The sequence below is a fragment of the Athene noctua genome, chromosome 29 (genome assembly GCF_965140245.1).
Source record: "Athene noctua chromosome 29, bAthNoc1.hap1.1, whole genome shotgun sequence".
Taxonomy (NCBI): Eukaryota; Metazoa; Chordata; class Aves; order Strigiformes; family Strigidae; genus Athene; species Athene noctua.
Window position 1 is genome coordinate 2,614,857 of NC_134065.1, and position 137,126 is coordinate 2,751,982.

At 51.7% G+C, this 137,126-nt stretch overlaps 10 protein-coding genes across 10 annotated transcripts in view; 3 read left to right on the forward strand and 7 right to left on the reverse strand.

Moving 5' to 3' along the window:
• The window catches only part of VANGL2 (VANGL planar cell polarity protein 2), a 13,708-nt gene extending 9,027 nt beyond the window's left edge, over positions 1 to 4,681 (reverse strand). Inside the window, exon 1 of the mRNA XM_074929260.1 lies at positions 4,587 to 4,681. The gene's annotated coding sequence lies outside the window, so the exon portion shown is untranslated. The remainder of the gene's footprint in view (positions 1 to 4,586) is intronic.
• A 5,541-nt stretch (positions 4,682 to 10,222) lies between these two features.
• On the reverse strand, positions 10,223 to 17,390 carry NHLH1 (nescient helix-loop-helix 1). The gene is made up of 2 exons (XM_074928968.1): positions 17,135 to 17,390; positions 10,223 to 13,821 (listed from the first exon to the last, which is right to left on the reverse strand). The coding sequence occupies exon 2, from the start codon at positions 13,419 to 13,421 to the stop codon at positions 13,023 to 13,025; it is 399 nt and encodes a 132-aa protein (XP_074785069.1). The 5' UTR covers positions 13,422 to 13,821; positions 17,135 to 17,390; the 3' UTR covers positions 10,223 to 13,022.
• Positions 17,391 to 27,483: 10,093 nt separating this feature from the next.
• NCSTN (nicastrin) lies at positions 27,484 to 41,842 on the reverse strand. Its single transcript, XM_074928966.1, has 17 exons — positions 41,706 to 41,842; positions 41,352 to 41,456; positions 39,787 to 39,910; positions 39,147 to 39,265; positions 37,932 to 38,077; positions 37,592 to 37,742; positions 37,005 to 37,114; positions 36,058 to 36,210; positions 34,555 to 34,659; positions 34,267 to 34,344; positions 33,949 to 34,118; positions 32,549 to 32,651; positions 32,198 to 32,293; positions 31,621 to 31,708; positions 31,336 to 31,487; positions 30,829 to 31,041; positions 27,484 to 29,313 (listed from the first exon to the last, which is right to left on the reverse strand). The coding sequence occupies exons 1-17, from the start codon at positions 41,830 to 41,832 to the stop codon at positions 29,191 to 29,193; spliced, it is 2,163 nt and encodes a 720-aa protein (XP_074785067.1). The 5' UTR covers positions 41,833 to 41,842; the 3' UTR covers positions 27,484 to 29,190.
• Positions 41,843 to 41,940: 98 nt separating this feature from the next.
• Positions 41,941 to 63,646, forward strand: COPA (COPI coat complex subunit alpha). Its single transcript, XM_074928965.1, has 33 exons — positions 41,941 to 42,046; positions 42,195 to 42,308; positions 42,760 to 42,833; positions 43,116 to 43,196; positions 43,476 to 43,552; positions 44,027 to 44,136; positions 48,036 to 48,145; positions 48,758 to 48,857; positions 49,439 to 49,574; positions 50,015 to 50,097; positions 50,551 to 50,701; positions 51,118 to 51,184; positions 51,289 to 51,364; positions 53,369 to 53,451; positions 54,453 to 54,592; positions 55,488 to 55,573; positions 56,517 to 56,655; positions 56,986 to 57,148; positions 57,769 to 57,915; positions 58,191 to 58,380; positions 58,506 to 58,601; positions 58,971 to 59,059; positions 59,269 to 59,392; positions 59,685 to 59,774; positions 59,866 to 59,975; positions 60,157 to 60,234; positions 60,438 to 60,506; positions 60,728 to 60,864; positions 61,579 to 61,765; positions 61,844 to 61,954; positions 62,194 to 62,355; positions 62,452 to 62,646; positions 62,945 to 63,646. Exons 1-33 carry the CDS (start codon positions 42,007 to 42,009, stop codon positions 63,002 to 63,004), a joined length of 3,675 nt encoding a protein of 1,224 aa, XP_074785066.1. The 5' UTR covers positions 41,941 to 42,006; the 3' UTR covers positions 63,005 to 63,646.
• A 517-nt stretch (positions 63,647 to 64,163) lies between these two features.
• On the reverse strand, positions 64,164 to 66,188 carry S100A11 (S100 calcium binding protein A11). The gene is made up of 3 exons (XM_074928969.1): positions 66,015 to 66,188; positions 64,718 to 64,855; positions 64,164 to 64,444 (listed from the first exon to the last, which is right to left on the reverse strand). The coding sequence occupies exons 1-3, from the start codon at positions 66,015 to 66,017 to the stop codon at positions 64,301 to 64,303; spliced, it is 285 nt and encodes a 94-aa protein (XP_074785070.1). The 5' UTR covers positions 66,018 to 66,188; the 3' UTR covers positions 64,164 to 64,300.
• Positions 66,189 to 69,648: 3,460 nt separating this feature from the next.
• TCHH (trichohyalin) lies at positions 69,649 to 78,848 on the reverse strand. The gene is made up of 5 exons (XM_074928784.1): positions 78,711 to 78,848; positions 77,295 to 78,228; positions 76,924 to 77,198; positions 73,469 to 76,812; positions 69,649 to 73,117 (listed from the first exon to the last, which is right to left on the reverse strand). Exons 1-5 carry the CDS (start codon positions 78,846 to 78,848, stop codon positions 69,649 to 69,651), a joined length of 8,160 nt encoding a protein of 2,719 aa, XP_074784885.1.
• A 4,980-nt stretch (positions 78,849 to 83,828) lies between these two features.
• On the reverse strand, positions 83,829 to 85,983 carry LOC141971550 (uncharacterized). The gene is made up of 3 exons (XM_074928967.1): positions 85,878 to 85,983; positions 85,188 to 85,347; positions 83,829 to 85,057 (listed from the first exon to the last, which is right to left on the reverse strand). The coding sequence occupies exons 1-3, from the start codon at positions 85,940 to 85,942 to the stop codon at positions 83,984 to 83,986; spliced, it is 1,299 nt and encodes a 432-aa protein (XP_074785068.1). The 5' UTR covers positions 85,943 to 85,983; the 3' UTR covers positions 83,829 to 83,983.
• A 23,446-nt stretch (positions 85,984 to 109,429) lies between these two features.
• LOC141971502 (uncharacterized) lies at positions 109,430 to 110,080 on the forward strand. The gene has a single exon (XM_074928896.1). The coding sequence runs from the start codon at positions 109,430 to 109,432 to the stop codon at positions 110,078 to 110,080; it is 651 nt and encodes a 216-aa protein (XP_074784997.1).
• A 7,308-nt stretch (positions 110,081 to 117,388) lies between these two features.
• On the reverse strand, positions 117,389 to 118,462 carry LOC141971651 (uncharacterized). The gene has a single exon (XM_074929139.1). The coding sequence runs from the start codon at positions 118,460 to 118,462 to the stop codon at positions 117,389 to 117,391; it is 1,074 nt and encodes a 357-aa protein (XP_074785240.1).
• A 14,111-nt stretch (positions 118,463 to 132,573) lies between these two features.
• LOC141971412 (uncharacterized) lies at positions 132,574 to 134,301 on the forward strand. The gene is made up of 2 exons (XM_074928755.1): positions 132,574 to 134,034; positions 134,152 to 134,301. Exons 1-2 carry the CDS (start codon positions 132,574 to 132,576, stop codon positions 134,299 to 134,301), a joined length of 1,611 nt encoding a protein of 536 aa, XP_074784856.1.
• Positions 134,302 to 137,126: the final 2,825 nt, after the last annotated feature.

Sequence of the window (137,126 nt, forward strand, 5' to 3'; positions counted from 1 at the left end):
GGGCAGCACGTGGCTCTCTCCCCGTTTTATTCAGCACTGAGACCTCACAAGAGCCGGACACGACGTTCGCTGGAGAAAAACCCACTTTGAGCAAAGGGCAGAGAGAGAAATCAGTGGCTGAACAACTTCTGTCCCGGCCAAAAGGGTTGGGACCGAACCGGCTGCCATCGCGCTGGAGCGGATCGGCGAGCGTCCACCCGTCCCCGTGCCAGAGCTCAGTGATTTACGCCACCGGTGCTCTTTTTCCAGCATCTGCAAATCTAAATCAATTAAATAAATACCAGCATTGAGTCAGGATGCTCTAATGTGGCTACGAGAGAGGTGTGCAGGCGGCCCTTTGCACCACGGCGATAGCTGGCTTCCCACCGCCGGGGCCAAGCGGGAGCAGGAGGAAACATCAGCCACATCTGGGCCACTGTTTCCCTGCTGGACCCAACAAGCATCGTGGCAACTGGGAAACTGAGTCACGGAGCAGGCCAAGAGGACCCTGCGGCCCTGGATTCCCAGCACATGACTCCACTGCTGTTTATCCTCCCAATAAACCCGGGAGGGCTGGAAGCGCTGCTCTGCCCGTGACACAGATGGGGAAACTGAGGCACAGCGCCAGCCGGAGCCCGTAGCTGTTTATGGACAGGCAGAAAACCTAACGCCAGCCTCAGCCTTGCCTCTACACCATCATTTTTGAGCTGTCCTCCCTCACTGTGCTGACGCCGGGGAGGTTGGCCCAGGGACCCCTGAGCAGTGATGCCCACAGCGGGGATGCTGCCGGGACCAGCCTGGGAACGGGAGGCACCTCCCGGCCCCGGCGCACGGGTTTGCCAAGCACCCGGCGACACATTTGCCTGCTTGGCTACACCAACACGCCTTGCTGCCTCCACACAATAGGAGCCTTCCCTGGCCGGCCACCACCGCACTCCCCCACTGGCCACCGGCCCCTCGAGCCGTTACGGAAGCGGGAGGTGGCGGGGGGGGGATGGAGCAGTGGCCGTATTTCACGTAAGCACCAAATGCTGGGAGATGGAGGAAGGTGCCAGCACTGGGAGCTGGGTGCCCACGGGTGACCCGCAAAGAGCAGAAGGTGGGTGCACGGCTACAAAAAAACCCCCACGGGTGCTCCCTGCTTGGACTGGGGGCGCAGTGAGGCTCCTTAGGCAGGAGCTGGGGGGGTCAAAGCAGATCCCCCCTGCCAGGTCTGGACCCCAAGCACCGACCGTGCACCATCCACCGAGGAGCTGGGGAGAGGCCGCCAAGGCAATTCGCTGCCTTCCCCCGCTTCGCACGCCCCCTCCGAAGCGCAAACACCAACAATTTTCCTTCCCTTCTCCCCGGGCCGTACCCAGCCCCACACCTCCTCTCAGCTGAGGCTTCCCAGCGAGCTCACGGCGCATCCCTCAAACCCAGAGGCTGCTCAGCTCCTTTCCACGGCCGAGTCCCCCCGTGTCGGGCTGGGAAAAGGGCCGCCCCCGTCCCCCAGCCGCCGCTGGGAAGAAACCACAAACTTCCAGCTCTTTGGTCCGTTGGCGCGACCGGGAGCTTCAGAGGGACGCGGGAAAGGCCCATGGGAAGCCCGAGTGGTTTAATCCAACTCCCCCACGGGGTCTCATTCTGCTCTCAAATTGCTCAGCGTCAGCTTGGATGCAGAAGGTTTAATATCCCTTCCAAACTGCCAGCTTTAATTACGATCGCTCGGGATTGTTACAATATCCACAGGAACGTCCAGTCCTTCGAGCGTTTGGTCCCCACCAAGTTTCCTCCGGCGGGGAAGTGCCAGTGTGTGACTACGGGACAAATCCCAGCCTTTCACCCGGCATTTCCATCCCGTTGCGTGTCCGGGAGGGCGATGGAGGTCGCAGCCGCATCGGGCGGCGGGGATGGACTAGCTGCCTCCTCGCAGGTAAAAATGATTCTGCACCGAGATCTAGAACCAGAGGGAGAAAAAAAAAAAAAAAAAAAAAAAAAAAATGTACAAAACCCAGGGATTTGCATGAGAACAGGGCTCGATGCAAAGAGAAAGGTATTTGCATTGCAAAACGCACGCCGGCACCAAGGGATCCTAACTGCAGCCCTACGGCCAGCCGCGCTCCTTGCCCGCTCATCTCTCCCTCAGCACCCAGCGCGGGGGCTCAGCCTGCACCCCAAATCCTCGCACCCCCATCATCCGCCCCGGCCCGAGCTTGTGGGGAGCACTCGGGGCTCCCCGGGAAGAAAAGCGACAGCTTCGCCCTCGTCGTTTCTGGCGCCGGGTCCAGGCGGAGGTGGGGTGGCACCGTGATGCCCAGCACGTCGCCAGCCCCCATCACACCTCCCTGGCCCCTCCTGCTCCCACCAGCGTCCCTCCAGCCACACCGGCGGCACCTCCGGGTGGGATATCGGCATGAAGGGACAAACCTACAGATCCCAGATCACATCCTGGAGTCCCGGGATCCCGCAATCCCGGGCTGCTTCTCCGGTGGTCACCAGCACCCGGGATGCGGGGCCAGGGCGAGCTGAGGAGGCGCAGGGCTCCACGCTCGAGCTTCGGGCCGTTACTTTCCTTTCAGCGCGTTCTCCAAGAGCATCGTCGGAAGGTCTGTCCCCAGAGAGCTGCAGCAACACCCAAAAAGGCCAATTCTGACCCCAAAGGGCCAACCACAGCACAAACAACTGCGCTTTTACATCGATGATCCCTCGGCTCCATCAGCTCCAGGTGCCTAAGGCTTAACCCTCCTAAATTCTGCCAGCTGCGGCGGGCAGACAGCGTTATCCGTGTCTCCGGGCCTGGAAAAGCAGCGTGGAGATGGGATCCGTGGGGGTCAGGCGAGGAGTAAGAGAAAAAAAAAAAAACCTCTTGGGTGGGGTCTGGCTGGTCCCACAGCGCCGGGGCCACGATGCCCCCGGGTCCGAGCGCTCGCGGCTCCATCGCTGGCGCTCGCACGGGGGCGGCTGGGGAAGGCAGTGAACCCCCCAGGTTTTCTCTGAGGCCCCCTCCCCAAGCATCTCAGCTGGACAATAAAGCCATAAAGCATCTGCCAGGCGTGCTGGCCATCGGCAAACAGACCCGAAATCTAAAATTTAGCCGGAGCGAGGAGCCGGGGCTGACGGAGGCCTGCCTGACGCCAGGGAGATGGGCTCCCTGCCTTCCCCCCAGCCCCATTGTCTGCGAGCTGATGAAAACAAGAAACCACATTCGATCCTTCAGACGGCTGAAGGGAGCCCAGGGGGGAGCACGGGGGTGGGCAGGCGGTGCCCCCCCCTGCCCCGTGCCCATCCCGGGGGTCGTGCCTCCACAATGGGGGTTGCCCACCGGACCCGGCGACCCGCAACCCTAAAACAAGCCCCCCACGGTCCAACAGCCGAGCGAGGAGCCATCGCTGGCTCCAATGAAGTCGTCTGCTAATTAAATCAGCCGGTCTCATCCTGAGCTCTCCCCCTCCCCAGCACAAAGCCGGTGTAAATACGCAGGAGAAGCCGGGCTGCGCTGAGATCGCATCTGACTCAGGCTGCCTCGGAGCCCAGCTCAGTCCCAACGCAATCCCCGAATTGCGGTGATTAAGCAACAGCCGTCCCCAGAGGCTCCGTGAAGATAATATTTAATTTTTTTTTTTTTTTTTTTTTTTAAACCTCCGCCTCAGTTATTATACCAAGGCCTGGGGGAGGGAAACAGACTCTACGCCCTCTCCCAAGGAAATAAAGCCTCTCGCCCCAGACAGAGCAGCAGGGCCGATGTCTGAGCCTGGCGTAGAGCGGAGGGAACTCCCTGTTGGCTCAGGGCGCTGTGCCAGGCCAGGACCAAGATAAACCGGCTCCGAATCCGGCCGGGTCTCTCGCAGAAGCAGGTGAGCGTGCTGGAGGGGACAGGCGCAGCGGGCAGCCCCCCGGCCCACAGCTGGAGCATCCGTCCTTTGCACCTCCTCATCCTCCGGGCAGCCCCCCAGCCCCTCGCAGGGGTGTGGGTACCCCCAGAGGGTAGTGAGCACCCTATAGGTGCCCACCCTTGTCCCCCTAGGCGCTGCCAGGGTCACCCTGAGGTGGGCAGGGGGGCAAACCCAGCGCTTGCCCCCGCGTCGGGCACAAAGGGCTCGGAGGCCAAGCGGGTGGTTGACCGCAGCGGGGCAGCTTGGCCAGTAAACCCCGGCAAAAAGCCACAGGCACCAGTGCCAGGCTCCACACAACCCAGGGGAGGGGTTGGGGGGGGAACGGGACACCCCCCAGCCCCACTGCGTCACCCCCCGGGGAGGTTCCCCAGGGCCAGCGAAAAGGGAAGCACCCAGCACCCTGGGAGTGGGGCTCGTGGCTGGGTGCATCCTCAGCACCCCCCGCCCGGGGACACCCGGGGACATCCCCTCAGCCCGAGCCCTGCTTTAGGGGCTGAAGGGGGGGGGGGGGGGTACAAGCCCACCCTGGCAGCCCCGTGGCAGACAGCGAGCCCCCCCCCCCCGGGAGCGGGACTCGCCGAGCAGCCGCTCCCCGCCTGGCCGCCGGCCCAGGAAAGTCCCCGGCTTCCCAGGCCCTTCCTGCAGGGACGCGCCGAGCCCGGCCCCGGGCCCCGCACCCCGTTTTTGGTTTTTTTTCCCTTTACCCCCCCCCCCCCCTCTCCCCGCACTCACCATCTCCGCCGCACCTTTGTGCGCGTCCCCCCCCGCCCCCCCAGCACCGAAATCCCGCGGCTGCTGCTGCTGCTGTTGCTGCTGCTGCGGCGGAGGACGAGGAGGAGGAGGAGGAGGAGGAGGAGGAGGAAGAGGAGGAGGAGGCGGAGGAAACCCCGAATCCCAGCGGAACGGCTCCCCCCCCCCCCCCCCCAGCCCCTCTCCGGTGCGCCCGGCCCCGGCCCCCCCCCTCCCCGCCGCTGTTCCCGGCCGCTCCCCCCGCGCCGCCCATTGTCTCGGCTCCGCGCTCCCGGCGCCCCTCCGGGGCCATTGTCTTTGGGGGGGGGGCACACACAAACACAGGACACCCCCTCACCCTCCCCCCCCCCCCCCTTCCGACGTGCAGCTTGGGTTTTTGGGATAAGAAGGGGAAGGGGGGGGGGGATGACCCGGGGGGTCCCCAGTGCTGGGGGGGGGGGCGGATGCTCGGGGCTAAGCCCCCCCCCCCCCCGCCCGCCAAGGTATCATCAGTGGTGTCTGGGGGTCACCGTGTCCCCCTAGTGCCCCCCCCGCACCCAGGCATGAGCCATCCACGTCGGAGGCTGGGGGGGGAAGGACGAGCCCCCGCCCTGGCTGAGGTGCCCCCCGAAAAGGGGGGGTAACACCTCGGGGGGGTTCCCGCGCCTCCTCCTGACTTTGTGCCCTGGGTTTTGTTTTGGGGGGGTGGGGGGGTAAGGACACGCCTGTGAAGAGGCTCCCCGCGGCCCTTGGGTGCCCCCCCCCCCCGCAAACCGGGCCCATCGCCCCGCTCCGGCCACTCGCGTGTCTGGGTGGAGGGTCCGGCCCCGACCCCCTGGGCCGGGGGGGGAGCGTCTGGATGACCCCCCCCCTATTCCCAGCTTCTGCTCCCCAGGGAGAAGGCGGGATGGGGGGGATCAGGGGCTCAGCATACACCTGCGGGTGACTCCCTGGGCAGAGGGAGCCGGGGGGGGGGACTGGAAAGGACAGAGCTGCGCCCCATGTCACCCCCCCACGAGTGTGGGGGTCCCTAACGGGGTATGGGGGGGCTGAGGGGCAGCATCCACGGGAAGAAGACTGCGCTCTCGGGGGCCACCCGTGGCTGGGGGGGGGCATGCTGGGAAAGCTGGGGGGGGGGCACTGCTTAGAGAAGGGGGTCCCAGCCCCCCCACCTGCTCCAGAGGGAGGGACCCCCAGTCACCCCCACCTCAGCGGTCAGGGCCCCCCGCGCAGGGCGCCCCGCAAAGCCGGTCCCTCCACGGGGAGAGGCTGGGATATGCGGGACCCCCCCACGGACCCCCCCAAAGCGTGGGGGTCCCCACGGCGGGGGCGCATCACCTGCCCGGAACAGCCGGGCCGGGCCGCCGGGCGCTTTATATCAATGAGCGAGGCTGGGAACGGGCCGGGCCCGCCCCCCCGCGCCGGCCAATGGCGTGCGGCGCTCTGCCCCCGGCGCACGCCATTGGCTGGATTTAAATGGGTTGTTTTTCCTTAATGGGGAGGAGGGTTTGGGGCGGGAGGGGGCGATGGGGCAGGGGCAGGGGCAGGGGCAGGGGCAGGGGCAGGGGCAGGGGCAGGGGCAGGGGCAGGGGCAGGGGCAGGGGCAGGGGCAGGGGCAGGGGCAGATCCTGTCTGAGCCCCGGCACAGAACCCCAGACTCATCTGGGATGGAAAAGCCCCTGAAGCTCCTCCAGCCCAACCATGACCCTCCCTCTGACCCTTCCCAACTCCCCCAGATCCCTCAGCGCTGGCTCAGCCCGACTCTTCAACCCCCCCAGGGATCCCGGGGACTCCCCCCTGCCCTGGGCAGCCCATTCCAAGGCCCAACAGCCCCTTCTGCACAGAAATCCTTCCTCAGAGCCAGCCTGACCCTGCCCTGGGCAGCTTGAGGCCATTCCCTCGGGGCCTGGCGCTGGGGCCTTGGCTCCAGAGACTCACCCCCCTCTCTGCCCCCTCCTGGCAGGGGGTTGCAGAGGGCCAGGAGGTCTCCCCTCAGCCTCCTCTGCTCCAGACTGAACCCCCCCCAGTTCCCCCAGCCGCTCCCCAGCAGACCTGTGCTCCAGACCCTGCCCCAGCTCCGTTGCCCTTCTCTGGCCACGCTCGAGTCATTCAATGGCCTTTTTGGGGTGAGGGGCCCAAAACTGAACCCAGGAATCGAGGGGCAGCCTCCCCAGTGCCGAGCCCAGGGCTCAGATCCCTCCCCTGGCACAGCTCAGTCCATGTGTGTTGGGTCCCTCTGGGTCACCTCCCCGCCAGTCCCATACGCCGGGACACCGGGCGGGTGATGTCTGGCAATATGCTCTCGGCAGCATCCAGAGCTGCGTGGCCCAGGCTGAGCGTGGTGAGAGCTGCTGGATCAGAGAGGAGGGCGGGAAGGACAGAGCTCGGGGCACCTCGGGACGGACCCCCTGGGCCTGGCCAGCTTCTCCCTCCTCCTTTTTTACTGAGGGTTTTGGCTCTCATGGAGGAGTCCCTCCAGGAGCCATCGTTGCCTCACGGTGACACTTACCCCACTGTGTGTTTTCCTACCCCAGCTTGGCTCCACGCCACAGTGGTCACGGGGGTGCCCAGCCCTCAGTTCCTTGTGGTGGCCTGAGCAGCCCCGGGGCCGCTCCAGGTCCCTTTCCACCTCCACCCACAAAATATCAAGGAGATGCGATGCTGTGTCCTGCACCAGCCGTGGAGACTTGAGGGAGGTGGGTCCCGGCCTGTGCTGGTCCCCTGGCTCCTGGCACAGAGCTGGGGGGTCAGTGCCCCCCCTTTTCACGTGGCTCCACGGGCTGTGTGAGCCGCCAGAGCAGCCTTGAGGTGTAACCCTGGGGGTGCAGGACCTGTGCTCAAGTTTGGGTCCTTGTGACCCCGCAGGATTTGGGGGTCGCTGCTGGGTGTGGGCCCCCTCTGCTCTCCCTTCCCCCTGCAGCCACCTGCCCCGGGCTGTCCTCTCGCTCCTGCTCCTGCTCCGGGAGTGATTAATGGGTGCTCGGAGCTCATTCCTGGCCAGCTGGGGTTGCTGGAGCCTCCCTGCCATCTGGGAAGGGCCGCATTGTTCCACCTTGTGATTTACAGGGACGGTCCCCTCCCTCCTCACCCTGCTCCGGGGACTGCAGCGAGCCCAGCCCTGTCCCGTGTGGAGCACCCGGGATCAGCAGCACCCAGGGTGCTGGGCACTTCCCATCCATCTCCTGGGGCTGACGGAGTCCCCACAACCAGCTCTGTCTTGTCTTGTTCTTGGAAACGACCTTCTGCAGAGCAGGGAGGACCCTGCGCCCGTGCAAAGCCCTCGTGTACCCCCGGGGGGTGGTTGTGTCCCCTCACACCCGCCGGAGCCCGCTCTGTGCCCAGAGCTGCCCCAGCACCCTACACACTGACAGCCAGGCCCCAGACAGGTCCAACACCCGTGGGTCCCCAGGCGTCACAGCCGGGCTTCCCGCTCCGCAGGGAGGGGGGCAGGGGCTCCGGGGAGATAACCCCGCAGATTAGGCGTCCTAGAAAGCAGGGTGCAGGGTGTCTGGCCTCTCCCTGCCCCAGGCAGAATCAGCAGCATCTCACCCATCCCCACAGATATTTTTCTGACCTGTCTGCAAGCCCTGGGGCTGCAGGACTCCGGGTGATTGTGCCAGACCCTCCTTGGCCCCTCTGGCCCTCCTCTCCCAGCGCCGTGCACTGCGGACCCTGCTTGGGGGGGACACATGCGGGTCCCCAGTGCACGCCCTCGCGCCGGCTCTTGCCACGCTGCTCTCTGGTCTCCGTCCAGACGGGCTCTTTATCTCTGCCACGCGATCGCCGGCGCGAGGCATCCGATGGCTCATCAGCTCCTGCTCCACATCTCGCAGGAAGGGATCAGCTACGAGCTTTATCTCGTGAGTCCGTCGACCCTTTTGGGCCAGGGCTTGTCTCTCCAGGCCCGTCTCCGATCTCCGATCAGCATCGTGGCCTCGGGGGACCCTTGTGCTCTAAACCAAGCATGAAACAAGCATTTAAAACGATGGGTCACGGAGGCTGCGTTTGGGAAGGCCCCTGGGTGCCGTTTGTCCCTTGTGCGGGGTCCAGCCCTGCCCGAGAGCCGCGGGGGGGGTTTGTGGTGGGTCCTGTCACAGAGGACGGGGATGCTCCAGCCAGGGCTGGAGGGATGGGGGTCCCCAGCCTGGGGGGGGGGGAAGTGACGGGGACCCCGTCCTGGGGACCCAGCAGATGGCACTGCCGCCTCGCACAGCCGGGCTGGGGACACAGCTGCTGCCCACCGCGACAGGACCAGGGCACAGGCAGGCAGCCTGGCCTGGGGCTGCAGGCGGCAACAAGGGGCGTCCTTCCCCCTGCCCAAACCGGGGCGTCACGTCCCGCCTCGGCTACTCCTGTCTGGGGGAGGAAGGGATGGGGAAGGGGGCTGGCGGCCATCCCCACCTCGTCATCCCCTGGGGTAGGGACACAGAAATGCCGCCAGGCAGAAGCAGCTGAGCAGTTTCACGCGTCTCTTGTTTTATCCGCACCTTCAGATTGATTTTCCGTGTTTTTTTTTTTTTTTTTTTTTCAAATGGAAAAGCTGCTGTGGGACATTCCTTGCGCACACACCTACCTGCGCCCCGGGACCAGCATCCTCCAGAGGCCAGGGGAGGGACGGAGAGATGGAAATGTGTGTGGGGAAGGAGGGAGAGAGGGACGGAACTAGCTGTGGGACTGGGGAAGGAGTTGGGAAGTGTCACGGAAAACACTCAGGGAGGTAGAGGAGAAGCCGAGCTGCCCGTTCCCCCGCCTGCCCGCAAGCACAAAGAGCAGGCGAGGGACCCAATCTGTCGGGGATGACAGCAAGGCCAGAACCAGCAGCTAAATTAGCATGAAGTGTTTCCATTGTGCGAGGCACAATGAGGACCATATGTCAGGGCCGGGGCTGGCAGCCGGGAACAACGGGCCCGCAGAGGTTTGGGAGCCACCGGCGCCGAGCTCGCGCTGCCCTCGCCCCATTCCCAGCTCCCGGGGCTGGGATGGGGATGGTGGAACCTCTCAGCGTGGGGGCTGGTTGGGCAGAGAGTTGGGGCTGGGTGCAAGCGGTGGGGACACACGGTGCATCCCAAGGGGTGAACATCGGGGAGAAATCCCTCAGCTGGGACAAAAAGGGAGCACCCAGGTCCCCTCCTGTGCCCCACCAGCCGCTACGGCCCCTGCAGCCCGGTGCAAAGTCTCCCTGCTCCCTCCCCCATGTTTATTATTTCCCCTTTGACGCATCTCTGCTGAGCCAAGCTGCAGCCGAGGCCAATTGATTATATGAAGAAATTTGGAGCAAGTCGGCGAACAGCTGCAACCTGCCCCCAGGGACGCGCGGGATCGGCGCAGACAAAGGAGACTGAGCCGCAAACTTGCCTCCCCGCGTAGCTCCGGGTGGGCTGAGGAAACGGGGCGAGCGCTGGGGGCTCGCAGGGGAGAGGGCGGGGGGCTGTGGAGAAGGGGTGAGGGGGGCTCTGCCAAGGCAGAGGCGTGGGGTGACTCCGGAGCGAGGCCCACACTGATTTCCCAGGGGTATGCGGGAGAGACAAGGTGGTTTGTTTGGGTTGTGTTTGGAGATGCTGATGTCTGGGCCAGATGTCCTCGTCCCTCCGCTGTCACCCCAGAGGGACTGGGCCCTTCGGGGGCTGCTTGTCCCAGCAAAGCCAAGCTGGGCTCAAACAGGGACCAGAGACCCGCGGAAAGCCCAGGACACGTGTCCACCCCCTCCCCGAGCGAGCCCGAGCCCGGGCGGCGCTGGTGGGACTCTGCGGGTGACAAGAGGACACGTCCTGGTCCCTTGGCCGGAGCGGGAGGGGGCTCAGCCTCCCCCCTACTCCCCAGCTCCTCTCACAGGCACGGCCACAGCCATCGGCTCCTGCGCGGGGAATCCACCACCACCACCTCAAGCAAGAGATGGTAACAAACAAGATTAAAAAAAAAAAAAAAAGACAGAAAAAGGGAAGGCGGGCACTCTAAGTTCAAGATCTCTCTTTTGCTGGCAGTTTAATTCATTTCTCCCTCCCCGACTTCCTTGTGAACTCATAAATAATAAATCCTTGCACAGCCTGAACAGCCAAGACAAACACACGCTGGGGCACACCGCGTACAAGGGTGGGTGGGTGGGTTGGTTTTCCGTCGTGGTCGTTCTTATTATTATTTTTTTTTTTTTTTTTTCCGTTCGTTATCTAGTTTTCCTTTCCCAAAAGTGCACAACACAGCAAATAAATAATAACATTTATCAATAAATTAATTCAATAAATATCCTCGTGGCACAGAGACGTGGCTGGCGAGCGGAGGGGAAGGGTGGGCTGCCCTGCTCTGTCTGCCGGGCCATGCGGTGACGGGGGAGCGGGCGGCGGGGTTTGCTGCTCCGGCCCTCGGGGATCCCAAGTGCCCCGGAGAGTCCTTGCGAGACAGAGGTAGCGAACGTCCTCCCTGCTTTTACGGGGAGGGGGGAAATGAGGTACGGAGTGAGGCGTCGCTGGGAGCTGGCGGCAGAGGCTTGGGGGGGGCCGGGATGGAGCCAGGAGGTCTGTGAGGTCCCGGGAAGCCCAAGTGGGGCTCAGACACCCGGCACGGGCAGAGCCCAACACCTCGGGAGGGCAAAAAGTGGAGGGTGGGAGCCTGGAAGAGCTGCTGGGACCCTCTGCTCCGGCTCTGGGGGTTTGCTGGTGTGCGCAGGCCGTGGCACTGACCCTCTCTGACACACTCAGGTCCGTCTCCCCCAGCACCCACTGCCTGTCTCGCGACAAGACTCAACCCCGTTCCCTGCGGGCCAGGCCCCCGGCCCGGAGCGTTGGCTTGAAGCACAGCCGGTGGTTTCTGCACCGTCCTGGTCCCCCTCCCGGGCTCTGCTTGTGCTCTTGCCACTGCCAGTGCAAAATTAACTCTTAAAACAAACAAACACCCATAAACCAAGGTAAAACATTCACTCCTGCAATGAGTTTTCCCCAGGCTCAGCGTGGCCTTGCTGGAGAAAAGGCTGCTTGGCTCTGCTTTCCCTTCCCACTCCCCTCCCTCTCCCAAAGTGCTGATCCATGTCGGGGGGGGGCCGGGGAGGGCCCCGGCTGCTGGAAGCTGGGCAGAGGGGCTGCACCAGCTCCCTCCCCTCTCCAGCCCCGCTGCAGTTTACCCCGGCAGAGCGTGTGCTGTGAAAGCTCACGCTGCACCAGTGCTGTACTGGTGTAAACGGGGAGGCCCCGCAGAACCCCAGGGTGAAGCTTCTTTGCCCATGAGCCCCGGCGGTACAGGGGAAGGACGCGATGCGGGGGGGCTGAGCACCAGCATCCCCCCGTGCTGGGCCACGCTTGTGACCCCGCTCAGGGCTTTTCCATCAGGAGCAGCGAAGCAGAGGTGGAGGAGGAGTGGGGAGCGATGAAGAGCAACATGGGGAGCTCTGGTGCTCCGGGGGGGTGCAACAGGCTGGGCCAGGGGGGCTTCACACTCGTTGTGCACTAGTGCAAAGGAGGGTCAGGCAGCAAAGCCGGGGACGCAGGGGTCTGGGAGCAGAGTGCGGAGCTTTGGGGAGACCAGACGTGCAATGGAGAGACCTCGGGTGCTGCTCCGCCTGGCAGGCAGCACAGCCAGAATTTCCGAGGAATTTCAGGGAATTTCAGAGCATGCCTCTCTGCCCTGTCTGGAGGGGAACCTGTCGCCGTCCTCCCCAGGTCCTGCCAGGTCTGCACCACACTTTGTGCTTCCCTTTAGGGTGCAAAAGGCCAGGGCGAACACAGAGGAGCTGCTCTGTGCCCGGGGATGCTCCCGGGCTGCGGTCCCCCGGCGGAGAGGATGGTCCTGACGTGGGTCTGTAAGAGCCCAGCACGATGCCAGGGGCAGAACAGCAGCAAACAGACAAAAATGCCCAGACTGGCCGTGCTGGTGGGGCGGCTGGTGGCAGAAGGCGCAGACAGACAGACAGATGGACAAGACCCCGGGGCCGCTTGGTGCTGCAGCGCTTCACAGGTCCGTTTTTTTGTGTATAAAAGAGGCGACACGGAGACAGACGTGAGCTCAGTGGCTCCTGCTGTGGGTCAGGGAGCAGACGTGGTGGACAGACTGACGGATGCAGGCTCAGGATCCCGTAGGCAGCATCAGAAGGACGGACGGACAGAAGTTGGGAGCACGTGCGGCCAGCACAGGCTTCAGGCAGCAGATCCAGCAGGACAGACAGATGGCTGGTGGACTGAACATCCAGTCTGAGTCAGGCAGGATGGAAGGACAGACGGACGTGGGCTTGGCGCTGGGGAAATACAGAAGACAGTTCAGATAGGGGGGAGGGCAGACAGCTGGGGACTTGGTCCATTTGAACAGACGGACAAACACAGGCACAGCATTTTGGATGCCCGACATGTGGTTCAGGTCATAGATGGACAGACAGACTTGAGCTCTTGGCTCCGATGCCCAGCACATGTTCAGGTAGGAGACACGGCAGACAGACAGACGGACGCAGGCTGGGGTGGCTCAGACATCCAGCACGTGGTTCAGGTAGGAGATGTAGCAGATGGCCAGGCGAAGGATCTCAATCTTGGAGAGCTTCTTGTCCGGCGGCAGGGTGGGCAGCAGCTTCCGCAGCTCGGCGAAGGCCATGTTGAAGGCCTCGACGCGGATGCGCTCCCGCGTGGCGTGGGCTGTCCGGTACTTGGCCGTGGCACGGCGCCGGCGCCGACGCTCCTCCCGACTCAGGTGCTGTAGGTCTTTCTTCACCGTCTCGCCCTGCTCGGCTACCCGGGACTGAGCGCACAAGCCAACGCTGCCGGTGTCCTCCGCGCTCCCCGCGCGGCCGCAGTCGCTGAAGACGGACTCGGACTCGGAGTGTGTCGGGGGCAGGTCGATCTCTGTCTGGTCCGAATTGAGCATCATCGTCGCAGAAGAGGGGTGGACAGACAGACAGACGATTCAGAGATACAGGATGGCAGGAGGATACGGGGACGGACCGACCCAGGCACGACGCTGAAGCAGGAGGTCTCTGGATCACAGCAAGCCCCTGGTTATTCTCCTCCTCTTCCTCCTCATCACACACGCTCTCCGCAAGGGAATGTCAAAATTTTCCCTTTTCCCTGGAGTACTCGTGGGGCGGGTGACGACTTTCACAATAAATAACGTAAGGAAGATGGCAGGATGCATATAAAATAAATAAAATAAATAAATAAATATCCTCTGTGCGTGCGCGTGCACAGAGTCCGCGGGCTCTTCCGTGAGGCCGGGGCAGGACCCAGTTTGGGAGCCGTCAGGTGTCAGAGCCGAACTCCTCCCGCACGCTCTAGAAAACAGAAGCACAGGGGCTCTCAGCATCACCCGGCTCCCGGCGGACAGGCGAGGCGAGAGCGCGGCCGGTCGCTCCCCTCACCCTGCGGCGCTGGCCCCAGCCTGAGCGGGGCACAGCCTGTGTCCCCCCACCCCCCGGGATGGGGCTCCGGGTCCCCTGTCAGGAGAAGGAGCCGGTGGGGGTGGCTCCGGGGGAAGGTGGGAGCCATTTCTCCTGGCTCTCGGGAGAGATGACAGGTGGTGGATGAGCGAAGGGGAAAAACAGACTGCAGGGGCGAGAGGAAGGGGGGGGGGGGGCCTCATTGTATACTAAATGAGCCCGTATGTCATGGATCCTGGCACCCCCGACATATGGAACCCAACACAGCTGCTTTGCTTCATGTGTCCAAATAGACGCTGGCTCCCCGCTCCCTCCGGGACGCTGCGCTGTCGGCCGGGAAAGCTGCCTCCCCTCTCCCTTCTTCTCCCCCCGCGTTGCCTTCCCCGTGCGGCTCCAGCACGGGGAGGGGGGGCCCCAGGCTGGCACAGACGCCTCCAGCACCCCAGGAATGGGAAAGGCAGGTCTTATCCCAGGAGCATCTTCACCCCGGACAGCGGAGAAGGGCCGGGGTGGAGCAGGGGAAGGGGAACAAACTTCAGATGGGGAAATGCGGCTGCTGGTAGAGACGGCAGCCGGGCTGGGAAGGCAGCCAGGCAGAGATGTACAACATATTACCTCTCTCAGGCCCGACAAGCTTGTAATGAGCCATACGACTGAGAAATGGGAACTAAACGAATATGGACAGGCGATGACTGGGAAGAAATAGTCCACATCCCGTTCAAAAAGAGTGGCAGCGGGCAGAGCCCTTGATGTCTTTGCAGAAACGCTGCCCAGGAACCCCAGCAGCGTGGAGAGAAATGTCTGCACAGCCCCTCTGAGCCCCCCCCCCTGAACATACGTGGCTGTTTCTCTGCATGCTTACACAAACACACGGGCACACACGTGCACAGACACACACGTGCACAGACACACACGTGCACAGACACACAGACACGTTTCCCAGCACATACGTGTAAATGGTCCCAGTGAAAAACTCCTCTGTGAGAACCCCACATCCATTTATGCACAATAATTTACAGCCACGCTCGTAAATCCACCCCAAATCAGACATCTCTGCGCAGAAACACATGCTCATCCCTGCACCGTCGTATTCAGATTTCACTGAAAAAAATTAACCCGGGCTTTTTTTTTTTTTTTTTTTTTTTTTTTTTCCTCCAACACAAAACCTCTCAGCTGTGTGTGAGTACAAGTAAACCACCCAAATCCTAACCAAAAAGTTACTCTTGTGAAGCACTTAGCCTGGAGGTGACGGAAGGGCTGATGGAAACGTGGCTTTTGGGATCCACGGGGATGCCCTCTCAGGGCTCTGAGCTTGCAATAAACTGCAGTGTCCTCGGAGCACACCTGAGTTTGCTTTTGTGTTTAACTTCTCTCCCTGCGCTCAGCTTCAGAGACCAACCAGCCACGACCAAGGCAAGAGCGTGGATCTCCAGCTCCCAAATCAGCCACCTCTGCTGTAGCCATCTGCTACAGCCACGACTCCTGCACCTTGTTTAACATTCTTCACTCCCCTCCTGCTTTCAGCTCTTTTTTCCTTCCGCTCTTGCCACCTTCCTGCTGACCCAGGACCTTCTTTCTGGTGCCCGGTGGTGGAGGGAACAGTCCTGCCCTCCCGGCTGCCCTCGGGAGCAGCGTGTCGTGGGTGACCACCACCCAAAGCAAACTCTGGCAAGCGGGGGCAGCCCTCGGTGGCCAGCTCGAGGCTGGTCGCTGTGGCCGTGTCGTGTTTCCTTGCGTGCTGGCTGTGCCACCCCGCTCCCACTCACAATAGCCCTCCCTGGAGCATCGCTCCCAGCCGCGGCGGCTCGCGGCGGCGGGGCAGGACAGCGGCTCCAGCCGTGAGTGCAAGCTCTGGAGAGGCTGCAGCCAGGCTGGGAGAGCGAGGGAAGGTCAGCTCCGGGGTCGGACACGTGCCACGGCAGCTCCGCGCTTCCAGCTCCTGGGCCGCAGCGAGGAGCCGGTGCGTGGACGTCCAGGATCACGGCCATGGGTGCAGCTCCGCACCCGTGTGTGCAGCTTCTCCTTCAATCCTCTCCCCCCCTGCTCTTGGGGACGGGCAACTGTCTTTGATCTTTTGCACTAGCTTCCCCGTTCTTCTGCCTTCCTCTTAGCCCGGCGCTGCTGCTCTGAAAACAACGGGCCTGTTCTCCTCTTGCTCTGCAAACTCAGGTGCTGCCTCATCCCACCGGGCCGTGCTGAGGTGCAGTCCCTGGTGAACCGCCCCGGCTCTGCTGCCTCCCGGCCCCATCCCTTCAGCACAGGGCAGGGAAGGGGACAACCAACCACCTCCTGTCCCCTCCTGGCACACCAGCACCGAGGCACGAGCACGTCGTGTCATCCTGGAGTAGGGGAGGCTGCAAAAACTTCTTCTCCTTGGGCAGATGGGGATGACGACCTGGCTCAGGAACTGCCCGGGAACCACTCACCAGTCACCGCGCTCCGCGGAGGGGACAGGCTGTGGGACACGTTGCTGTCCCTGTCTCAGCGTCCTTGTGAGCGAATTGAAGCTGTATCAAACACGGGAGGCGGGAGTCCTGCATGGAGGTCTCCATCGCAGAAGGATGTTGGAGCATTTGCATGAAGACAAGTTTCATACTGGACCCAAATAAACTCCTTATCCCGCTCCTTCGCAGGGTTTGTCCAGTCCTCAAGAACATTTTCCTTTGCGTGGGTGACTTGGGCTCTGGGTGGCTCTTTTCCACTCTTTCCTTCAGCTGAGCTGTAACCTGCCACCTTCCTAAATTCACCTACTGCAAGAACCTCTTTTACACCTACACTTGCTCCGGTCCTGCCTTCAGCAAAACGGGAAGCAATGCTTCCCAGCTCCTCGCTTGCCCTTTTCCTTGCCCTCCAAACCAGCGCTGTCACAATTTTTGAAGACTCCCTGGCCACAAAAAGTGTGCCTGGTACCCACTTTCAGGCTGTCTGACTGGAAGTTCCTTTTCTTTTCCCTGATCAGAAACCCCTCCGGGCCACCACCAAGCCCAAAGCGAAGGATGAGCGCAGGGGTTTTTGCGTTAAACCTCGCACCGAGGTCAAGCCCCTTCCTGAGAGAGCCCGCGGGCTCGTGCAGAGACTTTCCTGCTCAGACCAAGCTGCTGATCTCACTGTCCCTCTCCCCACCCTCCACGCTACCATTTCATCAGCATCAAACCTCACAGCAACATCCCGGAGCGCTGCTCACCCCTCCCCGGGACAGCCACCTTACCCCCGAGTCGACGAGCATTCCCAGGCTCCAGCTTTTCTCTTCCAGCAGGATGAAGCTCAAAGTAATCCAGGGAGGGAGGAACCGCTTGGCTCATCCGTCCATTGAGGAGGCAGAAAGTTTCCCCGGGTGTGCACAGCGTCCTGCTCCGTGGGATGGACTTGGGGGGGGGGGTCAGGGGGAACCCCAGCAGCCTTGGGGCCCGGGCATGCTACTCCTTGGGCAGGAGTGCAAGCGGGCCACCGCGCCTTGAGATGGACACCCCAAGGAGGCATGTGCCCCATACGCTATATATACACCCCAGCCTCGCACGCCGGGTCCGACCCCGGCCGCCTCATTGGCCGCTCCGGTGCTCCCCCCCTCATAAATATTAAAGTAAAGTGAGGGGATGCCATTGGCTGTGCGGGAGGTTGGAGCCCCCGGGAGCGGAGGGAGGTGGAGGTTGGATGTGGTCCTGGAGGGTGGATGGAGGTGGTGGGCTGGGAGGGAGGGAGGAGGGTGGGGGTGCTCCGGGAGAAGGCGACATCTGTTCTCCATGCATATTTCATAAAGGAGAAATAGAGAGATGGGAGCGAACGTGGAAAGGGGAGAGGGAGAGACAAGCAGGCAGGCAAGTCTCTGCGCCGGGCTGGGACAAGGAGCGGTGTCCGCAGGAGAAGCGGGACCCAGGGCACAGCCTTCCCGGTGGTTCCCACCAGTGTGCAGCCCCCGTGGGTGCGTGGGGGGAGCGGGGCTGCGTGTCCGCGCTGTGCCGGCATGAACGCGTGTCCCCGCACACGCAGCCGCCGTGACACACGGGTCCGTGGGCGCGTGTGTGGGACGCGTGTGGTGCCCGCACCACGGACAGCCTCTGCCAGCCGGGCTCTACCAGCACCAACAACTGTCGCCCAGGTCCTGCCTGGGAGCTGCTGTAAAATTCACCTGTAGCAAAGTCTGGTGAGAAAGAGAAAGAAAGTGAAAGGAAGAGGTACCCAGAATACACAGGTATCGCTTTGAAACGCTGCTCCTCTATTTAACCCTGAAACAATGATCTCTTTTATGGGTTAGACTTGGTCTCTGCCTCTCACCCTTCTCCAATTTCAAATTCTCCCGTTCAACTCTCTCTGGAGAAAATCTGCTCCGGTTTGTCCCCACTATCAGGAAACTCCCCGCTGTGACATCCCCACGTCCCCCATCCCGCGCACACGTATCCCCGTGCGTCCTCCCAGCCCTCCCCGCAGTCTGCTTGCTGGAGTCTCCCACCTTCATCTTCTCCTTCCACCGAGTGCTGAAGGTTCTGGCCCCCTCCTCGGCCCCCTCCAAGCCCTGGGGGCTGGTTGCCCTCCCCTGCACGAGGCCCGCGAAGCCCAGGTGATGGGCAACCGCACCTGGGCCGACTCCAGCCCGTGGCACGGAGCAGCAGATGGGCTCGGAGTTTGCCGGGCGAGCGGCGGACAAGGCGGAGGGATCAGGTGGCAGCGAGACGCCTGCCTCACCATTGCTATGGCACCGATTAGAAAACAATATTCCCCTAACGAGCTCGTGGCAAGAGCCTCATCCGCCCCGAGACACGCGCGCATGGGCCGGGATGCCCGTCCCGCAGCTCGCACACGCGCGTCCCGAACAAGCTCCTCTCTCCCGTGTGGACACACGAGTGGGGCCGACGCGTCCACCCCCTTCCCCAGCCCCATTGCGCACCCCACATCCGCCTCCTCCCTCGCTGCAGCGCTGCGCCTGGGCCCTCCAGCTCCCCCGAGAGCCCGACGGGCTGTTTGTATTTATTTCTCGCTCTGCGCTCCCCGTCCCTCCTCTGTTCCCTCTTGCCTGCCCACCCCCAGGGCCAGCTCCTCTCCCCCTGCCAGGACGCCAGCAGGGCCCCACCTCTCTCCGCAGCTGATGCTGGGCTGCTCCAGGCATTCTGCCGGGCTGGGCTCGGGGAGGAGGGGAGGGAAGGAGCGGAGCTGGCTGCCGGAGCCTCCCCATGGGGGCCACCAAGCCCGATCTGTGCTGGCCTCGTGGCCATCGCGGCGTGTGGCGTCCAGGCGAGCGGGCAGCTTTCGGCGCCCACTCTTCTCTCAAGTCAAGGCGGTGGCAGATCCATCCTCCCACCCCAGATCCTCGAGGCTCTCCCGGGGACACGGACGTGCCCCAGCTCAGCCCCGGGGCAGGGGACACGCTACCAGGGGACACACTGCCAGGGGACACGCTGCCAGGGGACAGCCCTCTCCGCTCGGCTGCAGTGACACAAGCACAGCGTCTGCTCCCAGCGGCCGAGGGCCCCTTCCCGTAGCGCAGTCACCTTAACTCTGCCCTGGGATGACGCAGACTCGCAGCCTTCCTCCTCCCGCAGGTAAGACCTGAGATTGCAAAGGCCCCTTCATCTGTCAGCATCCAAATTTTGTACTGCCGTGAGGGAGGATTTCACCCGGGGATGTCCCTCAGCTTGGAAAACGGTTCCTTTTTGTACCTGAGAAGTGTCAGCGGGCAGGACGCAGCCCACAAAGCCTCGCAGGGCTGACTGGCTTGTCTCCACAGGCAGGGCTGTGCCGGGCAGCAGGGGAAGATGAAGCCACAGCCACAGGTCTCGTGGGAGGGTGACGGCAGAGCGAGAAACCTCAGACCTTTCTCCTGCAACCCAAGCCAATATTCCCCCCGTGGCTGCAATCCGCCCCGGTCCCCGCTCAGAGCCTGCAACCTGTGGTCTCGGGGATTCCGGCTGCTGCCTTGGTCTCCACCTCCTCAGCGAGAACTTCTGAGCTTCAACTATCCTCAAGCTGACAAAAACCTGATGAGATTTGAGGGAGGGAGAACAAGAGACCCTCTGGCTTTGTTCTTCACCTTCGAGTTTCCCGACTTCCTGGCTGGCAGAAACTGGTTATTCCTTGTCAAAACCAACCAGGTTTCTTAATCTCAGGAGCCCACAAGCCAGAGCCTGCAGAAAACCCTTGTTTCCTCTGAATTCCTGGGCCTCCCTTTCAACACAGTGTTCAAGAAGTACGAGGTTGGTAAACGCCAGTGGGAGCCTGGCCAACCCTTCAAAATCTCTCGATACCTTTGGCTTGACCTGGGAGGTTGATGGAGCCAGGTGGGTCCGTTGTGGTGGTTCCACCCGAGGGGATGAAGCCCCCCAAGGACTCACCCACCTCAACCCATAGAGGGATCAGCAGCAGAGAGAGGAGCCGTGGAAGGGGGCTGAGGGGACCCGGGGTGGGCTGGTCACTCCAGGCCTCCCGCGTGGGCTCAGTGAGGGCACGACGAGGTATGAAAAGAGACCAGGAGAGGCAGTGTTTGGCAGGAGATGAGGCGACATATTGTGCAAAGCCACTGGGGACCACGCTGGCCTGGGCTTGTCAGGGAAAACAGGCAGCTTTAACCCTTGTGCTGCTGGAGCAGCCCCAGCCGGAGTAACTTTTATACAGCGTGGGGCTGCGTGTCCAAACTAGGGGTGGGAGATCTGGAAGGAGATCCCTGCCACAACTCACAGATGCTGCAAAGAGAGTCCCTGGGGGGCATTACTGCTCCTGCCCATCAACCGGTACCTTCATGCACGTGCTGGGACTGAGCCCCGTCTCCCAGCAAGGACCCTCCGCAGAACAAAAGGCGCTGGGCTCCCCCATGTTCCTGTGACCTCCCAACTGCTCGTTCATGGCAAGTCCTCTCTGGCCAATCTGCCTTTCTGGACTGTTCCCTGCAGCCAAGCCATCAGAGATGCTGCAGCATCCACAGCGTCACTTTTGGTGCCATTATACTTTATCCAGACATGCCCAAGTGCAGTTTGTGGAGGGGGCAGCTGCCAGCTCCATCACATCTGGTTTGCAGCGAGCTCTTGCAACCAACGGCTGCAGCCTGGGCTGGCCACGAAGGGTCAGACGCTGCCCAGACGGTGCAAGGCCTCGCTGACCACATCACAACGCTCAGCCGGCCGACGTGCCCAGGCTCTTTGCAGACACTGAGAGGGAAGCAGAGCGATTTGGATCGACGCTGGAGAAGCACCTGGGCAGCCCCTTGCTCTTCACTCAGGGTGGTGACGTCCTGCGGAGCCAGGGGACTCGAGGGCTTTTTTGGGGCCTGTGCTTAGCGCTGAGGGATCTGGGGGAGTTGGGAACGGTCAGGGTGAGGTTCACGGTTGGGCTGGAGGAGCTTCAGGGGCTTTTTCCAACCGAGATGATTCTGGGATTCTGTCAGAGCACACAAACGTGGACGGGCTGGGCGAACTGCGTGTGCAGGAGCACACGTGCACGTGCAAAGGCGGGACACGGGGTACACGTGCGTGGGGGGAAGGTGGCTGAGCAAGGTCCAGACCCCTCAGCCCCACGTGTGCTCACAGGCACACCCGTGTTTTACTTGTGCATGTGCCTAACTAATAACAGAAGGCCCCTGAGCTGCACAGCTCTCCCCACGCCCTGGGCACGCTTGCCTGGCTAGTGACAGAAGCTCTGGTAGCCCCTCTCCTCTCCTCGCCTTTGTCTCCCTGGCTTTTATTGAGTGCAGGTTTTGTGAGCGGTCGGTGACAGACGGCCCCGGTGCTCGATAACTAGACAATCTGTCACCACCACCACTGACAGCTTTCACAAGGAGCCCCTTTCCTTTCATCCTTCCCGGTTCCCTTCGCCTCTGCTTGTCCCCCTTCCACACGTGCTCTCTGGCTTTGTTCCCCCCTAAAAGCCAAATAGCGACAGAAGCTCCTGATCATAATATTGCTCTAATCGAGTCTGTCATAATCGGATCCAATCTAATTATGTCCAGATCCCTCTCTTCTCCTGACTCTCTCTATTGCCTGTCCATCTGTCCCTCTCTTCCCTTCCAGTCTTTGTGTCCATCCATCTGTTATCTGCAGGCCTTTCTCCCTTCCCATCATCTCCCTGGGCCCCTGCCCCATTCACAGCGTGGCCGCCCCGGCCCTTTCCTCCAGCGGCTCCCTCTCCAATCCATCTCTCTTAAAGGCCTCTCCATCAATCCATTTAGCAGCAGCTCCCTGCCTCCTCTAGCCCATCTGCTTCTCCCTTTCTGCTGGCTGCGAGATGCAGAGATGCTGTTTTGTTTGTATGTCGATCTTGATTAGCCCCAGAAACCTCACTGTTAAAGCTGTGCTGGCACTGGGGAAAGATCACCTGGGTAGCAGAGCGCTGTAGGTCCTAAGCAGCATCCTCCAGCCCTGCCTCATCCTTTACCTCCTCCGAGCCGTTGCACCACACGCAAGTGCTTGGGCTGGACACAGAGGTGAAAGAGGCTGGAGAGAAAAGGCCCAGGCACGCCAGGCTGCACGCGGCAAGCTGGGGAAGCACACGCTGGAATCGGTATCGCACTAAACTACCTTCCTTCTTCTCCAGCCCTGGTATTTTTCTCCAGGAATGCACGCAACGGGCTGGACGATGGACAGATGGATGGATGGACAGAGGTGCAGCGTGGTGGTGAGATCTAATTGGACGTTCTCGCTGCACACAGAGAGAAGACAAGGTTGAGCAGAGCCAGGGCAGACAGCTGCAGTGGTACCCAGTGAGGGAACGGGGTGCTCGGGTATCTGGGTGTTGTGGGTTTGGGGTGCGGGGTCACCCCAAGGCCTCTCCCAGCAGCAGCGCGTGCTGGTTTCTGTCGGAGACCAGGGCGGTGGCAAAGATGGACCCTGGGCTTGATCCAGTCTGGCAATTGCTACACTTCTATTTGTAGTAGTCAGCCCCTGATTTTAAACACATGTTGGACTCAGATGCCTGCTGGGCGCCAGCCAATGGCCCTTGTTTGCTGCGATAGTTATCCTGGGCTAAGCTGCCTCCGCTCCTTCAGCTGGACCTCGCTGCTGCTCACGGGTAGGACACAGAAAGCAGTTGTCAACAACCATGGCAGCAGGGCTACTGCAGAGTGACCACAGCCTACAGGACAGAGCTCCGGACCAGGACACAGGACTGGATGCATCCTGTAGACAGCAGCATCACACAGAGGCTCCGACACATCCTTACCCACTTCCCTGGCCCAAGGACCAAAGACCTGCCAGTCTACGTCAACAAAGGATGGGCTCAGACCCGCTTCAGAGACTCAAGGTACAGGGCACAAAGGGCTCAGAAGTCTTTATTCAGCACAGACGGTTCTAGAGCATGTTCAAAGCCACGCAGAGGAGCAGCTCTTGTGGCAGGTAGCAGGTTTGCTCCAGGTATTTATTTGGGAGTTAAAGCTAAACGCCCTCCTTTGAGGAATCCATGCCTAAGCACTTGCCACTTGTGAAAACAGGGTCTGGATGTCTCTATATGCTTTAAAGTGGTGTGTGAGCAACACCTCTGTGTCTCTAAATTCTGAGCTAGATCCCAGCCTGCTGGGAAGGGAAGGGGGTGAAGGACAGTCCTGGCATGGCCATCCCTGGGACAGCTCGACTCCGGCCAGCTGCAGCCACCACTCCATGCTGGGAACGGGAGAGGCAGCAGAAGCTGGGCAGACTGGAGAGGAAGGATGCTACGTGGGGAGCAGAAGTGTCATCTCAAGTAAGAGAAATAGCAACTTCTTCGAGATAAGACAGCACGATACTACCAACACTGCTCTGCAACGCCCCCAGCGCAGTCCCCACCTTGAAAAACCCAGAGGGAGCTGCTCCTACAGCTCCCCCGACAAACTCTCCTGCCCTTTGTCAGAAAGTCTCCTTCTCTGGTCTCCAAAAGTCAATCCCTTCACCCCTGCAGTGGCCTTCACCTCTATCTTCGCTGCCGATAAAATACAGAAAACAAATTATTTAAGACAACACCAATTCTTTCTTCCTGTCTCCACTGCTTCCTTCTCCCAGCAGCCAAACAGCCCTGGCTTTGTTCTGGGTATTAATTAACTTTCCTGCCTCTTAATATTCCAAAGCCATAAAGTTCCCAGGAGCTGGGAGGCCGGGCGCTAAGAAAACACACATTTCCTCTCCTTTCTCCCTGTCTCATTGACTGTCACCCCCATATGTCTCCCCCCTCAGGGCACAAGGGCAGCTGCAAACCCTCCTCTCTGGGCTCAGCCCCAGCCCTCTGCCTCCCAGGAGGCAGCTGAGTTCAGAGGTCAAGAGAGTCAGTGGCATCTTCTTTTTGTGCAGAAATCCCTGGTAGAGTTGCGTGGGGAGAGAGGAGAGGAAATTGATGCTTGCAAATTATGTGTGTGCATGAAGGGGGGAGCGTGTGTCTCAGCAAGATGCCTGGGGGCTCTACGGCAGAGACAGCATGTGCCAGCTGCCCTCCTCAGCAAGAGGAGTCAGGGGCTGCCCAAAATCCTAGTCTGGGCTTTGATGTAGCTGGGTTTGGGGTAAGCCAAGCACTCTCTCAGTACCAGAGGCATGGGTGGGAGTTCCACGGAGAGTCTGTGGGGTTATCAGTAAGGACAGGACATCTCAGGGTTGCGTGCAGGGCAAGGTACAGGGATGAACCCGATTTGGGAGGCCAGTCAGGAGAAAAGCGAGGCCGAGAGCCTGAGGTTTTCCTCCTGGCTTGACACCTTGTAGCCAAACAAGCTGGCAGCAGGTAGTGGATTACTTCTCTCCAAGCACAAATGGAAACGTGGTCCCAGTGTCCCGTCGATCTTCTCCAGGGCTGAACTGTCAGCACCAGACCCACTGCAGCCGGGTGTAGGGCGATGGGAACAGGCACAGAGCTGCTGCCATTACTTTTGAGAGCACAAGGTGCAGCCCAGGGACTGCCCCTGGGAGCAGCAGCCCCAGCCTTCCCTGGCGTCAACACCCTGTTTATTTTGAGGAGCGGTTCAGCAAGACAGGCTAGAAGTTGCATCACTTCTCTTCCCCTGGCAGAGGGCTGCAGAACTCGCCTCCTCCAGGCTCCATCTCTTGAGGGTGACTTGGCCCTTGGCTGCTCAGCTATTTTCTCCATTCCTCCCTGTTTCTTTGGCCAAACACTGAGCAGGGGAGCAAGTTTGCAGAACCCCCGTCCCCCTAAACCAGCAGAATAACTGACCTGCTGAACTCAGTGCCCTAAAAGATGCCAAGTGCTTGGACAGAACTCAAAGCCATCCAGCATCTAGAAGCATCAGGAAGAACCGGTTAAACCAGGAATGATGTAAAACCACCTCAAAATGTAGTAGTTCTGGAAGAAATTCAAGTACTCATGCTTTGGAGCAACGAGCCAAAGTCTAAGAGTCAGAAGAGAGCGTTTTCCCAGCACCTGAACTCGACTGAGACGCCAAACTGAAACGGAGTGAGCTTTTGTCTCCTCTGCTGACTGCACTAGAGAGACGGTAACCTTTGTCAGCCGGGAGAGGATTTGAAATCACTGCAGCAAGGTTTGCCAGGAGAAATCTGTCGAAGTCAGAAAACAGCCAGGTATCTCTAGAGCGTTCCTGCGAACCGTTTCCCAGCTGGACTATGTCCTCCTGGAGCAGCGACGACAGATGCGAGCGGCGCTCGCCGCATCCCTTCCCTCGACCAGGAGGCAGCCAGGGGTACTCTGCTGTGAGCCGCCGCTTCAAAGCCAACCAGACACGGAGCAGGGAAGTTGTTTGCTTTCCATCTGTTTTTTGCATAATTTCCCATGCAAACTTTTCTCATTATCAAAGCAAATTGAGGGAATTATCTCTCGTTCACGTCGGCCTGCCTCAAAGAAGGCCGCACCACCGGCTCTGCGCCATCACCCAGCACAACTTAGGCTCGAGCTTATTTAGGCAGAGCACAGAAAAACACGCAGCCGCCCCTCAGAACTCAGAGTCACTTTGTTTCTATCACAGAGATAAAAATAAGCCTACGCGTATGCCAAGACTCCAACTACTTTCCACATTAATGTACTGAGAAGGCACTTATTCCCCGTTGCTTATTAGCATTAGGGATGCTCTAATTAATGCACATAATCTCAGGAGTGATTGAGAAAAGTGTATCAGGGGAGTTATCAACTTTAAGGTTTGTGCAGCTGAGGACAGCTGCTGTTACACCAGGATGGGGAGGAGGAACCAGAGACCCAGCTCGCCCCAAACCAAAGGCAGCTCCAGCACGCTACAAAGGAGGATACACGAGGGGTCAAGCCTGTTTCATTTTTAAACTGGGGACCTGTACAGATAACTGCACGCAGACTGAAGGCACGGAAGGGACGGCTTAAGAGGGAGCCTTTCCAGGGCTAAAACACTAACCCTGAGCTCGAAGCAGCAGACAGCAGCTCCCTAAGGGGCAGCGATTTAGTCGTCGTACACAAAAGCAGCAAAGGCTTTCCTGGTCCCAGCGGAGGGGAATGAGCACTCCCAAATCCACTGTCAGCTCTTTGTTTGAAGATCGGGAGTGAGACTAAACAACTGAATAGGTCACAGAGATCCCGATTCCTCCCCGCTTTGCCCCATTTATGATCTGGAGAGGGATGCAGGTGAACCCAAGACCTTTCCACGTGGTCTCGTTTCCGTATAAAATGGGATTTTGTTCTCCATGACACAAAAAGCTGCTCCTTTCACCCACATTAGCTTTACTTTTAACAAAACACCTTTGTCCTTCAAGTACTGTTCACCTCAAGGTCTCAAGAGCATCCCCTCACCCCGTGAAACAGGGCAGAGCAGGGTCTGTGTCACTGGTAAAACTCCCTCTCTGCAAGGGGAAGGGAAGCGGCCGCAGCCAGTCTGGGGAAGAGAAACCGAGGGTTGAACACTCACTCTTGTAGCTCATTTACTTCCCAGATGAATCCTGCCATCCTATTTCTTCCCCACCCCCTTCCATCCAACACTCAGGCCCAATTCCCCAGAGGAGGGAAGGCTCAGATCTGCACGGCACAAGCCTCATCATCAAAAGCCAGCTGAGCAAAACGAATTTACTGACCACGGCAAAACACACCAAGGAGGGCTGGAAACACCCGACGGCCACTGCCTTTCCTCTTACCCCTCTGTGCAGCGACGCTGCTGGCACCGAGAGAGTTTGAGGGACACGCAAAGCCCCAGCTTAGGGTAAATTTTGGGCTGACAGTCAAGCGAAGACTCGTGGTGTTCTCCAGCGTTGGCAGCAGGAGGGAAAATGTGTCTCTGTGGCAGCGCCTGCCAGCCTAGCCCCTTGCTTCTCCCCTCCTTTTGTCAGGCACTGATAGGAGGGCTGCGCAGCGTGCTGGCCACAGGGGAGACCTGTTGGCCATCCGAGGAGCGGCGTAGGCACAGGCAACGGAGGCAGCTGTTTGTTCTCCTCGCCAGAGAGCAGCTCCGAACAAAAAGCTGGGAGTGGAAAATGGGGCTGGGAGTGGTAAAATGGTTTATTTCTGTTTGTATGGGGGAAACGAGGAAAAAAATAAAAAAAATTCCAACCAGAAGCCTTCGTGGGGAGGGAACAACAACAGAAAAAAAAAGCCCAAAGCCAAGCACAGAATGTAGATTTGAAAGATGGGAGACAGCAGTGTGGGAAGGACACATTTTTAATTTGAAAATTATCAAGAATCCTGTGTATATTGACCCAATTTGCTGATTAGCCATCACCGCTCCCAACATCTCTCCACGCAGCACTGCTCCACCACGGATTGAGCATTTGCATTTTGATACGTAAAAAATTATAAATAATAAACTTACCTTAGGGAAGGAAAGAAACGTATTCTACACAATTCTCTGCCAGACCACGTGCTATCTTGAGGTCCTGCATCTCACCCAAAATACCTTCATGCACAGAAATAGTCTACTTGAATAATTCTGGGGAACTGATTTTGTTCTGACAAAGTTGGAACGAGTCCAAAGATTAGGAGTTAGAGGCTATGAAAATCCTTATTGTAAAGACAAGATATCTCCATGTAAATTGAGATATGAGTTTCTTCAGCATCGCTAGGAGAAATGAAAATAAATCAGGCACAGAAACATTCCACCAAGTATCAGGAGCAGTTTCCTGATAGCAGGATGCATTAGCAAGTGGAAAAAGTGTCCCTCGGGGTAGCACTGGAAGTACAAGGTCTGAATTACTTCAAAACTCATGAGTGGATGCTCAGTTGAGAAAAAGACTTAAACACAATCGCTGTCGTTGAAAGAAGGGAAAGCAATGTCTGCTTTAGAGCTAGCAGATTCTGATTTCTGGAATTAATCCTCTACGTATTTTTGAGCTTTGGACAACAGCACTATCACACCTTCAGATCACGACTGCTGAAGAACAAATCCATTTTCATACAAAAGAAACCAGGAATATCCAAGTGCCTGGTTGGTCATAACCGCTGGCCCTGAGAGCCCAAGTCTGGCTGAGCACTAAGCAATCAAAGGAAACAAATCGTGTGAACACGCTCATTAAAAACCACATTTATTATACCAGCGCCTGGGGATCGACCGGGATCAAGGTGCCACCATACAAAGCAGCACTTGGAGTAATGAGCCACCCCTGCCTTGGAGAGCTTGAGTATAAACAAGGGGAGTTAACTCCCTGTCCCATCTGAGGGCACAACATCTTTCTTTTGTCCAGCTGTAAAAAGAACTCAAAAGTTTCAACACGAGTAAAAAAAAAAAAACAACAGATCAGACCAACTCTTGCTTCTCCTGAGACCAAAACATATTGCAACACCCAGTGGTTTTGGTCCTTTTGGCAGCAACTAAGACAAAACAGGCAAGGGGTTAATTTGTAGGTGGAGATTTTTTTTTTTTTTTTTAATTAAACAGAACTATTTATATATATACAAAACCCAGAAGATATTGCACCATTAAAAAAAGGACATTTTACACCTAATCATCTGTTAAACACAACTTGCCCTCCCTGCACTGTAGCATACACAGATTCACGGCGACTGTCGGACACGAACAGGCAGCCTGTGCTGTCGGACACCACGGAAATCTGCTGGTCCACGTACATCCCAGAGAAAATACCTTTACCCCCCTTCCACCCTGGCCTTCATTTAGGGAACGCATCCATCACATTGTCGTCTCAGGACCAATCCTCTCGACTTGCTCAGAAGGAAAGACAAATTAAAAAGAAAGACTTTGGGAACTTTTCTCCGTCACAGTTTCCTTAGGGCTTGGTCGGCACGGTTTTCTGGGAAAGTCTCTCAGGTTTCAGGGTTTGGTTCTCAGAACCCAGCACGGAAGCTCTGGGGAGAACCATCCACGTCCCTATCCAGAGAGAGGGGCAATTCCAGTGTAGTTTTATCTTTGACAACTGCAATCCAAGGGCTAAGACTCCTCAAGCCCCGAGAACATCTTCAGTAAGCCACAGCCCCAGGGTCCCGCGGGATGCTAAAAAGTACATCCGCTTTGGCGTTGATAAAATACGTGGTGAGGAGGGAGAAGATCAGAATGGCAATGCCCACAACCAACGTGATTATCTAGGAAGGGATGAGAAACACTCAGCATCGTCGTTATAAACACAGACCAGCAGCACCTCACGGAATTTGCATCGAATGTGTGTGTGTGGGGGTGTCTCTGTCAGAAAGTCACAGAGGCCAGTTCCCTGCTGAGGCACGATGTACTTTAAAATAAAAAGAAATAAAGCCTCAGACAAAAGTGACTGCCACACAGGCTCAGGTCAGCTTTTGCCACAGTTATCAACAGCGCACACAAACCAACGTTTAAGAGGAAAGGGAAGGAAGTTGTATTATGGATAAAGAACCTGTCGTGTTCACACAGATTTTTAGCAAGCGTTTAACGTGACACTTTGGCTACTCCTGCATGAACCATCATCTCCTCTGGCAAGGAACTGTAAATGCCTTCAACGAGCACAGTTGCTGGCAGAATCAACATTTGACAACAACCTCTGCATAGCTGAGATTACCTCCTGCTCAGCACCTTTCCTGAGGCCTAAACGCCAGCCCAAGGCCTCGCTGGATTCCTTCCCGTCACCCCTTCCCCTTGTACAGTGGAACTGCCTTTCCCTTTCCCCTGGGTACCTCAGGACAGTCCCTACACAGCAGCCAGCCACTCACACGCTGCTACAACTCTCTCAGTGCATTTTCCATCAGGCCAACACTTCAGGGATGGCTGGGCTCAAACTGTGCATCTCCAGGGCACCAGTATCTACTGGGCTGTAACGGGCCGAGGGACACAGGCAGGGCATTGTGCTTGCCGGAGAGTGTTAAAAAGGCCCAGTGCCACACAAATAAATTACTCACATTTCAAATAACCAACGGAGAGATGCAACAATTGCCCGGGCTTGCATGGCCTTTGGGTGGCTTGGCTAGCACATGATGATGACAGCGCTGAGCGCTCCTGACAGGGTATGACATCATGAACAGCCAACCAGAGGGCATCAAGAGAGGCACAGAGTCCCAAAGTGACTCCACGTTTAACCCTTATTCTGCTGGCACTTAAACCGCATCACACCCAGCGAAGGGCTGCTTCGAATCCGAGACACGGAGCCAACAGCAGCTTTTGTTTGTGCTAAAGTTATTCCTGTGCTGTCGAGAGGGGGGTGCCAGCTGAAGGAAGGAAGAACTGGGCTGCACATCACTGCAAAACACCTTAAGCCAGACTCACTGCCTCGGCTCCCCGTGCTTGGGGAAGGGGTTAAGACTCCTGTCATTTCTATCTTTTATTCACAGAGCTCAGCCTGCTCATGGGATTTTTGATTATTCTGCACAGTCTCGGCCTCAGCGGTGGTGTTAACCCCCAAACGGCTGGAGGTGGCAGGGTTATCCCCAGTGCTGCCTGGTTGGTTACCCCTTTCAAGGATCAAAGCCTGTTAAGGCCAGAAGTTAAGGACAGACGGGGCAGCTCACCCAGGATGATGGCACAAGTTCCTTTAACAAACTGAACTGCTTCTCCAGCTGTCAGGAGACATTATTCAAACCTAGCTGCATTTTTTTTTTTCCGCTACCTTCTTTTTCAGACGTGTACAAACTCACCTCTAGCTCCTTGCTGGCTACCAGAAATATTCGGGCACGGATCTCTTTCCACCGACTCTCTGTCCACGTGGAATACTCCGTAGACCCCCACTGCCGCAGCTCGAAGGCAGGAGAAAGGGCTTTGCTCAGGCGGACAGTTGACCTGACACAGTAGGGGACTCGTGCTGTTGAGTTTGGCTCCAGGGAACCCTGCACCCAGGCGTATTCATACAGCTGCAAAGAAAATGGGAGAGGAAGAGACAGCAAACAACCGCTAGCAAATAACCAAATTATCTCCTCGTTCTGGAACCTCACCCATGTCTCTGCGGAGAGAGAAAGGGGCTCTACTGGCTGTTCTCACTCTCAGGGCATCTTTTTGCCCATTTCTCCCCTCGGGCATTAAGACATCTCCTCGTTGGAGGAGTTTTCCAGTTGTCCCACGTGTTATTACGAGCAATTAAGCAGAAAACCAGCGAACTGGACAGCAGACCTGTTTTTATGTATCATCCCACTCGAACGGATACTTACTTCTTTCTCGCTGCTGGGTGTTTTTTCAGGGTTCAGGCACTCTTCCTTGGTGAGGTTGACAACCGTGCCCGTGAGGTTGGCCAGGACATATTGTACAAGGTAGGTCGTGTTCACAGGGCTGGAAACGGCGACGTAATGTTGGGGAACATCACCTGGAACAGTCAGAGAAATGGGATTGGCAGGGAGATGGCCAGAAGCAGTGTTAGCATGGCACGTCAGAAAGCTGCCAGGTAACATATGGGGTCAAACCCATCCTCGTGTTCTTCCTCCCTGTGTTGCTCTTACCCAGAATTCCTTTTATGTCTGGTTTAATGATGGACTGAAACCAGGAATTGTTCATTTTAATCAGAAACCCATACAGCATTCGAGAGACCTGGAAAGAGATGGAAATTGGTTTATATGAAGAGAACAGCTATACCTCTCAAGACTACTTGGCTGATAGATGTTTCCCTCTACAGGGGCCAAGAGTACAGCAAAGGAAAGACTATATGTCCCGACTGTATGTAATTCAGGACCGAGCTGAGAAAATTGGGTTTGATTCCAGCTCCACTGACTCCTTAGCTGATCCCTGTGGCACACGTTGCCATTTCACCTCAGCTTCCTCTCCTGTTTTGTGGAACGAGGGTAAAGGAGCTCGGTTTTGTGAAGCTTCATGTCTGCCCTGAGATCGAAAGGCGAGGAACTAGAGAAGGGTGAAAGGTTTTTCATTCAGCTGTAGTGGGGAAAGAGAGAAGGGGGGAGGCAAAGCCCTCACGGAGACAGACAGGACAGCATGCTGTGTAAACACATATAAACAGAGACAGAAGGGAAGTACGTGAGGGCTCATCAGAGATGCCAGGGACTCAATTCCATCTGCTCGTACCGTTTTTGGATCTGCCTGAATAGCAGAGGTGTTGTTGGCTCCCCCTGCAAGCCGGTAGAGAGCACGGGCGACCACTGTGGCAACTTCTGCCAGGGACTGCAAAGGAAGAGTGCTCTGTGTTAATCAAGATAGGCAGATCCAGCAAAACAAGCAAGGAGAGCAAGCCAGAATCTACACATCCATCAAAACGCTTACACTGTGGAGTGCCTATGGCCTCTGTTGCTGTACAAAGCATTCCTACCTTCCTTCTGCCCTTTCAGGAAAACAGCTTTCCCCTTCTCCCCATGACCCCACTTCTGTCTGCCCCATCCACCCCAGATACAGCAGCTAAAGAAAATGTGAAGTAGGAACCTTGGCCGTGTCTGTGACATACTCCAAGGTCTCCTCAGGGCTGAGCCCCTCGGGGTACTGCATCTGGATGTTCTCGGGAGTGTCGTACATGCTCTGGTAGTATCTGAAAGAGAAGGAGGCAAACAGAGGTTGGGGAGGGGCAGAAAGAAACCACAGGGCATGGAATTCAATTCAGAGCGTGCCTAAAGCAAACAGTGGGAGCAGTCTCCTGGGAGCAGAGATACAGCCCTGCCAAAGCACTGCCCTGCCACACGCTCCTTAAACCATTTAATGAGGCTTTATAATTAACTTGGCCCTTCCACAGCTTCTCCCATCTGAGGATCTCCAAGCAATTTACAAGCTGTGATTAGCTTTCAGGTGGGCGACAGCCCAATCTATTAAATGAGTAGAGAAACTGAGGCAAGGACAATCCGTGCACAAGGTCTCCTGGGAAGAGGGCTTTGATGCAAGTCGTGCCAGTGGATTTTATTAATGTCTTATCTTGGAGGCAGTGAGGAATTCCAAGTGAACTCTAGGAGAGATTTACACCAAAGCATCTGCAGCACACGCAGCTGAACTGGGGACTGGGCTGAGAGCCCACTGCATGGTCTGTGCACCTGACATCCCCAGCCAAGCTGGGACTGATCCCCCCGTCTAAAGATGGGTCACAGCACGGAGTTGTGCTTTCCTCCACCCCAGCTCTTCCTACCCCATTGGAGCAGGGCAGATTTAGAGGTGAAAGGGAAGCTGCTTCCCCTCGATTGCTCCAGAAACAGTAGAGAAGGATTTTCAGATTCAATTCTCAGAAAGAGCAGAGAAGGATAGAAGATGAAGGGAAAGAGACCATCTGAAGAGTTCAGGAAAAAGGGGAGAGGCAACTGTCTGTCCTCTGCCCCACATTTCCACTTCCAAAGTTGAAGAGGGGCAGGGGATCCCCACGGACACGCTGTAGCAGGGTCATGTGGGGTGAATGAAAGTGCCCTTTCCAACGCCTGGGGCTTTCTGCCATCACAAATAGAAAGCTATATTAAAAAGAAAAAAAAAAAGCAAAAGCAAAAAAAAAAAGCAGCTAGCTTCTGGAAGAACAGATGAGGCTTAGGCACGCTCAGTTGCCATTTGCTCACCTCTGGCTTTCAGCCAGCTGTGGGGAACATTTTCTGTACAAAACTGGATTTCTTTCGGTTGTCAGAATAATTATGTTGCGCTTGTTCAATTACATGGCACATGTTTGCTCCTCTGCTCCCCCCAGACTGCAGCTCTACATGTATGTTGGGCAGCACAGCCCTGGCAGAGGCCTTGCAGGAGCTCAGATGCCCTCTGCCGGCTCTGCTGCCTCTGGCCATGGGCTGGCCTGTGCCCGTGGGCCACTCCGGGCCCGGTGTGGGCCAGCCCCGTGCCTGCCCCCCGCCCAGCAGCAGTACCTGTTCTGGAAGGCAGTCCTGTGGTCGGTCAGCACCACCCCGGGGATGTGCCGGGCCCGAAGGAAGCGCTGGAAGGACGATGGGGGAAGAGGCTGTGAATATCCAGCCTCCTGCACAGTCACGTTCGCTCCCACGCTGCTATTACTCAGAATATCTAGCAATATTCTAACCTGAAAGAAGAGCAAACAGCACCGTTCCGCTGTTCTTTTGGGGTGTAATCTCTCTAGAAAGCAAAATATGCACATTGATCATCTGCAGCGGGCTAAACATCCTGCAGCTTTTCAGTGCTATGAACAACCACAGATTGCTTTCTATTACCTGCACTTCAACAGATTTATTCAGCCGAGAGACGGGGTCTGTGTGCATCCACAGAACTGAGGCATTCCTTAGAGCCACCTTCGAGAAAAAAAAAAAAAAAGAAACAAATCACCTTAAGTATGTGATTGGAAATCACTGAGTCTTGCAGAGCAGGGAAATCCAGTCCAGGGGAAAAAAAAAAATAAAAAAATAAAAAAATCAAACACAGTGAAAGGCTGCCTGGCAAAAATCACAGCTAAATTATCCCTGAGAAAAGGGAATAAAAAGGTCTTCTAACTTATCCCACACCTGATTCAGCTCCACAAATGAATGAATGTTGTCCAAGCGGAGAGGAAACTTGTCTTTTTCCATATCATACACCATGCGTGAGCTGCCAATGTAATCAAAGGTCTCCTGCAACAGAGAAAAAAACCTCACACATGAATCACATAGGGATAGCTGCCTGGCACACCAGCAGCAGTACCAGAGGGGCTGAGGTGGACCAAAACCAAGAGTTCAAGGGCTGCACCAGGTTATTTCTGAAGGTTCACAGAGCCTGGCACACACCAAATGACCAAAGTAAAGATGACACTGTGCCTAGCTCCGAAGACAAAGGTATTGTAGGAAGGGATGGAGCAAAGGACAAAAAAAGAAGGTAAAGAGCAAAAAAACAGGGGACAGGCGTTGAATTCCACAAGCAAGAAAGGTACAGAGGCAAAGTCAGATTTAAGTGAGCATTGATATCTAGCAAGACGCTGTTACTGCAATACCAGAGAGGCGTTACTCTGGCAGCCTTTACTCTGGCGTGTCATCCTCTTTGTTTTTTGATAAGGAGGACAGCAAGTGGGAAAAAGGGCAATTTTCCATTCCAGGAATTAAAACGTATGAAGCTTTCCTGAAAGCTTTCCCCGTTTCCCTGAGGAAAAGGGAGGGAAGGCTAGATGACAGAAATGAGTTTGTCAAGGGAGCTGCGAGAAGCCAAGCGCTGCCTGGGGAAGAACAGGTGCCCCCAGGAAGAGAATCCCCAGGACAGAGAAGGGCACGGAAGTCAGCCAGGCACCAGACCTCCCCTTTAACCAATTTACAGCCAAATCTTATCATTCCTCTTAGATCCTGAGAGCGGGACAGAGAGTGTCTGCTCCAGAGTGCTGCCTGCCTGCCCGCCTGCCTCCCTCAGGGAAATTCTGACTCGGGATGTATGTGCTGAGGAGGGTGAATGAAGGGAATCACATGGCCACAGCATGGGGCTGTGGGAGCCAGTTTCACAAAGCTGCACAAAAGAAGCCATCAATGTAGATGCCTTGAGGGGAACATCAGCTGTTGGCCATCAGTCCCTCCTCCACACGCTTGTTCTGCCTTTCCACAGCTGCCAACTCCAGCGCTGGGCGCTCAGAAATGAGCTCCATTTCGTTGTTGTCAACACATATATTTTTAATCTAGCCTTTTCTGGGCTTTATTTCAGAATTTAAAGCCTGGCCATTGCAGTCCATCCTGAAGGGGGGTGAGGTAGAGAACAGACATACAGACAGGCACGCTGGGAGGAGACAGGAGGGAAAGGGAAGTTTGAGTCATTCATCCAGAATGAACTGTGGGGCAGAATATGGGTTGCCCCAGTGGAAGCTCCATCTGCTGCTGTTATCCCAGTGCAATTAAGCTCCTGTTCTCACTGGGGGAGCGGAGAGAATCACAAAGTGGGGATGCAGACAAATGACTCTGCACAAAGAGTAGGGAAAAAGTTCATTTGTGGGAAGCCAAAGGCTAGTTTTCTATCTTAGAACAAGCCAAATGGTGGAGCGATGCTGCGGCTCTTACCCCTTGGAAGAAGGTGAACATTATATTCCTTTGCAGCAAATGAACATCTGATGCTTTATGAAGGGCTTCAGCAGCAGCCAAGTGGGTCACAAATGAAGAGACAGCGCTCTCTGCCCCAGGTGCAATGTTCCAGAAGAAGGAATGGCTGTCAATCTGTAAAGCGTGAACAGGAGGGGTAAGAAAAGCACACGCAGACAGAGGAATACTGTATTGGGAAAGCAAATCTATCGCCTCTTTCCTATCCACTCATCCTACTGATAAGGGAAGAGCCACAGCACCTCGCCTCATGAAGCTTAAAATAAATACCAGTTGTGCTGCTGTGGCAGTCCTGAGGCCTCAAGAGCTCTGCCACCACCCTGCCCTGAAAACTGACATCGTCAACTGGGCCAGAATCTTAATGCTAGCATCCCTGTTCAGCACCAGGCTCTGAGATGGTGACAAAATGGAGTTTTGCATCTCTGGAGGGTGTAAAGTGACCATAAACCAGACTGCTAGACAGAGAGGTAAACTTCTTTCTTAGCTCTGACACTGAGCTGCTCGAGAAGCAACATAATCTCCATGTGATTCAGCTTGTCCCCCCCACAAAATAAAGACGAGCCAACCATGCTGCCTCCCTCTCACCCAACACTGCAGAGAGTGAAATATATTAAGAAAGCATAACAGACTATTTCTACTTGTGTGGTTCCATCAGTGAAGAAAATGCTGAAAAAAGTCTCCCATAAGACAGAAAGAAACAAAACGCAGGCGTCCTTCTATTGAAACAACAGGTAAACCCACCAACTACAAGTCTCATACTTGCAGAAACACAACAGCCGGTCAGATGTAAAATGTTTGGAACACGGAAATGAAAAGAGATGAGAAGTATAGTCCCATGAGGCTTGAAGCCCACATCTTTCCCAGAATCCTTCCAGTCCACACTCTACAAAGCAAGATTAAGAGGTACCTACTCGTGTAGCGACAATAATAACTTCCTTCTCAGCATCGACTTTTCCGGAGGAATTAATAGGTTGCAAGGTGCTCCACACGTTGTAATCAAGAAGAGGATCACATACAACCTCTAGGAAGCAGAAACAACAGTGGTTGAGTTGAGACTACAGCAGTGTTAAGAGAGAAATGAGCTTTCTGGTCAGCTGTAGCTCAGCCGTGGTTCTAGCAGAGCAGCAAACTGCTCAGCAGGGGTGAAATCCTGGCCCCAGGACAGTCACTGGCAAAACATTCAGTGGGACCAGGATCCCAACCCATGTACACATTCTAACAGAGCAGTAACCTCAGAGCTGTTCTTGATAATCTACGTAGCAAGTATTACGTGTTTTTCTCAGCCAGCATCAATTCTACACATTATTTTCTAACGTGATGACACACAGAGCTCAAAATTCCTTACGACTTCGATAGTTTATTCTGAAAAGGCTCAGCTGGCAAGCAAGCCTGTAGGAAAACTCTAAAATTTTCTTTCTTTTGCACAACTGTATTCCACCCGGATTTTTAACCACCAGCCTCATCCCAAATCATAACACGGAAAGAGGAATCTGCTCACCTGGATTAATGCTGAAGGTGCTTTGGAGGGAGCTGCGTCTCATGCAGGTCACAGTGCTGGTGACAGCGTGCATGTGGGAAAAAAGCTGCATGGCACAGAGAGGGTACTCAGGGCCAGATCCATCCCGAGGGACGTTATGGTCTTGATAACACTGGATGGGAATGAAAATCGTCACAAAACTTAGACTTTCTGTAACAGCACTGTGTACTGCATATAAAGTCGGACTGTACGTTTTTACCGTAGATTTCAGCACCTAAAGCTGAGAGAAAACAAAACTTCTGCCCCCTTGCCTGAACTGTGCAGCAGCTCCCCTCTCCTACTCGTGGAGGAAGTGCAGTACCTGCTTAATAACTTGAGTCTCGTTGGCATCTTCGAGGAGAAAAATAGGGAAGTCAAAATCCTCATACGAAAGTCCACTGCCCATGGGATTCCACACAGTGTTATTGCAGTGTGCAAACTGAGGGCCGTAATCTTTGGAATAGACACCTGGAAAGAGAAAAGAAATGGGCAAATCTGAGCCTGCAAGAGAAGAACGGACTGCAGGAGAGGTAGGGCCTGCTGAGAAAATAGCAGCAAATCCAGAATGAGCCCCATTATGGGCTGAGGAACCAGCTGACAAAAGCTTGGAGGGATGGAGCTGGTGACTGCGTGCGGCAGAGTGGCAGAGACAGAGCGCTGTGGCACGCAGAGAGAATGAGGAACAAGCAGGCTCAAAGGCACCGTGTGCCAGGAGGCTGGTGTGAGCATTTATCACCCACTGAGCGAGCGGAGGAGGCGCACGGAGAAACATCATCCTTCAAAAGGAGGAACACACCAACCCGGTGTTTTCTGAGCTCATCCTGTGCTGGAAGTAGCCCTAAGGCATCCAGAACGTGCCAATCATTTTAACACCTCGATACTGTGCAAACAGCAGGAAGGCAGAGACATGACAAATACCAGCACACCAACCTCATCTCCGGAGCGTACACGGCATCCTTCAGAGCAGCAAGCTTTGTGCAAACTACACAAGGTGTAGCAATTTCTCCCTTCAAAGTGCAACACAATAAATTTGCCGCGTGAAAAAGCAGCGAAATGAAAAACCTAACTGAAACCACAGGGGGAATTGAGGGAGGCAGAATGTAGTTATTAAAGAGTAGTGCCTGGCCCAGACAGAGGTTAACACACACACACACACACGTGTTGCTCAATCCATGCAAACACAAGGGGCTTTTGTGATCCCGTGGGGACAAAATGTAAGTTTCACATGTTAAAAAAAGAAAACTTACAACAACCCTTGGTCAGGTTTAACAATTTAGCAGTTTAATGCTGGTTTAGCCAGCTTATCTAACAGCCTTCCCCTAAACCCCTGTCCCAGCCCTTGTTGAGTGGTGATAAGATGCCAGCTCACACCAACCACTTTGAAAGAACATGTTGAGCCTGTTACTTTAAACATCATTTGGACATTAAAGTGTAGCTGTGATTTCAGCCATCCTTTGCACTTCCCTCTTTGACCGTACGACGTAAAGGCACCTTTTCTCTTCCTCTCAGCAAGGATAAAGACTTAACGTTTCCTTACCAAACCCATCATTGGGGCACTTCAAACCAGGAGAGAATCCCTGGGGAGGGCTGGGCTTGGCAATGGCCACAGCAAGGCCTGACACTCGTGAGGTGCCCTTCAGCTGCAGCATTACCCTCCTGGAAGAGAGAAAATACGACTGGAATTATGAATTCCTTAATGAAGAGTTCCAATCTAAGTCATACTAATGCTGATGTATTAAAGTCAAGCATGTGATGATGCTTTTGGTCAAAATAACCAACACGTCCCTTTTTCTTAATGTTTTCAAAACTGTACAGGATTATGTGTGCAGCAACGAGCAGAAAACTTCAGCCACTTCTTTCCTGCTCTCCCCAGGAAGAGACGTGACCAATCTTTATAACATTGTTTAACGAACTTTAGTAACTGCGACAGTGATGAACATGGCAGGAGGATTTACACCTAGTAGAGCAGCAAAGCAGCTCGTTTAAGAAGAAATAAATTCAGGCACTAAACCACAGTAAACCCATAGATGTTTCAACCTTGCTACACTTCAGTGCAGTCGGGGCTGATTCTGCCATCTGTCACTTGAAAAATTACATTTTTATCACCAGATTACGGACCTATATCGGTCTTCTGGGCTCCAGTCACACTGGGAAGGCAAAAACTGCTGCTGACCGACCTGTTGAAGAGGTTTCCATCCAGCAGTATCATGTAGGGTGGGTGTGGGCCATCAGCAAGCACCCAGTTCAGGTCCTCCTCCTTCTCAACCACATGGATCACCCCCGTGTCTCCGCTGATGGAGGCTGTGGAAAGAGTGTGCCCTTTGTGTTTCACAGCCATCTACTTCGTTCACACCCCCAAACCACCCCGGGATAGCAGGGGAGTATGTCAGTGAGGGCTTCAGGGAAGAACAAGTCATGGGATTAGAGGGCTGGAAGAAGCCATCTGGGGAAATGGCATCATTAGGCTATAACAAAGCAGAAAAAGAAACAGTGGCTTTTAGTTGGGGTGGAGAGGGAAGCTGAACATCCTAGATTAAGAACTAATGATTTGAAAGTATCTTTTGTTTAAGCGCATCAAAGCACTTAAGGATCTTCAGCTAACTAAGCACTATAAGTCTCCTGTGACTGAAAAGAATAAGGATAGGAGAAATTGAGACCCTGAGACAGAAAAGTACTCAGAGGAGATAGGACCTGCCTCAAGGACCACAGTGACAGAAACAGTTTAATGCTGCCCCTCAGCAAAGAGAAAAGATGGCAAATTCAGAACTTGAGAGCCCAGAGACAGCTCAGCATGAGGCCCGGAGGAGCACAGGGGGAAAAAGACTGTGACAGCAAAGGGGACTAGCCACAAAGCAGGTCTGCTGCTTGCCATCACGCCTTGTCCCAAAGAAAACAGATGATGAACAAAGCGCTTTCAGAAAAAGCTACTGATAAAAACAAACACTTTGTCAACCCCCGGTGAGTAGCTGCTGTTATCGTCAGAAACTGCCTGTGACAGGGAAGGCAGGACAGTGTAGGGCTGTCTGCCCAAACACTAGGCTCACGCAGAGGGTGGAAGGAGTCAGAGAACTTTGTACCCTCGGTTATCTGACAGACCGAGCGCAGCTGCGCTGCCCTGTAGTGGCAGCTGACAACCTCTGCTGCAGGGAGCGGCTCCACGTGGAAGCAAAACTGAACTGGAAATGAGAAAAACACTGACTCACACTCACTTCAACCAGGAAGGCTGCTTGAACAGGATTTTCTTATCTCTCTTTTCACAGTCACGCTGTCCTGCCTTCCCCATTTCAATATGACAAAAAAAAAAAAAAAAATCTTACAACGTTAATGAACACTGCATGAACAGCTCAGCCAAACCCTCTACTCCCTTCAGACGTCACCTTCTCACTTCTTCACTCTCTCCTCCCTTTCTCTCATCCGTTGTTAACCCCTAATGCATCCTGCAGCCCTCACAGCTTTGCTTTGTACCCCTGAAAGCTGTGGTGCGGTTTTGCCCTGTGTGTGCGCTGACTGCACAAGCTTAAAATGCTGCTCTCTGCCTTCGCAGGGATTTTCGAGGTCTGTAGGCACAAGGTCTCTCTAAGGTCTCCACCTCTCAATTTAGCAGAAACAGGTCAGCATATTCAGGGTTATTGGAAGAGAGCTGAGAACAAAGGCAATATTGATCTAGGCAAGCCCAAGAAGGGAGCTGCATCCCCCCCCCATCACCCACGGAGCAGCTCTGGGGCCCCACAGCTGTACTCACACTGGCAGCCGATCTGGTGGGTGGCGTTCAGGAGGCGAACGCACGGCGCCGTTTTGTTCAGGGGGATGTAGATCTTCCTCTCCACAGAGTTCCCCTGGCAGGAGCCTGGGGGAAAGAAACCGCCCCGCCTCAGAGAGGGACAAACCGGGGGCTGCCCGCATCTCCCCCCGACTCGGGAGTGGGGAGGAAAGATGAGCCCCTCCCCAGCTACGAGTGGGACAAGCGAAGACTCCCAGTGCCGCCATCTCAAAGGGGGCCCGAGGCGAGACCCTCCCTCCCTCCGCCTCAAGCCGCGGAGCAGCCCCAGAGCGGGGGAGGCCGGGCCCGGCCCGCCCCTCTCCCCACCAGCCTCACCCGCTGCCAGCGCGGCGAGAAGCAGCCCCCGGAGCAGCCCCCACCAGGCCGGGAGCGGGGCCCGGCAGCTCCCCGCGGCGGCAGCCTCCCTCCCCCAGCTGCCCCAGGCTCTCCCCGCCGCCGCCATTTTCCCAGCCCTTCCGCTTCCTCCGCCGCGGCCACACACAGTGGCCGCCGGAAGCCGCTCTGCGCCGCGGGAGGACCGACACTCGATGGTCGGGGAGGTGCCGGAAGCGGAAGTCAGCTGCGGGCACTTCCGGGGCGCTGACGTGTCGGGCCGGGGCGGCCGGGGCGGAGGGCGATGCTCACCAAGTTCGAGACTAAGTCGGCCCGGGTGAAAGGTAACGGTGGGGTTAGGCTCGGGCCGCGTTGCGAGCCCCTGGGGGCCTGGGGAGGCCGTACCGGCGGGTCCTGGCGGCTCGCCCAGGGCTGCCCCGGGCTCCCAGTGGCGCGGAGGCCTCGCTGTCACGTCTCTCTGTGCCTCGGCAGGGCTCAGCTTCCACCCCAAGCGGCCGTGGATCCTCACCAGCCTGCACAATGGCGTCATCCAGCTGTGGGATTATCGGATGTGCACCCTTATCGACAAATTCGATGAACACGATGGTCAGTCGGCTCAGGGGGAGGTGCTGTGGAGGAAGACTGGGGTGCGAGAGGAGGAAGGGAGGCTCTGCTGAAGTTTTACTGAGGCTTCTGCTTGTTTCACTTCGGAGCCTCTTAGTTTTAGCCTGTGTTTCTTTCTAGCCCCTGTTCTTGCTCTGAACATTGCTTGCACATGCATCAAGTGGGGTAGAAGCTTAAATAAACCTGTAAATAGAGATCTGAAGGGCCTGGATGTTTTGCAATGGGTGGTTGCAGGCATTTTGCTGGAAAGGGATGGGTTTGGGAATGGGATCTCAGCCTGTTAATTTTAATTTTTATTGTGTCTTTGAAGCTCTTAATTTGCCAAGAGCAACAGGAATGAGGAGGAGTGTAAATTGTAGTCTTTAAGTGGTACAAGGGACTGCTACGGCTGTCAGCCACCTTGCTGTGTCCAACCTGCTTTTCCTATTTGTAGGACCCGTTCGAGGTATTGATTTCCACAAACAGCAGCCTCTGTTTGTTTCTGGAGGTGACGATTACAAAATAAAGGTAAAATTGTACTCCTTGAGCTCTTGTTGTCTGAAAAGTGACGTGTGGGGAGGAGGAATGTACGAAGAATCTGGTTAAAAGATGAGAAAGTGTTTGGGAATCGTGATTCTCCTGTTTCAGAGAGTTAACTGCAGCAAGTTGAAGTCTCTTTGTAGCTTGCATTAGAAGCGTATTTTAAAAGGGAAGAGAGAGGCTTGTAGGTGAACTGAAACGTGAGAAGGCATAAAACAATCTAGCAGGTGGTGGCACGTACTGTCATTATTCTGCTTCTGTGTTGTGCAGGTCTGGAACTACAAATTACGCCGTTGTCTCTTCACTTTGCTCGGGCACTTGGACTATATTCGCACTACCTTCTTCCACCATGTAAGCTCCTCTCGTATTACCCGGTGAGGGCTGCCTCCTCCCTTTGTGTGTGAGAGGGAATCTCTTGCTTCCCTGAGTGGGAATCTTTGTTAAAGAAATTGTGCTGGACTTAACTAGTGTGACGGTGCCCCAGGTATGGTGGCAGAGGTGCAAGAGACATAAATTCCACCTTCAAGATCTTAAATGAGATTTAAAAAGGGTCGTGGGGACAGTTGGAAGATACCACATTAGGGGGGAATGTCTGGGGTTTGGATTACTGCATATACTTTGTCTTTTTAGGAATATCCCTGGATCTTGAGTGCTTCTGATGACCAGACCATTCGGGTTTGGAACTGGCAGTCCAGAACTTGTGTTTGGTAAAATCAATGGTTGCTTTAAAAAAATAACTGCATGGTCTGGGTCGAGCTGTCTTCATCTGTTGTTTTCAAGCAGAAGCCTTGCTTGGTTGAAGGAACAGACCTGACAAAGAGAACTGATCAATTATGAATATTTCCATCGGTCTTGTCTTTTGCTTGTTTATTCTGATGCCACTAGACTCGTGTGCTTAAATTCACATGTTGTTTGGTTGAAAATTTTTTGAGGTTGAAATAACACGTGTCAGTGCCAAAGCCTGTGGAGTTATCGAGAGCAGAAACCTGACCCTTGAACGCTCTCTGTAAGAACAGATATGCTCGGTGTTCAGTCATGCTAACTCCTGAGGAGTAGCATTTAGCAATCCCCTACTCCTCATCCTCCTCCCCGAGACCGAGCTTACTGCTGTTGGTGCAAATTGGAATGTTTATTAACCTATCTTATGTTTAAATGGTATTTTTCTGTCCTTTTTGTTGTAGTGTGCTGACAGGACACAACCACTATGTGATGTGTGCCCAGTTTCACCCCTCTGAGGACCTGGTAGTGTCAGCCAGCTTGGATCAGACTGTGCGCGTTTGGGATATTTCTGGTGAGCTGCCCAGATCAAGGGGGTACCCCGTGGCAAAGCCCACTTCAAAACTGCAATTGCTGAAAGCCAAGAGAGGCAGGAAAGAGGGGTTCAGATCTCAGGGCAGGAGTAGCAGCCTGTTGACTGCAGGAACCTCAAGCAGGAAGTTAAAAATTCCCTACTGACGGGGACCTGTTCCCCTCAGTTTGAAGTGGGATGCTGGGAAGAGATCTCTGGGCATCTTCTAGTCCACCTTTTTACTTGAAACAAGTGTTCTGTGGCAGTAGTTGAGGTCAGCTGTAGCTTTGTGCAGCCAAAAAAACCCCTTCTGATGATGGAAATTCTGCAACCTAGTCTCCCAGTCTGCTTTTGCAGCCAATATAGCAACGAATATTGCTGTCAGAAGGGAAATAGCATTGCCAGCTGATCAGCTTTGCAGCTATGCCAGACTTATAGGAGGATTTTTAGAAATTTCTGGATCAGCTTTATCCCCTTGTAAAACTGTTGGAGGCAGCAATAAGTCATTTGTTCTGAGAGAAAGATAAAAAGGTCTCTGCTTGGATTGCAGGAAGGGTAGGGGGTTGGGTTTTGGGTGGGTTTTTTGGTTTTTGGTAGCCTAGTTGAGGGTGGTGATAGGAAGATAATATTAGTAGGAATTCTTTCACCTTTTTCACTCTGCTTGTCCGTTTCATAAAATGAAGCGTGGCTTAAAGATCAGAGCAGGAGTTGCAAGCCACAACTCCTTTGGTTTTGATGGTTTTTTTGGTATACAAAATGTAACTTTGATATTTTAGCTATTTCCTAATTAACATGTAGGCCACGAGGTGCCTTAATGGAATGAAATATGATCTCTAAATGAAAAGCTAGAAATGGAGAAAATATTAGATGGAGATAAGGGACTGGCGGGGAGGCAGGCGGGGGCAGTACTGGTGGTGTTACAAGATAAACTCTTTCTAGAGCCAGGCTTTACCCGACCTGCCGCTCTCGCCATTGCAGTTTTGGTTGGGCACGCTGCGTTATTTGCAGCACACGCTCAGACACGGCCAGCTGTGTCAACAGTAGGGGCTGGGGACAGGATATCCTGGTTATTTAAAACCTGTCCCCCTCTCTGTACTGCCAGCATGGGGAGTTTAACAGCTATTCTGCCAGGGAGCTTTGCTGCTGCATTCTCCCACAAACACTCTCTCTCAGCAGAGTTCCAGCTGCCAAATTGGTTTGGAGATAGTACAGGCTTTTTTTTTTTTTTTTTTTTTTCTTCTCAGCTGATATGTGATGAAGGGTTTTAGAGACATGCTGAATTATTGACTCAGCTGTCGCTCCAGTCAGACACGACGCTGCGAGAATACCAGTGTGGGGAAAAAACCTACAGAGAGATGAGAAACGGATTCAAAATACAGTTCCACTTCCCAGTTTTTCCCCCAAAAATGACTTATACCCTCAGCAGGATTCTGCTTCTAGCAGTCTCCCGGGAAGGATTATTTCCCCATTTTGTCTGATGTCTGTCGTGCACATAATCCTGGTCACAGAGAGCGTGGTTTGGTGGTGAGCTTCAACTCCCATTTCTGAGTGCTGCTGTTAACTTGCAGCTTCTGCTGACTTGGGTGGGAATTTTTTTCAGCAGGTTTTGGGATTATGAGTGCTGGTTCTTTGATGACCTCTGTTAAATGAGTTTAAAGGTCACATTCTAAAAGCCTCCTCCCAAAACCGGTGCCCTCAGCAGAGTGTGAGACCCGGGCTGGGCATCAGAATGTGAGGATAGTCCTGTGGGTTTGAATTCCCATATGGGTAAGGCTCCTTGGTTTGAAACCTGCTGATAAAGGACCTTCAGTGCAAACCAAATACGCTCAGAGTGAAAGGATTTGTTTCCTGCTGCTCTCCTGAGAGAGACTGTGTGAATGCAGTCAGAATAAGCTTGTTTGTAGACATTACACTGCATGAACGTTTGTGTTGTGTTATTCACCCGTGCTGTGGAATGAAGTCCTTGCTCGTGACGCTGATATTAACCTGCAGAAACTACGAAATAATCTGTTTTTCTCTCTCTCTCTCTTTCTAAGTATTAACCCCCTGAGGAGTGTGTAGGTGGTCTTACGCTGATCAGAGCTCTTTTGTGTGTGCTCTAACATCACACACCGACTCCTGTTTAACCTTACTCGTGGTTGGCAAATGTCTGATGCTTGGCAGGAAACTTCCTTATTCTGTCAGGGCTCTGTTTAGTCAGTCTGGATGACCAGCTTAAGTGAGGATTACCTGAGGGTTTGGGCTGGCAGCATTGAGGAGCCCTGGGACTTGAGCTGAGCCTCTGTAGGCCTGGACTGCCCCTCCCTGAGCACCCTCAGTGCGGGTGTGGTGCTGGCTGGCAAAGCCCTTGGTACCACTTCAGCCTCTCCTGCGCTTCTCTAATTGCCCCCTGGCTGAGTTACAGGGAGGAACCTCAGCCCAGAACAACAGCCTGTACCCAAGAGCCCTCTTTAGTTTCCACTGAAGAAGAGACGAGAGCAAAAGAATTTGCAAAGGACCGTGTGTCTTCTTCCTTCTCTCCTAACTCACAACTTGTTCACAGGTAGCATGTTACCCCTTTCCTCCGGATATTTTAATACCTGTCCTGAGTGCTCGTGTGCATGTGGAGCTGAGTCTCCTTTTCAGGTTTTTTTTAACAGCTCTCCTCAGAATTCCTAATAGCTGCCTTTCTGCTACGAGTCCCTTTTCTGTCCCTGCTCCCTCCCCAGAGCAACACAGGAGGCTGGAGTGTTCTGTGAGTGTCCTGCCTTTCCTCTCGATTTGTGCAGTTACGCCAGAAATTTTCCACTTGTGTCCCAGTCCTGTTTCACTGGCTTGTCAAAGGCTCAAGTATTTTCTCTTCCAAAAGTCTCGTGTTTCTTCACACATCTTTTCCTGGATTATGTATGTTTTATTCCTCCTTTCTGGGGTACTTTGTGTCAGCCTTGTAGAAGTATCTACTCAGCCATTCCAGTCCTTCACCATTACCTGGACCATCTGTATGTCTGCTGAGCATTTGTGCTTTGCTCTGAGACACTGCTTAACTCGTTGGTTTATTAGACTAACTTTGCCAGAGAGATTGTTGAGATGTTGAGTTGTTAATCCACGAGGAGATCGAGAATCAGCATTGCAACAAGAAAATAATTACTTTTGACTTCAGTATCATTTTCTTCTTAAAATTCCCTCTTTGTTGGCATCCATACCTGTGCAATTCTGCTTTTATCCTAGACAGATTTTTGTTTTTTTTTTATCCTTGATAAATTTTGTGATAGCATCCTTGGGCCAAGTACTATTAAATGGAAAAGCATATTTTTAAAGTTCTGTCTTAGAGTGTTACATGTACAGTCTTTTCCCTGTGCACTGTTGAAGGAGAAGCCCTTTTCGATTCTCGGTTTCCCTACTGTGTTGTGTTGGGTTTTAATGAAGGATGACAAGGTATGGGTCTAACGTGGATGGCTTAGTTTTCTTCAGAATTGGGAACAAGCTTTATTTCATATAATTGTAGCTCCTGAAAATATTTTGTTTCCAGGCAGATTGTCCAAATCCATAACCAAGCAGTCACCGAAGTGGCATGGGGGAAGGTCCCCTGAAAGGTGCAAGCTCAGACTAGCAAAGGGGGGAGCGGGGCAGAAATTGGGGTGTGTCAGTCCTTCTTTGCTGGGGTGCTGCTGTCCCAGTGAGCTGAGGTGATCCTTCTGCGTACAGACTTCCCTTGTGGTACGTCTGATGTGAGCTCGTGCTTTTGGAGGAAGCGGAAGGGAGTCCTGGATGTCTCTCACCCTCTTTCAAGTTCCCAGTTTCCACCTGAAGATGTGTGTAAACAGCACAGGAGAGCTCTCAGCTTGTTCAATTCAAAACACTGTCTTGATAATAGAATCTTTGCTTCCTCCTCCCCCGCTTCTCCTTCCTCTTTGTTTCACAAGGTCTAAGGAAGAAGAACCTGTCCCCTGGAGCTGTGGAATCAGATGTCAGGGGAATCACGGGGGTGGATTTGTTTGGGACAACAGACGCAGTTGTGAAGCACGTTCTTGAGGTACAGTGTCAATGTGCGCGTGCACTACAGGCTTTTCAGATTTATTTAATGAAATCACTGCGAGACAAATGAACCTCTGAAAGCTCAGAAAAACAGCAGAGAGGGGACAAAAAAAAAAAAAAAGCTGAAACACCTGGCTCAGCTCTGTAGAGTTAATGCTCTTGGAGATTATGGCATTACTTTTTTCTGAGTTTCAGATCTGAAATCTGGAGATGTTTGCACCGTAACCAAACAGATAACGGTTTTCTCTGTACATCCAGAAGCTCGGTTAAATAGCAGATGTTATTACCTTGTGTTACTGGAAGCAACAGAGGAGATTATGGCAGAGACAGCCTTCTGTAACGGCTTGTTAAAGCTCGGAAGTGGTGCTGCTCTGCTGCCGAGCTTCAGCTTTGCTCTGTTGGTGAAGAACAGTATCTGCAAAGCTTATTATTGCGGGCATCTATAATCTCACTGTCTGTAAGCGCTCGCCATGAGCAGCATGGAGTATAAAAACAGTGAGAGCTGTGTCTTGGCAAGCCTGCCCGCAGTCTTTGTTGCTTCGTCCCTCCTTTACTCGTTCCATTCAGTCACCAAATCGTGTGGAGTGACTGTTTTCTTTTTTGCCTGCAGGGCCACGATCGGGGGGTGAACTGGGCTGCCTTCCACCCCACGATGCCGCTCATCGTGTCGGGAGCTGATGACCGGCAAGTGAAGATCTGGCGGATGAATGGTGAGAGGATTCTCCTGGGAACGGCCCAGAGGGAGAAGGGGGTTGAGAGTTGAGATTTATGTTTGAACATCTGTAGGCTGAACCCGGAGGTAATTTACGCTTTGCAAACGTGTCTGTATGATACAGTGGTAAGTGATCCCAAACAGCATTGGCTTTTGCAGTTTGAGGGGGGCTCAGTTCTCTACCGAACACTTCCAGCTTCTTTTCGTTTGCGCACGCTACTGAGCAGAAGCTTGTAGAAGTAGAAAAACTCGACTCTGAAGTTTCTTGAAGATGCCCTGATGGAATAATAAGAAGAGATGATTCGAGAGCCAGAAGCCGTCCATCAGGAACAATTGTGCTTTTGCCAGCTCAGGCCAGCTAAACTCTGTACAATTCTTAGCACCTCTTGAGTAATCTGGCTTGCCTGTTTCTCTTAGGTGAGCTGTGCTAGTGGTTAGAGAGAGATCAAAAATGTGAACTGCAGAGAATGGTCTAGTCACTAGTGGCCAGTGCAATTTGCTTTATAGTAAAGCGCCTGCTATAGCAGAGCTTAACCAGTTTAAGCATTGTTTTCCTCGTTCTTTTCCACTTCTGGTTAGAATCGAAGGCCTGGGAGGTTGACACTTGCCGGGGGCATTACAACAACGTCTCGTGTGCTGTCTTTCACCCACGGCAGGAGCTAATCCTCAGCAATTCCGAAGACAAGAGCATCCGTGTCTGGGATATGTCTAAACGGTTAGTGCCTCTCAAGCATCTGACTCAGTCTTGTGATGAAAGTTTTTACACGTGTGAAAGACCTACGTTTATTCTTAGGGAGACTGAACACAAGCAGTTCTTAAACCGTCGTTGCTAACGTTTGATAATTCATGAGTGAGGAGTCGTGTTTTTCACATTCTCTACCCCTTTGAGACGCACGTTGAGAGCAAGGCTTGGAGTTGTCTGAAAGCAAGTGGAAGAGGGCTGACTTGTGTAGTGATAGCGCTGCTGAAAATACATTAAATGAGACTATATTATTTGACAGAAGGCTTTGAAAGCACTGTTTGAACTCTCAGTGGACTCCTCGTGCTGAATGCTGATCTGTATGGCGAAGCTTAGGATGTTCATTTTGGGAGCTGAAGTTTACAGCAAGGTTTCCATTTGGTTTATATTCCTTATTCCTTCTGTTGCCCATTCAGCACTGGTGTCCAGACCTTTCGGCGTGATCATGATCGCTTTTGGGTATTGGCTGCTCATCCCAACCTCAACCTTTTTGCTGCAGGTAAAAAAAAAAAAAAAAAAAAAAAAAAAAAGCTCAAGCGAAAAGATCCTTCTTTAGTGGAACACAGTCTCATTGTGTCAGCTGTAGTTCAAAGCTAGAAGAAGATGACCTCTGCATTAACGAGCTAAAGGCTAAGAAGGGATGGGACAGATCCTAGGGGAACGCACACTGGACTGTGAACTTGAAAAAAATGTGTGACAGTGAGGCAGAATGTTTCTAGAAGAGTGTCAGATCTTAGATTAGGAAACCTCAAGGAGGGTGAGCTCTTAGGAAAGAAGTGACATCACTGAATTCACACAGGCTGAGGAGTAGCAGAGGGGGCTGGCAGTCCTTGGTTGTGATTTTTGTTGTCTCTTTCTTGGTTTGAAAGGGCTTTTGGTAGCGTCACCTTCACAACGAGACAAACCACAGGATTTAATTTGCGCTTTTGACTTCTCACGTGTCTTCTCTCAGGCCACGATGGGGGAATGATTGTGTTCAAACTGGAGCGTGAGCGCCCCGCTTACGCTGTGCACGGGAACATGCTCTATTACGTGAAGGACCGTTTCCTCCGCCAGCTTGATTTCAACAGTTCAAAAGATGTTGCTGTCATGCAGCTGAGAAGGTAGGAGACGGCGGCTCGGCACGTTACCAGAGGTGTTGCCAGTATCCTGAATCCTTTTTTAGTTTCTCACTTACAGATAGGTCGTATTATTGCATTCACATACCTCAGTTTCCACTGACTCGTCTGTCAGGTGACTTCACCAAACCTACAAGAAGTTTTTGAGGTCAATTTTTATCTGTGCGCAGATATAATTTCTTTTTTTAACCTAGTTTTAAGTTTCAAACTGAAATTTGACTCATTTATGAAACGCTGATGTTCTTACAGTGTTTCCGAGTGGTCTTGATTCAGGAAATTCATCAAAACTGAGCTTTTCTGGTACTCAGGATATCTCAGAAAATGAAGAGCGTTTTATCATAAGGTGACTTTGGGAGAAATAACCGCTCTCACTTTCTCTTTTCTTCATGACTCTTCTCCAGTGGTTCCAAGTTCCCTGTGTTCAACATGTCATACAACCCCGCGGAGAACGCCGTCCTTCTCTGCACAGTAAGTTTTGCCGCATAAGGTGCTAAAGAACTTTCCACGAGGCTGGGAATATTTGTTCTGTGAAATCCTATCTCAAAATGGGTTTTTCCCCCCCTTCTCTGCAGAGAGCCAGCAACTTAGAGAACAGTACTTATGACCTGTACACCATTCCCAAGGATGCAGACTCCCAGAATCCGGATGGTAGGCATTTCTTATTTCACGTTAATCCTTGTGAGTGTTTATTACTGTGTAGCTGTCCCCTCCCCTGCTCTCCGACTCTCTCTCTCTCTGTGTGATATATAAAAAAAAGCTTCATTTCTCTAAGCCTCTCTCGTTGGACTCCTTTCTCCATGTTTCCCAGTGCCCCTGCAGCACACATCATTTGGCAGGCTTCCTGCTCACTATATCACACTACACTGACTTGAAAAATTCATGTTCATCCCAAACTTTTACTGCTACAAATATATATTTTATAATTTTGTTATTAGGAACTTTCCGTTTTCCCTTTCAACGCAGCAGGCAGCCTTCCTGGCTTGTCAACAGAGACGGATTTTAACCAGATATATTTTGTTCTAAGAGGTTTTATACTCTGAAAAGTGGCTGTAAAAGTGACAGTGCCAGGGTGCCAGTAGTCATTCTTCCTCTCGGCAAATTCCAGATCAGTTTTGTGCAATTTACAAGTCAAAACGTGATTTAGGGAAAAAAAAAAACCAAACAAAAACACCTCTTTCTCCTAACTATGAATTCCATTTGGGATCTGAAACTCCAGCTGGTTCCTCCTGCCTCTGTCATCACGGCAGTAAAGAGTTTGAAACGAGTGGGAGTGATGAATGAGTTGGTCTGGAATCCAGCTCACTTGTTCATAGATTTATTGATTTCTGTGGGTTTAATGAAGGGAGGATTTTTTTTTTTTGCTGAGTGTAGTCAGCAGGTGTATTTGAGGAGAGAAAGGGAGGTTTAGATTAAATGTTACTGAGACGTTCAAAGCTGACTTGTCTGGGGACAGCCAGCTTGTGACCCTTTAAATGGGGAAAGGCATTATTCTTCGAGATGAAGAAATGTCTGGGTCTTGTGAAAACCACGCACTTTCAATACATATTCACGAATAGCATAAAATTCTACTGATTTATAAGTATCTTCTCCAACAAGCTGCTATAAACTCAACCCATGATCTCCCAGGGTTGTAATGTAGGTATTTAACATGTGCCTTGGGGTTGTCATCCTCATGTCCTTTAGCTTATTTACCTGACCTACAAGGGAAGCTAAGCTTTCTTATCACGCTTTAACAGTCTTCTGGGTAATAGATTTCAATCATTTTCTGCCTGATCTACAGTCAGTGTTAAAGACTTAAAACCAGTAAAAAGGCTGAGTTGTGGAGATGCAGGAAAAAGGGTGAAGTTGCCATCAGAAAACCCCAAGCGGAGCTGGGAATTGCATTGAATTCAGACAAATCTTCCTCGGGCTGGGTAGTAAATGAGGGGTAAGGTGGTCAGGTTTAAGTTGTTAGGATATAAATCTGCCACAAACGCTTGGTGAAACAGCACGCGAGTCCCCAAAACCACTCGCGTCGAGGAGCGGGGCTGATGAGAAAAGGGGCTGAGGACTAAAGAAAATTTTAATTTACCAAAGCAGCAGCAGCTCTCACTTTTCCCATCCACTGCTGCAGAAAGCCTTCCTTCCCCGCAGCAGGTCCGTGTCCTGCAGTACTGTTCTCTCTGCCACGCAGAGCTGGGCTTGTATTAGCATTTTAAAACGGGGAGAACAGCTGCGTGCTGGGGAGAGCGCAGCCTTTCTCCTCCAGCTCGTTATATCAGTTTGCAGGGGGGCGGGAGAGAGCTGGGGGGGGCTTACACTGGAGCTGGGACCCTCGCTGCTGGCTTCGTTTGGCCGGCCAGGCTCTGCTCGTTAGCTTGACAGACGGTGCTGTCGCCTGCGATGGCCTTTTCCGCGCCAGGCAGAGGCGCTGGCGGGGCCACCAGCCGCTTGTCTTGTGCCTTGGCTGGAGAGAAGGGCTGGCGCTGGCCACGGCGACATCCAAAAGGACACGGAGAGGAGGAAACGAGTCTTGTGAATAGCCTCAGGTTAAACATGAATTAGTAGGAAGCAGCTACAACAGCCAAAACGGGATCAAACAAGACTGACTAATGTGTTGCCGGAAGAGCCTGCCAGAGGTTTTATTCCCTGCCTGTGTTTTGCTCTCCCTAGCCCCTGAAGGGAAACGTTCCTCCGGGCTAACAGCTGTGTGGGTAGCTCGTAACCGCTTTGCAGTCCTGGATCGAATGCATTCGGTAAGGGGGACAAGCTTAATAGGGTCATCTTTTTAACAGGGGATGGTGTCGTTTGGAAGCGTGCAGATGGGACGCGGGAGGTTGGGTTAACGGAATTATCGGAGAGCCGAGTAGACTGGCAGAGCGCTGTCGGTAGAGAGTGGGCTGCAGACATACACAAAGGAATATAATACAGCGCACATGTAATGAGTTGAAATATTATTTAACTTCTTTGACAGTAAATCTTAGCTCAGTTGCTGGAAGCTTGCTACAGCAGGTGAGTTCAGGCGTGAAGGCTCACCAGAACGGTACTGTGAAGCCCAGGTCACTTTCAGAGCGCAAAAGTAATGGGGAAATGGTGAAAATACAAGTTATATTTTTAATAAAGCTCTTTGTTCTCGCTTGGGGAGTGCAATAGGAGAAAGAAGGGGGAAAGACAGTCATGGAAAGTTTTCCCTGCTTGAATGTACTTGATGTGAAGGGGAAGAAAAGTCTTGCTCTTTGCCCCATGCAGAATATTGTATGTTTTTCTTCTTCCTCTTTTTTTTTTTTTTTTTTTTTTTAAATTCAGGGTGTTTTTTGACTTAGCAAATTCAAGTTTATTTCATGCCTATTCTTTTACTTCTCCCTGCCTTCCCCTTCTCCACTTGCCACTCTCCCCTTCCAGCTTTCTCATTTCCTTTTTCTACCTATGCTGGGTTCTCTCTCACTTTTCTCTAAGATTGACTTTGTTCATACACTCGTTGTAGAGAGGGCTGGCAAACTGTATCCGCCAGCTAGTAATGACAGCAGTGGGGCAGAAAAGAAAGGGTACGCTGGTTCTGCACCCTGGCAAACTTGTGGTTGGGTTTTCTAGCAGCATAAAGTCTGATCCTGCTTTGAGAAAGGCTGCAGCTCTTATTTTGGCCTTTTGTCGCTGAGGTTCAGCTGTACAAAAATTCTGAGCTACAATAATCCTAAATTTCTTTGTGGAATCTACCTGACTGTCCCGTGCTGTTACGTTTCCTCTCATCACGTGGCAGATCCTAATCAAAAACCTGAAGAATGAGATCACGAAGAAGGTGCAGGTGCCGAATTGTGATGAGATTTTCTACGCTGGCACAGGGAACCTGTTACTGCGAGATACAGACTCCATCACCCTCTTTGACGTGCAGCAGAAGCGGTAAGATCCAGTCTGCAGGGAGAAGTTTTCATATTGTAATCCTGCTGGCGTGTGCCCTCTGGGGACAAGTAATAGCTATTAATGCACTTCAGAATTTAGCATCAGCTGCAGGCTGCGTCAGACCGATCCAAACCACGGCTAACAACTGTTAGGAAGAGCAGAGTGTAAACATAGCCAAGGTGCAATTTATGCTGCAGGCATCGTGCCATTGATCACAGGGAGATGTGTGCCATACCCCTGTAAATCCTGTGACTACAGAATGGGGCGCTGTAAAAGCGGAGAGAAATCAAAAAACCCAGACTCGATCAAGCTGAGCTTGCCTGATGTCTTCTCCCTTAGGTTTTAGATCTGCTCGAAGCGCTCTTTTGGCAGCATGCTTGTGGTATATGTGTTGCTAGCCACAAAGAAATGGGCAAGGAGTTGGTGCTTTTGGCTATCTTTGAAGGCTTGAGAAGGTTCTGGATTATCTGCAGATAGATAGGGTGTATGTTGATAGCTTATGTCCCAGAACTTGCCTTGTTTCCTTCCTTGTACACTTTTATCTTTCTAGTGTTGCTGGGAAAGTTGTAAGTAACTTAAACAATGTGAATGCTGCTCGGAATTACCTCCTTTCCCCCCTTCTGTTAAATCTGTCCCTCAGAAATGTAGGTTTTGAAGTCGGTTGTCACTTAAAGATATTTGTTATTGCACAGGTAGGGAGAGAGGTCGGTTTTGCTGCACTGGACTGCAGAAACACTCCGTTCTGCCTCATGATTTTACAGCCCCAGAACGGCAAAAAGGGGCTTGAGCACCTTCAAATTGGGTTCAGGCTATTGGGTGCTGGTTGTTCCCATCCAGAGCTTGCTGTGGAGGGGTGGTGTTCAGCTCTCTGATGTCAGTGCTGTCCTTTTTCCAGAACTCTGGCCTCGGTGAAGATCTCCAAGGTGAAATATGTCATCTGGTCAGCTGACATGTCCCACGTAGCTCTGCTGGCTAAGCACGGTAAGCGGCGGGTGGGTGCGGTGTTTCACCTGGACTCCAGTGCACGCCAGCTCCCTCCTGGCTTGGGAGCAGAGTCCCTGCTAGCCCGGCCGGCTAGAGAAACTGCTTGGTGCCACGGCTGGCAGTGAAGGTGCAGCTGAGGACATTCACAGTGTGGGCCCTGTCATGCTGTCTCCAGCAAAACCCTTCCACAGGCTTGTAAAACGGAGGGCTTCTTGTACTCCTCAGAACAATCCTTGCACCTTGATAACTGGGTTCAGTTTTGGGCCCCTCACCCCAAAAAGGCCATTGAATGACTCGAGCGTGGCCAGAGAAGGGCAACGGAGCTGGGGCAGGGTCTGGAGCACAGGTCTGCTGGGGAGCGGCTGGGGGAACTGGGGGGGTTCAGTCTGGAGAAGAGGAGGCTGAGGGGAGACCTCCTGGCCCTCTGCAACTCCCTGCCAGGAGGGGGCAGAGAGGGGGGGTGAGTCTCTGGAGCCAAGGCCCCAGCGCCAGGCCCCGAGGGAATGGCCTCAAGCTGCCCAGGGCAGGGTCAGGCTGGCTCTGAGGAAGGATTTCTGTGCAGAAGGGGCTGTTGGGCGTTGGAATGGGCTGCCCAGGGCAGGGGGGAGTCCCCGGGATCCCTGGGGGGGTTGAAGAGTCGGGCTGAGCCAGCGCTGAGGGATCTGGGGGAGTTGGGAACGGTCAGGGGGAGGGTCATGGCTGGGCTGGAGGAGCTTCAGGGGCTTTTCCAATTTTGATGATTCTGTGATGCAGCTAATCCCTTTCATAAAACAAAGGCAGATGGTGACAATCTAGTTGTGGTTGCCATCATCTCCTTAGTGTCTGACAGTGAATATAGTTCCCGTTGCTGGCACTGTGGAAGAGAGAAGCTGTAATTCCGAGGCAGATGTTTAACAGCAGAGGGTTCCCCAGCCTTACTTCTTCTGCCTTTCCTCTCCAGCCATCATGATCTGCAACAGAAAGCTGGAGTCGCTGTGTAACATCCATGAAAACATCCGTGTCAAGAGCGGTGCCTGGGATGAAAGTGGTGTTTTCATCTATACCACCAGCAACCACATCAAATACGCCGTCACCACAGGGTGAGTCTGGGAGTTGTGCACCGGCACCTTCGACTGACAGGCCTTGTGCAGCCTCCTGGAGGGGTTTTTTTGGGGGAGACACCAAAGCTGGTGCTTATGAAATAGAGCATGGACGTACCCAGAGACAGCTAGAGCTAAGTACTCATGTTTGGTTGCTTGGTCTGTGCACTGGTGTCTTATTGCTGGGCTGGATGGCTGCGCTCTTCATCCGCCTGGGGCTTGCTGTTATAATGCAGGCTAAAATATCAGAGAGAGAGTGTCGAGGTGGGGGGCTGCAGCCCTGCAGAGGTGTTGGCCTGCCCGTCACACCTGTGCTGTGTCTTGGCGTAGGGATCATGGAATCATCCGCACCCTGGACCTGCCGATCTACGTTACCCGCGTGAAGGGGAACAACGTGTACTGCTTGGACAGAGAGTGCCGCCCCAGGGTCCTCACCATCGACCCCACTGAATTCAAGTTCAAGCTAGCCTTGATCAACAGAAAGTATGACGAGGTGAGGAGACATGAGAAACCCCCTGGCTCTTCCTTGACCTGTACCTGAGGGTCAGAGGAAGTCTCTCGCAAGCGGCATTGACAGCTTCAGTGCCTGGGCCTCGATTCCTGGGTTCCGTTTTGCGCCCCTCACCCCAAAAAGGCCATTGAATGACTCGAGCGTGGCCAGAGAAGGGCAACGGAGCTGGGGCAGGGTCTGGAGCACAGGTCTGCTGGGGAGCAGCTGGGGGAACTGGGGGGGTTCAGTCTGGAGAAGAGGAGGCTGAGGGGAGACCTCCTGGCCCTCTGCAACTCCCTGCCAGGAGGGGGCAGAGAGGGGGGATGAGTCTCTGGAGCCAAGGCCCCAGCGCCAGGCCCCGAGGGAATGGCCTCCAGCTGCCCAGGGCAGGGTCAGGCTGGCTCTGAGGAAGGATTTCTGTGCAGAAGGGGCTGTTGGGCGTTGGAATGGGCTGCCCAGGGCAGGGGGGAGTCCCCGGGATCCCTGGGGGGGTTGAAGAGTCGGGCTGAGCCAGCGCTGAGGGATCTGGGGGAGTTGGGAAGGGTCAGGGGGAGGGTCATGGTTGGGCTGGAGGAGCTTCAAGGCCTTTTCCAGCCCAGTTGAGTCTGGGATTCTCTCTGCAGGTGCTGCACATGGTGAGGAATGCCAAGCTTGTGGGCCAGTCCATCATCGCCTACCTGCAGAAAAAGGGCTACCCAGAGGTGGCCCTGCACTTCGTCAAGGACGAGAAGACCCGTTTCAGCCTGGCACTGGAGTGTGGCAACATTGAGGTGAGGTGGTAGGTGGTGCTGTGGGAAAGGCACGTCCTTTGGGGCATCGCTTACGAATCTTTGCGAGGAGGAGTGTTGGGAAGAATGGAGTATTAGTTGAGAACAATAGAGCTGAGGATGACAACAGCCCTACCAAGGTGCAGGCCCTCAGCTGGGGGAATGATTTAGTGCAGTGATCCTTTCAATCCCACGCTTTCCTTCACGGGCATTGTTATTAACAGCAGAGAAAACTGCTTTCTGCCAAGTCTTTGTAACCATGCCCATTCTCTTGTTAGATTGCTCTGGAAGCAGCTAAAGCTCTGGATGACAAGAATTGCTGGGAGAAACTGGGAGAAGTGGCATTGCTGCAGGGAAATCACCAGATTGTGGAGATGTGCTACCAACGCACCAAGAACTTCGATAGGCTCTCCTTCCTCTACCTCATCACTGGCAACCTGGAGAAGCTTCGGAAAATGATGAAAATCGGTGAGTGGTGAAGCAGAATGAGTTGGGAGGATCCAAGTGTCATTCCCAGAGGGAACGTGCAGCATCACAGTGGAGGCCAAGAGCAGCCAAGCTATCATGACTTTTTTTTTTTCCTTTTGGTTTAGCTGAGATCCGTAAAGATATGAGTGGCCACTACCAGAATGCCTTGTATCTAGGAGATGTGGCGGAGAGAGTGAGGATCCTGAAGAACTGTGGGCAAAGTGAGTAATATCAGACTGACTGACGTGTGTCCCTGTGGGCTGTGGAGAAGCTGGGGAGGTTGTTGGGATGAACAGTGAGTTTTGGAGGCAGATCAGTGTAATCCCTTCCCTGAGAAACTGAATCAGGTGAGCAGAAAGGAACCTGAGAGCTAGAATCCCATCCAGGAGACAAGAATCAACTCTAGAGCTTAGTCAAACGGTCAGTCAGTTGTTGACTGCAAGTTTTAAACCTAATGAAAGCCCTAAAGGTGTGATTCTACGCCCTGGTATGGTGCTAATCTTCCCTTTGTGACTGTGGCTGCGGGTGCTGGTGATGTTTTCCTGCAGGAATGAGAAACACGCTCTCATGTTCGTTCTATCTCGCTGCAGAGTCTCTGGCCTATCTCACAGCTGCAACTCATGGTCTGGATGAGGAAGCTGAAAGCCTGAAGGAAACGTTCGATCCTGAAAAGGAAACGGTTAGCAAACTGACTAATGGTTCCTGCTTCAAGAGCACCAGAGTTTGGGAGGGAGGTGGCAGTGGCAGCAACTTTCTGGGAGGGAGGAACCCTCTCCATTCCCGTCACCTCTTACCAGGCTTGAGACTCTGCTGCTTGGAGGTGGGTAGGTCAAAGAATTGGATTTTCCTGACGTGGCCTTGAACTCTTTCCTTCTCCTCTCTGCTCAGATTCCAGACATTGACCACAATGCAAAGCTGCTGCAGCCTCCTGCTCCTGTCATGCCTCTGGATACCAACTGGCCGTTGCTGACTGTCTCCAAGGGGTTCTTCGAAGGAACGATCGCTAGCAAAGGTATCGCTTTGTACTTGGAAAGCTGCGTTAACCCGGGCCGTGCAGAGTGCAGATATTTGTCTCCGTGGCTCCTGAACGGTTGCTGTTAACCACAGATTTGTGTGTTACTAGCAGAGGTTGAAATCCAGCTTGGCTTTTACACCATCTTTGGCAAATCTCTCAAATCTTCGGCCTTTTAGCACAAGGTGGGACTTGACAGTTGGAAGGGAGGGTGCTGGCCTAACGTAATTCTTTGCTTAACACCTCGCCTGCTCAGTGATGAGTAAAAGAAGGATCCTACCCCTTTCTGTAGGCAAAGGAGGTGCCTTGGCTGCTGATATTGATATCGACACAGTTGGCACCGAAGGCTGGGGAGAAGATGCAGAGTTGCAGCTGGATGAAGGTGGGTGAATCCCAGAGTTTTTCTTGCAGAAGTGTAAGTGTGTGCCTGCGTAAGAGCTCTGACTATTTCCCCCCCTGCCCCCTCCCTGCAGATGGCTTTGTGGATGCTGGAGAGGGCTTTGGAGAGGAAGGTCTGGGTAAAGGACAGGAAGAAGGAGGTGGATGGGAAGTCGAAGAAGATTTGGATCTTCCCCCTGAACTGGTAGGAGGCTTCTTAAGTAGCCCAGCTGTAGTTACTTGGGAAGGCAATGACAGCTTGTAGTGGTGGGGGAAGCATGTGCTGGGCTTCTTCTGCGACTTGGCCATCCCAGCTGTGGCCAGCACTGATTTCATCTGGGTGCTGGAAGCTTCCACACTAATCCCAGCTCTATGTGTTCCCCCAGGACGTTCCTGCTGGCCCAGCAGGAACAGCAGAGGATGGATTCTTCGTGCCACCCACCAAGGGCACCAGCCCAGCTCAGGTAGGGGCACAAATCTTTGATTGTCTTTCTCAGAAACTTTCTACTTCGGTGCTTTGTTTTTTGGGTTCGGTCCTTGTTAGCACTCATCTGTGAGCACGACACAGGAGCTTTGTCAAGGGGAGTTAGGGGTGATGGGGGTAGGTGAGACAAATGTGTGCGTGTACACGATTCCTCTTGTCTATGTTTCCCTTCTGTTCTTGTAGGTGTGGTGTAACAATTCTCAGCTTCCTGTTGACCACATTCTGGCAGGCTCCTTTGAGACAGCAATGAGAGTAAGTTTCCCCCGGAGTTCCTCGGGAAAAGATTGTGCCCTTGTCCCCCCCCGCCATGTATCTTTGTCTCTGATCCAGTCTGAAGCTTTGCTTTGTGTCCATTTTGGACATCGTTCTCTCTGGCTATAAAACAAGAAGTGCTGTGAGCCTGAGTGATGTCTGTGCAGCCTTTGTACAACCCTGGACAACTTTTACTCAGCAGATCAATGTGTCTCTTTCAGCTCCTCCATGACCAGGTAGGAGTAACAAACTTTGGACCCTACAAGCAGCTGTTCCTGCAGACCTATGCCCGTGGCCGTACGACCTACCAAGCGCTGCCATCTCTCCCCACCATGTATGGATACCCACATCGTAACTGGTGAGTGATGGTGTTAGCTCTGTGCTCCCTCCCTTGGGCCGCACACTGCCCCGACTCCTTGGCACTTGCAGCTAAAAGTATCTCTGTTGTGAAGGGAGGAACCTTCCTGTTTGCTGGAAGCAAAACCAGGGAGCGTTCTGTCTGTAGTGGGGTTTTTCTGCTGCCTACTGTTAGATGTAAAGATGTTAAAGAACTGCTTTCTTTTTTTTTTTAAAGACTAAAACGAGGGTGAGGCAGGAAACAGAAGCACAAGTTGCTGTTACCTGGAAGCAGAAGAGTCTCACTACAGCATTCCTGGGTGGGGGAGAGATGCTGTGTTTTCTAGTGCTAATGCTCTGCCTCTGACAAAGCTGGTCTGAGGCATCTAGACAGCACAGGTGTGTTTTTTACAGTGGTGCCTGGAAGCCACTGTAAAAAAAAAAAAAAAAAAAAAAAAGGAGCCAGACTTCCCAGCCTGTGCTACTGCAGAGCGAGCTGGGCCTTGTGGGTGGCAGAATTAGAGAAACTCAGATGTCTTTTGTGCTAAGCTAATGGCAAAGAAAACCAGCGTGGCCAAAAGATTTCAAAAGGTCATTTTCAAAGGTCAGAAGATTTCCGATGAGTTGCAGTCGAGCTGACAGTATGTGTGTTCCTGCTGGCCTCTGCAGTGGTCCTGTTTGAGCGCCCCCCCCAGCCCCTCTTTGGAGCCCCCCAACCCCTCTTTGGTGCCCCCAGGAAAGAAGCTGGTTTGAAGAACGCCCTCCCTGCCGTTGGACTGAAACTCAACGACCTGATCCAGCGCCTGCAGCTGTGCTACCAGCTCACCACCGCTGGCAAGTTCGAGGAGGCCGTGGAGAAGTTCCGCTCCATCTTGCTCAGCGTGCCCTTGCTGGTGGTGGACAACAAGCAGGAGATCGCTGAGGTGAGAGGCAGGCTCTGTTCCCTGCAGGCCCGTTGGGCAGGAGGCCCAATGCCTGACTCTTATCTCCCTCTCTGACAGGCCCAGCAGCTCATAGCCATTTGCCGGGAGTATATTGTGGGACTCTCGATGGAGATCGAGCGGAAGAAGCTGCCCAAAGACACCCTGGAGCAGCAGAAGCGAATCTGTGAGGTACAGAAACTCTGTGAATTCCTTCACTGTGAAGGAGATGAGGGGGGAAATAGCCTTTGGCTTTAAAAAGGCATTTGGGACTCCCGAATTCTGCCATTTCCTCTTTCAAAGCAGATGTGGCATGGGGATTTGTTTATTTTATTTTTAAAAAATTTTATTACCTGGGAGGGGTTTCTTGCAGCATTTTCAGTTCTCCCCGTGCGTGGCAGTGACTGTGTCCCTCCTTCTCCCTACTGCAGATGGCTGCCTATTTCACCCACTCCAACCTGCAGCCCGTCCACATGATCTTGGTGCTGCGTACTGCTCTCAACCTCTTTTTCAAACTCAAAAACTTCAAGACAGCTGCTACTTTTGCCCGTCGGCTGCTGGAACTGGGTCCAAAGCCTGAGGTGGCCCAGCAGGTACGTCTGTGAGGTGCAGGGTGGGGGCTACCTGCTGTGGGCAGACCCCCTTTGGCCTGCTCCCTAGCTGCCCCTCGACGTGGCTGCTTTTTGCAGACTCGCAAGATCTTGTCAGCCTGTGAGAAGAATCCCACAGACACGTACCAGCTCAACTACGACATGCACAACCCCTTTGACATCTGCGCTGCCTCTTACCGACCCATTTATCGTGGCAAACCCGTGGAGAAGTGTCCGCTCAGCGGCGCCTGCTACTGCCCCGAGTTCCATGGGCAGATCTGCCGTGTCACTACGGTAAGGGAGGCTCTGTCCGCTCCTAACCCGTGATGTTCCCCTTGAGAATCCCCTCCAGCAGCTTCCCCTGTGCTTGCCCCTAACTTGGCACAGGTTTTGGGTCAAGCTGAGTGTCGGAGGACTTGGCACGTGAGGTGGAAGGGTGGGGGAGTTGTGAAATATTGTGGAGTTGAAATGCTGCCTTCAGGGACCGACAGGCAGCCTGTGTTCTAGAGAACCATCTAGGCTCTGAACGCTGCCTGTGGGGTTGGGCTGTCGAGTTGTTCCAAGCGTTAATCATCTCCCTTTTATTCCTCAGGTGACGGAGATCGGCAAAGATGTCATCGGGCTGCGCATCAGCCCCCTCCAGTTCCGTTAGGGCATCCTGCCCCGGGGAGGTGTGAGATGGGAGGGAAACGGGCCCGTTTCACAGCCCAGGCTGGAACCTCGCGCCTCCCACCATTCCAGCTGTTAGTCGGTAGTCCCTTCACCGTAGCTGTGCCTGTGCAGTGTCTCGCCTGCTCTTCCCCACCCAGGAATGCCGTAGTGAGACTCTTCTGCTTCCAAGTAGCAGCAACTTGTGCTTTTCTTTCCTGATCCAGCTGATGGGAAGTTTCTCTGGGCCGTTGTCTCAAGGCAGATCTTTTCCAGAGGCCAAAGGGTGGCTCTTGCCGAGCCCTGGTGACCACACAGTGCGTTCAGGAGAAACTCCTTGAGCTGCCTCTTCCATCCTTCAGTGCTGGGCTCCTGAGAGAAGAGCCCTGAGCCCCTCCTGCATCCTGGGCAGCAGGAAGAGCCGTGCCTGGCTCTGGCAGGAACGTCGCCCTGGCTGGCTGCGGGGCCAGCACAGAGCCTGTCCCGACTTGTGGGCAGCTCCACCAACCCCCCCCCCTCCCCTTGGAAGTGGCAGAAGAGCAGCTCAGCATTCAAGTAATAGTGTTGACTTTTTGTTTTGTTGTCCTGGCAACGCTTCTCAAAATAATCAGCTTCTCTCATGAATAAAGTAAACTGACCATCTTGATCTTCCTGTTTTGTAGCTCGGTTGGTCTTACTGAGGTAGAAGAGAGAAGAGATTTAATTTCCTCTTTTCACCTTCTCCCCCAGTCCCTCTTCAGCACTCTTAAGCTACCAGACGTGGAGGGTTTTGAAGTTTCCAGAAAATGGAGGCTGTAGTCCTGAAATAATTTATCAGGCTGACAGGAGCTGCTTCTGCTAATTATAGTTAATTATATAGTTAATATATAACTGCTGTTACCAGAGCTCGAATTATCCTTCTTGGTAATGCTCCTGTCTTTGCATCTACCTTGCGTAGTTGTACCCTTTAGTATTATTGGAGTTTAAAAAAAAAAAAGAAAAGGTACCACTTTCCCCGTGGTACTTAAGAGGCTGGAGGATCTTCAGGCAGTGACAAGGATGAGAAAATGCATCCGTGGGGAAGCAGAGGGCAGGACCTGGAGCTCCTGCTCCCCCTGTGGCTGGACTGCTTTCCTAGGCCTTCCTCCTTGCTCGGGATGCTGAAATAAAACCATGCCTTACGCTAGGATTTGAAACCTTTTATTTTATACATAAAAATGAGGCAGGGGGAGGTCCCCATCGTGGAGGCACTGCTTCCAGTTTTGCATCGCTCTTGTTCGAGGAATGTTCACGGCGGGGGGGGGGGACACAGCAGCCAGGACTAGGGGGCCTTAACAATCAGGCTATCGTGGCAGGCCACCGCGATGCCCCCGATGAGGTTCAGGAACTCCTGGAAGTCCAGTTGCCCATCGCTATTCAAATCCAGTTTCTTCATCATCCTGTCCACGACCCCTGGGTTCTGATTCTGCGAAAGACCAAAGAGAGGGGAATCGGTGTCTGCCTCGAGGCAGAGGTGCCCCTCGCTGAGCACCCCCAGCCCCAGGGATGGACCTGCCGCTGCCCAGTTTGTCACTGGTGCAGAGGGAGGTGGAATTCAGCCAGGCCAAGGCTTGTCAGGCCACGCTCCAGAGGGGAGCGAGCTCTTCCCAGTGCCCACCCCGCCGTGCCTGCGGGGCCAGAGGCTTTAACCGCCGACGCGGATGCTCTGGGAGCCTCTTTCGGCCTGGATTTTACTCACCTTCGTGAAGGCGGCCAGCTCCGTGTTCATGAAGGCCAGGAACTCCCTCTTGGAGAGCTTGCAGCTGTCCCCTTCACGCCCCGCGTACCGCTGGAACACGGCCAGCAGCGACTCGATGCAGCGCTCCGTCTCCGTGGGCTGCGGGAGCAAGAGCACGCTCAGGTCAGCGCTGCGGGGAGCTCTGGCCTCCCAGAAGAACAGCCTGGCTCTATTCCTTGGAGGAAGGCTGGGCTCAGAGTGGGGGGGGACACCTCTTGCAATCCCTTTCTTCGAGGAGTCTCTATGCCCAACCTGTCCAGCTGCATTTTTTCTTTGGGATTAAGTTCTCTGAGGCCTTGGCGCAGTGTTTGTGCTGGGGGAAGGACCTAGAGGACGGGGGAGTGGTTTGTGGAAAATCCCCCAGGGAGATGTCAGCTTTCATCAGAGGAGTGTCCTGGCCTGGGAAGAGCTTGTTGCTGCAATCACCGTGGTGTGATTTTTTTTTTTTTTTTTTTTTAATTTTTCCGTGCTCTCCAGCACGATTTGGCTGGGGCTACTTTTGTTGAAAGATAAGCCTGTTTTACCACTTTCCCCCTCCCGCCCTATCTGGACAGAGGAGAAACTCTGAGTCAGGAGAGAAAAATTCGAGCAGAATTGTCTCCCCAAGCTACTTCCTCCAGGCAGGACAGAGCTGGGCTGGACAGGGCGAGGTGAGGGAGATGGGGGGGCTGTGGGGTTCCTTCCCCCTCCACCTGGCCCCAGTCTTTGGGGAAGGGCAGTGCAGAGAGAACTGGGCTGGAGCCCGCCCTTCCCCGCCTAACCTCAGCATCCTGGGGCCTCCTGCCACATCCTGCCCTGCCCCAGGCTCAATTCAACTTTTTTTGGTTAATATGAGAGAACCTGAGTCGCTTCCACCCTGAGCTGCAGGTCCTCACCTCTTGGCTCCTCTGAACCCCCCCCCGGGACAGCGGGAGGCAGAGCTGCAGCCCCGAGTCTGGGCAGGGCAAGTGGAAAACGTTGGTGGGGAAAAAGGAGGGGAGGGAGTGGTGGGGAACAACAAAAATACCACCCCCTGGTCCCCTGTATCTGCAGGGACCCTCTGCCCTCCCTCTCTCGCTCTACACCTTCTTCCCCCACCCGGGCCCCCTCCCCAGCAGAGATTTAGCTCAGCTCTTGGCACAGTCTCCCCTTTCCCGTGCCAAAGCGCGTCTCGCCTTCAGCTCTGGGGCCTCTTGCAGGAAAAACTCTCTCTGCCATTGCCCTCCTGCCCTTACGGAGCCACCCCTCCCTCCCCGGCCCAGGCTCCCGGCTCACTCACCATGGCTGAGGTGTGAGGAAGGGGCTCGGTGCTCAGCACGGCCGCGGTGCAGCGTGGCAAAGCGAGAGCTGGGGTGGTTTTGAGCCTCACGCCGCAGCCACCGCCCTTCCCGGAGCCCTGACTCAGCCCCCTGGGCTGCGTTGGGCAATCGTCAGCTCTAACGGCAGATCTGGACATGCCTGCGGTCCCCAGCTCAGGCTCGGGAATGTGCTGGGCCCCTCCTCTGGCCTCTCTGTCCCTTTTCCTCCTGAGTTCTGTTCTTTACAGTTATTTACGCTTCCATTTTCTCCTTGTCTGGTTTCTCCCCTTGGTCCTTTGCTGCTCATCCCTTCGTTTCCTCCCTAGAGCCAAGGCTAAGCCCCCCACCCCCCCCAGGCTTCCTCAGTGCTACCTGGAGCATCCTCAGCGTTTCCTCTTGCTACAGCGAGATTTGGGCTCCTCCAGCTTTTCTAACGAGGCCGCTAAAGGTAGATCAGGCATAGGTGAGCAGGCAGCATCCCCCTGCCCATGCTGCTGGGGCTGCCCACCCTGGGGGTCAGTCAGCTGTCACCTCTCCCCTTCAACCCTGACCGCTCCCGCCTGCTGAGCTTTGCTGCTAACACCTTGTAACCTTCTCATGTTGTAAAAGTTGGGGGGGAAAGTAGCCCTGTGGGGTTGGGGTGCTGTGCTGGGTGCTGGTCTGAGCTCCCTGCCAGGACTGGTCACCTTCGTGCTGCTGAGGGGTGTGAGACCCTGGAAGGGTGAAAAAGGGGAGACACAGAGGTGGAGGAGGGACAGGAAGCACCCAAAAGTCACCCAGAAAAGCAAGTGAGGTGCCCCAATAGCTGAGAGAAGGGACACGAAGCACCCAAAAGTCACCCAGAAAGGCAAGTGAGGTGCCCAAATAGCTGAGAGAAGGGACACGAAGCACCCAAAAGTCACCCAGAAAGGCAAGTGAGGTGGCCAAATAGCTGAGAGAAGGGACACGAAGCACCCAAAAGTCACCCAGAAAGGCAAGTGAGGTGCCCAAATAGCTGAGAGGGGAGACACGAAGCACCCAAAAGTCACCCAGAAAGGCAAGTGAGGTGGCCAAATAGCTGAGAGGGGAGACACGAAGCACCCAAAAGTCACCCAGAAAGGCAAGTGAGGTGCCCAAATAGCTGAGAGAAGGGAGGATGGGGCTGCAGGGCTTGGGCCGCTCAGAAACCTGCGCACGGGGCTGCGATGCCCGACCGCTCCCCATCCTCCGGAGCCAGGGAAGCTGCTGGGACATGTGGTGTTTCGCCGGGTTTGCACAGCCCTGCCGTGGTTACCTGCCCTCTCCACGCCTTTGAGACCGATGCTGACGCAAAATCGCCCGCCCAGGGCTGGATTTCCCTCTGATTCCCAGCCCTGGGCTCGGGGGGAGCCTGGAGCAGAGAGGGGGAGTAACACAGGCTGCCCTGCCGTGTGTGGGAGCTGGGATGTTCCCGGGGATCTGGGACAACTTCCAGGGCCGGGGCTCTTCAGGAAATCCTGCTGGAGACTGACTCAGCGTGGAGCAGGAGAAAGAGAAGCAGCTACTCAGGGGGGATGACTCTCCCCAATATATTTTCCTTTCTTGCCTCAATTTCCTGCCCCAAACTGGAAACAGTTCAGTCCACATAAATCCAAAGTATTTTCCAAACCTGGGAGCTGAGGGCAGGAGACCTGCTGCTCTTCCCCTTGGATTTTGCCCTTTTTCCCTGCATTTTGCAAACGCCTCTTGGTGCTCCTTTAACAACAAAATATCCCCTTTGCAAGAATGAATCGCAGAGGGGCTCGTGGCCCAGCCCCATCCTGGCTGCCATGGGGTGTTTCAGGAGGTTCCCGTTTCTTGCCGCCGTGTGTGTGTGTGTGTGTGTGTGTGTTGGCAGTCGAGGCGCTGGCCCTGTTCGCAGACGGCCCATCTGTGCTGCCATATGTTTGTCACCAAGATGTGCGACTGTCACGTGCACGAAGGGGACATCACCCCGTGCATCCGCCTGCCCCTGGCTGGGACAGAGCCTTCTGAGTCCTTCTGGCCCCCGGGGCCACAGGCCAGTGGCCGTGGCTGGTTGAGCGAGAGGTGCTGGCCCCTGGGGCTGCATCAGGCTGTGGCGGACCTGAGCTGCCCTTGGTCCTCCTGGCCAGCCCCGTCACCAGCCAGCGGGCTCCGGCTGCATTTAAGAGCAAGACACAGATGGTGCTGGGGTTGTCCTCGCTTCTCTCTGTCTTCTTGCAACACTGCAGCTCCGTCTGCTGTTTGAGGGAATTGGTTCTCTCCTGCTCAAGAGAAAGAAAAGTGAATAAAATCCGTTTTTCTCCACGGAGGTTCATGGATGTCTCGAGCTCCAGCCTCGTGCACCGTGCGAGCGATCCGGTGTGTTTGCTGCACCGTGCTGCCGCCTCTCTCCTGCCCAAGGATGCGGGAGTGGTCCCAGGTGTGGGGCAGCTGGTGGAAAAAGACAGATGGATGCATGTGGCCGGGAAAATGTGTGTCTGGATGGCTCTTAACCAGCAGTGGCTTTGAGCTGCTGGTTGTCCCCGTAGTGCCCAGGCACATCCCTGCGTAGGTGTCCGATCAGAGCACACGCGGGCTGAGATGGCAGCCCCTGAAATCACGCAGATCAGTAGCGAGGGCCGGGGGTTGAGAGGTGTGTGGGCTCTCATGGAGTGTGTGGGGGGGGATTTGGTGGGATTTTCAGCAGCCTCTGTCTGGATTAAGTGTTTGGGTTTAGGAGGAATGCGTGATCCGAACTGGGACACCCTCCCACCAGGCTGAGGCCCATGTAGAAATTAGATGCGAGGATGAAGGATGGCAGCAGTCAGTGCAGTCATCAGCTATTTATTCTGATTTTTCATGCAATACATCAGTGTGAAGAAGAAAGAGCCCCGCCCCCACCATTACCCTGCAGTAACCACAGCGTAACTCGACTGCTTCAAAGCCTCCGTGAGCCTGGAGCTGGGATTCTGCTCAACTCTTAGGGGAGCAGAAGGGTGTAACCAAAAGCATTGAGTCTACAAAAATGGTTGGTTTGTTTGTTTGGGTTTTGTTGTTGTTTTTTGTTTTTTTTTTTTTCCCCCCAGACTTGAGGATTTTCAGGCCCCCAGAATGAGTATGATTGAGCTACTGGAATTTTTAATTCCTATCCTGTGGCGCAGCAGAAGCCAACAGGAGAGCCAGCCGTGGAGCTGGGGAGCCGTGAGTGCAGTGAAATGCAGAACAGTCGTGCCACAGGGTAGAAGAGATGACAGGGACATAAAGGACAGAGAGACCCAAAGATTCCAATTAGAGCAGAAAAGTGACTAAATACTGCATCAAGGTGGAGAGACTTAACACAGGAAGGCAGAAACTGCAGATCCCGCGGTAACTCCGCCTACCTATCTGCTGAGGATTTGTTATGTGGAAACCCCCCTAAACCCACCTGACACCCTCTCAGAGCACCCCGTTAACCCTTTTGTGTCAAACACTTCTGTGTCACCACATGGTGATATCCTAAACTGAAAGCAAAGAGCAGAAATGAACCTCAAAGAGATTTGGAGAAGCCCCACCAGCTCCAGGGAGAGGACTTCCCCTTAAGACGCCTTGGCTTCATCCCCGGCATGACGACTCGGTGCCTTCTGTGAGACCGGGGGGGCCAGGGGGGCCCTAGGTCTACTTGGTGGTGCAAAGCCGTGCTTCCTCCTCCCGCTGAAGCTGGGCATCGCTCACTGGCCGGGGACTCCTCCTGCTCTTCTCCTCCTGCCGTGGCTGGTGGCTTTTCTCCGGCGGAGCAAGCTCTGCATCCTCACGGCAGAATCTGGCTTCATCTCTCCGGGTTGGTTCTGCCCGTGGCTCTGGAGCCTGGGGCAGAGGCGGGCAGCTCTTGGCCTCCCTGTCCTCACGGTACCTCACCTGGCAGCTGGAGTCGGGCTCCCTCAGGACCTGCTCCCTGGCAGCTTTTGCTCCATCTCCCAGGGGCTGATGCTTCTTCTCTTCTGTGTTAGACATCTTGGGGTGCTGGCTGTCCCTCCTGTCCTCCTTCAGCTTTGCCCGGCAAGCGTCACCCTTAACACCATCCTGCTCGGAGGCAGAAGCCTGGTGACCCCCAGACTTCACCCCAGGCGTGCCCCCTTGCCGTGGCAGTTCAGGCTCCCCTGTTTCTCGCTCGTCCCTTTGGCGTCGTGGCTCTGGGGGGTTGCTCTTGTCACACGGGACTGCCAGTGGTTGGGGTGACACAGAGCACGTCTTCACATAGACGGGCTGCCCCAGGTTGTGTGGCTGTTGGCAGATGATCTTGTAGGTGGTAGCTTCAGGATCGTTCAGGTTCTGGATCACATGGATCAAGTACGCAATGGTCTGAGGCTCGCAGGGCTGAGGAACCACCTGCACCTCCGGTGGAACATCGGGCTCGGTGGGGATGTAATGGACCCTCACATCGGTGACAGACGCTTGCTCACCTTGGGGGCAGAGGTCTCTGTTATCCACCTCCACCGTTCGGTAGAGACCCCTCTCAAGCCTTTGTCCTTCATCGTCAGGCCTCCGGCAGCTGTTTGGCTCACAGACATTTTCCTCAAGTAAAAGCCCGTGGTTCCCCGATTCTTGGTCTTCTGAGGACGCACAGGGCATGCTCTTACACAGGTCACTCTGTAATTCATTTCCCTGAGGGTGGTGCAGAAAATCCATCTCTTGTTCTTCTTCAACTATCTGGAGAATGTTTCTGTCACGGGACCTTCTGAGGGATCTCATGGCAACTTGTTCACCCCTGTCTTGTGTGTGGAGGCTGCGGCGCTCATAGACACGTTGGCGATCAGTCCTACTTTCCCGCATGGGCTCTTCCCTCTCTCCTTCCCGGCAGACCCTCCTGTCCTCCTCTGGTTCTGCACAATCACGGGCACACTCTCTCCTTACCACGTCGTCACGTGGCTCCCGTTCCTGGGTGACCCGGCGGATCCCGACATCTGCTTCTGCTGCTGCTACTGCAGCCTCCCGGGTCCTCTCGTAACTCACCGACTCACGTTGTCTCCTTCCATCGTCCTCGGGGTCACGTCTCTGACACTCACGCCTTTCGCAGGTCTCTCTCATATCTCTTGTGGCACCTCGCTCTTCCCTTTCACGAGTCTGGTGGCTGCGATGCTCGTAGACCTCCAAATCCAGCTCCCGTTGGTGAGTGATCCTCCTCTCTCTCAGAGGCTCTTCCCTCTCTCCTTCCCAGCAGACCCTCCTGTCCTGCTCTCGTTCTGCACAATCACGGGCACACTCTCTCCTTTCCAGGTCATCACGTGGCTCCCATTCCCGGGTGACCCGGCGGATCCCGACATCTGCTTCTGCTGCTGCTACTTCCCTTTCCCGGGTCCTCTCATACCTCACGGACTCGCGTTGTCTCCTTCCATCGTCGTCGGGGTCGCGTCTCTGACACTCACGCCTCTCGCAGGTCTCTCTCGTGTCTCTTGTGGCACCTCGCTCTTCGCTTTCACGTGTCTGGCGGCTGCGGCACTCGTAGACCTCCAAATCCAGCTCCCGTTGGCGATCGATCCTCCTCTCTCTCAGAGGCTCTTCCCTCTCTCCTTCCCGGCAGACCCTCCTCTCCTCCTCTGGTTCTGCACAATCACGGGCACACTCTCTCCTTTCCAGGTCATCACGTGGCTCCCGTTCCCGGGTGACACGGCGGATCCTGACATCTGCTTCTGCTGCTGCTACTTCCATCTCCCGGGTCCTCTCGTACCTCACGGACTCGCGTTGTCTTCTTCCATCATCCTCGGGGTCGCGTCTCTGCCTCTCGCAGGTCTCTCTCCGGTCGTTTTCAGCACCTCGCTCATCCCTTTTACGTGTCTGGTGGCTGCGGCGCTCATAGACCTCCACATCCAGATCCTGCTGGCGATCGATCCTCCTCTCTCTCAGAGGCTCTTCCCTCTCTCCTTCCCGGCAGACCCTCCTGTACTCCTCTGGTTCTGCACAATCACGGGCACACTCTCTCCTTTCCACGTCGTCTCGTGGTTCCCGTTCCCGGGTGACCCGGCGGATCCTGACATCTGCTTCTGCTGCTCCTACTGCAGCCTCCCAGGTCCTCTCATACCTCACGGACTCATGTTGTCTCCTTCCATCGTCCTCGGGGTCACGTCTCTGCCTCTCGCAGGTCTCTCTCCGGTCGTTTTCGGCACCTCGCTCATCCCTTTCACGTGTCTGGCGGCTGCGGCGCTCATAGACCTCCACATCCAGATCCTGCTGGCGATCGATCCTCCTCTCTCTCAGAGGCTCTTCCCTCTCTCCTTCCCGGCAGACCCTCCTCTCCTCCTCACGTTCTGCACAATCACGGGCACACTCTCTCCTTTTCAGGTCATTACGTGGCTCCCGTTCCTGGGTTACACGGCGGATCCTGACATCTGCTTCATCTGCTGCTACTTCCCTTTCCCGGGTCCTCTCGTACCTCACGGACTCGCGTCGTCTCCTTCCATCGTCCTCGGGGTCACGTCTCTGACACTCACGCCTTTCGCAGGTCTCTCTCGTGTCTCTTGTGGCACGTCGCTCATCCCTTTCACGTGTCTGGCGGCTGCGGCGCTCGTAGACCTTCACATCCAGCTCCTGTTGGTGATCGATCCTCCTCTCTCTCACAGGCTCTTCCCTCTCTCCTTCCCGGCAGACCCTCCTGTTCTGTGGTTCTGCACAATCACGGGCACACTCTCTCCTTTTCACGTCATTACGTGGCTCCCGTTCCTGGGTTACACGGAGGATCCTGACATCTGCTTCTGCTGCTGCTACTGCAGCCTCCCGGGTCCTCTCGTACCTCACGGACTCGCGTTGTCTCCTTCCATCGTCCTCGGGGTCACGTCTCTGACACTCACGCCTTTCGCAGGTCTCTCTCGTGTCTCTTGTGGCACCTCGCTCTTCCCTTTCACGTGTCTGGCGGCTGCGATGCTCGTAGACCTCCAAATCCAGCTCCCGTTGGTGAGTGATCCTCCTCTCTCTCAGAGGCTCTTCCCTCTCTCCTTCCCGGCAGACCCTCCTCTCCTCCTCTGGTTCTGCACAATCACGGGCACACTCTCTCCTTTCCAGGTCATTACGTGGCTCCCATTCCCGGGTGACCCGGCGGATCCCGACATCTGCTTCTGCTGCTGCTACTTCCATCTCCCGGGTCCTCTCATACCTCACGGACTCATGTTGTCTCCTTCCATCGTCCTCGGGGTCGCATCTCTGCCTCTCGCAGGTCTCTCTCCGGTCGTTTTCGGCACCTCGCTCATCCCTTTCATGTGTCTGGCGGCTGCGGCGCTCATAGACCTCCACATCCAGATCCTGCTGGCGATCGATCCTCCTCTCTCTCACAGGCTCTTCCCTCTCTCCTTCCCGGCAGACCCTCCTGTCCTCCTCTGGATCTGCACAATCACGGGCACACTCTCTCCTTTCCACGTCGTCTCGTGGTTCCCGTTCCTGGGTGACACGGCGGATCCTGACATCTGCTTCATCTGCTGCTACTTCCCTTTCCCTGGTCCTCTCATACCTCACGGACTCGCGTTGTCTCCTTCCATCGTCCTCAGGGTCACGTCTCTGACACTCACGCCTCTCGCAGGTCTCTCTCGTGTCTCTTGTGGTGCCTAGCTCATCCATTTCACGTGTCTGGCGGCTGCGGCGCTCGTAGACCTCCAAATCCAGCTCCCGTTGGCGATCGATCCTCCTCTCTCTCAGAGGCTCTTCCCTCTCTCCTTCCCGGCAGACCCTCCTCTCCTCCTCTCGTTCTGCACAATCATGGGCACACTCTCTCCTTTCCAGGTCATCACGTGGCTCCCGTTCCCGGGTGACCCGGCGGATCCTGACATCTGCTTCTGCTGCTCCTACTGCAGCCTCCCAGGTCCTCTCGTACCTCACGGACTCGCGTTGTCTCCTTCCATCGTCCTCGGGGTCACGTCTCTGCCTCTCGCAGGTCTCTCTCCGGTCGTTTTCGGCACCTCGCTCATCCCTTTTACGTGTCTGGCGGCTGCGGCGCTCATAGACCTCCACATCCAGATCCTGCTGGCGATCGATCCTCCTCTCTCTCAGAGGCTCTTCCCTCTCTCCTTCCCGGCAGACCCTCCTCTCCTCCTCTGGTTCTGCACAATCACGGGTACACTCTCTCCTTTCCACGTCGTCTCGTGGTTCCCGTTCCTGGGTTACACGGCGGATCCTGACATCTGCTTCATCTGCTGCTACTTCCCTTTCCCGGGTCCGCTTGTACCTCACGGACTCGCGTTGTCTCCTTCCATCGTCCTCGGGGTCACGTCTCTGACACTCACGCCTTTCGCAGGTCTCTCTCGTGTCTCTTGTGGCACCTCGCTCATCCATTTCACGTGTCTGGTGGCTGCGGCGCTCGTAGACCTTCACATCCAGCTCCCGTTGGTGATCGATCCTCCTCTCTCTCAGAGGCTCTTCCCTCTCTCCTTCCCGGCAGACCCTCCTCTCCTCCTCTGGTTCTGCACAATCACGGGCACACTCTCTCCTTTCCAGGTCATCACGTGGCTCCCGTTCCCGGGTGACACGGCGGATCCTGACATCTGCTTCTGCTGCTGCTAATTCCCTTTCCCGGGTTCTCTTGTACCTCACGGACTCGCGTTGTCTCCTTCCATCATCCTCGGGGTCGCGTCTCTGCCTCTCGCAGGTCTCTCTCCGGTCGTTTTCGGCACCTCGCTCATCCCTTTTACGTGTCTGGTGGCTGCGGCGCTCATAGACCTCCACATCCAGATCCTGCTGGCGATCGATCCTCCTCTCTCTCACAGGTTCTTCCCTCTCTCCTTCCCAGCAGACCCTCCTGTCCTCCTGTGGTTCTGCACAATCACGGGCACACTCTCTCCTTTCCAGGTCATCACGTGGCTCCCGTTCCCGGGTGACACGGCGGATCCTGACATCTGCTTCTGCTGCTGCTACTTCCATCTCCCGGGTCCTCTCGTACCTCACGGACTCGCGTTGTCTCCTTCCATCATCCTCCGGGTCACGTCTCTGCCTCTCGCAGGTCTCTCTCCGGTCGTTTTCGGCACCTCGCTCATCCCTTTTACGTGTCTGGTGGCTGCGGCGCTCATAGACCTCCACATCCAGATCCTGCTGGCGATCGATCCTCCTCTCTCTCAGAGGCTCTTCCCTCTCTCCTTCCCGGCAGACCCTCCTGTACTCCTCTGGTTCTGCACAATCACGGGCACACTCTCTCCTTTCCACGTCGTCTCGTGGTTCCCGTTCCCGGGTGACCCGGCGGATCCTGACATCTGCTTCTGCTGCTCCTACTGCAGCCTCCCAGGTCCTCTCATACCTCACGGACTCATGTTGTCTCCTTCCATCGTCCTCGGGGTCACGTCTCTGCCTCTCGCAGGTCTCTCTCCGGTCGTTTTCGGCACCTCGCTCATCCCTTTCACGTGTCTGGCGGCTGCGGCGCTCATAGACCTCCACATCCAGATCCTGCTGGCGATCGATCCTCCTCTCTCTCAGAGGCTCTTCCCTCTCTCCTTCCCGGCAGACCCTCCTCTCCTCCTCTGGTTCTGCACAATCACGGGTACACTCTCTCCTTTCCACGTCGTCTCGTGGTTCCCGTTCCTGGGTTACACGGCGGATCCTGACATCTGCTTCTGCTGCTGCTACTTCCCTTTCCCGGGTCCGCTTGTACCTCACGGACTCGCGTTGTCTCCTTCCATCGTCCTCGGGGTCACGTCTCTGACACTCACGCCTTTCGCAGGTCTCTCTCGTGTCTCTTGTGGCACCTCGCTCATCCATTTCACGTGTCTGGTGGCTGCGGCGCTCGTAGACCTTCACATCCAGCTCCCGTTGGTGATCGATCCTCCTCTCTCTCAGAGGCTCTTCCCTCTCTCCTTCCCGGCAGACCCTCCTCTCCTCCTCTGGTTCTGCACAATCACGGGCACACTCTCTCCTTTCCAGGTCATCACGTGGCTCCCGTTCCCGGGTGACCCGGCGGATCCTGACATCTGCTTCTGCTGCTGCTAATTCCCTTTCCCGGGTTCTCTCGTACCTCACGGACTCACGTTGTCTCCTTCCATCGTCCTCGGGGTCACGTCTCTGCCTCTCGCAGGTCTCTCTCCGGTCGTTTTCGGCACCTCGCTCATCCCTTTCACGTGTCTGGTGGCTGCGGCGCTCATAGACCTCCACATCCAGATCCTGCTGGCGATCGATCCTCCTCTCTCTCACAGGTTCTTCCCTCTCTCCTTCCCAGCAGACCCTCCTGTCCTCCTGTGGTTCTGCACAATCACGGGCACACTCTCTCCTTTCCAGGTCATCACGTGGCTCCCGTTCCCGGGTGACCCGGCGGATCCTGACATCTGCTTCTGCTGCTGCTACTTCCCTTTCACGGGTCCTCTCGTACCTCATGGACTCGTGTTGTCTCCTTCCATCGTCCTCGGGGTCGCGTCTCTGCCTCTCGCAGGTCTCTCTCCGGTCGTTTTCAGCACCTCGCTCATCCCTTTCACGTGTCTGGTGGCTGCGGCGCTCATAGACCTCCACATCCAGATCCTGGTGGCGATCGATCCTCCTCTCTCTCAGAGGCTCTTCCCTCTCTCCTTCCCGGCAGACCCTCCTGTACTCCTCTGGTTCTGCACAATCACGGGTACACTCTCTCCTTTCCACGTCGTCATGTGGCTCCCGTTCCCCGGTGACACGGCGGATCCTGACATCTGCTTCTGCTGCTGCTACTTCCCTTTCCCGGGTCCTCTCGTACCTTACAGACTCGCGTTGTCTCCTTCCATCATCCTCGGGGTCACGTCTCTGACACTCACGCCTCTCGCAGGTCTCTCTCTGGTTGCTTTTGGCACCTCTTTCCTCTCTTTCACGTGTCTGGCAGCTGTGACTCTCGTAAACCTCCACCTCCAGATCCCGCTGGCGATCGATCCTCCTCTCTCTCAGAGGCTCTTCCCTCCCTCCTTCCCGGCAGACCCTCCTCTCCTCCTCTGGTTCTGCACAATCACGGGCACACTCTCTCCTTTTCACGTCATTACGTGGCTCCCGTTCCCGGGTGACCCGGCGGATCCTGACATCTGCTTCTGCTGCTGCTACTGCAGCCTCTTGCGTCCTCTTGTACCTCACGGACTCGCGTTGTCTCCTTCCATCGTCCTCGGGGTCACGTCTCTGACACTCACGCCTCTCACAGGTCTCTCTCGGGTCTGTCGTGGCACCTCGCTCTTCCCTTTCACGTGTCTGGCGGCTGCGGCGCTCATAGACCTCCACATCCAGCTCCCGTTGGCGATCGATTTTCCTCTCCCGCACTGTGACGTTTTGTTCATCCCGTTTCTCATCCTGATCGATGTCTCTCTCACTTTCTTGAGATGTAATCTTCTGATCTTTTTTTTTCACTTCATCACAGGTTTTTCTTTCTGTCTCACACGTGTCATCGTTCCTAAGATCGAGCTCTAGCGGTTCTACATATGACTGATATGGGCGTGTTGAATCCAGGCATTCAGACTCATGTGGCTGGTGGCTTCTGCGTTCAAGTTCTTTTTGTTCCAGCTCACGTACGTGGTAGCGGTTTTTCTCTCCTCTGAGTAATTCATGTTTACGTGGCTGGTTGTGACTTCCTCTATCTGCTTCTTGTGGCCGCTGGTTTTTCTGATCATTTGCTCGTAGTGCTGGCTCCTGCGGCTGACGGCTACTCCACCGGTTTGGCCGTGGTTGAGGTTCACAGGTCTGGCTGCGACTCCTCACGTCTGCCAGTTGTTCTGGCTGAGGCCTCTCTTGATTTTGCCTCTCATCTGCCTGCATTCCAGGCTCGTGTTCTTGCAAGCTGCTCCCCTTGCAGGCTCGTACATCTTCTCCTCTGTCTTGCTCCGGGGGCTGACGTCTTCTCTGGCTCTTCCATTGGTTGCATGGCTCTTGGCTTCTTTCTTCATATGCCCGAGGGATTGGCTCCTCTGGCTCACTGCATCGTTTTGCATCGTTTCTGCGTCGTGTGTTACGTTGCTGGTGGTGACTTCCCGCTTCCCCTGGTGTTTCAAGCTCATTGACCCCTGTTTCTCGTTGCACCTCAGGTTCACAGGGGGGATGATGATTACTCTCACAGGTTTGAGAGTCTCCCTCTGTTACTCTTCCTCTGTTCTTCATTTCAGGCTCTTGGAGTGACTTTCCACTGCTTCTCAGCTCTGTTCTTTGCAGAAGGCACGGTCCCTTCGGCAGGTACCAGTAGCAGGATTTAGCCACTCTGAACACCAAAATCAGGAACTCATTAAAATCTATTTCCCCATCACCATCCCACTCCAGGAACTGCAGAATCTTGTCAATCGTCTGAGGGTCACGCGGCTTCTGCAGGGAAAACACACACAGGGAAACATAAAAGGGATTTTAGCCTTCCCGTTCCTTGTCTGAGAAATGCAAATACAGGGACAACTGTAATCCTTTCTCCGTCCTTCTCTCACACCTTCACTTTTATAGCTCAGCAACAACTCCATGTCTTTGTACTCTGTTTTTCTGGTTGTTCCCTGGCTGCAGCTAGCCATCTCTCTTCTCTTTGGGTTATGCTCTATCACTCTACTGGAGGCATTTCCCTCTTACCTTTGAAAGAAAACTCCACCTCGCATGGTTCATTCTCCAGCTTTTACCATTTTGCTCATGGCAAAATGGGTTGGAAGAACTGTCGAAGCAGTCAGTGCAAAGAAACCCAACTGCTGCTCCCCTTTGGTGAAAGCCTCCCCATCCCACTGGCACAAGAATCATCCAGAAGGACATTTTGCAGTCCCTGCACTCCAGTCTTGGCCTCAAGCCCTCCCCCTCGCAGCAGCACTCACAGCCATGGCATCTGCAAACTCCCTCTGGATGAACTGTTTCATCCTCTGTCGGCTGAGGCTGGAGTAGTCTCCGTCTTCCTTGGCATGTTTGTGAAAGGTGCTGATGACGGTGCAAACGCTGTCTAAGAAGCGAGACATCTTCCTGCAGATTCCAGCAAGCCTGCAAGAGAAGGAGCAGACCTAAGGATGGGGGATTTTCTTGCCTTTGAGTGTGAAAAGAGGAGGGAGAATTGCTGGGGTCAGGCTGCGTGCGTTGACTGGACGCTGGGTGCCACGTGCTCTGTGTCAGCTCCCGTGCCATGGCGAGCTCTGTTTCACCAGAGCACTGGGAAGAAATTCAAATGTTTAGGGGTTTTAGTGGGATGGGGAGTGTCCTCCAAGGTGCCTACTGACGTATTTGAGTGGCGTTTGATATGGGGATGGCAGGATGCCTGCATTTATGGGTCGCAGGGAGGGAACTGGGAATGGTGACTCAAGAGATGCCCCAAGAACCCGTCCCCGTGGGGCTATACCAGGTACTTATGTTTCCAGGACCCGCGCTGCTATTTCTGCCTGGCACTGAGCTAACACCAGCTTCTGTGAAGCAGCTTCGAGGGTGTCTAACGCAGCGCTGGCGAGGCTGCTAAGTTCTAGCTGTGTCAGAGACAGGTAGAGTGCTTACGGGGAGTTAAAACAAGCTCTGTGGCTGCTGTGACCAGTAGTAATACAAAACAATTGATAAAGCTTTCATTACAGCATCAGTTCATTGGTAAATAGATTTAGGCCAGCAGGGAACTGTCAGATCACCTAGGTCGGAGCTACTTATTTAATTTTACTGAGAGCTGATTGGCAGAAAACAGTGCTGCTGTTGGAGCTTTGTGTCTGGAAACCTCAAAAGCCACCCTCTTCCTTCCTCCTCGCAGGATCCCCAAAGCCGTGTCAGGTATGTTAGGGCTGAGCTCTCAGCTGGGGAAGCCGTGCCACGTCTGCCTTGCCACCTCTACAACGTGCACGTACACATGAACCCACGTGCACAGCTCTGCACACGAAATCCTGGGGTTTAGTGTTTCTGTAGAAACCAGAAAATTTCTCCAATCTGTTCATTCTGCCCGGGAGCTGATTCCAGACCAAAGTAAAGCACAAAACCTGGCTCCGTCTCTCATTTTCCCTTTGAGAAAAGCTGCCTCTACACATGGGCACAGGATGACAGCGTGCAAGCATCCAAACAACACAAACCAACATTTCACTGGATGTAAAAGCAAAAGACTCTCAGAAAATACTGCGGCAGGAACCACGCTGCCACCCAACACGAATCCAACAGAAATAACGCGTCCTCTCCCAGCAAAGTGCACGTTTCAGGAGTGACTTACCCAAATCACCAGCGGGGATCAAGTGGGATTCCTGTGAAGCCGTGCGGAGTGATCGGAGCACCCGAGTGCTTTTATAGGGTCCTTGACAGAGCTACAGACAGGAGACACCCTTTGTGGATGCTGTCCTGATTCATCTTTGGCCAAGCCCAGCTGCACCTTGACGTCCTCAAACGGGTTATTTAACTTATCATCCCCTTACCTATCATTTTAACCCAGAAATAGCAGTTGCCATGTGGCAATTCAGGCACTGGCTGGTTCCACCTAATCCAGACTGTAAAGTTATTTTACAGGCTGGTTATATTTCAGATTTTAAAAAAATTGGAGGAGCTCTAAAGTGTATATGTGTGTTAATGGGAGGGTGTATTTTTATATAAACGTGGATTTGCATAGGTATGAATTTATAATACACACACGCACACATAAAAATAGCAGCAAAATGAAATTTTGAGGATGGGGACAGAAGTGGGGGGGGTAGCAGAGCTCGCTATGAGCAGATGAGGGACCATCGAGGTCTGTACGGCCCATGATCTTGCTACCACAATATCAAAGACTATTTTTGTTTGATTTTTGTGCAGTTCCTTTGGCACTTTGGGCCTGAGGTCGATGGGCTTTCACTCACAGAAGGTCAGAAGAAGAATTAAGCGCTATGAAAATGGGGGAATGCAGGTGCACAGCAGTGAGATCCCCAAATTCCCTAGATCTTGGCTTATGTGGCGTCCTTGTAGAGTGTTTTGGGTTTGTTTTTTTTTTTGTTTGTTTACTACTTATTAAGGAGCCTTTTCGTTATATTATCCAGGTTTTTGTTGGATAAAAATCCAACCACAAACAGAACATTTTAAAGCGGTAAACTTTGCAAAATGAATTTTCCTACTAGAAAATGTCTCTTCAGTAAGCAATGACTTTCAATTGAGAAAAATCACGATAAGACACTTTTCGTATTAACTGTCTTCCACAATTGACTTTCATTTCAACTTTGCTCGATCTTTAATTAAAAATAAAAGCAGAAACCTCCCTGCCGCGAGGTCGATTCGCGTTGAATCTTCATCTTCATTGCCCTAGGCAGCTTTTGCTGTAATTACCTCTACAATCTTAATTTTTTTTTAAATCTTTCGACAGTAAAATAATTAGAGACCAACCGATTCCTTTATTCACCCTGAACTCTCCCAGTACCCAGAGCAAATAAGGAAGATACCAGGTGTGCCACCTGGGCCCCTGCTTTTGGTTTTGGAGGTAGGCTGCTGCCTTGACAAGCATGACGGAGACATTGCAGAGAGCCTTCGGAGCATGAACTTGTCACACAGCCTTGGGTGAGTGTCTCATCTGGCCCATCTGTAAGGTAAGATCATACTGGGTGTAGGAGCCTAATTAATTAGTGCTGGTAACACCTTGGGGATACTCATACAAGTGCGTATGAAGGATTGTTACTAACCATACTTCATTTTTGAACTTTTTTTTTTAAAGATTAAATTATACTTGCGCAAATTATACCCCACCTGTGGGATAATGATACCCTTGGGAAACTGTAATTTTATGGTAGATTGGAGTTATTATTAAAATTAGAGTATTAGAGTGCGGCTTGGTGTCCTGTAACAGTCTGTAATCCCCCCCGCAGGGGCTGGGGCAGCGCGGGACGGTCGGCCGCCGTGTGAGCCGTCGAGCAGAATTTGGGTATCGATGCAGGAAAAAGTGTGTTGAGTTTTGGCCATGTGCATCGCCTGCTTTCCCGGGACTTGCTGCCCTTCCCGGAACAAAAAGAAAAAAAAAAAAATATTTCAAAGCATGTTTTAAGCAGCACTGAAACTCCCTTTTCTCCAAGGGTTTCATTCTCCCCAAAGATGCTTTCATAGGATGGGAGGTGGGTAGGTTTTTAAAAGCTATTACCCAAGAGGGTGGGGTCCATCCTCTTACCCAATTCTGTGCCCATCCCTGTCACCGTTTATATAGGGTGACCAAACTTCTGTTGCATTTAATCTTAGAGGATCCGGGCTCTTTGTGTGGTGTATAAAAGATCTTTTCTCCTCCAACACCTCCCAGACTTGCCATACTGACACAAATACTCTTAGGTATTTGTGTCAGTGGGATTATTTTCATGTTCTACTTAAAATGAACTTAAAAAAACCCACCCCTCTCAACTTCAAATCTGACACTCCTGATGGCAAAAGTAGTGTTATTCAGAATAGAGCATATAATTAACATATCCCTAACAGGGCTTGGTGCCTGCCTGAGGTGGGAGGTCAGGTTTTTTTATTGCAAAAAAAAAATACATTGCAAAAGGTGGCAGCTGATGGACAGAGACTACAGAGGGATGCTGGGGTCTGGTGGTTTTAGATCCCAAATCAGGGCTAATAAGAAGCAAAGAGCTATAGGACAAACCTCCAAGACCTATTTTACAGGAAAATTGGAGTTTTCTGAAAAATGAAATGTTCTGAGAAATGTCTATTGGGATTTTGACAGATGGGCGATGAAATTTAAGGCTTGACTCTCCCATTGCATGCCCACGGCTGCCATGAGGTAGTTCAGACCATATTATTGCTAATACGTTTTATCAGTAGTAGGGCAGACTGGTACTTCGTGTCTAATATATTTACTTTTGACACGAGCACTTTTAAATCAAATCGCATTTGTGATGTACGTTTCTGGGGGTTAGTTTTGAAATGCTGGTTTTTCTGATTCAGCCCTTAGCAAATTGTGAAATTCTGGGGTGTCCCAGAGGAATGACGTTTTATTTTCCAGTGAGGTCTCTGCGTGCTGCTTGTCACCGGCCACAGAGCAGGAGGTGTGAGTGCATTTATCGTGCAGATTTTGCTGATAGGTTGCAAGTGAAAGATAACATGGTGAAAAACAGGCTGAGCATCACCTTCCCTGTGGGGTGCGAGTCCTTGGGCCTGCCCGGTGGTCCAGTGTGTCTGAACCCCCTAATAAACCCCACTGACTTCACTGGACTGCTCATGCCCTCAGAGTTGTCCACATTCCTATGTGCGTGTCTGGACGAGTGCCCAAGGACCTGATACCCCAAACTGCCTGAACTGAATCTGAGTTTGCGATCGGCTCCGTTTGTGCGTGATTTGCATGTCAGCTTTTTATCTCTGGCCTCTCAGTTGTTGCTGGGACTGGATACACCCCCCAAAAAAATAATTTTTTCCTCTGTTTAATGTGTCTCCACTCCTTTGCTTGGAGACTTCCATAGCTAATAGGGATTTTTGATCTTCATAGCATGCTCCACGTTCCCCTTGCTTCTGAGATGATTAATAAGTGAGGTTAAATAGGACAAATCCCTGCCATTCAGCGTTAAGCAGCTGTTTATTCTTTCACAACAGCCATGAAAAACGTCTGGAGCAGAGGGATGCTGTGAGGGATCTGTTCAGGTTGGCCGTGCCGTTGCGTTAATCCAGACTTCTACCCTCTCTGCAGACACCTCCTGCAGGGATGTCACATCCCTGCCCGCAGGGAGCAATCGATTCACCTCGGCTAAATTGCAAAGGCAGGTGAGCAGCAGCTCCTTTAGGCTATCCACCCCCAAGACACGCCTGCCTCTGCAGCCATCCATCCATCTGCACCCTGGAGCAATCTGGCCATATGTCATGGAAGGGACGGACGCTCAGGTCCTCTGCGCCACATCACATCAACCCGGCTGTTTGCTCAGAGCCGGGCTGAGGGCTCGCTTGCCATAACACACTGGGACACCGGGATGTTTTGCCTTCAGTTTTATTGCTTTGCTTACACGGGCAGAGGCAGAGGAGCAGTAAGAAGGGAAGGTCTCTAGTCATGCATAGCTCAGTATGAGCCAGGGATGGGAAGCCCAGAGATAATAAGGAATCAGACAAGACATGACAAATAGAAATGCAAAACCAGAGTGGGACTGGACAAAATCTACCTCCTTGCAGGGGGCAAAAGCCTCACTTAGATGGGGGCTTGTTTCAGCCTTTACTGCTGTGGTGGCCACTGATAGAGAGGCTGCAGGAGCTGCTGCTCTACAGGGGGTTGGTTTTGGTGATGAGCCTCTTGCTGCTGTTGTGCTGGACAAGACGGAGCCTCTGCCCCGCTGTGCTCCAGCTCCAGCACCTTGGGTTTGGGGAGCTGATGGCAAGCTGGGTCATGGCACGTTCCCCAGGGCTTGAGATCCCGAGGGGTGTTTGCACCCCGCTGTGGGCGCAGCAGCTTCTGGGTCTTGCCAGGGTTGGGGTCCTGCTGAGGGGCCTCACAGACCTGGCTCTTGTTGTTTGGGTCTTTTTCTTGGGTCTCAGAGGGACAACTGAGGTCCTGCTGTGCTGACTCAGTCTCTGGGCTCTGATGGTGGTTTGAACCCTGTCCCGGTGCCTCTGTTTCTTGGGCCTCGTGGGTTTTTGGGTCCTGTTTTGGTGTCTCAGTCTCTTCAGCCTTATGGGTATTTCTGTTCTGCTCTGAGGTTGCAGTGTCCAGTATCTCATCTCTCTCTGGATCCCCTTCTGATGCTTCAGTCCCGTCATCCTGATAGTTGTCCTGGTCCAGCTTTGATGTCTCACCCTCCTGGGTTTGATGGTTGTCCTGGTCCAGCTTTGATGTCTCACCCTCATGGGTTTGATGGTTGTCCTGGTCCAGCTTTGATGTCTCACCCTCCTGGGTTTGACTGTTGTCCTGGTTCTGCTCTGGTGTCTCACCCTCCCGGGTTTGATGGTTGTCCTGGTCCTGCTCTGGTGTCTCACCCTCCCGGGTTTGATGGTTGTCCTGGTCCTGTGTCTCAGTGTCCTGGACCTGATTGTTCGCACCCTGCTCAGGGACCTGCTGGTTGCTTGAGACCCTCCCTGCTGCACGTGGCCCCGGCAGCTGCTCCCCACCTGCCTTCTCTCGCGTTCTTGGCTCTTGACCATCTTCTGGTGCCTGGTGCTGCTGGAGTGGCTTGTAACAAGCCTTGGCCATGCGGAAAACCAGGCTGAGCAACTCGCTGAAGTCAACCCTACAGTTGCTGTCATCGTCCAGGAAGCACAGCACCTTCTTGATGGTTTTGGGGTCTTGGGGGTTCTGTAAAGAGACAAAATGGTGTTGGCAAAGCCCGTGAACCATTTGTGCCATCTCTCTAGGAGCACCCAAGCAGTCTCAGGGCAGAAAGGCACACCCATGGCAAGCGCCAGCTGTGGGGCTGGACCCTCACCTCTATCGCATCGGCAAACTCCTGCTCAATGAGCTGCCTCAGCTCCTCCCTGCTCAGGGGGCTGCAGTTGCCGTCACTTCTGGCGCACACGTAGAAAGCAGCAACGATGCCATTGATGTTTTCCTGGAACTGGGCCATCTCCCTGCAAACCTGAGGCCGTCTGTGAGAAAAACACAGACAAAAAGGGGCTTTTGTTTCTTTGTTTGTTTGCTTGATTTTTCGGATAAGTTACTCCCCAACAATACAACTGGATATGCAGAGAGAGGAAGAAAAGCCAGAGAAGGGCACAGATAAAATGAAACTGTATGAGGGGAGGGAAAGAGAGAGCAAGAAGCATTTCTTTTTTTCAGAAAAACAAATCTGAAAAATGAAACTCAGCTGCAGAGATGGCTGGGGAGATGAGATACAGTGAGAGCTGAAAGGCTGGGGACACACAGTAAGAGAGGAGAGAAAAAAAAAATAAATCCCGTTTTGTTTTCTCTGGAGCAGAGCAGAGCTGTGAATCGAGGTCATCTCTAATGAACCATCGAATAGCGTAATTCCAGGTCATTATTCTTTTTTTTTTTTTTTTTTTTTTTTCCTTCAGGAGAACTCAGCAGCAGCAGCTCCAGGGACATCGTCACAGCCAGAAGCTCCCGCTTTCCTGCAGGTAGCAAAGTCAGACAGCGTGAAAAAGCAGTCCAGGCTTACCTGGGTGAGGAGTAGGAGCGCTGAGCTTCAGGAGCACAGTCTGGAGCCGGGCAGCTCTCAGCCATCTTATATACAGTTCAGGACCACAGCCTGCATCTTCCAGAGGAGACACCCCTTCATCAGGGCCACCCGAAACATCTCTCACCCAATTACGTTGTCATGCCCCTGTCTTCATTTGTCTCTTTCTCATTAACTTCTGCTCGGATGCTTTTCTGTGGACTTAATGCATGATCCTTCCTAAGCTTGCCCCACCTGCAGACACATTTCAGAGGAATTTAACAGAAAAAAAGCTATTTTTACCACTGAAGGATTTAGTTTAAGGTGATGCCTGACAACGCCCGTGATTCTTGTGTTTGGCAAACGTGTTTTGTGAGAAGGCAATCCCCAGTGACTGACATGCCGGGGAGGAGACGGCCCGGGAGCACTTGCACGGTGAATAACGAGAAAAGAAAACAAAGGAAGAAAAATGAGGGTATTGTAATGCCAAGATTAACGTGATTCCTTCCAGAAACTCCTTCTTCTGCATCCCGACGGGGATGTAGACATGGAGCAAAGAAATCTTTTCAAACAGTGCCACCAAGTGGCACTGGGACCAGGACAGAGGGTGACACGGTGTGTCCCAGAGCCAGCGAGCACCTGGGGGCTGTGGGCACGGTGAGCTGCAGTCACCCATTTATCAGAAGGGGAAACTGAGGCACGTGGAAGAGAAGGGACTCAAACTCCTTGTGCTGTGTCCAGCACCAGTCCCCACTGCAACCCTGTGTCCTGTGGGTGAGGCCACCATACTGGGGCCCAGTGGGTTAACTGGCAGCCTCACAGACCTATGTACAGTTGCTTTATGCTCAGGGAAGTAAATTTTTTATCTGCCTATGCTGTCTTATTGCCCGCCAGCTGCTCCAAACGCAGTGTGACACGCAAGTTGTTTCCTAGGCAATTTGAGTAGATCCCTTACTTTAGCCTTCTATTTTTCAAAGTCCTTTTTTTTTTTCTTTTTTTTTTTGCCAATACATGTTTAATAAGAAAGACTAGAGCAAAGTGATATCAGAAATCTATGTGTAGCTTTTAACGTACAAGGTGCTTTGGGCATAGAAAATAAAACCCATTCAATTTTGTATTAAAGAAAGCACTTTCAGGAAAACACCCTGGCTTGCTCCGTGCCTGGCAGGGGGAAGGTTAATGAGTCCCACTTCGTTTATGTGAAATCCTTGCAGGGGGGCATGGAAGGGCTTGGAGAGGATGACTATGGGATGCTGCAGGGTCAGGAGGGCTTCGCAACCAAAGGATTGTCTGCCGAGTCCTCTTGAGCTCAGGGCTCCCTTTTCTCCAGCTGGTTCTGTCTGAACCCATGCCCTTTCTTTACGCTGAGAGGTTTCTAATATATCACAGTTTTAATTCCAGGTGCCGTCAAACTTCTCTTCTGTCAGCATGAGCGGGCAGTGCCCGGGGAGGAGCCCTGATCTCCTCCGCAATACCCTTTTATTTCTGGCTATCAACCTTTCTATCAGACCTGCAGGGAAACGCATCACTATCCTCTACCATGTGGCGTGTTTGCTGCAAACCTTCTCATTAAGCTGGAGTGAGGGTGGGGGGCAATTACTGGGGCACCTTGGAGAGGCAGAAGTGGTTAGGGTGTTTTTGGCGAAGTTATTTCTAGTCAAACCACCCAAACCCTGATCAGGGCGGTTTCTCCTCTTGTAGACAACTGTAGACAATAACAGGTTTGTGTTGTACAGGATTTCACACGTGCTTTATGAAGGAGAAAAAGGTTAGAAGGTCAAGTGATACGTGAAGTTAAAAGTTTTACAGAACGGAAAAGAGGAAAACAACGCTTTTAGCAGAGCTCGCGCTAAATTATGTTCAATCCAGGGAGTGGAGGGCAGGTGCTTCTGAGACCTGTGCTAAAGAAATCGCATGAAACTTCAGTGATGCTGCTTTCGGAGCTGTGAAAGAGGAGGGGAGGTTTGGCACAAGCTCTCCCCTCGTTTGTAATGATGCTGGGGGGGGGGGTTTGGACCCGATTGGGATGGGCCTGGGAGGGGTTGACCTCTGAAAGGGTCAGGAAAGAAGCTGATGTTCCTCAGAGCTCCCCTACAACAGAAGAGCAACATTTGTGCTGCTCTTTACCCTGAAAACTGTTTTTCCGGAAGAGTCAAATCTCTTAATACAATTAGCTGGTGATGCCTTTGGCTGGAATAAAGCTTGAGCTCCAATTTCTCTCTTTTCACCTCATATCAACAGGAAGCAGCACCCTCCAAGGCTGTGCCCCGCGTGGTTAGAGATTCCTGGGTGTCCCAAAGACCTTCAAGCCATGCTGGTGTTGGAAAGGCATCATTAACACCACAGCCCAAGTTTTGGGGCAGGAGGGGTAGCTCCTTTCCCTGTGATGCCACCTGTGCTTCCAAGAAGGATAAATCCTTGGGGAGTTTGCATGCGAAGCAGCTAAAATGGGTGTTCATTTGGGCTGGCTTCCCAAGGTGGATTTACCATGGAGGTAAGGTGTGTGATGTGGCGAAGGAAGGAACAAGTCTGCAGCACTTTGCTTACTTGGCAAACACACTCCGCGGATGTCCACAGATCTTTGAGGTGTATTTGCTGAAGGAGCTCTGTTTTCTCAACTCACTGGTGGAAAAATGTGTTGGAGCACCGGGCAAACCAGCTTCTCTGGATAGGCACAGTGTGTATTCAAGCTTAGGCTGCTGGTAAAATGCTCTCTGGTTGTTTCCTTTAAGCAGTTTGATTGCCTAAATTTATCCACATCTGTCCAGTTCACCTTTCTTCCTGTTTCTTGGGCAAAAAGATATTCTAAGCACGCTGGTCAGTGTGTTCACACGAGGGGCAGGCGTGGTTCCCTGGGCTGTGGACCGCAGAGCTGGGGTGGGTTTGGAGGAGCGATGTGCAGCGGGATGAAGCTGGAGGTGGCACCTGGCTCACGGCAGCTCAGGGACTTTGACGTGGTCATTTGGAACAAGATTTGTGCAAAAAAAAAAAAAAAAAAAAAAAAGGGTGTGGAAAATCTAAGTGTCTATGGTTGCACAAAGCCTTTAAAAATAATTTAGTAGCTGTTATTACCACCATGGTGATGTCGGAAGAGTTACAACTCAGGTCATGCTTCAGTTTCTCCTGGTGTATTTTAATGTGTAAAACTTCAGGTAAACCAACCTCAACTAAAATTCTTTTCTTTGAAAATATAACTAGAAAACTGGTGCTTCCTCAGACAGCCCGAAGACCTTTTGGATCTGGGAAATGGCTCAGCTCCTTGGTTAATGGGGAGGAAAAGAAGCAGCAGATGAAGGAGGCACCGGGAAGGAAGGGGCATTGTCGGCAGCTGAGGGGGTGGGATGAGCCAGGCACTAAGGGCAGGGACTGGTGCTGAGCTGATGCTGGGTGTCAGGACTTGGGGGTATTTAAGGCTCAAGGGGGTGGGAGTTAGGTCAGAGTGGTCAGGTTTCTCAACAAAACAATAAAGCAGGCCGTTACTCTTTATTTCTGCGCGACTGTTTCTGCTCAGCAGGGAAGAACAGAAGTGTAGTTTAGCGCCGATGAAGGAGGGGAAGAGCTGCACTAAAGGTTTTAACGTGAGAAGGTTTATACGTGGGTTTGGGAGAGCCGGAATGGATGGGGCTTGCTTTGGAAGGTTAGAATTAAAAACAAATGCCTGGTTAGTGCCTGCACTCTGCGCGACCGTGGGACCCAGAGGCTTCCTGTGGTCATTGCCTTCCCAACTCGCCTCCTTTGCCTTTTCTTCCTGCTGTTTCCTTCTTTCTTGTGCCTGCTGAGAGCTGAGGGCGGTTTTTACACCGAGCTTCAGGCTTACCTCCCGTTTCTTGCCTCATTCATACACAAAGCACGATGCCTAAACTTCCACAGGGCTGGAGCCCATTACACAGAGAGTTTTATCACTACATCTATGTCATTATCAGGAATTAAGCTAATTGGAATAAAATGCTTTATTTTCTTACGTTGCCTAGGCATTTGAGCAAGTTAAATATCTTTCTTTGCAACCTCCTTCACTGCTAATTCATTGTGACATTAAGAAGTGTAATACATCAGCTTTTCTCTAGTACATGTTTCCACTTTTTTACATGTTAATGAGCATATTTAACATATTTCTTCAGAGGTAATTGGATTCTAAGTCTCCCTGTGGTAAAGCACTGAAAGCCAGCTAGAAATGCCTTTAATATCTAAAAGACTCTTTCTGCATTTGAATAATCCCACAATTAAAATTAGGAATTAATCTCTTGTTTGAAACAAGGCTTTTGTGGATACTTTCCTGGTATGGAGACAGTTTTAATACATATGTTAACTAAACTTACGGAGAAGTTAATTAAACCCTTCCTTTGCATTTGTTCCCCAGAACTCACAAAGGGGCACAGGTATCTCAGATTATCTTGTTCCTCTCCCCCATTGATCCTCTTCGTGAAGACTCGATTATTCTGTGCTTCATCTGCTCATAATTTTTTCCAGCTGACTGTTTTAGTTCGAAACATAGAAGCTATTGAGTAAATTATTTGGTTGTTTTATTTTTTTTTTTTTTCTGAAGGTGCGGGGAAACTCACAAGTTTACTTAGCTCTAGGTCTGGAAAAGGAAGGGAAATGATGTAGCTGGTCAGCGCATAGAGAGCACGAATGAAATTCTTCATTTTAAGCAAATCTTTAGGAATTAGAGACTAAGAATAAACCTAACGTGGAAATAGGTCGGGGAGGAAGGTGAGATGAGATTACCCCACATTTACTGCTATGAAGAATTATTTTACCTCTCTCCAAAGGCACCTGCTTTGCGCTGTAAGGGGGAGGACCCCGGTGAGGCAGCGCGCTGCACGGCAGCCCTTCAGCCCAGATGTTTGGGAATGCTCTTAACTGACAGATGATCAAGACAAAATTAGTCACTCAGCTACTACTCGTTATCTCCAGCCCAGAAGACTCCGAGTCCTGCTTTTTATCTGTCATCAGAAAACAAGCTTTGCCACTGCCTGCATGTTCTTTGCCTTTCATCTTCTCCAGGCTCCAGCGGGTTACGGCCTCCTGCCTCCCCAGGTCATGGGCCGCCAGAGGACGCTGCGTGTGTGCATGCACGGTCACACGCGTGCACGCTTGCTGTGGGTGCCCAGGCCAAGTGTGTGCATGCACAGACACAACCTGTACACGTTTGGTGTGGGCAGCTGGGACGCCATCCCTCCCATCAGCTGCCCGCACCCAGACATCGCTCAGACGCGCTCCCTGAGCCAGCCACGGGGTTTAGCGTTGGAAAATCAGCCTCTGGGTAGAGCTCTGACCGTGAACCAGCTTTTTGTGGTGAAGCAGCTCAGCTGTCAACTCTTTGATTTTCTTCCCCCACTGTATTATCCTGAGCTCAAAGCCATCGCTCCTGCCATGCGGGGACCTGGGCTGGGGATGGAGTCAGCGGCCGTTCGCTCCTGCCACGCGTGTGACCGTGGAGCCTCCTGCCTTCTCCCGGGGCTGTCAGCGGAGGAGATGGGCTGGGATGGGGCAATCGGCTCAGCTGTGGTCTCTGCTACTTTGCTCCACTTGAAAGCTGAGGATTTAGTGGAGACCTGAGTCACTTCTTGTGGCCGTGGTGGAAATGAGTCACGGGCTGCGTTCATTTTGGCTGCTTCCCTTGGTGGTGTGGACAATTTTGGTACCTTTGCCCGTTAGCTTCCTCACTGCCCAGCACATCTGTGGGAAAACTTCAGTTCCTTTTGCTGGCTTGTTTTTGGAGGAAGCTGCGATTTTGGGCAATGGCTTAAAGGCTCAAGTTTAGTGTCTTTGGTTGGGGTGGAAATCTGCTTTCCGCTGTCCTGAAGAGCCGCTCTGGCCACCAAGGAGTGACCGCAGGGGCATCGAGAGCACGTGGAGAGGAAGCAACAAGAAGTGCTCAGGAGTGGCTGTGCTGCAACAATGGGAATGTTGTCTAGAGCAGAGGGTAGAAGGGGGCAGAGAGGACGTGTTGGGAAAGACGACCTGATAAACCCCACCAAAACCAGGCTGGCGGTGCGGTGGATCTGGCTGGGCAAGGTGCCACCGGGGAGGAGCAAGGCGTTGTGTCGGGCTGGCAGCCAGCGACCGGAGTGGGTGCTCTGGGGCAAGACGGAGCTTGCCTGGCAGGGACATGTGTCTGGCGGCGGTATGGCAGCACTCAGCGAGGCGAGGAGTGCAGGTCTGGAAGCTGCTTGTGGGGTGGCAGCAAGAGGGGAAAGCCAGGCAGAAGCAGGCTGATGCACTGTGCTGCCTGCAGGAATGCAACTCCTGCCTGCCCTGCCCAACCCTCTCCTTTTTTTCAGAGAGATGTACAGACAGGGAAATCACCCACTTTCCTTTTTTTTTTTTTTTTTAATAGGGGTTCATTTTTTTAGCCTGGCTTTCCCAAATAGTAAAGCTTCTACGCTCCTGTTTTTAATATCCTAAGCTATTATTTGCAAGCAGATTTTGACACAGCGGCATGGTTCAAACAAATGCTAAATCTCTACTAGTTTCATGAAAATCAGTGGAGACACGGTTAATGCTGCCGTAGGAGAAAGGACTAATCAGTTCTCCCTTCACCGGGCTGTTGGACACAGGGCAGACAGTGGAAACCAGGCTCTACCAGTTCTGTCTGTGGTCTGCCTTGTTTAAGAGCAACATTTCTGTTTGTTTACACTGGAAAGGCGAGCACAGAGGAAGGTGTGCTGGGCTCTGGCAGGCTCCCAGACATTCTCAGAAACTTCTTTCCCAGGTGTACGTTTGTGCTGAAGTTTAGAACTGTGCCCTGCTCAAAACGCAGCCAGTCACAGCCCACGGGTAAAAGTCACCCTGTCCTGAACCCAGCGATGGGAGCCGGAAAACCAGAGGGGAAAAAAATGGGATGAAGAAATAGGACATGCGGAGCCGATGTGGCAGTGGCTGAACTTGTTCTTTTTGTTAAATGCTTCACTTAGTTCAGCTTGTGTGTGTGTTTTGAAGAGTTACTTGAATGTGCTAAGGGGTGCTGACCTCTCTGCCTTTAGTAAAGGGTGGGAGATGCTCCTTTTAACTTTTCAGTCTCCAACCTGTGCCTGGAAGACCCTCTGGAGCTGGTGACTCAGGCCGGGAGAACGTGGACTGGCACCGCTCGCAAGTGCAGACGTGCAGCGCTTGAGCTGCTCTGAAGGATCATCTTCCCGAAATGACTCACCTGGCTCCATGAAATAAGCAATAGCAGCCCTGGGGTGCTGCTTATGGTCCTTCATCTCAGCACCAGCTGAGATGTCTCTACGCAAACTCTCGGCCTTGTCAGCCATGCCTGAGAAGTGAGGCCCTTGACTTTTGTTTGCAAAAAAAAGTTTGGCCAAACCTAGGCTGGATGGCGTTTTGTCCTTTTCTTCCTCTCTGTAGGAAAGGTCTAAATTACTAGGCTGATATGTTAGGAATGCCACAATCACCCCCGATGCCTCTTTTCCAGCTGTACCAATTACACTCCACCCTGATGATGATGAGGTGTCACAAGGCAGGAATAATGACAGATGAGTGAGGGGAGGAGATCATGGCGAGGGGAACATGAGAACTATCAAAGGAATGAAGAGCTGGGGGAAGGCACTGAACAGGCTGCTCATGAGATGCAGACACAATACGGACCAGTGAAAGGATCCAGCTGGATCTGATCCTCTTCCTGCTTTGCTACTTTACCACCAGCACTGCAGGCTGGGGATTGGGATCAGGGTGCAGCAGCCCAGCCAAAGACCATCTCTGCCCCGGATTGCTTGAATGAAGAAATTCTCGCTGAAATTACGGTTGATGCATCCAACAAAAAGGACAAGTTTTTCTAGGTTTTGCTTTCCTATAAAACATGACATACTTGTGGCCCTGGGTGGTCCTTGAAAGAGCTAAAGAAACCGTCTCCTTGGTCTTGATGAACACCTCCAGCTTAATGACACTTGAGGAAAGGAAAAAAATCACTTCCTTGCCTGCTGAGTGGCTGCTGAGCTGGAGGAAACGGCTCAGTCTCCAGGTCTTGTTTTATTATTGTTGATAAGCACTCGGAAGCGCCGAGGAGGATGCCAATAAACTCGGAGCATCAGTAGACGGGTGTTTGAATGTCAAATGTGCTGGGACAGAGCACACTGTGTTGGCCCAACCGTAAATGTTGGGATTGCGAGGGGAAGTGCCAGCCAGGGTGATGCAAGTGTGTGCTGAGAAGATATTTTTTTGTAACTGAGATTATGTGGGAGAGCACAACAATTTGTGAAGGACAGCCTAGTAACACGGTGTCAAAAGAGCATCTTGTAACAATCCTAGAATGGTTTGGGTTGGAAGGGGCCTTAAAGACCATCCAATCCCACCCTCCTGCCCTGGGCAGGGCCACCTTCCACTAGCCCAGGTTGCCCAAAGCCCCGTCCAACACTTCCAGGGAGGGGGCAGCCACAGCTTCTCTGGGCAACCTGTGGCAATGAACTGAGTTTATCTGACTTTGCAAGGGCAAAGCAAACAGCATTCCTCTGCTTATCATCTTTGCTGGTTCATCTTTAGTTGTCATTTTTATGTTACTATAGGCTACCTTCAGCAATGTTTGATTTATAGGTGTTTCCAAAGTCTAATACTGCAGATCTAATCTAACTCACAGAAGAGTCGTATTACAACATAATGGGTGATATATGTAGTTTCAGGCACGGTAATCTGCCATAGTGTCTTGAGAATGATATCTGTTGATTTATTTACTGGGGGAAAAAAAAAAAAAAAAAAAAATTGAAACAGCTGACAAACTTTTTAAGATCCATCAGGATTTATTCCCTCAATCCGATAAATTGTGGTTATTGCTACACTATAAGGACTTGTTTCATCTCTTTGCAAATACACAGAGCTCACTAACACAGAGAGATATTTTATTTGAGGTGTGCATGGGAGGCAGAAAAATCCTTTCTAACAGAGGATGTTAAAGACCCAGCAAACAAAGTGCCGTAATCCAATAAAAATGGCTTTAATTGAGCAGCTGTTTACAGATGCCTAAACTGGTTCTCATCATTTTTGCGGGCTGCCCTGAGCTGGATTCAGCTTTTCTTGCCATGGCCCGTATCAGCAAACAGCAGCTCGTGACCAACAGCCACCAGGAGCACGGAGAGCTTGGATGTTAGCACCGAGTCTGATAGGGCTGTGGGCAAGAAATGTCAGATAATACATCAATTACGTGGCAGGCAGCTGCAGGAATAGTTGGCGTATCCTTCTCCCCCCGGTCTTTCTATCACTTTTAGAAAGCTTTATCCATCTACTGCATCAGGTTGCTGCTAATAGTTAGAGATATAACTCCGGTTCTGGGCAAAGCTGTTACGTGACAAAAACTTTTAATTATCCAGAGTTTTACCCAGTCTTCAACTGGACATTGTGCAACTAAACTCCCATTTCTCTGCACTGCTCTTCTCCTGGTGCTTTCTGCAATTTCTTTCTATTCAGCGTTTGCTCTTTCTTCACCCTAAATGCCTTCTGTCATTTTATATCTCCTTAAAAGACCTTTCTCAAGCTATGTTAAGAAGATGCCTTTGAGCTACTTTTCTCAATATTCTCATAATAATTTCAATCTAAGAGACCATTAAAAAAAGAGGAGAGAAAACCCAAAGGCAAAATTGTAACTGAATTTAAGACAGACTATGAGAGTAGTTATTTGTATGTGGGAAGCAAAAAGGTTGAAGATGATGAAACGGGTCTCTGAATGCAATTAATACTTGCATCGTACTTTTGCCATTATTGCAGTTAACATTAGGCAATAAAAATAAGAGCTGTAATTAACAGGTGATTGAGAAGCATTTTTTATTTAACATGAAGCGAATTTGCCTCCTGTTGTTACACATGAGAAACCAAGAGACTCACCAGAGGAGGTCTCATCTATGCAGGGGAACCTCTTCGTTGCTCTGTGCCCACTGATGTCACTCTTATTTCTTGCCTCGCAGCCAGTTTTGACACCTGGACAGGCACCGCTCCACAATGGCCGCGGTGCGGGTGTTGAGGCGGAAAGGTGCTCGTGCGGGGCGGGTGCCGGCACCCTTGGTAGAGCCGGCATCTGCGGGTCCTGCTGTGCATGTCCCTGATGGTTCTTCAGCACTCTGGGACACACTCGGCTCCCTACAAACCACACTTTGGGATGCGCAGGGATCCCCACACGTAGCCGAGCACGGATCGGAGCAGGGATCCCCGGCGATCACGCCCGGAGCACAGCAGGGCTCCTCCGTGCGGGCCTCGAGCACCTCAAGGGTGCAGGGCTCCACGGTTGAGACCGGGTGCTGCAAGGAGATGCTCTCCATGCAGGTCCCAACTGCCTCAGCGGTGCAGGGTTCCACTGGTGAGATTGCTTGATGGGCAGGGAGGGTCTTCACCCACGGCCCAGCTGTGTCAGTGGGGCAGAGCTCCACCGTGGGGCAGAGCTCCACCGTGGGGATGGTTTGGTGGAAGGGAAAGGTCTTCTCACAGGTCCCAGCTGTCTTGAGGGTGCAGGGATCTACTGCTGAGGGCGGGTGCTGCACGGGGAAGGTTTCCACGCAGGTCCCACCTGTCTCAGGGGTGCAGGGACCCACTAGCAAGATTTCATGCTGGAGGGGGAAGGTTTCCACGCACGTCCCAAGGGTCTCAGGGGTGCAGGACTCCAGTGGCGAGGCTGTGGGCTGGCATGGGAAGCTGGTCCCTCCTTTGCTTTGAGGGGGCTCGCAGGGGCTCGCTGCTGGGCACACGAAGTCCCCCACACATGGAGGCGCGCAGGAGTCACAGGCAGCTGCGTGCGCAGGGCAGCAGGCATCTCTGGGCACAGGGACAGCAGGAGGTGGGCAGGAGGGTCCAACCTGAGGGCAAACCTCCGGGCAGGTGCCTGCACCCTGATACTGGCAGGGGGCCACCTGGAGAGTCTGCTCAGGACAGGGGTGCGTGTCCCGCGCTGGGCAGGCAACCGGGTCCACCGCGGCACAATGCGAAGGGCAAGGGTGGGTTTGCGCAGCCTCCCCCGGGCAGGCAGAAGCAGGCGGGCAGGGCAGCTTGCACTGGGAAGACATCTTTCTGCACTGCAGGCAAGCCTGAGAGGAAAAAGAGCAATTTGGTGTCTACTAACCCAAAGCATCAGACATTTCATTTTCTTGGCTGGTGAATTCTTCAGTAAGAGGGTTGCTATGCGTGCCACAATTTGGTCATGAAATAAGAAACAGAGAGAAAATTTGCTGGGTTTGGTTTATTTTTGTTTTTTTTTTTTGTTTGTTTGTGGGTTTTTTTTTGTTTGTTTGTTCGTTTTTTCCTTCAAATTCTGCAACAACTCCTTATGAAAAGAAGTTTGGTCATTCTCTTTTTCTATCTAAACTTCCAAACTCAGCTTTTCTTATTAAAATCTGTTTTCAGCCACAGAATTTCACCCTAGCAACATTTTTTTTTTTTTTTTTTTCACAGATAGCAATGGATTTGATTAACATTTTCATCAGGTTCATAAACCTCAGGTTAATCCTCTCTCCTTGTCTTGAAACTCTCTTGCAGGAGAATACCCATCTCGCAGCTACTGCGAGAGATGTAGCTATCACTGTCTGATCTTCACCGTGGCTAAAAGCAGCAACAGGCTAGACTGGTAAAAGAAAGACGCAGTTCAGGTTTACCGTGAGGCTACGCGCTCTTACCTGGGACCTTGGCCGCGGCCGTAAGCGACGCTGCAGACACTTCACCGCTTAGACAATAACTACGTGCACAGCAGTTTCGGCTCCTGCCTGCTGTGTAGGTGCTCAGTGAGCGAGATGGTGTTTTATCCCTCTAAATCCAGTGCTGAGATAACAGGAAGCCTTTGGCAGAGCATCCATGGGAATTGCACAAAAGTAAGCGCGAAGGAAGATTATTACTCTTTCCAACGCCTATCACCAAGGAGGGGTGAGAGCCAATAAACTATTTCCCTTACGCAGCTGGTAGCCGTAATCTATTTCAGCACGTAGTAGAAAATTAACACCAGCAATAGGCTTGGATCTGTACGATCCCAAAGATACTCACCCGGTTCAGTATCAGCGAATAAAGACAGCCAGCAGACTCGGCAACTTTAACTTGAGATATGATTTGTATATGCAGGAGTTTGGCCTCCGGAGACGAGGTGCCCCAGGCACAGACAAGCTACACTTTGCCAACCTGGACCTGCTCCGCCTCTGCTCTGTGATGGACTATTTGACTAATTATTTTAATGGAAACCAGCTATTTCCGTGGTTGTAGCGTAACCTCGAGTGAGCAAAGATGGCTTTTGGATTCACGTGTCCTTTCAGCGGGGTTGACGCCAGAGAAGAATTTGGGAAATGAGTGGACTCTCAGCTTGCTCTCAAATAATCAGCCAGTCATGGCTCAGTTTTTCTGTGACGGGCAAACATCCTCCAGCCCAACGCATCACACGGGCATTTTGAGACAGGATGGGATGTGGGATCTGGGGGATTCTTTTATTTTTAGCCACATCTGACCCCTTTCTGTCACTGCCACCGTCCTGCTAAGACATGGTGCTGCTGGTGGTAGTATCCTTGGCGTGTTTCTGGAAACTCTGACATCATCACTAGTCTCGTGATGTTTTGCATTTTCTCCTAAACCTCTGACTCAAATAACATAACACTACTCCATCACCATGATGTTGCCTTTATCCTCATGCACGTACACCCCTGAAGAGCAGATGGGTGATAGGAGGAGTGACCACCAAGCTTTTCTCTTCAGCCCTGGTTTACCAAAGTCAGATGAATTAGACTAAGGGTTAAATCAAAGCACTGTGGTCAGCAGCAGCCGGCAACCCAAGTGATCACACCCCCCATATTTATTTATTTTGACTTAAATAACCCAAAAGCCACCACACTGGACACCACCATCCTCAGCAGCGTGGACACGTATACTTACACCTTCTTCTCCAGATGATACGTGCCCTTGTCTCTGCATGCAAATAATACTGGTTTGATGCTTGTGTCACCAAGTGATTTAAGGCTGGTTTGGAGTGAGCAGAGAAAAAGTCTTTGATCTCTCACAGGCAATGCGTTTGCTGGTTCTCCCTTCTCTCTTATATAATGAGGGATTTTCCGACAAGAACATCTTTTCTTGACCACAGTTGTGGCAGGCAGAAAGTGGAGACTCTGTACTGTCGTGCACAGCTCGCTGTCTGTCGTGAACAGCGTTTTTCAGTCTTGATTTACCCTGTTATACAGTCAAAATGTATAACAGCAAACCAAAAAGGGCCACTACCACGGACACCGTGGTCAGAGCACCAAACGCGAATGGTTCATCACCCTGGAGCCCAACTGCATTGAGATGGGGCACTGCAGGAGAAGTCCTGAGAGGAGCCCAAGTGACATTGAAGACCTTAACGTGGTGTGAAGCCTTCTCCGGCTGCCCAACTGCCAAAATCGTCACAAATTTTAGTTATGCTGGCATACTGCACTTAGTTGAGGAGCAGAGATGTTATGAAGCTGCCCAGAAAACTGGGGTGCTCCCATGTACTGGGCTGCACGCTCTGGTGTACAGCAGCAGTTAGAGGGAGGTGAGTGCTCCCCTCCATCTGGCACATGGGAGACCACGTCTGGATGCTGTGTCCTATTTGGGGCCCACAGTGCAAGACAGTCTCCAACAAACTGGAGTGAGTCCAGTGGAGACCACCAAGGTGGTCCAGGGGCCTTGAGGAGATGATGGATGGGGAGAGGCTGAAGGGCCTGCTCACCCTGGAAAGGAAAAGATAAGACTTAGGGGAGATCCCGGGGCCCCTTTCAGCTATCAAAAAGGTGTTAATGGAGAGTCTGTTCTCAGAGGTGCCCAAAGACAAGGTGAGAGGCCATGACTGCAGCGTGCAACAAGAGAAATTCTGACCAGATTATCGGGGATCGAGTTCTCAGTAGGAGGGATGTTGTGTGCTGGGAAGAGCAAGCAAGCTTCAACAGTAGAGCAAAACAAAGCTGCTTACAGAGTCCTGTCCCATCTGCAATCCCGGTCTGTACGCTGTCTCAGGGGAAGGTGCAAGAAAATGTCCCAAATTAACCTTTATCCAAACAAAGTTTAATCCCGAGGGGGATTGTTTCCAGGCTGTATCATCAGTTCTTTATTCCCCATCCCTCATGGAAAATATGTGGATCAGGAATTCGAGCTTGCAGGCAGCGAGCAGTCATAGCGCTGTATGTACTACCTCGATGGCTACGTTTCATTAAAAATTATAATGTTAGCAAGTAATTTAATGATTGGAGGTGGAGCAGGTCTGGATTATTAAAAATTTTATTTCCATACCCCTGAGGTGTCTCACTTCCGGAGACACGGACACCGAAATCATATAAAAGGATTCATATTGAAGTGTTTTTCAAACCATTTTGGTTTCATTTGCTAGTGGCTGGTGGTGAATTGGGTAAGTCTCTCTTGGCTTACTGGGAAGTAATGTAGTGGCTGGGGTTGTTTAATTTAAAATATTATCTGCAGAAGCAAGTTATGAGTGCTTCTGCTTAGTGAGATTTGTGTGTGGTACTTACCAAGCAGCTGAGCTAAGGATATTCGTTCCATCTTCTACCAGTCGGTAGTTGCTGTATGTTTTGCAGTTGCTGTGCTTTCTCCATCAAGATGCATCTCAGGGCAGCTGAGAGTGGACTAACCTCTCTCTTTCCCCAATGACATCGCTACCCTTTTTTTAACCAGGAAATTACTGGGTTTGAGAGACATCAAAAGGCAAGGCTAGGACTTCAAAGAAAAAAAGTGGGAGGGAAGATAAGAAGTGGAGACTGGCAGGCTGCAAGGGTAAGCAATGCCTGGAAGGAAGTCTGGATGAGAAGACCTAGGAGGACTTCTGTGGGAGAGGTGGGAAGGCAGCTGCACTGTGAACATCAGATCCTTTCCGCGTGGAATTCTTCTGACGTGAAGGTTCCGCTCATGTTCTCTAGCTTGAGGACCTGCGTGTGGAGAGGGCACTATCAGAAGACTAGGAGTCTCCTTTTTGGGTGGAAATAGGGAAGTAATGTCAAAGAGTGAATTCCAAACCAAGCGGAGCTGTGGGCAGAAGAGGGCTGTCATGACTTCTGACCCTGCATTATAATCTAGTTGACTCCAAATAACATCATTTTTCTTTCCTATTTTGAAAAGAAATTGTTTGAAATATACATCCAACCAGTAGCTACAAACTTGTATAAAATGTTCTGATGTGGAGTTAGTGCCCTGCTGGGGATTTCAGGCTGTTTTCCCAGTATATTGTTCAGTATTCCACCGGAAAAAAAAAACCCTTTAGTTTAACTCAGTGTATAAAACAGCCTTGTGAAGCTGAATGTTTGTTTTTCACCGAGTGTATTCCTTTCCTGCTTTCAGACCTTACCCCTCCCGCAGAGATGCAGTGCCAAAATGTTTGTCAACTGAGACAGCTCTGCCTTTCACCTCCCACCATCTTGGTGAAGAATTTTCCTGTGAATGAATGTGTGGATCCCTGTGGCTCCATCTGTAACATCCAGTGCTTACCTCCATCGGTGGATCCCTGCTGCTATACTGGGATTGGTCGGGGCACCACCACTTATGTGAACCTGGGTAATCTTGGCGTGACACAGGCTGCCAGGTGTGTGGATCCGTGCTGCCTCGGAATCACCACGTGTGTTCCTCCGTGCTGTGAGGAGGTGACCAAGTGCACCACCACATGTTCAGACCCTTGTTGCTGCAAGGTGACCGAGTGCAACAGTAGATGTGAAGATTCATGCTGTGAGAAAGTGACCAAGCGCAGCAGCACATGTGTGGATCCGTGCTGCAAGGAAGTGACGAAGTGCGTGGATCCGTGCTGCAAGGAAGTGAGCAAGTGCACCACGAAGTGTGTGGATCCGTGTTGCAAGGAAGTGTCCAAGTGCACCACAAAGTGTGTGGATCCATGTTGCAAGGAAGTGTCCAAGTGCACCACAAAGTGTGTGGATCCGTGTTGCAAGGAAGAGACCAAGTGCACCAGGACGTGTGTGGATCCATGTTGCAAGGAAGTGACCAAGTGCACCACAAAGTGTGTGGATCCGTGTTGCAAGGAAGTGACCAAGTGCACCACGAAGTGTGTGGATCCGTGTTGCAAGGAAGAGTCCAAGTGCACCACCAGATGTGTACAACCATGCTGTAGTGAGGTGTCCAAGTGCACCACGACATGTGTGGATCCGTGTTGCAAGGAAGTGACCAAGTGCACCACCTCATGTGTTGACCCATGTTGTGGTGAAGTGACCAGATGCACCACAAGGTGCATAGATCCGTGCTGCGGAGGTGTCACCAGATGCACCACTAAGTGCGTGGATCCCTGTTGCAGCAGAGTGACCAGGTGCACCACGAGGTGTGTAGATCCCTGCTGTAGAGAGGTAATCAGGTGTGTGGCTCCATGCTGTGGAGGAGTGATAAAGTGTGCTACCAGGTGTGTGGAACCGTGTTGTGGATGTGCGATCAGATGCACTACTAAGTGTGTGGAGCCATGCTGCCAGGAGGTGACCAAGTGCACCACCAGATGTGTGGACCCCTGCTGCCAGGAGGTGACCAAATGCACCACCAGATGTGTGGATCCCTGCTGCCAGGAGGTGACCAAATGCACCACCAGATGTGTGGACCCCTGCTGCCAGGAGGTGACAAAATGCACCACCACGTGCGTGGATCCCTGTTGCCAGGAGGTGACCAAGTGCACCACCAGATGTGTGGACCCCTGCTGCCAGGAGGTGACAAAATGCACCACCACGTGCGTGGATCCCTGTTGCCAGGAGGTGACCAAATGCACCACCAGATGTGTGGACCCCTGCTGCCAGGAGGTGACAAAATGCACCACCACGTGTGTGGATCCCTGTTGCCAGGAGGTGACCAAATGCACCACCACGTGTGTGGATCCCTGTTGCCAGGAGGTGACCAAATGTACCACCAGATGTGTGGACCCCTGCTGCCAGGAGGTGACCAAGTGCACCACCAGATGTGTGGACCCCTGCTGCCAGGACGTGACCAAATGCACCATGACGTGCGTGGAGCCCTGCCGTGGGGGTGTTCAGGTTGTTATGAGGTGCGTGGATTCCTGTCCCACGGCCTGCGTTACACAAACCATCCCGCTGTGCACGGGTGTGTGCACATGTGGCCAGCGCTGCTCCCTCAGATGTGCCGATGTCTGCTGTCGCAAATGCAAGGCTCCTTGAGGGGCTGCACCTGGGGGCTCCTGGGGTGCGACCCACTCTGCAGTGCCAATGCCCTGCGGAGCCTCCAAAGGTTAAAGAAATGAAAACGGTTTGCAAATCCCTGAACTTGCCAACGTCTTCCTCACATCTTTGTACTCCTAGTGCCCTTCCTGTCCTAGGAAGAGTAAATCCTCAAATGGTTTTCCTTGAGTTCTGCATAATTTCCGCTATATGTATCCCGTGAACAATGCCTTTTCTTGTAACGTAACTAATTGATCTTGTGCCCCCAGGAATATTGCCTGGGAGAGAGATTCAGGAATTCTTTGCGCTGATAGAGATGGAAGAATTTCCCTGTTCTTTCTTTTCAATTTCTTTTATGAAGCAATAAAAACAAAGTGATCTTGGCATCAGCTGTCTGGAAGTGTTTCCTTCACTTCTGCGTTCCCCCAGACTCATACTTTCTCCTTTTAATTTCTTCCTAAAAGCCTGATCTCTGTAGAGTGCCAGCTCCTGCTAGAATGCATAGGAAGGTCGAAGGCAATAGCTGGGGACCTGGGACTCATCTAGGATATCCCAGATCATTGCTGGGAGAGGGGATGGGGCACATCATGAGGAAGAATCACTCTCCCATGGTTTTGAAAAGATTTTGAAAACCCAATCGTCTGTTGAAGTGCTCCTCTGAAGCTGAAGGAGCTCAGGGCCAGCCCTGTCAGCATCCTGCCGGCAGAAACAAAAACGTTCCATTACCAGCAATGGGTAAACAAGCCACTAACAAGGGGAAGATGAGCAGGTCGGGAGACTTTGTCACCCGTGTGTAAGAGGTCCTATCTCAGTCTTTTGCAATTGACTTCTATTTCCTTGTCTCTGGTGGCAATTGGGCAAGCCCCATCAGTTAGGGAGATCGACAGGGATTCACAAGCACTGGATTCTGCAGAGATGTCGTTAGGAGTAGCAAGGTGTCTTGGAAAATTTTGTTAACTCTCCATGAATATCTGCTACCAGGTTCCCAGTGCTTCCTCCTCAGCGCCAAATTTGTTTGCAAATTGCTCGCCCAGGAGTAAGCAACATCCTCATGGACTCGAAGTCACAGGCCAAGGGTGGTGCTCTGCAGGTTTCCAGAGCAGAGGTGGTGCCGAGTGGGGTTGGGTTCAGCAGCCACTGCTGAAGGGAGGAGAGAGGGGAGGCAGGCTGCAGGGGAAGCCAGCCCAGCTGCTGAAGCAGCAGATGTGGGTGCAGCTCTGTCTGTGAGCACCCACTGGCTCCTTCTTTAAAGATGCCCCAGGGCACGTGGCGGGTGACTAACCTGTAATCATCACTGTCTCACTTTTTCTAGTAGAGGAGTCCGACCAATAGTGGGACATGATAAATCATACCCAATGGACGTGGCATTACACGCGGGTTGGGGGGATCGGGCCTTGCACAAATCATTCCACCCTCACAGATCTTCTGCTTCCGTCCTCCTCCTCTCCCAACAGGTTGTGGCAGACCCTGGCTCTTGCCACTGGTTGTACAGCACGCGTCACAGAGGGTGTCTGGACTTTGGCAAATGCTCTAGGCATTGCCTACGCACAAATGATGCACAGTAGAAATACCAAACCAACCGAGGCTTCCTAATCACCTCTCTGTGGAGGTCTGATTTGACTCTGAAACTCCTTGAAAGGATCTGTGCCAGCAACAATTTCCTTTGCTCCTGTTCCCAAATCAAACGGAACGAAATTCTGGGAAATAAGAAACTTCAGGTGGAAAAAATGCCCTTACAGATAAGATTTTCCCTTAAACTACTTCTCTGTAGCATCCTTCCGATGGCATGATGCTTGCATTATATTGAATCCTCCCTACGGACATAGAAATTCAGATTTTAAAAGGCTGAGACCATTGGCAGAGAGTAGACACCTAATTTCCAGGTGAACATCGCAGGATGTGCTGTAGGAAGCGAAACAGAGATCCTTCCTCCTTGAACACCTGAATGTTTATGCCAAGTCTACGAAACTGCCATAACAGTTAGGGAGAAAATTGCTGTTCAGCATAAGCAAATTGAGTAGGCCGACAGCTCTTGCTCTGTCAGGCAACGTGCTCTGATCTCTAAAATGTTTTCTTCAGAGCTCAGCACACAGTTTTAGTCAGTAATGGAAAAAAATCCGAAGGGAAGTTGGATCCCCGTTCAAAAATATTGGGAAAATCAAAGCAAGTATCTGCGATAGTCAGAAGGGAAAAGATAAAACGGATGAAGTATTTTTCATAACCGCAGCTAGTTCCTCTTTTTCAGATCTAATTGCACTCAGATGCTCACTTATCATTCTTCACGGAGCACTCACCTTCCTGAGTAAACAGGAAAAGAGGCGGATAGTGCCATATTTGGGTTCCTCTCAGCCCCAGAAGTAATGATCTAATTACTTGATCAAATAGTCCCTAGGGCATGGACTAGACGAGCCACTTGTTTTCATGTGAGGCTAATTGCATCCTACACTCAGCCTCCTGGCATCTCAGCTATGCGACAATTTCCACAGCCGGGGCGATGGACCAGCAGCCCCGAGACCAGCCCCAGCTGGAAGCTGCCCTGGGTGCTGGATCACACCCTCGCCACCTTCCCTGGGTAGTTGTGGTAGGGAATGACGAGAGGGGAAAGTTGGGTGTAATGAAGCCCCAGCCTTTAAAATTTAATTGCAGCAAAGTGCAGGATGGTGGGCTGGGAAGGCCTTGCCATGCTGAGAATATGGGGGGAATCCTCGATTTCTACAAAAATGCGTTGCTCACCAAAATTTGAGTAGTGGGATGTGGCGCATAAGCAACATAAAATTCCTGATGCCAAACAGTACTGGATGCCACAGATGGAGAAAGCTTACTTGAGAGGCTTTTAAATAAACCAAGGGGTGCTAAGAAATCCAGAGGCGTCATATTTTTAAAGCAAAGCATTCATCAGTTTATTAAATAGTTTGTGAGGTTTTTTAAATTTTTATTGTTTTGGTTTGGTTCGGTTTGTTTTCCTAGCAAAAATCCAGCTGAACAGCCCCAAATGGTCCATATCCCAACAGTTGCACGGGGAAAAAAAAATCTCAGTTTGAGATGTTTCCATCAGGAATCATGACATCTGCAATACTGACTTTATGTTCATAATCATGTCTCCGTGATCGCGCCAGGAAAAATTTTTATAGCTTTAAGAAAATGGCTCCAACCTTGGGCCTCCATCTTTGGCAGCTCTTGGTGGTGAAATATGAAGTCTCTCTTGCGTTACGTGGAGCCAAAATTTTTTACTACATTTTTTTTTTTTTTTTTTTTACTGAATTTTTCAGAAATGTTCTCCTGAGCACCAGAATACAGTGCTCAGGGGGATCATCTTCTGCAGCACCAGAAAAACCTCTGGGTAGGGGAGTCTGTCTCCTCCTGGGTTCCAGGAACCGCTTCTGGTTCGGGTTTGAGCTCTGTCGTGCTCTTTTCATCAAAGCATCACAAAAGCCTCTGGTTCCGCAAGAGACCTTAACACGGGCCATTGAATGAAACACACCCTAGAAGTGTCAGATTTGGAAAACCACTTCTTTTCAGCTCTTCTGGCAAAGGAGGGTGGCCACAAAAGGATGTTGCTGTGGGGTCCTGACTCACTGGCGTTAATGTGACTCGTCAAATGACCAAATTGCTCATAAATGTAATGGAGATCCACAAATAAGTGTCAATTAAGAATAATAATCCAGCCCTCTGATGTTCCCACATATTACAAATGCAGATCAATTTATGTCTCCTAAAACGTCTGTTTCTCTCAGAAGTTGTCACAATTTCTTGCCAATCAAATATAACAATAGGGTGTACAATAACCCACTATAGACGTAGGACCGGTCCTCAGCGTTGGTTTTAGAGGTGAGTCTGGAGCCCTAGGAAAGCACGAAGAACTGTACAAACTGGACTCTGAGAAACTCCTCAGCGAGATAACTGTTGGAAGTTGCTACTTTGAGGGGACCTAAAAGTACTGGAGGACAATTGCTTGCTCAGCCTCACCCAGCAAGGGTTAGCTCGAGGAGGAGAAGATGGGGAGAGATTAGTCTGTCAAAATACCAGACACTTCAATCTGATCTAGTAGCTCTCTTGTTTGGTTTACAGTCTGCAGGGTCTATTTGGTGCAGTCGTGGGTGTTTCTCCTCACCCTGAAGCAGATGTCTAAGGCGAACCAACCCTACTGCACAAGTCCCCGTTTCTTCCCATCATCTATAAAAGCTGCCAGCGCAGCGGTATGAATCTCAGGGGGAGAAACTGAACGCGATGCACTGAGTCTGTCCAGCAAAGAGGAGTGGAAAGACTGACCAGACCATGAGGTGCGGCTGGGAGGGTGTCAAGAGCAGCGCAAATCCATCAGCTCACATGGGTTTAGGGCAGAAATTCCAGTTTCCCCATGCAAACGCTAGAAAGGCACCAGTGCTAATCCCTGCGATTCTCCAGGGGGACTCGGGGTTTCCAGTGTAAACAGGATGCGCTGCTCATGCTGCACGGGTTGGTTGGGGTTCTTTTGCCCATTTAACGTTTGTGTAGTGATGTCATTGGGGAATTTGGTCACCTAAATGTCTGACGGTCACATGCCACCAGCGTGATTGGGAATATCTCAGAGAAATAAAGATTTTTCTCTGCTGCGGACCTGAGTGAGATACCCTGATCAGCAAAAGGCTTCAATATGTTAATATGGAGTCCTAGGCCTAAATCCCACTTAAACTAAAGCCCTTCACACTGCTCTGGCAGTGAAAAAAAGCCTTTAAAATGAGCGCCCCTTTACTTTACCCTGAATGGCTTGAAGAGATCCTCAAGGTAACTGAAACTGTGTCCCCACCGGCATTGCCAAGCATGAATGTTGTTAATGGAGGACGGAGCGCGATGGGTTAGATGTATTTAATTTTTTAAAAATAATTGGAGAAACAGATGCCTCAACAGTCTGGGGAAGTGCTGCTAGCCCACTGTAGGATTGGCTGTTTCTCACTATGAGAATTAGGACGTGAGATTTCTCACAGTAAATCAGATCAATTGTCCATCTTCCTTAATAACAGCTATCCATCCTTACCGCATTGAAAAAAACCTAAGGTATCATTCAGACATTTATGGAAATGAGAAAATGAAAATATCCAAGCATAATAAATCTTCTTTTTTTTTTTTTTTTTTGAAAAGCAATTAATACGGTACCTCATTTTTTTTAAAATTACTGTGTCATTCCCGTTGGGAACCACATGACTTGGGTATAAGGTGGAAGTCGAATTTGCTCAGGATCACGTGTTTTTCCTGGAAGAGGTTTTCCATCAAAAATTAGGATGTAAACAAATATGTAAAGCATGTATAGGTGGAGCCTGCTCAGGTAGTTAGTGGTCAGGTGTCCATACCCCTGGGCTCCCTTGTTTCCGGAGATGACGCCAAGCAAGCCATATAAAAAGGTTTGCGTTTTGATGCTCACACCAGTTCGTTTGGCTTCTCCTTCACTCCTCTGCATTGGTGAACTGGTAAGTCTTTCTTGGATTTATCAGGGAATAATGCAACGGCTGTGTTGTGATTGTTCCGCTCAAGGGAATATATTACGGCTCACAGGAGAGCTTTGCTTCTGGTGTTTCTGTTTCGGGATTCCTCCTGGAATGCGGGAGAGGATGTTCAATTTAGAGTTTTTGCTCTTTCTTAAGGAACTTGCAAATGTTCCTGTCACCTCTTCAGAAACTGTGACTGTCTCTCATCCTCGTTTGTATTCTATCCATCTTCATTAATTTTTTTCATACCTCATTTATTTTGGAAATTAAATAAATGAGTGGATGCTGCAGAATTAGTCTTGGGACTTCAAAAGAGATGGGTGGGAAGAAGCATTATCTGAAAGAAGGGAGCGGCAGAATACCTGAGGGCAGAGCTGCAGGGGACATCTGAGAGAAGTCAAGATGAGGAAATGAATTGGAAATAGGAGCTGCAACCTCCGGGCCAACCCTTCCCTTATGGAAGGAGAAGCCCATTAATTCTGACAGAACTCCAGTGAGGTACCATGATACACAGCTGGAGGATTTGGGATAGCGTCTGATTTTGGGGGTCTTTAGGCTTTGTCCTCGGGCATCAGCAGCTCAACGTCTGCGCAAAAGGGGGATGTGCCCTGTGGTGTGAGTGAGGAACTGAAGCAGCGATAAGCAAAAGGTGGGCCCTGGAAAGTTTTCTTAAAATGAGGGAATGAATTATTTTCATGTTACGGCTTCTACAAAGTTTTTAACTGTGGGCAACTATAAAATTCAGGGCTGATGGCTTGAGTCTTCCTAACAGTGGTGCTTGCAGGTTCCCAAGGGAAAAAAAAAAAAATAAAAATCTAGCAGTGTTAGTTGCACATGTCTGAATCCAGAAATCATTCACACATGCAATTTTTTCTAACAGTCCGTTGCTCAGTCCAACAGCTGACTGCGACTTATGTTTCAAGAGCTCAGGTTGTGAATTGTGGCTCAAGAAGAAAGGACGAGCGTCCTGATTTCGTATCTCTCTTTTTATCTTTGTCTTCAGCTTTCCCAGCACCTCAGAAGGATGTCTTACTACGAGCAGTGCAAGCAGCCCTGCCTGCCCCCTCCCATTTGCGTGCAGAAATGCAGCCCATGCGCGGAGCCTTGCAAGACGGTGTGCGTGGAGCCCTGCGGTGACGTCTGCGTGAAGCCGTGCTCCACGCCGTGCGTGGAGGTCTGCCCAGTGCCCTGCGCCACCCAGTGCACCCCGTCCTGCACCACTCAGTGCGTGGAGCCTTGTGCCACCCAGTGCACCCCGTCCTGCACCACCCAGTGCGTGGAGCCTTGTGCCACCCAGTGCACCCCGTCCTGCACCACTCAGTGCGTGGAGCCTTGTGCCACCCAGTGCACCACGTCCTGCCCCATCCAGTGCGTGGAGCCCTGCAGCACCCAGTGCGTGGAGCCCTGCCCCGTCCAGTGCGTGGAGCCCTGCAGCACCCAGTGTGTAGAGGTCTGCCCCCCTAAGTGCATCGACGTCTGCGTACAGCCGTGTGCCACTCAGTGCCCAACCCAGTGCCCCACCCCGTGCGTGGAGCCCTGCGTCACCCAGTGCCGCACCAAGTGCGTGGAGCCCTGCCCACCCGCCTGCGTGGAGGTGTGTACCACCAAGTGCGTTGATTCATGCGAGACGGTGTGCCTGGAGTCGCGTGGCACCGTCTGCTCTCGCCGGTGCTGATGGCTTTAACGCACGAGCCTCGCACGCAGCCCTGGTGCTTCGGAGCATCGCAGCGTCCACCGGCTCACGTGCATCCACGGAATGAAAAACAGGTTACAGACCCGCCTGCAACGTACTGAGACCTCTCCCGATCTGGTCACCCCATGCTCTCTTTTTGTCTCGCAAAATATTTCTCTGAATGTTTCCAGTCTGTATCTTTGCTTCCTATGATACTTCTGCTACTGCTGTCTCAGCACCTGCAGCAACTGCAGTTGGCCAATATTGTACTGCTGGGCACCTTGGGAAGGTATTTAGCAAGGGTTGTGCTGTAAGGAGTTGATGTCAGAAGATGTGTCCCCTTCTACTCTTTAATTCTCATCTCGTCTTTTAATGCAACAATAAAAATTGACCGTCAACAGCATCATGCGTCTTCTGTCTTTCTTCCCTCTCCCCGTTTCTGTATCTTTGGGCACAAGTACATCTTCCCTTCGATTTAATTTAAAAAAAAATAAAATAAAAAATTAAATGGTATGGTTGTGGAGGATCGGTGCCTGCAATGCAGTGCTCTAAATCGAGAGAGAGCACGCTGTATAATGTGGAGCAACATCTTCTAATACTAGAAGCAACACATCATCCGGACAATAGTTTCCTGACAGATAACAAACAAACAAACAAAATTTATAGAATTTATAGTACTTGACAATATCGACAGAAAGATGATTTTCATGTTTATTAATGAGAGAATTTTGATTTTTATCTCTCTTATGGAATCTGAAGACAAATCTTAGAAACTGTTAAAATGCAGATTTAAGCGGAAGAAAGCCCCAAATCCGAGAAAGAAGGAATTGAAACATTATTTCTGGGAAATAGTATATTATTTCTGAAATATTATTTCTGGGATTTTAATTATTTCTTAAAAACATTCTGATGGAGGTGAAAATGGTATTTTTGATTAATTCTTCCCATGTATTCCTCACTGGCTAAATATAGAAAATAGGGAATTTGGCTTCGGGAGATGAATCTTTTTGTGGTTCAGGAACAGGTCCGAGCTGCAAGATTGCAGTTTTTTTTTTCCCCAGGTTTGCTGCAGATAGCTCGTGTGGTTTTGGGCAGGTCTCACTCTTGTCTATCTGTTCCCCATCTGCAACGAGAACTCACATCCCTGCCTGATAGAGTGGTTGGCATTTTGGGTTCATTAACGTCAGGCAGGTGCAGTAATATTTTAATTCAATTAGAAATGCAACTTCTTTATTTGGGGACATAATTTTGAAACAGAAGGAGGCCCATTGTCTGGAGGGACGTTATACCCATTTAAATGCTGGGTTTCAGAGATAATGATCCCATTGTCTTCCCAGCTGTGCATGTGACTTGCTTACCTCTGTCTCTGTGATGGCCACACAATTTCCATGTCTGGGATGTAGAGAATTGCTATCCACCTACCATATCATTATGGCAAGGGTGGGGAATATCTAATCTAGAAAAGAAAAGAGTTATATTTAGGTGCGTGTAAACACTCTTACCAAATCAGCTTTTAATGAAACCCTGTGTACAGGTGTAGAGAGTTTGACAGTGGATTCCTTTTTGTGTTATTTCTGTCAACACCAAAAGGTGACACCATCAAACCGGAATAACGATAAGCAAAACATGTCCCAGTCAGGCAAACAAATTCTAACACCTGAACACACCTTCCCGTTCAGATAGACGAAGCAGGGATAGGTGGATCAGATATTCAACAGCACAAAAATAGAGGGGGACACTAGGAACGTGCACCTCTAATTCCTCCTGTCGAGCACAAACCTTTGGGGATCCAGCCGTGAACTCTGCCTCGCTAATAACTGCTTGCTGCTGCCACATGCGTAGTGTCAGCACCCACTTTCAGGCACGGAAAAAACTCTTAGTCAGGAAGTCATATGCGGCTACTAATGAGATCCATCCCATCGGTTAGTCACCTGTGACTGATTTCCAAACCTCTTCAGCCAGCTCTATCAGCTGGGTTAGTCGTTTAAAATTTTTTTTTTTTTTTTTTTTAAATTTCTTCTCTCCCTCTCTGCTGCACGCATTGCACCAGGTGCTGTAATCATAGCTGGGAGCCCGCAGCTCTGAAAACCCCAGAGGAAGTGGCAGAAGGGACCTGTTGGTTTGTGCTCATCACGCTTCCTGCACCTGTAGGAAAAAAAAAAAAACCCTGACACACTGCTCTCCTATGCACCTGTGGCTCGTTTGGAGCATTGCTAAGATTCCCCTGTACAATTACAACAAATTAGTGACATCTGGTCCCTGTCCGGGGTCATTAAGACCCCTTGTAAGTCAGGCACGAGTGAGGGGTGTTAAGAAATGGGGTGATATTGTTTCCATTAGTGCCTGCTGCTCTCTTACACCCAGGGAAGCCCCGTCCATCATCTCTCTGCGGATCACGAGTCTGTAGTGGAGACTGGGCTGTAATTTATCAGGCTGAATATGACCCCACAGGGCACAGCATTGGGGAATACTCAAATGAGCCTTGAATTACCTTTTCCATTAGAGCTAAAGACAATGTTTCAGTTGAAACATTTCCTCTGTTCCTTGCTTGGAAAAAAGTCAAGGGGATTGATGGTTTTTTTTGAAACAAAGATCCGTCTCCAGAAAAAAAGAAATTCTGTCACAACGTCAGCAAGCAAACCCCAGTGTTTGTAAAGAAAAAGTTTGAGTTGCTTCAGTGAAAAGCTACGTGGAAGTGCAAGAGAAAACGAGAGGAAAGCTTTCAAATTTCTTGGCACTATAAAATGTTTCATTCCGCCTTTTGGGGAAGGAAAAATAGAGAAAGACAGAAGCAAAACCCCAAATGCCAGCCTGCCAAACACAGACCTGCTGCCCTTCCCAGAAGCTGGGGGTTCAGCACACAGACATCCCCCACCCCGCTCAGATTTATGCCAGCTGGAGATGTGTCCTGGTGATCGCAGGCAAAACTCTCAGGAAACACCTAAACTTTATGCAAACGTCTTCTACCAACTCTGGAGCAGATCTGAGCCATCTCTCAAATCTGAGTTGTGTTGTGGGATCTTTGCCCAGGGTCGGGACAAGATGAATTATTAATAAATTAGTCAGTTATTACCAGATAGGGTGTGCCGTGCATGAAAAACAACAAATCCCCCGCACCTGAAAGAGGAGGCATCTCTCACAGACCTTGACTGAAGTCCAGGTGTACGGAGGTGTCAGTGGAGCAGGTTCTGGTTGTGAAAGATTCTGGTCATCAAGTTAATCTGTTGTCATCAGTTCCTGGGGCTGACTTCTGAAAGCGTATAAAAGCCTTCCATTTGGGAGGCTCATTAATCCGAGTAGATCCTGCTCCCCTTTCTCCAACAGCAGGAGACGCCAGGTGAGTCCTTCCACGCACATCTGGGGGTTCTGGTGCCCTGTTCTTGGGGGACAGGGTGATTTTTCTTTGTTTTGTTTCTGTAGTAACAGTTTCAGCTCATCTCCCTGGCAATTTAATCCCTATACAAGTAAAAGCCATATTATGTTATTTTGAGACTTTCTGAGGCTCTGGCTGGTGGCTTGCTGACTCTTTGGGCCAGCAAACCCTCGCCAGCCCTCATAACTTTTTCCCAGCTGATAAGAATCCTTGTGGATAACCATCGGGTATGGTGTATCAGCTACCAAAGGATGGCATCTACCGGCAGCTTGTTTTGCATCTGTTGAGCAGCCATGGGCTGGTCACTGCAATCTCCTGGATCTCCAGTGCTCTGAGTTTCACTTCTTTGTGTAAAATCCCTGAACAGGAGGACAGTTCACCTGCATTTTGCTGCCGGAGACATGGCTCCTGCTCCGAGGCTCACAACGCACTGAGCGGAGACATGGTTGTTGCCAGAAGGGATTGTTATCAAATGATTTTTCTCTTTCAAAACCCTTTGCAATACTGAAATGTCACCAGCTTTCTGCTGGTCTTCTTTGACTGGTTTTAAATATTGCTCTGAGGTTCTCCTTACATTAAGCATGCTTTCATTAAAATTTATATTGCTTCTTCGCTTGTTAAAGCTGAAATGTTCAGAAGATAGCGAGCAGAGGGAAAGAAGGAAAACCCCTCTCGTGGTTTCTCTTCCCTCCACCTCTGTAGCCATTTTGCTGTTTGGATCACAGCTTTGCTAGAATGTTCTTGCCTCTTATATTGATTTAGACTTACACACAGTTATGCCTTGAGGCCTCAGCAGAGTGGCTGATCTCCACAGAGTCTAACTGTGATGGGAGCCCACAAGAGCAATCAATATGGGGCGACTACAGCAAACCGGAGTCACCAACACGTTTGGTCTGAACAGCTGGATTCTCAGGGATTTCCAAGTTGTTTGGGGTTTTTTTGATGGTTTGGTTTGTTGGGTTTTTTTGTTTTGTTTTTTTTTTTTTTGGGGGGGGGGGGTGGTGGTGGTGTTTGCTGGTAGGATTAACTTTTAAAAGCTCTCCACTGTTGGTTTGATGTCATAGCTGAAGAACTAATATCCAGAAAGGAGAAGCGCGTAGAGCTTAAACTGAAATGATTTTTATTTGGTTTTCTTCCAGGCTCAGCAAAGATGTCTTCCCACCAGCAGAAACAGCAACAGCAAATACCTTCAAAATGCCAGGAAAAGTGTCCTCCAAAAAGCGTGGAGCAATGCCAGCCCCCAAAAGGACAAGCCAAGTGTCCTGTGAAGAGCATCCCGCAGCAGCAGCAGCAGCAGCAGTGCCCAAAGCAGAAGTAGCACTGACAGCACCGGCCACAAAGTGCCGTGGAAGATGCAAACGCTTCCTTCCAAGCTCTCTTGGCTGCTGGAATAGTTAGAAATTTGCAGCATGCCTCCTTTGTTTGCAAGCAGAAATTAATATACTTTACAAAGAGATGTCATACATTAACTTGGCTTTATTTGCCCTCTACTATAAAAACAAATAAATTGTGGGGCCATTTTCTTCTGATCTTTAATTTGGGACATGCTACAATAAAATTGTGAGTAACCTCATTACTTGCTTCCTGTTTTTTTTTTTTTTTTCCAGTTTACTAAAGTAATTTGTTTTCTTTTGCTTTCTTTTATTAACCAAAGGATTACCTGTAATCATATACTTGTACACAAGGCACACATAGACCCATGTACATTTGCCTTTCAGATTACCCCAGGAATTATTTGTCCATATTTTTATTTATTTTTCCAGATAGATCCAGAAACCTACAGCTGTTAATACAATGACCAAGTAGACCAGAAATGTGAAATGTCTAGAGCAAACATGACACAAAATGATCAAAATCTGTAGACAGACCATCTAAATTCAGGGTGCCATGGGGCAGAGCTGCTGCCTGGGTGTCAAAACTGGCTCAGGATCAATGTGCTTCCCATCTTGGGGCAATGTTGCAAATTGTTTTCATCCTGAACTGGAGCGAATTGGGGAAATTCAATTTTCTGCAAGGTGTGATATTCTGAAGCGTATTCCTGTGGGTCTATCAGAACAATTAATTGTGGCTTTAGAGTCTCACAACTATAACTGCTGAGAGGAAAAGAGTCTTTGCAAGTTTTTAACACTGCGAGGAAGCTTTTGCTTGCTCAGAATTAAAAGTTTCTGTTTTAAAAGAATCAGAGAGAGGATTCGGGATGTTTTTGTTTCTCAGCAGGACATACTGGCTTGGTTAATCGATTTTTCAGTCAGCTGTATGGCAGTGTAGAGGAGGAAAATGATGAATAAAGAAACTGTTGAGTGATGGGTTATTGCTGTCTGGCAGAGCGACATGAGCATGAGCTTGCTCTGCAAACCAGAAGCTGTGTGTCTCGTTGTGATTCTGTGATCAGACGATGAGGTTGGCTGGATCTAACGCCCATCTAACAGGTACAGGGCCAAACTAGCGCAATTACATCGCTCTTGGCTCATCTGAAGTGTGGGAAAAACTCCTTTGCTTGTGCTTGCAACCTGCCTCGTAGACGTGCCCCTGCCTTATGGCTGCTGGAGGTCACAGAGTGGCTGTGAAGATGTTTAATTTGGGCGGATTGGCCGAGGGGACAGCTCGGGGTGAGCCGATGCTATGGGCCACGCTCTGGCTTGGGGTGTTTTGCTGAGAGGTGTTTCAGGGCTGTTGGCCAACCCGGACTGACACGGTGCAGGGACTCTTGCAGGTTGTCTCACCTGGGCACCTGGAGAGGAGAAGAGGACCCAGGGTCCCCTGCGAGCACCCGAGTCTCTGAGTCCTGATTTACCCAGCTTTGAGCCTAAAAAAAATGACTGACTCTTGCAAGCTGAGGCTCCTTTTCATCTTTTTAAGCAGAAGCTATTAAAAATTTCCACAACTTGGTATTCAAAGTCATTTTTATTGTTGATTTTCACAGTGAAACAAATCCTGGATACAAGATCAGCCTAAAATAATTAGAGATAAGTACCAAATACATACGCATCAACACTCTGTGGTGAAACATGTTCCAGGGTGTAATTGAGACAGCACTGTGCATGCTTTCTCCTTTATCCTGTCTAACAGATGGGAGCCACGCCTGAGGTTAATCTATTTCAAAACATGTCTGGATTGGATTTAATTATCTATATATTTTCCATAAATAATCTCAGCGCAGGCTGTTCTTTTACACATCCTAGAAAATCCAAGGTGAGCTCTCTGAGGGAAGCGCTGATTACTACCAATTCAGCTAAGCAGATAATTAAGATGTGATGGCTCTTTTGTAAAAAAAAATCTATTTCCTCTAGCCCAATGGATTTTTTTTTTTTTTTTAATAATTGCATAAAATATTCAGCACTATGGATTCATGATTCAGAAAGTCGTGTTGCCATGGACCAGAACCCCTTAGCAGCAGGTTCTGCACAAACTTCAAATCCTATTATTAATAGGCAAAACCCCTAAATGCAAGGTGGGAAATGGCATTTGCGTACAGGGAGCGGGGAGGAAGGCGTGAAAACCAGGAGGCAGCATGCTGGTCTGGACGATGAGCTTTAGGTCCCTAATTGCATTTGGGTTAAGTTTGAGTATTTAGCTTAATGAACTCTGACTCGTGCGTGCCATCATGCTCTTTGGTCTCTCTCTGGGCCTTTAAAAGGCAGCGGGATGATTGGGAGAGGGCAGAAATTCAGGCTGCTGGAAAGCTGAACGCACATGCCTACAACACCGCTTGAAGCCTTGTTATCTATTGATGTTCTGGACGTGTCAGCGTACGGCTGTTAGTACGGGATAACGCTAGCGTTAGCTGGGGCGGGGGAAAGAGTTGGAAGCTGTGCTTCTTAACAGAAATTCTGCAGCGAATAAAAGGGTGTTGGAAAACGACCTCTGGTTGTGAGACGCGGGGAGAGGAGGTCTGGGTTTGCCACGATCTTCTCTCGTCAGGCCTTGTCAGCTGCGAGTTACTTCTGCATGGGTGGCCACTGGTTGGGCTGCTTCACCTGCTGCTGCTCAACGGGAGGGCAATTCTCGGGAAGGGGGCACTGCCCTGGCTCGGGGCACTGCACGGGGATTGGCACGGGGGTCTCCTTGCTTTCCTGCTTCTCTGGAGGGCACGGGGTGGGCACGGGGATCTCCTTGCACTCCTGCTGCTCCTGGGGACACGGTGCAGGTTCAGGGCACTGAACAGGGATTGGCACGGGGATCTCCTTGCACTGCTGCTTTTCTTGGGCACATGGTGTGGGTTCAGGGCACTGAACAGGGATTGGCACGGGGATCTCCTTGCACTGCTGCTTTTCTTGGGCACATGGTGTGGGTTCAGGGCACTGAACAGGGATTGGCACGGGGATCTCCTTGCACTGCTGCTTTTCTTGGGCACATGACGTGGGTTCAGGGCACTGAACAGGGATTGGCACAGGGATCTCCTTGATTTCCTGCTTCTCTGGAGAGCACGGGGTGGGCACGGGGATCTCCTTGCACTCCTGCTGCTCCTGGAGACACGGTGCAGGTTCAGGGCACTGAACAGGGGTGGGCACAGGGATCTCCTTGCATTGCTGCTTCTCTTGGGCACATGCTGCAGGCTCTGAGCAGGAAACAGGAACTGGCACAGGGGTCTCCTGGCACTCCTGCTTCTCCAGCACACATGGAGTTAGATCAGAGCAGGAAACAGGGGCTGGCACAGGCAGCTCTTTGCATGTTGATTCCTCCTCAGGGCACGGAACAGGCTCAGGACATGACACAGGCGGTAGCTTGCATTGCTGTTGCTGCTGCTGCTCCTGGGGTGGACACTTGGGTACTACGACCACTGGTGTTTCTTCCTTGGCTGGTTCCACCACCACTGGTTTTTCCGGGCATGGTACCACTTCTACTGGGACTGGTTCTGGGCAAGGTGTGGGGACTTGGACTTCAGGTTGTTGCTGCGGACACGGGACCTGCTCAGTGCATGGCACAGGCTCTTGGCTTTGCTTTGAAATAGTTTTGCTCAGGCCAGGTGGGAGGGTGATTTCCTGCTTGATTTGCACTTGATTCAAAGACATCTTTGCAGGAAACAAGATTATCTGAAAGAAATGTCAGAGTGTTATTGTGTCTGCTAAATGAACTGTATTGGGATAAGGGCGAAAGGATTATAAGAAACATGAATCAGCTGCAAGAGTAAAGTTCTCTTAGTTTGCCCTTGGTTTCCCAAGGCAGGTTGGCTCAGAAAGAATTATGATTTGCTCTTTCTTTTTCATCCTGTCTTTCAGCTCCTGCTCTGACTCTGTCTTATCTTGTTCCTCCTTTCTGTTCTGCAATGTGGGACAGCCCTGTCAGGTCTAACTGAGGTAGCACCACTCCTTTGAACCTGGAGCTGATTTACACTTCAGAGCTCTTGTTCCTGTTGCTTAGCTCTTCCCAAAGTGTTAACTACCTTTCATTTCTATCCTGGGGAATTGATGAGAGGAGCTGGCAAATAACAGATCTGCTGGTTTGATAACGGTTTCAGAAAGTCAAAATAATAATAATAAAGGAAAAGAATGCTGAAGACAAACATTTAAAAACTTCTGGTGTATCAAAAAGTAGAAAAACCCAAATCTGGGCCCGCCAGGATCTTTTACACTGGCAAAACTGAAATACTTCATTTGATTTTGTCCCTTTTCAAATGGTTTCCAGGTTCTACTTGGAATTAGAAACCTGAGGTGCTAAGGCCTCAAGGTGGACCTCACCAGTAAGCTGATATCTTTCTGTGGTGATAAGAGGAGTCTCTACAGTAACAATAACAGGCCAACTCCTCCTCTTGCTCTGGTTTCACTCTGACTTCATTGGTGATGCAATGGATTGAGGTTACCTGTGGCACAGTCCTTCAAAGTGTCATGGAAAGAATTAGCCGTGATAATGCGTCCCAATGTTTCTGGATTATCATGGCCATTAATAACACATGTAGCTTGCATGAATCAGAATAATCAGGAGGGATTTCTTCTCCCAAGGCCAGTCATGTGCAACAGGCCAAATGGGTTTTCCTAACAATTTATGAGCCTGCCCCTCTTTTGTTGAGCTGCTGAAGGCAGGCTCAGCTGGACTGGTGCTGTGTCTTTGGTAAAGCCTGTTGCTGTTTTCTTAAAGACAATCTAAGGGCACAAATAAATGGTTGGAATCACAGAAGTGTTGGTTGAAAGGGGCATTTTTAAGTCCTCTTAACACAGGTCTAGCACCATCGTGGATCACGTGAGTGTGCAAGTTCGTTCTCCCTTCCCCGTGTTGCCTACTCCTCTCAGCACATCTTCAAAGCAAATTCATTCCTCTCTTCTATATTCTCCTAGATCCTCCAGATCAATATCACTTGTCTCTTGCTATTTTCTTTATAAGGACTTGATAAGATCTTAAGCCAAATTAATACATTGCTCTTGACATGGTTAACATGAGTGAGGCAGCACACTAGGAATCCTTTCGCACTCCTGCTCCCTACAGCCCCTCACACTCCTAAATCTATAATTTATAAAATAATTCTTCAAGGAAATGCAAGCTTTCAATATATTCTTGTTATAAATAGCAGAATCACAGAAAACAGATTTGGAAGGAGCTCTAGGAGGTCATTTAGACCTTCTCCTTCCCCGAAGGCAGGATCAGTTATTCTTAAACCAACATAATTTTATCTAATCTCTTCTTCAGAAAGGGTCTAATTTAGCACGTAATCTGAATTTGCCTGCAGAGTCATTCCAGGACTGCTTGTCCTACCCCGATGCCCACAGTTTCTCTTCTTTGAAGGAATCTTTTGCATATTCAAAGGTATTGAACAAAACACTTCTTTAAAGAGTCTGCCTACATTAAGCCAAGCAGTAAAATTATAGACATCACAAAAAAAAACCCCCAAAACCCCCAAAAAATCAGTATTCTCTGACTTACCCAACCAGTCAACAGGGAGAAGCACGAAGCCGAGTGGATGGTGGAGCACAGAGATTTGAGAACTTTTATATGGTTTCAAAGCCCTGCCTTCTGGGAATGAGTCCTCCTAGGTAATGAGCTCATTCTTTCACAACTGCCGTTGTGCATGCATTTCCTCCACGGACTTGTTCTACACGTAGGCATTGTGAAGAGAGGCTTTTGGTGCAGAATGCGTTTTATTCCCCTTTTTGATTGATCTGATTTAACAGAAAACTTTCGGTGTGAACAAGGGTTGTACCTTCAGGTTAACACATTCATTGCACACCCTGGAGAGATCAGGGGTCTCGGTTTGGTGTCAACCACCGTGGTTCCACTTCAACCCGTGCATGAGTCATTTCATACCAGCTAATGCCCCCGCTTCTTAGGATGTATTTGTAGTTTAAGACAGAGGTCTTAATCTGTGCTTCTCTCACCTGCTTTTTATCAATGCACTCTCTAATGTGACTTTCTTGTGATTCTATAAACTTGTGACGGATGGGTTTGTTTTTTTTTTTTTCGCCATGAAGACCTTAATAAATGTCATTCTTCTTTCATTTCAGAACAGACAATTTTGAACGTGTTATTTCCCATGGCACAGAAAATGCAGCTCCCACCCATCATCTAAATGTGACAGAAGAGGGAGCTGAGTTTATCTCGATGTATCATGTGAAAAGTAAAGGGGTTTTTTTAATAATGTATAAGATTCATCGCATCCAAATGGATTTTGGACACACACTGAGGTGCCTGACTGGCATCTTTGAAAAGATGTTTCGCTCTACACATGAAACAAAGGGAGTCTGTAGCGTATACAGTTTATTCCCTAAGCATTATTCCATGTAAAAGAAGTTAATTGAGTGAAAATAGCTCCCCGATTGTTATTCTTAAAATCTCAGGGAGCTGTCAGAATACAAATCAAGCAGTCCTCATTACTGATGGTAGGATTATTTTCAGCAGCAGAGACGATGTGTCCCACACAGAGGTGAATTTCATCATATTCGGTTGTCTTGGGAATATCTTTGTCCCGTCTCCACCGTTTTACCAGAGCTCTTATCAGAGCACGCACTACAGATGCAATCGTCGCAACAGGCTGAGCTGGTACCCGTCACCAGCTGGGATCCTGGCCTGCAAATGCAAGAAGCTGTTTCTAGCTGTGGTGTAACTTCCTCTGTTAATAATCGTTTGGCAACCGAAGGATAGAACACCTGAATTTTAGACCACGTCTTCTCCTCTAGCGTGACTTCACCTGAGCAACTTCCCTTCTTACCTCACGGCAGGTGGGGCTCTGCCTTGCTGCCTGCCTGCCTGGCTTTGGAAGCTGCTTAGTTTTAGTCGCCAGCTTTTGCTAGTGAGTGGAACATCCCAGCCCAAGACCTAACCCTGATTCAGACCTCACCTGCTGCTCTGCTGGTACAAATTGCAGTCGTAGCTCTGCTGAAGGCAGGAACTAGGACACTTTCCAGCAGTGGAGAACCTGCCTGTCTGCTTTCTAGGTAGCATCATGCTTCGTGGTTATCAAAATAGCTCTTCTGCCGAGATACGCTCCTGGAATAGAGCCCTTCAAAGCAGGAAGATAGAGGGAAAAAGTTCAGACTCATAAAAATGTGGGTTTTATTGTTGCACTTGTTGGCCTGAATTAGACAGAGCAGCTGGGTTCGAAAGGAGACAGTGCCTTTCATTAGATCAAATTGAACATTTGTGCAATATTCACAAGCGAATACGCAGCTTCAGGTCAGAGCTTCAGTAACCTTTGTTACATCCATCAATTAGAGCGTGTGGGAGAAACAGGGCACGTAGCACTTGTGGAGCAGTGTTGAGACAAAGACTGTTACAGGCCGTACAGCCACGGTTCTGTGTTGAGACATTGCTTTTGTTTAAGCAAGCAGTGGGGTTTCTGGAATATTTAGGTGTCAAATTCCCAGCCTCAACTTGCAACATCGAGTGATTAAAGAAAATCACTTTCCATAGCTGGAAGGAAGACGACCTGAACCGTGTCTGGAGATCAGAAGGTGGGGCCGTCCTGACCTTAAACACTGGTTTGGATCCAGCTCTGGAGAGGCCCGAGGAGGTCACTTCACCTCCATGTCAGCAACCTCAGCAGAAAAATGATGGTAATTATCATTGAAGAGGCTCTGAAGTCAGCCCGTGGAAAGGGAGTGAATGTTTTTCCCATAGTAGAGGTATAATTGCTTTCCCCTTCCATGCGAATTGCACAAAGACTATTTTTAGAGCCAAACACCGTATGCAGTGAAACCTGCTTTACTGAAACATTTGGGAAACTACGGGGGAAACGTGCACTGAGTGAGGTGGCTTCACGGTGAACGTGGAGCTCCTCAGCTCTCACCTCGTGGAGCCCAGCTCAGCTCCCAGTTGATCCTGAAGTTGTGCCACTAATTCCAGGGAACATCACGCCACAAGTAAGCAAAATACTGGCCTCAGCCCATCTTTCCTAGACAGAAAATGCTGCTCCAGCTCCCACACAGCGTGGGTTGGTGCTGTGCTGCTATCAACCCGCCACTGGCCTTGCAAATGCTGATCAGGTAAGTGAGTCCCCGAAAGTCTAAAGATGCTCTGGGGCATATAGAGCAGTTAAGTTAGCAGCTCCGAATGCAGCTGAGATGTCTCAGTATCTCGAAGGGTCCTGAAGCTGAGATATCTCAATATCTCGAAGGGTCCTGAAGCTGTATTGCTTCAGGCTGAAAAAAAAAGGATCAGCTGCTTCAGAAGTGGAGACCACTGCAGAGAACCTCAGCTCAGGATGTGAACTGCTCGCTGTGATCCTCCCCTATGGATGTATTTTCTCCATCCAGTACTTTGAACCTTTGTGCACAGAGAAAACGATCTGAGGAAACCATCGCACTCCTGGATTTCACGGCGTGATTCAGAAGTTGCTGAACTGGATCTCCCAAGACACGGCTTGCCCTGCTGGCTTAATTAAACACTGTTTCGTTAACACCCCATCTTGTTCTTTATTATTGTGTCTGTCATCATTTTAGGGTGGACATCTTGATTAACTCCTCTCACGAGACAAAAGACATAATTACCTGTTACTGAATTTCCTAGTATCGGTCTGTCTGCCTGTGTGTCCAGTCACTAAAGCATCTTCTCTCCTAGTGCAGGTTGGGTTACAGAAGACAAGAAGATGTTCACCCCCAGGGATGGCCAAATGCTGTGGTATCTAAGTACTGGATATGAAGTATCCATGCTTCAATTTATTTTTTTTTTTTCCTACCTGATATTTCATGAGTGATTCCTCTTCATTTTTTTTTTTTTCTGCCATAGACCTCTGAGCTTCCCAGGGTTTCCTATTAATCCTGTACCAATGGATTAGTTTAACAACTCCCAAGAGACGCACATGGCTGAATCACTGAGTTAAGTCTGTGACTCTGCATTTTTAGTTATAAAACTTCCATAAATTCACCAACCTCCATCCTAAAGCTTATTCCATATTTTGATTCCAATTTTCTGATTTGGCAGCCCGTTCCAGAGTCTCCCTGCACTGCTTCTTGAAAAATCTCCTCCTAATTCCCTGCCTAAATTTATTCCTAACTGCTTCTGCAGAATTACTGTGCTTCTCAAGTACAACAGATTGCCTCATTGAAAACCCATTGGGCACAACAGGAACACTTTTTAAGTCAGCCGTCACATCAAAGAGCCTAATTGGCAATTGCTTCATTCACGCACTTGAGCTCAGGAATGAACTTGTTGGGAGTTTAGCCTGGCATCAGCCTTTTCTAGCCCATACACCAGGACGTGCATTTGTAAAGTAGAGCGGCCTTGGGGGTCACCCTGGCTTTGTGCTTGTCTTTGCAGCGATGCTGCTGCTGGAGAACAGTCGGCTGCGGTACAGTGCCACGTTTCAGGCTTCCCTACCCTCTTGGAAGGGGATGAAAAAATACCAGCTCTGTGGAGTATCAGCTGCGTGGTGGTCAGGCAGGTGTCTGGTGCAACAGGGAGGTTCTTGGGGCACCACTTGCATTTGAATTCAGGTCGCTTTATGCTTCTAAAGAAGTCAGAGGAGACCTTGAATGTCCCTGAGGTTCAGACCCCACATTTTGAATTTCTGTGTGAATTTGCTGCCTGTGCTATTTTTGTTGTTGTTTCTGGCAGCACCGAAGCCACGGGGTTTTAAAGGAGGGCATTTGGATGACATCTGAATAAGAACAAGCTTTCACACTGCAGGTGTGGCCAACACAATGGCCTTTTGCTGCTAAAATAGAAAATGCCTAAGAATGGGGAGTTTTTCTCTCCTAAAGTTCAGGAAAAAGATTTGTTTCTGCAAATTGGGCAGTTCTGGAGCTGTGATAAAATGTACCATGTAGAGCACAGGCCCTTCTCTCTGGGAGGGAGGGCTCCTGGGGTATATAAGGACTTCTCTGACTCCCAAATCTGTTACTCTGTCTTTGCATTGATTCATTTCTTCACCGGTGGGTTGGGTAAGTTTGATTCTGATAAATCTATTAAATCCTGTTAAATAGTTTTGCCGTAATATGTCTTACTGTACGATTAGAGTCTGGTGATGGCAATTTCAGACTCTTCCATTTGCAAATGGAGTTAACGGAGATTAAATTTCAGGAGCTGCAGGCTCTAAGAATTAAATCTTTTTCTTCTCCGACTGTTTCTGCATCTGTGTAATGCCACAGACTACTGGAGATAATCTCGGTTATACCTATGCCATTCTTGTGACTTTGATGGCATCACACCGTTGCACAAGGTGATTATAGGAAGAGAATCAGGCCCAGAGGACTCAGAGATTATATAAACATGCCTTGCACTATAATCCTAAAACTGCTCTATTAGCTGAATTGCTATGGAAAGAGGAAATTTTAAAAGCTTAGTATGTCCTGAGCATCTGACTTAATAACATGTTCTGGCTGATAGAGCAAACTCCCTGGGGAAGAAAAGGACGGGGTAAACCCAGAGCAGCAGGGAAGATTTTGAGGAGCCTCACGGCCTTACATGAATGTCTGACAAAATGGACTCTGACCCAACCTTGGTGTCCTTAGAGGTGTTTGGACGGCAAATACAAACACGGGTGAGTGCTGGGAAAGGGATCAACTAACAAGCCTGAGTAATGAAAGCCTGAATACTCAAGCCCGAGTATTCATTGACCAGATGAATATACAGCAGGAAGATAACTTGGGAGGGGCGATTATTGGTCTTCAAGCTCAAAAGAGGCTTATCGTGGATCTTCTCCTTTCCATTGCTCTGAGTTAGTCATTAAAATCATAACAATCCCGAGCTCTCACAATTTGCTTCATTCTAACACCTGGATGTGGAGGAAGATGAAGCTACCGGTGGTTTCTAATAGAAAAACGCTGCTTTTGCTGCTGCGTTTCTTTCTTCTCTTGATTTGTTGTTTTACAAAAAGCTAAAAAAAAAAAAAAAAAACAACAAACCAAAGAAAAGAATAAAGTACGTTTTTAAAATTTCCTCAAAAACGTTGGGCTTTCTTCTTTTCCTGTGATGTTTTTCTCAGTTCCTGGCTTGCGAGAGAGATGTCCTCCCAGCTAAACCAGCAGCAGTCAAGCAAGCAGCCCCTCGGCCACCCGCAGTAAGCAAAGCCCTGCTAGAGCCAGCACCCGTCACACAGCAGTGGCAGAGCCAGACACAGCAACAGGCAAAAAGAAAAGAAACCTGAGGAGATTTTTACGTCAAAACCAGAAGCCAAGAAATACCCATCACCAGCCAAGACACCGCAAGCCCTCATTTTTGTGCCGCGCTTGGAGGAACAGCAAAACCAGAAGCCAAGACAACGGCCTCCCAGGCCAAAGTAGCTGCTGTATATGGAAAGTGATGGCAGAGGAACAAAATCCGCCGTGGGAACTTCACGTTCTCATTGCTACATAGATCTGACAGCTTCGTCTTCTGGAGCTGGGTGCCTCGGTGGCCTCACGCTGCTTCCCTATTCAGAGCAGAGGTGCTGGCGGTCCCCGGAGCTGTGCTGCTGGGGGCTTTGCGCCTTTGATTTAACGTCTGTTGCTGCTGCAGAGGGGACAGCTGTGGCTGTGATCAAGCTGCGAGTTCAAACCTCAGCACCAAGGTTTCTCTCCCATCAGAAGCCCAGCTAATGGATGGAGCTATGCATATGGGTTCTGGGGAGAGAGAAAGTTGTGTTGCAACTCCGCAGCTCAGCTTAAGTGTTTTAAAAGTCACCGGGGCTGTTATGATCATATAGTCAGGTTTTCTACAGAGCCTAACCTCCACTGAGCCTGGTAGCAACCAGAACAAAGAGGTGTGTGGGGCCAGTAATTGCAGAACAGCAAGAGTTCATTAAGTAATAAAACAGTTTTTAAATGAAGTAAGAAGGAGTCCAAGTGAGGAGCGTTTCATTCGAATGCATGAGGGGTTAGTATTTTGCCTTCAGTGCTATTAAATCACTGAAATAGTGAGACTGCGAGTTTAGTGCTTGCTGGGCTAATAATATGTTAAGTTTTATTATCTACAGCCTGTATGCTGCTTTCTAATTACAAGTCTGATACAATAAAAGTGCGATCTCTGCTTATTCTCTTGTGTTTCCTTTATTCTCCACCTTCCCCTCCCTGCACGCACCTCACTGCCCTGCAGCGCTCGACTGAGCAGACTCACTCTCCTGTGAAGAACTCGACGTGCAGCCCCGCTACCGTTTCAGTGTGTGTTCTTGATGCCCAGAAGCACGTGTACGTGTGAGCAGCTGGAATAAGACACTCTGGCTTGTACAGGCTGTGGTGGGGCTGCAGGGACCATCGGCGACTCAGATTTAACTTCATGTCACGGTACAATAAGGAGCGTTCAGACATCAGGGGTCTATGACACAAAGAGTTGGGCTGGGTCTAGCTCACAGGCTGCCAGTTTAAACTGTTTTCCTGGAGAGAAAGAGCATCTGAAGGCAGTTTCCCAGCTACCAGTATCTGGTTCTGCCAGGCTGTTGCAGGAGGTGGTTGCGTGTGTGAATGCTGCGCTCTAGTGGTTTGTACAGCTTGGAGGAAATGTTCATGCCTTGCGAGGCTGGAGGACATGGCCATGACACGGTGAGGTTGAAGGTCATGGCCATGCCTTGGTGAGGCTGGGGGATGTGGCCATGCCTTGGTGAGGCTGAAGGTCGTGGCCATGCCTTGGTGAGGCTGGGGGATGTGTCTGTGCCTTGGTGAGCCTGAAGGTCATGGTCATGCCTTGGTGAGGCTGGAGGATGTGGCCATGCCTTGGTGAGGCTGGGGGATGTGTCTGTGCCTTGGTGAGGCTGAAGGTCGTGGCCATGCCTTGGTGAGGCTGGGGGATGTGTCTGTGCCTTGGTGAGGCTGAAGGTCATGGCCATGCCTTGGTGAGGCTGGAGGACGTGGCCATGCCTTGGTGAGGCTGGGGGATGTGGCTATGCCTTAGTGAGGCTGAAGGTCATGGCCATGCCTTGGTGAGGCTGGAGGACGTGGCCATGCCTTGGTGAGGCTGGGGGATGTGGCTATGCCTTAGTGAGGCTGAAGGTCATGGCCATGCCTTGGTGAGGCTGGAGGACGTGGCCATGCCTTGGTGAGGCTGGGGGATGTGGCTGTGCCTTAGTGAGGCTGAAGGTCATGGCCATGCCTTGGTGAGGCTGGAGGACGTGGCCATGCCTTGGTGAGGCTGGGGGATGTGGCTATGCCTTGGTGAGGCTGGAGGACATGACCATGCCTTGGAGAGATCAGAGGAAACGGCCATGCCATGGTGAGGCTGGAGCAAACGGCCATTCCTTGACAAGACTGAAGGAAATGTCAATGTCTTGGCAAGACTGGAGGACATGGCTGTGCCTGGGACAGACTGGAGAAAATGGCTGTCCCAGCTTCATGCTGGTATTTCTCCAAGGCCAATCTATTTCTTCAAGGGACGACTCGTGTAGTCTAACACATGTAGTGTCCTTCGCTATGAACTAGTTTTAAAGCTTAACAACTCCCCACTGCAGATCCCTCCTGCTTTTACAGCTCCTTGCCTAGTTTATTGGCATTTTTTAATTACTGTTAATGGAGCAAGGCTATTTTTACATCACTTGAGGTTTCAAACCAGGATCCCGGATCACACCTAGCCAATTGTTTCATAGAATCATAGAATGGTTTGGGTTGGAAAGGACTTCAAAAATCATCTAATTCCAACCCCTCCTGCCATGGGCAGGGCCACCTTCCACTAGCCCAGGTTGCTCAAATCCTCATCCAATCTGGCCTTGAACCCTTCCAGGCAGGGGACGTCAATAACTTCTCCGGGCAACCTGTGCCAGTGTCTCACCACCCTCACAGGGAAGAATTTCTTCCTTGTATCTAATCTAAATCTCCCCTCTGTCAGTTTAATGCCATCACCCCTCGTCCTGTGACTACATACCCTTGTATAAAGTCCCTCTCGATCTTTCCCGCAGCCCCTTTCAGCCCTGGGGGGCCGCTCTAAGGTCTCCCCAGAGCCTTCTCTCCTCCAGCTGAACCCCCCAACTCTCCCAGCCTGTCCTCACAGGGGAGGCTCCAGCCCCCCCAGCATCTCCGTGGCCTCCTCTGGCCCCGCTCGAGCAGGTCCGTGTCCTTCTGATGTGGGGGGCCCCAGAGCTGGACAACAGCTCACAATAGCGGAGTAGAGGCGGAGAATCCCCTCAGAATTCCCCCCCTCGACCTGCTGCCCACACTTCTCTTGACGCAGCGCAGGCCAGCGGTGGCTTTCTGGGCTGCAAATGTACATGTTGAGCTTCTTGTCAACAAACACCCCCAAGTCCTTCTCTGCAGGGCGGCTCTAAATCCACTTTGTGCTTTGCACAGGCCCAGGTAGGTGACATCACTCTCTCTTCCCTTACCCGCCAATGCTCTAACCCCATTGTAGAAAGCCACGAAATTTGTCAGGCTTGATTTGCCCTTAGTGAAGCCATGTTGGCTGTCACCAATCACCTTCGTATTTTCCATGTGCCATGTGTTTCTTCTATATTTCTTTCTTTCTTTTTTTTTTTTTTTTTTTTTTTTTTGACTGGGATATTCTGCCAGATTTCTATATTTGGAGCAGGCAGGGAGTTTTGGATTCCTGGTGCATTGGCTCACGCTCCAAAATTGCTGCACTGTGACGGTGCTCCTTTGCATTCCGGACTTATTAAAGGGAAGGTGGTGGATTCCCTAATGTCTAACCTGGCATCTTCTCCAGGATGTTTTTCAGCTTGCTTCTTGGTACTTCTCAGTGCCACAGCCCTGTTTTAACTTTTTTTTCCCACCTTCATCTCATGCTGTTTTCCAGGTTGAGTCAGACATGTTCAGAAAAACACAGGAGGTTTTCTTAGCTGAGAACAAATGCAGGGGAGGGCTGGCTTGCGGGGAGAAGGTGGATACTACTAGGATATGCATGGATGATGACAACAGAAACACGCATTTTTGACAGGCATTTCCATGTGAAAGTGAAACACTCATTAAATTTTTACATAGTGAAAGGCTCCAAAGTTGCTGTGCTGCCAAAGTTAAAATGGAACCTAACTGGGTTTCTGGGGTTTTTCTTTCTTTCTTTGATTCTGTAGTTCTGGAGTGTACTGATTGAGAGGGTTTAGATACATTGATTTACAGACATTACTGGGTTTTAACATGAAAGACAAGTCACGGTTGTGATCAAAAAATTAAACTTCACCTGGGCTTTCAGTAAATTAGGCAGGTACACATGGGGTTTCAGTCAAGTACGGAATGAAATAAGGATTTGTTTGAAGCTTGGGGCAGTGCCTGCATCCAAACTAGAATAAAAATACTATAAATGTGAACTGCTCACTTTGGTTGACAGGGAGGATCACACCTACGGCTTTTGGAGCTAAAAAGCAATGAAGAGTTATGGCTTTGGATCAAAGAACTAATTTATGAAGGAGAGATGCCACAACAAAGTCACAATTCTTGTGGTTCGGGCAAAGATGAACACACTCAGGGCTGACCAGCAAGGGTCAGGATTTGTTCTTGCTGGAGAAGCCTATGGTAGAGGGAGCATTTCACCCTCTGTGATTCTTGCCTGGTGTGGGGCATAGTTGTCCAAGAGTTCCTAAACTTTATTATTGCTTCATTACAAAATTATTTATGGACCTTTTCCTTCGCCTCAAAAACCACCTGGGCGGAGCCATTTCTCCAGTTCACAAGAAACCACTGATTTTTAATAAACATACTCAGGGACTGATCCCCTCGGGGTGGGTTTCATCTCAGCCAGTGTTAGATGTCGGTGGGGCTGAGCACTCTTCTGCGCTGGTCCCCCTCAGCTCTCCTTGTAGTCAGCAGGGAGGAATTGTCACTTTGAGGGGATATTCCATGTGACAACATACACATGAAAACATTGATTAGATCTTCTGCGACTTCAAAAAAATTAATCTCCCAGTTTTCTAACTAGTTTTTTTTTAATCTGGGCCCAGTGCGCGATAAGAAGTTGACTCACCGAGAAAGTCACCCGCAGGACCGGAGGAAGTTTATCTGCTCCTGGTGCTTTTTGTGTCCTGTTGTGCTGCCACTCACAGCTTTGACAGCTGAGCTGGTTGTGCAAGGGCTGCAATCAAGCGTGACTGTAGCTCATCTTTTCCGCTCATCTGGAAGTCACTGGATGGTGTATTCCCATCGCTCTGATAACAAGGGATTGCGTTGGGATCACGGGATCATCGGGACCGTGTGAGCTAAAATGGAAGTTCTGTATGGATGATGAACTGCACCCACCCAAGGGGGTGATTAGAACTTTACTAGGAGGTCCTGTTTTTCCTCAGAGGATGCAGTGCCCTGTGTCCAGCCGGCAGGGGCTGGGCACTGCAGGGCAGAAGAGAAATGCTGCCGGCTCTAACCAGGGACTAAAGTTCGAGTAGGACACGGAGCAGTCAGTGTAGCTCTCACGGCACGAAGCCTTGTGAGTGTGGAAAGAGGCTGAGTGATGGGATGGCCCAATTTCCAGGGAACCACCAGGACATTTCCAGGGACTCTGAAGCCTGACTTCCAGTGGGACCTTTGAAAAGCCATTACTGCATATTATTGGGTGCACTTCTGCCTTGCAAAACCCCTGAGGCCGGGGATGCCACTGCTGCTGCCTCTGCAAATACCATTCAGTCTTACCGTGCCGGGAAGGATTATACAAAAGGTAATTACTCTTACTACGGGGAGCTGACATTCAACTACTCATCCTTAGGGATGAGTACACTGTGTCTAGTCACTACGAGTGTTGCACACAGGACAGCTTCTGAATAGGAACAAATAGGATATGTCGTGGGTACCTCATACCTCCAAGGCACATTTAGTCGCTATATAAAAGCTCTCCTTCTATTAGGGCTCACTGGTCACATCACGAAGCTGTTCTCACCAGGGAGCTGGGTAAGTCTTTTTGCTGAGCTTCTGCGGCTGATGAAATGCAGATTGATTTCTGTTGTGTTTTGGTTTGTTTTTTTTTTTACCTATAAAAAATTGCTTTACGGGAAAAGTTTTTAAAACTAACTTGTTTGAATTGCTGTGTTGGAGCGGGAGGCCACTCGCAGTGTCTGCAGCTGGGCATCTGCGTCCAAGAGACGCTCCCGAAAAATGTGGGGGAAGGTCATTAGCAGTAATTGTGGTGCTGCTATTGTTTGCTTTTGGGGGTGCCTGACGACAGTCAGAGTAGATTTGGGGTATCAGGGAACATAATGCTAGAAGAACCGTAAGCGGGTTTGTGTTCAGTTGTGGTATCGCTACCCTTTAATTGGCTTTGGTTCCCTAATGAGCATGAACTTTGTGATGCTGGGGCTGAACCGTGAACCTCTGCCTGCCCGCGGTGTGACAGGATCACCAAGCAGCAGTGCCTTGGGTGCTCTCTGCCTCTCCTGCTATGGCAGATGCGGCCAGAGGTTCAGAGCTTGTTTCTGCCTTGGGCTTTTTTTCTTGATGCATCAGCAAGAGGTCAGAAGCAGTCACCAGCCGAAAGCAGGAGGGGAAAACTGGATTTAATGATTGAAAGGCCGCTCTGAGATCAGCCATTCCTCTGCTGACCTCCAAGATCAGTTCTCCCTTGTGGAGGTCCAGGTGATGGAGACAGAGCTGCTGTCTGGGGAGATGTTTAGTTCTACGTGTCTCTGAATTTCCCCTCTGTTAGCGCCGTGCTTCGGAGTTAAAAATGATATGGGTTGGGTCCTCGGCTACTGCTGGTGTGGTGTTAAGGCTGTGGCATAGGCAGGATGTGTCTCTGGCGCCCTGCGAAGTGAGGCAGTCCTGCGGTGTGGCCAATGGCAGAACGGCAAGAAACACACCCGGGTGCCTCTCTAAAGGCTCTGCTTCCTCATGTGTCCTTCCAGTCCTGCCCAAACCTCACCACGATGTCGTGCTACCTACATCAGTGCCTCCCTCCTGTCTACCAGGACCCCATCCCCATCAAGTGCCCGCCGATGTACGCCACCAGACACCTGCCAGTGCCTACCTGGCACTCGACAATGTGCACCCCACAGTATGCGACCCCCTGCGTCCCCCGGCAGCGGATCATGTCCTCCAGCTTCTCTCAACAGCAGTGTGTGACCCAGTGTGTGCCGCGGCAGCAGTATGCACCCAAATGCATGCCGCAGCAGCAGCGTGTGGCCCAGCGCATCCTACAGCAGCCGTGTGTAACTCGGTGCGTGACAACCTGCGTGCCGCAGCAGCAGTGTGCGACCAAGGGTGTGTCGCAGCAGCCTTGCGTGACCCAGTGTGTGCCACAGCAGCGGTGTGCGACCGCAGGCGTGCCGCAGGAGTGTGCAACCAAGCGCGTGACCACCTATGCCCCCCAGAAGCAGTGCGAGACCAGGTACGTGACCACATGTGTGCCGCAGCGGCCGTACCTGACCAAGGGCATCCCACAGGAGCAGTGTGCCACCAAGTGCGTCCCGCAGCAGTGTGTGACCACGTACAGCCCGCAGCAGCCATGTGCCGCCAGATGTGTCACCACGTGTGTCCCGCAGCAACGTGCGACCAAGTGTGTCTCATACCAGTTTGTGACCTCTTGTGCCCCGCAGCAGCAGTGTGCCACCACGTATGTCCCGCAGCAATGTGCAACCAGGTGTGTGACCAAGTGTGTCCCCCAGCAGCAGTGTGCCACCACGGGTGTTACTATCTGTGTCCCACAGCAGCAGTGTGAGACAGCTTGTGGCCCACAGCAACAATGTGCCACCAAATGTGTCCCACAGCAGCAGTGTGTGACCAAATGTGTCCCACAGCAGCAGTGTGCCACCAAATGTGTCCCACAGCAGCAGTGTGCCACCAAGTGTGTCCCACAGCAGCAGTGTGTGACCAAATGTGTCCCACAGCAGCAGTGTGCCACCAAGTGTGTCCCGCAGCAGCAGTGTGTGACCAAATGTGTCCCACAGCAGCAGTGTGCCACCAAGTGTGTCCCGCAGCAGCAGTGTGCGACCAAATGTGTCCCACAGCAGCAGTGTGCGACCAAATGTGTCCCGCAGCAGCAGTGTGCGACCAAGTGTGTCCCACAGCAGCAGTGTGCCACCAAGTGTGTCCCACAGCAGCAGTGTGTGACCAAATGTGTCCCACAGCAGCAGTGTGCCACCAAATGTGTCCCACAGCAGCAGTGTGTGACCAAATGTGTCCCGCAGCAGCAGTGTGCGACCAAGTGTGTCCCGCAGCAGCAGTGTGCCACCAAATGTGTCCCGCAGCAGCAGTGTGTGACCAAATGTGTCCCACAGCAGCAGTGTGCCACCAAATGTGTCCCACAGCAGCAGTGTGCGACCAAATGTGTCCCACAGCAGCAGTGTGTGACCAAATGTGTCCCGCAGCAGCAGTGTGCCACCAAGTGTGTCCCGCAGCAGCAGTGTGCCACCAAATGTGTCCCACAGCAGCAGTGTGTGACCAAATGTGTCCCACAGCAGCAGTGTGCGACCAAGTGTGTCCCACAGCAGCAGTGTGCGACCAAGTGTGTCCCACAGCAGCAGTGTGCGACCAAATGTGTCCCACAGCAGCAGTGTGCAACCAAGTGTGTCCCACAGCAGCAGTGTCAGTCAGGTGGAGTAAAAATTTCAAGTCACTCTAAAAAGTACTGCTCTGCGTCCAAATGGCCCTGGTAAAAAGGAGCAGGGGAAAGGAAGGTCCGCAGAAACAAACAAACAAAAAAAAAAGCGAGGCACAGCTTTGGGGCAGGGGTTATTTAGCTCCTTGTACCACCTGCCAACTAGTTCCTATTGCTTAATTCTGCTTTATCTCCGTTTCCCAGTACTTCCCCTGTAGCTCAGATCGATTTTGGGCCAGGGTGTGATACAATTTCCATTGCTGCGCTCCAGGTGGCTGTGGCTTGTACCTTGATCTGCTACAAGGCATAGTTTAGTGAGATTCTCACCTAATTGAAATAATATTTAAAAAAAAAAAAAAAAAAAAAAAAAATCTTTAAAGAATCCAGATCACAAGAGCATCAAGAGGATTAGCAATGTGGCTGGTGGAGGGCTGGCCCATGCTTGGCTCCCGGTTTGGGCCTGACCTTGGAAGACGATATTCAGGTTAACTTGGATTCCACTAGGCTGTGAGTGCTCCAAATCAGCTGCTTTCACTCACAGATTTGGAAGCCAAACGTAATTTGCTGAGCAAACTGTATATGAGCCTTACTCCAACGGCCCTTCATTTCAGAAGGTGGCCAGAAATCCTTCCTGCTTTAAAACACGGACTCTGCGCTGGCTTCAGTAGAGTCCTCAAACAAGACAGGATTTCTGTCTTGGCGAAGTTGGTTCTTGCTGAAATTTTACACCTGGAAGTTTTTATTCGCTTGGTTGCTTTCATTGATAACTGAGAACACAACTCGAAAACGAAAGAAAGTCTCCGAGATAACGCTGAAAGTTGTAGCACGACTGTTTTATAAATGTTTGAGCTATAAAAGCTGTTAACTATGTTCTTCATGCTGCCTGAAGATGTGTGCTCTACACTGTACTGAAAACATATATATATGTATACTTACATTATACATATATATATACTTAAATAAATATAGTCGTCTGACCTCAGATTAAATATCTTGTCTTTTTACCCTCTGGTGGTTCTTTATTAAATACAGTGAACTCTTGTCTGAAAAATACAAAAATCCTGTAACATGCCCTATCATTAGGAAAATGAGTAGTAGCTCATGCTGAGTAGCTCATACGTATTTGGAGGGCAAAAAACAAGTGTTGCAAGACAAAGAGGAGGGTGTGACTGGGGCCAGGACGCTGCCCCGCATTCTGCCCTGCTCCACCCTCGCTCGGTGACCTTGGGGTGCCACCACGGGTTGCCCTCTGAAGGCAGCGTCGAGGTGGCAGCTGGGTGCTTCCCCGGGGTGCTCGATGGGTCATGGAGGACCAGACCCTTTTTATAGCTTATCCTGAATGTCCGGTGATGATATTTTGGCCCGGAGAGGCAGCGTGCAAGAGCAGCAGTGACCGTGGCCCTTCTTCCACCTCGTAGAGCCAGGGATGCTCTCACCACCCAACGTTTTGTGCCTTTAAAACCGAGAAATGAGCCATGGTGTGGCCTTCTGAGGAGCTGTCACTTCATTGTGGCTTTCCCATAGGAGCCAGAGCCCAGGGGATCATTAGGAAAATCTTCCCGAGCGGTGGGTGGCCGGGTGGCACAGGACCTCATCTCATGGGGTGGAGTGGCTGCCCGAGCACGGGGCTTGTTTTGGAGGTGGTTGCGATGGAGCCGGGTTCTGTCCCTGGCTCTGAGTCACGCTGCGCCACCAAGTGACCGCAGCGCAATGTGCCTCAGTTTCCCCTGTGATTAATTGGAAATAATAACACCCCCCACAACAATGTCCCATGCGGCACTGTGCGTCTTTCTGAGATGAAAGGACTTTACAGCTGCTAATTAAGAACATTTGGATGACAGGGCACGATGTTATCATCGGGTTAATATTTCGCTCCCTCCACTGGAAACACTAAACTGAATATTAGCATTCCTTGAAGGCCACTTGGTCCGGAGCTTTCCCAGGAACTGGATTTACGGAGCTTATAAAAATTATATTAATCTACTTACCTGCTCTCTGACGCCAGTTTGATTCCTAAAACCTTGGGTCAGATCATTTAACGTTAAAAAGGGCATTGTGGTTCGGGGGAGTGAAATGCAATGAAAGTTTGAGAGATCCAGGCTGGATTCCGTGCTGTTGTCTTCAGTTGTGGAAAACGAGGCAAGTCTAAAGGAAACATTTCTCCCTTTGGTTTTTGTAGGTCTCAAAATGTTGGCATCAACTGGAAAAATGTGCACTCTGTATTTTTTTCTATGGTACTGAGCGAGAATTTTGTTGGAAAATCAGAAATGTAAACAACAAACCTGGATTTTCCAGTGAAAACAGAAAATTTACTCAGTGGTTCACAAGCCGGAGATCAATATTCTGCTGCAAATCACAGAATCATAGAACCACTTTGGTTAGAAAAGACCCTCAAGTTCATCGAGTCCAACTGCAAATCTAACCCTGTCAAGTCCACCAGTAAACCACGTCCCTGTGTGCCACGTCCACACGTCTTCTACATACCCCCAGGGATGGTGACCCAGCAGGTGCTTCACATCAGTGAGAAATTTTCCACCTACTCCCTTAAAAGTTAACTTATTTCAGCAATTTTTATTTCAATGTGTGAGACCTCGCCTGAATTCCCAGCACGCTGGAACTCAATTCGTAGGTGTCAGATTCACATTAAAGGGCCTTTGCTTGTGCAGATATGACTACGTGAAAATGCATTCCCCTGTCGGCACTTACACTCGTGCCCCTGCTAATTTTCCCTGGGGTTTATTTGTGGCATAAACAGGGAACAAAAGCAAGAATGACTACTCTGTGCAGCAGAGCAAGAAATGTGATTTGTGTTTTTCAGGATGTGAGCCTGGTTTGATTCAGGCGCTTTTCCCCAGTGCTCCTTCTTGTCCCTTCTCCCCTTTG

What these genes read in the sequence shown, in the direction of transcription:
- COPA (XM_074928965.1), top strand. Translation starts at nt 42,007, where the DNA reads ATGCTCACCAAGTTCGAGACTAAGTCGGCCCGGGTGAAAG. An exon ending in GAAGATCTGGCGGATGAATG is followed by an intron (nt 48,858 to 49,438) that starts GTGAGAGGATTC and finishes ACTTCTGGTTAG; the next exon opens with AATCGAAGGCCTGGGAGGTT. An exon ending in TGGATCTTCCCCCTGAACTG is followed by an intron (nt 59,976 to 60,156) that starts GTAGGAGGCTTC and finishes GTGTTCCCCCAG; the next exon opens with GACGTTCCTGCTGGCCCAGC.
- LOC141971550 (XM_074928967.1), bottom strand. Translation starts at nt 85,942, where the DNA reads ATGGCTGAGAGCTGCCCGGCTCCAGACTGTGCTCCTGAAGCTCAGCGC. An exon ending in CGCTCCTACTCCTCACCCAG is followed by an intron (nt 85,348 to 85,877) that starts GTAAGCCTGGAC and finishes TTTTTCTCACAG; the next exon opens with ACGGCCTCAGGTTTGCAGGG. An exon ending in AGTTTGCCGATGCGATAGAG is followed by an intron (nt 85,058 to 85,187) that starts GTGAGGGTCCAG and finishes GTCTCTTTACAG; the next exon opens with AACCCCCAAGACCCCAAAAC.
- LOC141971502 (XM_074928896.1), top strand. Translation starts at nt 109,430, where the DNA reads ATGTCTTACTACGAGCAGTGCAAGCAGCCCTGCCTGCCCCCTCCCATT.
- LOC141971651 (XM_074929139.1), bottom strand. Translation starts at nt 118,462, where the DNA reads ATGTCTTTGAATCAAGTGCAAATCAAGCAGGAAATCACCCTCCCACCT.
- NHLH1 (XM_074928968.1), bottom strand. Translation starts at nt 13,421, where the DNA reads ATGATGCTCAATTCGGACCAGACAGAGATCGACCTGCCCCCGACACAC.
- S100A11 (XM_074928969.1), bottom strand. An exon ending in AGCTGGCCGCCTTCACGAAG is followed by an intron (nt 64,445 to 64,717) that starts GTGAGTAAAATC and finishes GGTCTTTCGCAG; the next exon opens with AATCAGAACCCAGGGGTCGT.
- TCHH (XM_074928784.1), bottom strand. Translation starts at nt 78,848, where the DNA reads ATGTCTCGCTTCTTAGACAGCGTTTGCACCGTCATCAGCACCTTTCAC. An exon ending in AACGGGAGCCACGTAATGAC is followed by an intron (nt 76,813 to 76,923) that starts GTGAAAAGGAGA and finishes ATCGATCGCCAG; the next exon opens with CGGGATCTGGAGGTGGAGGT. An exon ending in AGACAACGCGAGTCCGTGAG is followed by an intron (nt 73,118 to 73,468) that starts GTATGAGAGGAC and finishes TGAGTCCGTGAG; the next exon opens with GTATGAGAGGACCCGGGAGA.
- LOC141971412 (XM_074928755.1), top strand. Translation starts at nt 132,574, where the DNA reads ATGTCGTGCTACCTACATCAGTGCCTCCCTCCTGTCTACCAGGACCCC. An exon ending in AGCAGTGTGCCACCAAGTGT is followed by an intron (nt 134,035 to 134,151) that starts GTCCCGCAGCAG and finishes TGTGCGACCAAG; the next exon opens with TGTGTCCCACAGCAGCAGTG.
- NCSTN (XM_074928966.1), bottom strand. Translation starts at nt 41,832, where the DNA reads ATGGCGGCGGCGGGGAGAGCCTGGGGCAGCTGGGGGAGGGAGGCTGCC. An exon ending in AGACTCAAGTTATTAAGCAG is followed by an intron (nt 37,743 to 37,931) that starts GTACTGCACTTC and finishes ATTCCCATCCAG; the next exon opens with TGTTATCAAGACCATAACGT. An exon ending in CATTTGTGGAGCTGAATCAG is followed by an intron (nt 34,345 to 34,554) that starts GTGTGGGATAAG and finishes TTTTTCTCGAAG; the next exon opens with GTGGCTCTAAGGAATGCCTC.